Below are 105,190 nucleotides of genomic sequence, written 5' to 3'. Positions count from 1 at the left end.
TTTCTTGGATATGTTAAGGCATGACTTGTCAAACAAAAGTAAGGTACATAACACATTGCACATCAGTTCTAACATAAGTAATGATAAGCCATTCGCAATGTCCCCTCATTCAGTCTGTGTACGTTGGCAGTGGGAATTTGAGCTAAATATGAACTAAGGTTTATGCACTGTTGCCTGCGCTGTGTCAGGCTAGTGTAAGGCAAATAACCTTTTAGATCAATCATTCAAAGTATTACTAAGCAATGTGCGTCAACCTAAGAGCACGTCTGCGTATTTTGACAGTGAAAGGTTAAACTTTGGCTTAACAGGAGGGTATATCGTAGTGCCGTATGCGATAGCAGGGCCTTACTAAATGAGCGGAAATCCGCTCATTAACCTTTAATAATTGCTATCAATGGAGCAGAATCATAACACTATAACGTGGTTGCCTACGGAGAGGCGGAACATTTTGAACGAAGGCAAGGCAGATAATTTTTCAGTCTGCGTAAGTTGGCAGTAGAAGTGCGAGCTAAATCTTAACTGAAGTATATGCACTGTTGCCTATGCGAATGTATAACATAGCAAACTAGAGTAAGGCAAATAATATTGTAAATCAATTCTTATCTAAGTATTACTGAGCTATGCGCTTCAACTTAATAGCATGTCCACGTATGTTGGCAGCGAGAGGTTGAACTATGGCTTAACAAGAGGACATGCAGTATATGATGACAAAGTCTAACTAAATGAACGACGAGCAGCTTATTAAAGCTCCTATTAAATGTATGGTCCAGCTTGAAGGTATTTTAGCCCCTAAGAATTGCTGACAATAAAGCAAAATCATAACTATGTAATGTTATGTTAAGCACACATGGCAGATATGATATATTGGTCAAGCAGTGTGAGGCAGCGATAGGTTGTAGCTATTTGCATTATAGCAGCGTCTAGTAAATTATAAAATAGGTATGCAATAAAGATGAATACATAAAAAATGAAAGATAAAAACAATAACAATAAGGGAGCAATGCTGGTCTTAATAGCAGTCCGATGAGGGCCTCCCATGGCACAGCTGCATTACATCTCTTGGGTCGCCGAGTCTCCCTCTGTCTTCCCCAGACCGACCCCAGCCCACCGTCTGGGCTCTGTGGGCACTCAGGAGCAGGCCCGGACTGGCCATCAGGCATACCGGGCAAATGCCCGGTGGGCCGCGATGGCCGTGGGGCCGAGGCCGGCAGGGGAGATCACAGGATCTCCCCTGCTAGCCCCTGCAGGGCCAGCGCTACCCGAGCACCGGCCCTGCATAGTGCCTCCATGGGGGGCCGGTGGGGAGATCAAAGATCTCCCTCACCGGCCCAGAGGCAGTTACAGGCGGCCGCCGGCAGTAGAGGGTGTGAGGGAGGGAGGAAGGAGAGAGGACCGGCGGAGCTGCTGGCTAGAGTTGGCACGGTTACCGCGGCAACGCTCAGATCTCGCGAGAGTGAACTCTAGCCTACAGGCTAAAGTTCACTCTCACCACTGGACCACCAGGGAAGGAAGCATGGCAGCATGGCACCTCCCCATGGCAGCACGGCACCTCCCTTCCCCCCACCCCTCCCAGGCTAAAGGTAAGAAGGGAGGAGGGGGGGATATAACTTTTTTTATTTTTATTAATAAAAAAAATATATTTAAATTTAAATAAAATATACATTCACACTCACACACACAGCACCCAGACACACAGCACCCCCAAATACACAGCACCCCCAAACACACACAGCACCCCCAAACACACAACACCCCCAAACACACACAGCACCCAAACACACACAGCACCCTCAGACACACACAGCACCCTCAAACACACACAGCACCCCCAGACACACACAGCACCCAGACACACACAGCACCCTCAGACACACACAGCACCATCAGACACACACAGCACCCAAACACACACAGCACCCAAACACACACAGCACCCAGACACACAAAGCACCCTCAGACACACACAGCACCCAGACACACAAAGCACCCTCAGACACACAAAGCACCCTCAGACACACACAGCACCCAAACACACACAGCACCCTCAGACACACACACAGCACCCTCAGACACACACACAGCGCCCTCGTTCGCACATATACAGCACACACACATACATATATATATATAAAATAACCCTTAGTGAGTTAACAGACAAAGAAAATTAGAAACCTAGAATGTGACAGCACATAAAAACACCCTCACACACAGCACCCCTCTTACATACACACACACTGCGCCCCTCACACATATAATACGTCCAAATATATATATATATATATATATATACACACACACACACACACACACTACAGCACCCATCACACTGCACCACTACACACATTACGCTCCAGATACACGCTAGATCCCTTACCCTATATGCACTCTTAATCCTCTACACACACACACACACACACACACAATCTCCTATACACACTCTGGGTCCTTTACACAGTAGATCTCCTACACACACACTGCACCACCTACACACACACTACATTCCTTGTCAGCAAACACATACAACATTCTCTAAACACATCCTCTCTACAACCCCTACACACACTACGTTACCTATACACAAACACTACAGCCCGTATGCACACACATCCCCTATAACACTATGCCCCCTATACACACACTCTCTACAGCCCCTAGCCACACATATTACACCACAAACACAAATGAAATTGACCACACACGCAATCCCACAAGCAGGCTCCAAACATATGCACCATGCACTTTCCTGGCCCTTTTGTCCCCTGGTATCCCACTTGTGGAGACACCAGAGACAATTTAAAAGCAAACACAGCGCAAGCATGTTATTAAATTTGCTTGCGCTGCGCAGAACAAATTCAGGGCCTTTTTCTAATGCCAGAGCTCTTCAGCGGGGCTCTGCGCATTGAACTAACATGCTCACTTTGAGAGGGGGCGTGCTTGTCCTTAGTGATGACAAAACACACCCTCTCTGGCCCCGCCCCCTTCTTAGGGGGCCGCTCTGATTGAAAAATGCCCGGGCCTAATTTTTTTCCCAGTCCGGCCCTGCTCAGGAGCAGAAACTGTCCACTTGACCCCCACACCTAGAGTCCGCGGGCCGTCTAACCCCTGCACCTCCCCAGCATCACATAGGACCCAGTGAAGCATGTTCCCCCATGTCTCTCCCACGTACTTGGGACTGGCGCACACCTGCCCCACAGGGCTCACGGCATCAGGGACAAGGCTCTCCGGGGACCCCACAGACCCAAAAGCCAGAACACTCACTTCTCCAGCTGATGGGCAATCAGCACGGGTGACCCATCCGGTGCTCAGCAGTGCCAAAGTCCACATGAGCCGTCCAAATCAGCCCCCCATGGTGAGTATTCTTCATAGTTACTACATCTCCGGTCATTCAAGGGTGCATTTAGCCATTCCTGAAGTGGGGGTGAGGGTAAAACATCTCTGCTGAAATCTTCCGCCTCCTCGATCGTATATGCTGGTGTCAGCGTCAACGAGGTGGTAGGCCCGTGGTAAATGCCGAGCCGACAGTGTAAGCGGTGAATGTCCCCCTGCTCCAAAGCAATCTCCTCCGTGTCTTCCTCTATGTCTATCTGATCGGGTCTTCTGGCGGGCTGTTCTTTGGGCAGCCTTTGTCAGTACAGGCAATCGGTTCAGGACCAGCATGGGGGCTCTCGTCGCCTGGAGGGCCGTTGCCATGAGGCCGGGATAACCCACGCCGGCCATGGGGGCAGGGCCGTACCGCCGGCAAGCACTGATCGTGCAGTTTCAGTCTCTCACTGTAGGTATCCATTATGGGGCACCCTCACGCCACCGGCCCCACTCAAATGCTGCTCGCATCCAGTCTCCCAGACGTGTGTAGGCCGGGGATGTCGGCATCTTCTCTCCCGGCTTGCCATTGGTGACTTGCAGGTATCTTTCTGAAGCTGGGGTTATGCTCTTCACCGTGATTGTAGAGATGTCGTTGTTGGGATGCTCTGCACCCACTTTTAGGGCCACTTTCATGTGCTTCGGTCTGGAGCTAAAGCTCATGGCTGCCAGTCGGCCCGGCGGCCCTGCCCCGCCCCTGCACACAGATTTGGAATCGCTGATCTATAATGATTATTCCCTAAAGACCAGATTTTGTCCGTGTGGACAAAATCTGCTGAAAATGTCCAAATTATGATCATGGAAATTCTCATAGTTACGAATGATAATTCCCCACGGGTGGGGGTTGGGAGGGTCACAAGGATGCCGCCAATTTTTCAAAAAATGTCTTATACCCACCTGCTGCTCACGGGTGGTGTACAGTGACCTGTCCACACAGGGCCGGCCCAAGACATTGTGCTGCCTGGGTCCAAGGATGAAATCCTACCCCCCCCCCAACATATGTGCGTCTGCAAAGGTGGTGTGTCTATGTGTGTGTGCTAGGGATGAAATGTGTGTCTGTGTGTTCTGGGGATGAATAGTCTGTGTGTGTGCTGTGGGTGAAGTGTGTGCCTGTGTGTGTGCTGGGAATGAAGCATTTCTGTGTGTGTGCTGGAGGTGTAGTGTGTGTGTCAGTGTGTGTGCTGGGGATGTAGTGTGTCTGTGTGTGTGTGCTATGAAGGTAGTGTGTGTCTGTGTGTGCACCACAGCAAATACACTTACTAATACACTCTGTCTATGTACAGTGCCTTGCAAAAGTATTCACCCCGTGACTTTTTACATTACAGCCTTAAGTTCAATGTTTTATTAATCTGAATTTTATGTGATGGATCAGAACACAATAGTCGAAGTTGGTGAAGTGAAATTAGAAAACAATATACATAAAACTATTTTTTAGAAATAGAAAACAGAAAATGTGGTCTAAGGAACTCTCCAAAAAGGTAAGGGACAATGTTGTTGAGAAGTACAAGTCATGGTTAGGTTATAAAAAAATATCCAAATCTTTGAGCACCATCAAATCTATTATAACCAAATGGAAAGAACATGGCACAACAGAAAACCTGCCAAGAGACGGCCGCCCACCAAAACTCACGGACCGGGCAAGTAGGGCATTAATCAGAGAGGCAGCACAGAGACCTAAGGTAACCCTGGAGGAGCTGCAGAGTTCCACAGCAGAGACTGGAGTATTTGTACATAGAACGACAATAAGCCGTACGCTCCATAGAGTTGGGCTTTATGGCAGAGTGTCCAGAAGAAAGCCATTACTTTCAGGGGGAAAAAAATTGCGCCTTTTGTGCCAGACATGTGAAAAGGCATGTGGGAGACTCCCAAAATGTACGGAGGAAGGTGCTCTGGTCTGATGAGACTAAAATGTTAACTTTTCGACCAATAAAGAAAACGTATGTCTGGCACAAACCCAACACATCACATCACCCAAAGAACAAACATGGTGATGGCAGCATCATGCTGTGGGGATGTTTTTCAGCAGCCAGGACTGGGAAACTGGTCAGAGTTGAGGGAAAGATGGATGGTGCTAAATACAGGGATATTCTTGAGCAAAACCTGTACCACTCTGTGCGTGATTTGAGGCTAGGACGGAATTTTACCTTCCAGCAGGACAATGACCCAAAACACACTGCTAAAGCAACACTTGAGTGGTTTAAGGGGAAACATGTAAATGTGTTGGAATGGCCTAGTTAAAGCCCAGACCTCAATCCAATAGAAAATCTGTGGTCAGACTTAAAGATTGCTGTTCACAAGCGCAAACCAACTTGAAGGAGCTGGAGCAGTTTTGCAAGGAGGAATGGGCACAAATCCCAGTGGTAAGATGTGGCAAGCTCATAGAGACTTATAGAAAGCGACTTGGAGCTGTGATTTCCGCAAAAGGTGGCTCTACAAAGTATTGATTTTAGGGGGGGTGAATAGTTACACACATTGACTTTTTCTGTTATTTTGTCCTATTTGTTGTTTGCTTCACAATAAAAAAAAAAAAACACATCTTCAAAGTTGTGGGCATGTTCTGTAAATGAAATGATGCAAATCCTCAAACAAGTCATGTTAATTCCAGGTTGTGAGTCAACAACAATATACTAAAAATGAAAAGGGGGTGAATACTTTTGCAAGGCACTGTATCTGCATGTGTGTCAGTATGTGTGTCAATTTGTCTGTACAGGGAGTGTAGAATTATTAGGCAAATGAGTATTTTGACCACATCATCCTCTTTATGCATGTTGTCTTACTCCAAGCTGTATAGGCTCGAAAGCCTACTACCAATTAAGCATATTAGGTGATGTGCATCTCTGTAATGAGAAGGGGTGTGGTCTAATAACATCAACACCCTATATCAGGTGTGCATAATTATTAGGCAACTTCCTTTCCTTTGGCAAAATGGGTCAAAAGAAGGACTTGACAGGCTCAGAAAAGTCAAAAATAGTGAGATATCTTGCAGAGGGATGCAGCACTCTTAAAATTGCAAAGCTTCTGAAGCGTGATCATCGAACAATCAAGCATTTCATTCAAAATAGTCAACAGGGTCGCAAGAAGCGTGTGGAGAAACCAAGGCGCAATATAACTGCCCATGAACTGAGAAAAGTCAAGCGTGCAGCTGCCAAGATGCCACTTGCCACCAGTTTGGCCATATTTCAGAGCTGCAACATCACTGGAGTGCCCAAAAGCACAAGGTGTGCAATACTCAGAGACATGGCCAAGGTAAGAAAGGCTGAAAGACGACCACCACTGAACAAGACACACAAGCTGAAACGTCAAGACTGGGCCAAGAAATATCTCAAGACTGATTTTTCTAAGGTTTTATGTACTGATGAAATGAGAGTGAGTCTTGATGGGCCAGATGGATGGATTGGTAAAGGGCAGAGAGCTCCAGTCTGACTCAGACGCCAGCAAGGTGGAGGTGGAGTACTGGTTTGGGCTGGTATCATCAAAGATGAGCTTGTGGGGCCTTTTCGGGTTGAGGATGGAGTCAAGCTCAACTCCCAGTCCTACTACCAGTTTCTGGAAGACACCTTCTTCAAGCAGTGGTACAGGAAGAAGTCTGCATCCTTCAAGAAAAACATGATTTTCCTGCAGGACAATGCTCCATCACACGCGTCCAAGTACTCCACAGCGTGGCTGGCAAGAAAGGGTATAAAAGAAGAAAATCTAATGTCATGGCCTCCTTGTTCACCTGATCTGAACCCCATTGAGAACCTGTGGTCCATCATCAAATGTGAGATTTACAAGGAGGGAAAACAGTACACCTCTCTGAACAGTGTCTGGGAGGCTGTGGTTGCTTCTGCACGCAATGTTGATGGTGAACAGATCAAAACACTGACAGAATCCATGGATGGCAGGCTTTTGAGTGTCCTTGCAAAGAAAGGGGGCTATATTGGTCACTGATTTGTTTTTGTTTTGTTTTTGAATGTCAGAATTTTATATTTGTGAATGTTTTGATGTTATATTGGTTTCACTGGTAAAAATAAATAATTGAAATGGGTATATATTTGTTTTTTGTTAAGTTGCCTAATAATCATGCACAGTAATAGTCACCTGCACACACAGATATCCCCCTAAAATAGCTAAAACTAAAAACAAACTAAAAACTACTTCCAAAAATATTCAGCTTTGATATTAATGAGTTTTTTGGGGTTCATTGAGAACATGGTTGTTGTTCAATAATAAAATTAATCCTCAAAAATACAATTTGCCTAATAATTCTGCACTCCCTGTTTATGCATATGTGTCAGTGTATATTTGCATGTGTCAGTGTCTGGATCTGTATATCTGCCTGTGTGTCTGTGCAACTGTATGTGTGTAAGTATGTGTATTAAACACTGACACAGATACAGACACACACTGACACTCATACAGATGTACAGACACACTGATATGCATTCACATGCAGACACAGACATACAGATACACACAGCGCCACATGCAGATACAAACACAGCCACACATGCAGATACACAAATATACAGGTACAGGCATACACACTGACACACATAAAGATACACACACTACACACACAGATACACATACTACGCACACACTAAATAAGTATATATCCCTCTTACACTAATAGAAGTAAGGGGAATTAAATAATAACAACGTGGCTAGTTCAGTCTAATATATGGCTACCTCAGATTAATGCTGTTCATGGAATCTTCATACCTAAAGTGACCATAGTTCAATATTTTCTATAGTGACCTGTTTACTATCATGGATGCAAAATGTAGTAACAGTGAAGCAAAAACAAGACTAAAGGCCTGCTTTCTTTTGACAATTGTCATGCTAATCACACAGGTCATTCATTTAATTTGATCTTTTTTCGGGGGGTGGAGTATGTACGGTTTTATTCACTAAAGAGTATATGGTGGTAAAAGTATTTCTGAATTAACATGTATGTGTCAAAATACATAGTGCACCTTGGCTTTTGTTTCCAGAGACAAAAATGTGCATTTTTGAAAAATATTTTCATTAGACTTTTTAGAGAAGAAACTTTTTTGTAACACAGGAACCTGTAGTTTTCACTGGCATGTGAGGAGTTAACCAATTCTGAACTTAAATGATGTACACACACCTGACACAGGATCTGTGTTGTGTTCACTTCCTTCTACGATTCTACACAGTTTGTTGTGGAGACACTCCCTAGTGACTGCTGAACTGGTCACAAAGTGTCAGGTTATGGCAGCCACATCAAACATACACTGGATGGAAAATACAAGGCATGAGATTCAAAATTTACAGGTAAATGGAAAAGCATTACAAATAAACATTTGTTGATTTAAAGTTACATTCTGTAGGTAAATTAAACAAATGAGGGACAAGCAATAAAAGTCTCACTAAGTCAAAATGTTAAATGCAATGAATGTGACGTTCTCCTATGTTAGGATATAATTATATATAGAACGACTTGTCAGCACATTTAATCGAAAGTAAATGATTTACTGATTTCTATTCGAAATAGAAAATACTATACATTTTATTCTTTATATTGTTATTAAAGTTAGCACAGAGAGAAGGCTAATTAGCCAAGCGCTATATCAGATTAATCGGCCGTGTTATTTTGTAAATAAATTGTGAATTGTGGTCAAATTACAAATTTTTATACAAAATAGCTACATTTAAAAAAAATTGCCAACTCAAATTACCAACTCAGTTTTTTTTTTTTAGATCTTCTAAGTTGGCCTAAAACTAGCAGTTCCCCAATGTAGAATTTTAAATGTACCTGTTATGTCCAGTACAATCGCAGACATGTTGTACTAGACGTAACAGTCACATTTTAAATGCAACAATGGGGGACATCAAAGGTCAGAATATATATAGATTTTTTTTAAATGCCCTTTAAAAAAATATGGTCCATCCACCACCACCTTTCACTCATTATTTAACATTAGATTTATAACATACAGATCTAAGATGAGAATTGAGAGCAAGGAAGTAGAGGAGTAGCGGAGGGAAGGGGCGTGTGCAACCACCACTAGATGCTGGTCTGATGGAACACTTTTACGATGGGGCGCCCTTCCAAGATCAGAGATAGTCTGATTGCAAATAAAAGACTTGCCCCACGGTGCCTCATGACTTTGCCTTTTGTCTGGCAGAGAGAGCAAGGGAACTATTCCAATAGTGGTTTTCTTTCTCCCTGTCAATTTGCTATCCCCTAGAAATAATTTTTCGATGTACAATTAGATATTTCCAGAATATTGCAGTAACTTGCGCAGAAAATAACACGTTGATCAGGGATTATACAATAAAAGTAATCAGTGGCATGGCATGTTATGGTAAAAGGGTCTTGTGATGCTGTACATCGTTGATGCATATTTTCCACAAAGAAAAAGGACCAGTAAACAACAGTCCAATAAAGTTATGAACCAAAATATAACATAAAGTAAGCACAAAACATAGCAGATTACATGATGCTACAAGGGGTGGAGCGTGGAGGTCTGAGGCAAGAGAAGTGTTGTACGTCTGATTCAATCAGAGTCTCTAGAAAACTCGTCCCAAACTTTTTGGAATTTATGTAACGTCTTCTTTCTTCCATGAGACACTTGTTCCCACATTAGGACTGGGCTAGGTAAGGAACAGAGACAGAATACTATTATTGGACTATGGATTTTTCATTGCTAGAAGTAAATGGCACAGGTAAAGTAAAATAGGTAAAGAGAATATATTATAATGATATAATATAATATAAGATTATATAATATAATATATAGCAATACTCAGATCAGGTTGGATAGAAACCCCAGCCAATTATCAAGTCAGTTAAAAAGGGAATATATACGATAATATAAAGAAAAAAATGAGAGCAGCACTATTAGATGCAGTGGTGCACACACAGTGCATCAAATTATTTAGTGATGGACATATGTAAAGATTACTTAAATACACTTTAGTTTATTAAGCATTAGTACTATTTAATTTGTCTCCCATGTCAAAAATATTGTAGGACCCACTAATATTGGGGTACCATGGCATAGTGGTGGTCTTAACACAATATGGCCATATGGTGGAACGGAAGTCCCAAATTTGTGTGCTGAGATGGGTGATTTCAAGTAACCTTGTAAAATTAAAAACTCTATTTTTGTGTACACGCTGTCCCTTAATCTGTGTTATTGTAGATATGACTGGCAGGAAATTAAGATGGAGGCACCCTTTGCAGGGTAAATTTGTTTAGTTCTACTTTCTTTCCCATGATTCAATGCACACACATCCACATGCTTTAGGAACATTCAAGTAATCATGCATTACCTTAGATTTGCGTTGGATGCCAGACCATGCCAGCAATTGCATTTAAACAAAAGTAAAAAAAAACATTTATTTTAGTAAACTATTCAAATTAGCCGTTGCCCAAGAAGTCACTACTTCTCTATCAACTGTTTCCAGGTCTGTGATACTTAACTTTCTTAGTGACTCTGTATTGCCATGAATAAGTGACTAATAGATCTGCAAATGTGCAAAATCAGTGCACAATGCTGCACCGCACAGTCAGACTAGATATCTTTATGTGTTTATTTCCCAGGACCATAATTCCCAAACAATCCAAAATTCACCAGGGACATCAATTTAAAGGTCTGTGCTGGGGCATTCACAGGCCTTGTTTTCCCATCTGTAGTTGACCAATAATAATACCCTCCCAATCATTAAAAGGTAAGAAGGAAGGAGTAGCAGAGAGCTAGCAGCTGTTGGACTAGGGGCAAGTACAAACTAATGTCTATTTTTCTGCATGAAACTCACAGATCTCTGCATGCTTGATACTAATTACATGCAATATGTGGAAATAAATTTGCCAGATAGAGGTGCAGACACTGTTTCCCACAATTCTATTTTGCCACCAACTAGAACCATCATGTGTGAATGTTTTGAGCGTCATCTCAAACGCCTCAGATTGCACCACCTTTACTTATCATAATCCGGCACAGAGGGTGTTACTAGAAATCACTGGGCCTTGATGCGAAAATTGCCATGCCCCCTCTCCACGAGTCTCCACCACCCAGCCCCTTCATGTTTCTAATTCACCCAGCCCCTTCATGCGTCTTATTCCCCCTCAGCCCATCCATATGTCTCATTCCCCGCTCCATTCTTATCTCATTTATCCACCAACATGATGATTAACTAGCTAGTTTTAAAGATACCCTGTCACTTACCAGAATTTGTAATACATGTTTCTCTAGTTAAGAAATATTGAATAATTATTTGTGAGGTGTAAAAAATGTTATTAAATGAAGAAGAAAAAATGGACATACATTAACAAGGTTCCTATTTATTACATTCCCTTCCTCTTCCCCCCCCCCTCAGTTATTCATCCAAACCTATAATACCACTCCCATCCATCCACATTCATTACCTGTAGTCATACATCAACACTCAGTATCCTTATGTGTCCACACCCAGCCACACATCCACACCTATTACCCTCATCTTTCTACATCCATAAGTCCATCCATCTACTCTTATTTTTGCTAGGCAACCTTCAACATCTATTACCTCATCCACCTACACCCAGAAATCCCAGGCATCCATCAACCACAGCCACCCAACATACCTTTCACAAAGTCTGTAATCTACCAGCGCCTCCAGCTCTACTCTGTAGAATGCCCCCCTTCTTTTACTGTTGCTCCCACTATTGCAACTTGAGGTCTTGTTTTTTTTTTAACTCAGGATTAAATCTTTAAAGCGGTTACCAAAATGACTGCTGACAGATACAATAATTTCTATTTTTTACCAAGCCAACAATATGAACCTATCATCCAAATAACTCATGAGTAAAGGTTGAGCAAAATATGAGTAAATTGTCAGTAGTTTTCAAGGAGTTGGCTATTTGATGTAAATCGGGAGTACACTACTCAAGGTATTTACTACAAGACATAAATTGCAGACAGAGGTGTAAAAATATATCTCCTACAATTTAAAAATCATGTAAAATGGAAATTGCACTTTTTAATACCAGGTATAAACACAGCTCTGGGTACTTAAACTTTTACATCAATGATCATACCATAGGTTAAAACAGATTAGTTGTTTTCTAATTCTATATTTATTTATTTATTTTTGTTTAAAAAAAAAAAAAAAAAAAAATACTGTTTGTTTATTTCTAGTTTTAATTGATATAGTATGAGAATAATTACATGTTTTGTTCCTGAATAGGAATGGAAGGATTTTGTTGCCAAGCTACATGATGCTGTCCAGCAGCAGATGAATGAAAGCAGTGTTAATATGTTCACAGACTTGTCTGAATCAGAGAAAGTGTTTGTTCTGGAGAAAGCTTCCAAGGCACTGAATGCAGGTAATAATATGGGATGATTGTTATAAACTACAACCCTAATGCATATTATCTCAGCTGTTAGTTATATCAATTTATTATGAGGTAATTTTATGACAAGGCTGTTCAGCTATGTATACATTGTAACACAGTTAATTAAAGCACAATAACTGTGCTTATGTTGATACTTAGACCTATTGAAAGAGTATTAAACCGAAATACTTAATCCTTAAATCCCACCCGCGGATACAACAATACCTTCATGTACAGGTTTTAGTGGACGTTACAGGATCCAATATGGGGCCTACCCATTTCAGTCTTCATACATGGAAATTTGACTAATAGATTTACTGGAACATCATTGTACGGAAGCCCAGGAAACCACAATACTCCCATCATGGCATACCATTTGCAAACGTAGACACCCCAAGGTATTCAAAATGGGGTATGTCCAGTCTTTTTTGTAGCAATTTAGGCACAAAGACTGGCCAAGTTTTCTGGCATTGTTGTTTTGTTTTCACACAATCACTGAACTTTTACTGTTTATATAATCATCCTTGTGTTTTTTACTGCCACACAGCACCCATTTTTCTATTCAGCGACGTCCTACAAGTACAACAATACCCCCTGTGTACAGGTTACATTAGAGTTTTGGAAGTTACATGGTCATATTTGGGCCTGCCCATATCAGTCTTCATACATAGACATTTGTCAGCAATTTTGTAGGCATATGCTGTCTTTAAACACAATGTCTGAACACTACTTCAGACTACAGGGCACAACAATCACTAAGATATATAGTAATATAATTCAGGAGAATCCCATAAATGAGTGACAGTAGGTGGAAATACAAAAGTCCTCTTTATTGAGAACAATAGTACACAATAGTGCAACATGCACAATGTATACAGAATAATAAAATAGTTAAAAGTAAATACACAGCCAAATTGGCCAAGAACCCCTAAGGATAGCAGCTATAAACATACAGGAAACTTGAATTATAGTAAGGTGCCAAGTGCTAAAGTGCAGGGATGCAGAATACTAGTAATACTGCTCCATGAGCTGGAAACCGCACTAGGTACACCAATACTACAAAATAAAGTGCATGCAGAAAAAAGACTGCTATACCGAAAGTACAGGGATCTTGTAGATGCTCAACGCGTTTCGTCCGTATCGACTTCTTCAGGAGATTGCTGAATTCTTGCTGGTCCTCTTCTTCTTTTAAATCTGCCAGTCCGGCCGCCATTCAATGATCGCGCATGCGCAGATCGTGCCGTACGCACCGTCATACGTAATGACGTGCGGCTGGTCGATGTGCGCATGAGTCAACCAAGCTGGAACGCAAATAAACTTGCATAATGTACGCAGCCGCATAGCGAGCAAACCCCACTGGGAGTGCGCGATATTAATGCAGTCTGTATTCACAGACCTACCTAATATATATATAGTCTATATTGTGATACATATCCAGCCTCCTCAATCAAAATGCAAATTAGACCAGAAGAAATAGAATTGGTCAATAGGGCCAAGAGATAATTGAATTTATTTTATATAAAGCAGCAACGCTATATATATATATAAATACATGCATAAAACAGTACATATGTATGTATATACTGTAAAAATGAAAAAATGAAAAAAATGAAAATAACATTAAAGCCCATTTGCATCACTAAATTTTTTAATGTAATAAGTTACATACATATATTTCTAAGGCTAACAGAGAAATAAAACTATCCTCTAAATATCATATAAATAGAAAATAGATAACTAACTGACACTAAGATCTGTCTGTGTGTCAGTGAGGTTTAACAGAGGTATGAAGGGTATAAAATGATTAAATCTCAAATGTATTCAGATGACATAATAAGTCAGAATATATACTAAAATAACGGAATGAAAAACTTATGAGCAATGAATGAAAACCAGTTACGGATTACAGAGACATCGATTAATTCATTATAAAAATATAATAAAAATATATATAATAAAAAAAATGAATGAAAGTGGACTTTTGTATTTCCACCTACTGTCACTCATTTATGGGATTCTCCTGAATTATATTACTATATATCTTAGTGATTGTGGCGCCCTGTAGTCTGAAGTAGTGTTCAGACATTGTGTTTATTGTGTATAGAGGTTGAGAGTGACCTCATGACAGTGGCTTGCCTACACTAGATTTGTGACCTATTACCACCTTCACCACCCGCCATTTTATCTTTTGTTTCTATTATACCTTTAGGGTATTGAGTTCACTCTATAGGGTGTGTGGAGGGAGATTGTGTACTTTTTTCTGATCCAGTCCAGTTCATCTTGTATTGGTGGCTATGGCCTATTGTAGACTTATGACCACCACCATAAGAGATGCTAGGAATAAACGAGTCGAAAGCCTTTTCTCAAGGAAGGAAACCACTATGGTTTCCACTATTCAGGCTGTGAATAATTTTTCATTTCAGAAATTAGAGAGACTGGCAGAGAAGGAGGTCAAAAAATGGTGGGAGATTAAATATCTCCAGCAATATTTAAAACTGGGGATCATACCAAGAGGACTGAGAATTGAAAAGGAACCAGCCTTTGGTCATGATAGCCCCAATTTTATGGAGAAATGGAATAATGCCCTAGATAAATGTTCCTTCCAATCAATTAATGGAAATCCTGGTGACTGGTCTATTGAGGAAGAAATTCATCTGGTGGAATCAGAGATTAACAAAGCATTTGATGAGGAAACTATTAGAGAGAACAGTAAGTTGTTTAATAAAAACGTAGAAAAATCAGAGGAGACAATTCTAAATATTAAGGAAAATAAATTGAGTCGAGACAAAGAGGATTATAAGAAGGGTATACAAAGGAAGTGGAGGAAGAATAACAGATTTATGGGTCCCCAGGGTAGAAATACAAGGGAAAATAGACCCTATCAGTACAACCAGGGGGTTAGAAAAATATATGAGGCATATACCACCTCTGGAGAACCCACAATGGCTAGAAAAAGTTATGGTACAAATAACACCCCTAGAAGACCAAAGATAGGTAAAAATTATGAAGATTCGGATAGAGTGGTAAGAAGAAAAGAAACACAAGCTAACACTACTAGTAGGAAAATAAAAGATAAGCCTAGTCAGCAGGAGGTTTTTTTAGAAAACCGACCAAGAGGCCACTATCTAAGAAACCAGAATGTCTGGACTCACAGAAACAAGTTTTCCCCCCTACAGACTATCCAGACACCTCCAAAGAAAAGGAAACTATTGGGAGCCACTGGAGGACTAGGGGAACTAGAGGAGGGAGAAATGTCCGACTAAATAATATACAGAGTAGTGAGGGTATCCTGAATCTATCTAAAGTTACTTTAAGTTCAGAACAACTAAGTGTTCTAAACAAAGGGCTGAAATTTGCCCCACAAGCTGACCCAAATTTATTTGAATTGTTTATCGATACTCAAAAGATTTTGAGAAAATTAACAATCAAGAGATTTTTTGAAAAGAAGAAAGATATTGGACCAGTACCAAGAACTACTTTAGACAATCCTAGCAAGGATATAATACTTGTAGATGAAGGGCATATAACACCAGAAATCATCCATTCGGGTCTTAAAAATAAATCCAAATTCTTTCCCACTTGGGAAAAGGGGGACCATATCTCGGTATTTAACGAGATGATCATGAGCGATTTTGAAAAAATTTCTGGAAATAAGAAAAAGGAAAATCTGACAAAGAAAGAAAAACAAGCTCTTAGACAATTAAAAGAAAATAGGGAGATAGTAATTAGACAGGCTGACAAAGGGGGAAGTATTGTGGTCCTAAACAGGGATGACTACATGAAGGAGTCCTAAAGAATATTGGGAGGCCCCAATACATATACAATTCTGAAAAGTAACCCCACATGTAATTTCAAAAAGAAGTTACATGATATTTTGAATAAAGGTTATGATAAAGAGATTATAGACAAAGACAAATTCGATTATTTGTTTATTTCGTCCCCTAAAACAGCTGTCTTCTATTACCTGCCAAAGGTACATAAATGCCTCATATCTCCACCAGGAAGGCCCATCATTAGTGGGATTGGCTCCATGACTAGTAACAGGGCCGGCCTTAGGGGTGTGCGAGCTGTGCGGCCGCACAGGGCGCCATGGAGCAGGGGGCGCCGTGCGGCCGCACAGCCGATTTAAAAAAAAAAAATAAAATTTTTTTTTTTTTTTTTAAATTTGCAGCGGGGGCGGAGCTTACCGTGCGGCGGGGGCGGGGCTAAAAGCGCCGGAAAACTGCTGCAGGGGAAGCAGGAAGGAGTCCCTGCTTCCCCACCAGTCACCAGGAGCTGCACTGCCTCCACAATTAACTCCACAGGTAACTGTGTGATTGTCATGTGAGTGTGACTCTCTGCCTGTGTGTATGACTGTCTGCCTCTGTGTGTGTGTGTGTTACTGTCTGTGTGTGTGTGTTACTGTCTGTGTGTGTGTGTTACTGTCTGTGTGTGTGTGTGTATGACTGTCTGCCTCTGTGTGTGTGTGTGTGTGTGTGTGTGTGTTACTGTCTGTGTGTGTGTGTGTATGACTGTCTGCCTCTGTGTGTGTGTGTGTATGACTGTCTGCCTCTGTGTGTCTGTGTGTATGACTGTCTGCCTCTGTGTGTGTGTCTGTATGTATGACTGTCTGCCTCTGTGTGTATGACTATCTGCCTGTGTGTGTCTGTGTGTGTGTGTGTGTGTGTGTTTGATTGTCTGCCTCTGTGTGTCTGTGTGTATTACTGTCTGCCTCTGTGTGTGTGACTGTGTATGACTGCCTCTGTGTGTATGACTGCCTCTGTGTGTATGACTGTCTGCCTCTGTGTGTATGACTGTCTGCCTGTGTGTGTCTGTGTGTGTCTGTGTGTATGACTGTCTGCCTCTGTGTGTCTGTGTGTATGACTGTCTGCCTCTGTGTGTGTGTCTGTATGTATGACTGTCTGCCTCTGTGTGTATGACTATCTGCCTGTGTGTGTCTGTGTGTGTGTGTGTGTGTGTGTGTGTATGACTGTCTGCCTCTGTGTGTCTGTGTGTATTACTGTCTGCCTCTGTGTGTGTGACTGTGTATGACTGCCTCTGTGTGTATGACTGCCTCTGTGTGTATGACTGTCTGCCTCTGTGTGTATGACTGTCTGCCTGTGTGTGTCTGTGTGTGTCTGTGTGTATGACTGTCTGCGTGTGTGTGTGTGTGTATGACTGTCTGCCTGTGTGTGTGTGTATGACTGTCTGCTTGTGCGTGTGTGGATGTCTTCCTGTGTGTGTATGGCCGTCTGACTCTGTGTGTGTGTGTGTGTCACATACAACCAATACACGCATATCACACACTGTTAATATACCCATTACAAATATCACACATAGCATACATATCACACACAGTCATCACACGTACTATTACATACACAGACAACACAAACATAACAGCATACATGGATGACGGGGGGGGGGGGGGGCGCTGTGAAGATTTTTCGCACAGGGCGTCTAAATGCCTAAGGCCGGCCCTGACTAGTAATATCTCCCAATACATCGATTTCTTTCTTCAAAAATACGTAACACAAACAAGATCGTATGTTAAAGATTCCGCTCAGATTATTAGAGAATTTGAGGACTTTGAGTGGTGTGATGAATACCTTTGGGTGACTGTAGATGTAGCATCTTTGTATACTGTTATAGATCACGAGTAGGGCATAGATGCCATCCATAGAATTTTAATGAAGGATCCTGAAATGAATACAGAGCAAATTTCTTTTATTTTAAATCTTATCTTAAGATTCATCCTGTTCCACAAAATTTTTTGGTTTGAGGGGATTTATTACCTTCAAACGTGTGGAACAGCGATGGGTACCGGGTTCGCACCGAGTTATGCCAATATTTTTGTGGGAACTTCAGAATATTTGGCAGAACAATCCATTCGGTGCGAACCTGGTACATTGGAGAAGATATATTGACGATGTTTTAATAATTTGGAAGGGGGAAAGAAAGGTTTTAGATGAGTTTTTATCTTTTATCAATTCTAATGTATATGGTCTTAAATTCACTGAAGAGATCCATGACACCCATATAAACTTTTTAGATCTGACTTTATTTATAAAAGAAGGAAAAGTCAGAAGTAAGACTTATTTTAAACCTACGGATGGGAACTGGTTCATTGAGTTCTCTAGCTGCCACAACCGTAATTGGCTGACAAATATTCCAAAGGGACAACATATGAGGATTTTTAGAAACTGCACCGATAGGGATGATTTTAAACAACAAGTACAGGTTTTAAATAAAAAATTCCATGATAGAAATTATCCCGATGATCTCTTTAGAACTCAACAAAAGGTAGAAGGATTTCAAAGAAAAGATCTTCTAGTGGATAAAAATAAAACTACAAATAACAGAAGTCACAGAAACGACTTTGATTTCGCCTTCCTTACCAAATATAACAGTAGGGGAAATTTAATAGAAAGATCCATCTGGAAAAACTGGCCCATTCTATTGCAAGATCAGTATTTGAAAAAGATTTTACCATCAAGACCAAAAGTGCTGTACAAAAAAATACAATAATTTGAAAAACATTCTAGCACCCAGCATATTACCTAAGGAGGGGAAAGAGAAGGACCAATTTTTATCTAAGAAACCCATGGGCTTCTTTAAATGCGGCAGGTGCAGTACCTGTAAATTTCAGGCAAATAAAACTATAGAATTCAGGAGCACAGTTACAAAGGAGGTTTTTAAAATAAAACACTTTATTAATTGTCAGAGTAAAAATGTTGTATATTTATTACAATGTAAGTGTGCCATCCAGTATATAAGACGCACCATTAGAAAATTACACGTCAGATTACTTGAACATTTTAATGGAATTAATAATAAAAATATGAAACACAGTGTTCCGAAACACTGTACCACCTGCGATGCTTTTAATTGGAAAGATTTTGATATGCATTGGGATTGACTTGATTACACCACATTGGAGAGGGGGAAACACTGAAAAAATGTTAGCAATGAGGGGGACCGAATGGATATACAAAATGAAATCATCGGTTCCCTCGGGCCTTAACACAGATCTTGATAAACTTGTTTTTATGGATTAACTTGGTCGGTTTGTGTTCCTCTTTTTATATATTAATCAGTCGTGTTTTGTTTTTCTCTTTTTTGTTCCTGTCGGTGAAATGAAGAATGAGACATTAAACAAAATTCTTTGGACCTCATAACACCATTCTCTTTTAGTATATAGAGGTATCTTAGTGATTTTATATGCTGTATTTAAGACAGTATTGCATCCAAGAAAATAAAATTTCCCCAATGATGGTAAAAGTAGAAAACCCAGGGCATATTCAACGGGGTATTCTGAGTTGTTTGTTGTAGCCTCTTTATCACAAATGCAGGGCACATATAGTGGTTTAAGTTTCATTTCTGTTTTTCACATGCAACTTTCAGTTTCATCTGCAACTTCCCCTTTTACTGGAAATTTCATAATCCTGATATGTGTTACTGCTGTAAAGTCCCGGTAATTTTAACAATGCCCCATGTACTGGTTATCCAGGTTTTTTTGGGAAAGACACATAGATATTACGTGTCCATTACAAACTTGGAAATTGACATATTGATGTTCATTGCCCATGCCGCCACTGAGAAAGTATAGCAGCTTAGGAAAGAAATTTACAACCATAATGGCATACCGTTATCAAAAAGTAGACAATCCAGGGTTTTCTAAATCAGGTATTTTGAGCTGTTTTTTTCCAGCCACTTTATAAGGGCCTTAGAGTTGCTTAACAGGGACAGGCCAAGGTCAGGAGATCCAGAAGTCAGGGTAGTCGGTATAACAAGTCAATAAGCAGTGCAGGCAGATGACAACAAGTAATTAAGACAAGCCATGGTCAGGACTTCAAAATAAATAGTAAATCAAGTCACAAACAGAGTCATTTGACTCAATAGTTTATCTGTGTGTTCTAATGATAGAATCTGAAACAGTCTATAATACATAGACCGGGTAGAGATGGACAGGAAAGGCAATAGCTAACTCCTAACTTATTTTTTGAAGTTTTCTGGATTGACTCTTTGCAGGCTCTGAGGGGGATCCTACAAAAAAGTTCTTGCTGCAAAGTCTCTGGACATCCCTATGGGGGGAGGATTAGGTGGCTGATTAGACCCCCAATAGTGATATTGGCGCATGTTGTGCAGTGATGTGAGGGTACATTGGAGGTGAGTTATACTCACCTGATGCTGTCCCATGCAGATGCCGCCATCTTCTATCTTCAACTTCTAGCGCTTTATATGGTTTTAACATGTCAGGTTGCTCAGACAGAACACTCTGATCAGACTGATTACAGACAAAGTATGGTGAGCAGAAACAACAGAAAAATGGTTACAAAACTTAAAAATGGTGAAAACTGACAAAGGGTATCATTTTATATAAAAAAGGCCAAAACTCATAGCAATAAAACTGTGATGAGTGCTGAAAGGGTTTAAGAGTTTGTTTTTGTTTTTGCATTTGAAAATATGTCTTTATTTTTCCTTCTTATTTCAGGAGAAGTTTACAACAAATTGTCAGCTCAGATCAGCACTTTCTTAGAAGATAATATATACAGCTATGTCACCCACGAAGTTCAGGACAGTGACATCCCAAAACATCAGTCAGACTTAGTGGCAAGGCATATTCAGGATGGAGTGGTATGTGAAACCCATTCTTGGAATTACACCTGATATGTATTTTTATAGATATAAGGGATTAAAAATAGAAATAGTAAAAATACAATTATTTTATTAAACAAAGGTAGGTAGGTAGGTATTCCTATGTTAATAAAAAAAATCATGATATAATTAGTCAGTTTTATTTATACAAGATCCCCCAGATGAACTAAAACGAGTGATGCGAGTAGCTAGCACAGAGCAGTGTGATTTCCTACAGTGATAAAACGGTAGCTTAATAACAAATGGTGATATTTTGAGGCAGTTTGTGGGGGATACTAATGATACGTTGTGCTTGCACGTGCATGCAAAATGTGCTTTGATTTGGTATCTAATGGAGCTCCTTACTGTGATTCCCATACCTCTATCTCTTCACTTGGTTGTTATTCAAGAATTACTATATTTTCCACTGCTCTGTCTATTATTAAATTGGGTGTTTGAAAAATGTAGTTTCACTCGCTCCATTTGTTTCTTTTTCCTATTTCTACCTATCACTTATTGTAAATCTAATACTGACATTTTACCTACAAGTTTAGTCCATTTTAGATAAAAAAATTTAAACATAATAATTTGACATATAGAGACAGCATGGGGGGAATGATTTGGAAACAACAACATACAGTACTGGTTACTAATAGATTGCCAATGTATCTTTCTAGACTACAAGTTTATGTTGCAATTCTACTATAAAACGCTCTATTGCTTATAGGTCTATTTGTGTTACTGAAGGATTGGTTTAAAGCAGATTCACTGGAATTGGGTTTAGTTAATATGCTCCTTATATACATTACATAATAAGAAATAATGCTTTCTTGGTTAGATTAGGGAGATATTGAATTATCTAGGGAATATATTATATACATTAGGATGATGATTGCACGTTGACTTAAAGGGACACTGGAGGCACCATTAAAGGTCTGGGTGCAAACTCCCATAACCCTTAACCCTGAGCATGTAATTATTGCAGTTTTTCTAAACTGCAATAATTATCTGCTAGGGTTAACTCCTCCTCTAGTGGCTGCCTACCGGGAGGGGGCCTTGACAGAGGAGGAAGCTATAGTGCCAGCAAAATAGGTTTGTTTTCCTAGTTTCCCTTTAATTCATTTAAAAAAATGTTTCTTTTGACTTTTTATGATTAGGTGTTACGCGCCCCCTCCCCCTGTATTTCTGTGTGTAAGCTTACTAGTATTATTGATTTCACATTTCTATTGTTATTCTAGTTTTAATATACAGGCTTCACTGAGCATTGGCATATAGCCTGTCCTAACTAATCACCTTCACTACACTCTTGAGTAAACCTACACATTTTAAATTTTCCTAATTCTCACTCCTACTCCTACTAAGCCATTATTATTTTCCCACTCTCTTCTCAATGACAATTTCAAGTCCACAGTCTATGCTTCTCAACCAATTTCATGTCCATATTTTCTCCTCCAGTCCATTTCATGTCCACCCATTCCCCATGTAATTTCCTGTCCCCACTCTATCTCCATGTTTACTATCCCAGTCTATTTAGATTCATGTCTAAACTCTTCTCTCTCCATTCTCTGAAATTCTCCCCTCTAATTTACACTTTTTAATAATAGTTTTGGAAGAAAATGTACACTTTTTTTCTGTTTGGATTTTTTCTAATCACAGCCATCTAGAGATGTCCCGAATAATTCAATGGCGAATAGTTCCTGGCGAACATAGCTTGTTTGCGTTCGCCACGGCGGGCGAACATATGCAATCTTCGGTCCGCACCCTATTCGTCATCATTGAGTAAACTTTGACCCTGTACCTCACAGTCAGCAGACACAGTCCAGCCAATCAGCAGCAGACCCTCCCTCCCAGACCATCCCACCTCCTGGACAGCATCAATTTTAGATTCATTCAAAAGCTGCATTCTTAGTGAGAGGAGGGACAGTGTAGCTGCTGCTGATTTAATAGGGAAATCAATAGCTAGGCTAGTGTATTCAGTGTCCACTACAGTCCTGAAGGACTCATCTGAGCCTTTTTAGGGCTAGAACATCAGTCTGCTTTTTTTTTTTAAATAATAGCATTCAGTTTCCTTCACACGTGTGCATTTCAGGGCCTGCCAGGGCACAGTGTCAAACCAGTGCAACTCATATCTGGTGTAACAGTAGTGTACATTTAAAAAAAAAAAACTTTTTTGACTGTGAAATAATAGCAGTCAGTTTCCTTCACGCATAATACAACTGATTATGTGCACTAAATGGAAGTGAAAAGATTGTGCTCAAACACCTAATAAGTGGTAACCCCTACACCACTTCAAAACATCTAATATACATACATATAAAAAGGTGGAGCTCCTAGAAATATGGTACAGTCAATAATCTGTAAAACAAAATTATACAGGCAATAGTGCAACACTGTAAATAAGAATTAAGAATATATAAGATGACATATTATAACTCACAAGCCTAGAGTCATACCCTCATATGACTCAGGTGGTATGCGCTTCTGGACCATTCAAGGATGTCCCAATCCTTTTTTCTCTCCTCAAAGGCTTGATGGTTCTTTTAAAGGTGCTTGGTGCTTTCTGCTTCCCTTTCTTTTTCCTTTTAGATTTGCTATTAATAGTAATGCAAAATCCCAAAGGATAAGTTCCAAAAAGGTGCTTTATTATGAATAAAAATCAAAGTATAAAATCAAATAAAATCAAAGAATAAGTCCCAGATACTTGTCTGGTTAGACTAAATAGTCTATAACAGTGTCCAACACGTGTTTCGCCTTATAAAAGGCTTCCTCAGTTGGCTGTTAGGTTATAACCTTCTCTTTTCTGTTTAGAAATCTTCCACTTGCCGGGTCCTGTGTGCCTCTCTTCCACTTCCGGGTTCCGGGGTTACGTCTCGTGGAATGCAACGTGCGTTCCAACGTGCGCATCCACTTCCGCATTCTTCGTTACGGTGGAACGCACATGCGTTCCAGCGCTTTGCTCTGGAAGTTTCCTTTGCTTTTGCTCTGAAGTTTCCTTCACGCGTGTGCGTTTCAGGGCCTGCCAGGGCACAGTGTCACACCAGTGCAACTCATATCTGGTGTAACAGTAGTGTACATTTAAAAAAAACTAGAAATTTGACTGTGAAATAATAGCAGTCAGTTTCCTTCACACGTGTGCGTTTCAGGGCCTGCCAGGGCACAGTGTCACACCAGTGCAAATCATATCTCGTGTAACAGTAGTGTACATTAAAAAAAAAAACTAGAAATTTGACTGTGAAATAATAGCAGTCAGTTTCCTTCACAAGGATTAAACTGATAAGAATAGTACTACTTAACACACCACTCCTATCTGGTGGCACATTAGATTGCACGCGGAGTGCCCCAAATTTGAAGAAGGGGGACCGACCAAGCATCTTTTTCCATCTCCCGGTTCCTAAAATCGATGCCATATACACGTCCCCTGATAGGGGACGTAACAGGGATTAAACTGATAGGAATAGTACTACTTAACACACCTTATAATAACGCAGAGAGAGGCAACACAGAGAGAGGAGTCTGAAGAAGAGGAGTCAGTGGAGGAAGGTGATTTTGAGGAGGTGGAAGACCAAACACAGCAGGCGTCCCAGGGGGCTGGTTGTCACCTTTCGGGGACTCTTGGTGTTGTACGTGGCTGGGTGGAGGAAGAGACCTTCAATGACATCAGTGAGGACAAGGAACGGGACATTGCTAGCTTGGTATCCAACCTTGTGCAAATGGGGAGTTTGCGGTTGTGCAAATGGACTGTTTGCGGTTGTTTGCGGTGCGTTAAACGGGGAGTTTGGTCTGTCACTGTGAAGCGGGCGTAACCCTTACACTACCTGATCGATACAACATCATACCTGATGTTTTAAAGCACGTTATTCCAAACAATTTAGGAATGTTAGGTGATTTATGCCCTTTATGGATTAAAACCAGACTCTGCATCAACTATGTAATTTTCCATGGAAGTTTTGCCATGGATCCCCCTCCGGCATGCCACAGTCCAGGTGTTAGTCCCCTTGAAACAACTTTTCCATCACTATTGTGGCCATAAAGAGTCCCTGTGGGTTTTAAAATTCGCCTGCCTTGAAGTCTATGGCGGTTCGCCCGGTTCGCGATCATTTGCGGAAATTCGCGTTCGCCGTTTGCGAACGGAACATTTTATGTTCGCGACATCTCTACAGCCATCTGAATGCCTAAGACTATAACCTCACTGCCTCCATGGGTGGATATTTACATTGAAATGTGATTATTTTTCAATAACTTTGTATCTACTGTTAATAAAGTCAGAAATTCAATTAGATGGTGAGACTGTGGAAATGTACGCAGAGAAGAGAGTTCAGTAGAAATATCATGTTGAACATTATTCCCTCACTTACCTACTTCCGTGTGTTATGGTCTACTCCCCAACCTGTTTTGTGCACAAACTTCTAACCCAGACACTGTCTAGCTCCCCTCATACACAAATTTTTTTATGCTGCTTCTCTTTTTCTGCAATTTTAAATTCTCACCTGCGCTTCTTCAGAGTAGAAGTAGTTGAAGAAAATTAAATTATCCACCTCAAGCAGTCCAACCACCACAAGCAATGATATGGTAATACATGAACTACAAAAAAGTCAACAGCACAATGTAAATTCATTTGGTAGGTTTTTGCCACATACTCAGGCTGTTTTTCTATTCACATTCAAATCTTTTACATTTGGCGGAAAAATAAAGTTAAAATGTTTTTGCAACTTTCTGCAGTACAGCCCTGTCCCAGTGTCCCTTTAGTCATTAAGATTAAGTTGTTTTGGTGCTTGGAGTAAAGTTGTTTTGGTGCTTGGAGTGTCCCTTTAACATATATTTTAAAGAGTGACCTAGTAAGAATAGTAAAATAAATTATTAAAAGGGAATGGAGATTAGAGAAAGGACAGATATGAATGTTCTACGGAATTGTGATTTTCTTTTGAAATACTTGCATATTCCAAATATATGAATGATTTATTTGTTTGTTTTAGATTAGAATCTTGGATAAAAGACCTGAACTGAAGATAAAACTACGTGTGCTTTTTAACCATCCCTTACCCGTTTCTTTAAGAACTTTAACGTGGAGATTGCAATTATCAAACACTAAAGGTAAGACAATCAAAGAAAATAAACTCTGTTATAGTGTATATTTAAGCATATATAGGTGCTCTGTGCATGTAGTACAATTTCTTGTCCTACATGGTTCTTATTTATCTACTCTTAATCCATGTTTCAATACTCTTGTCCCACTCTTCAAACCAAGCTTACCTATCTGGACAAAATTTCTCTAATAAACGGAATTAAAAGCTTAAGAGTTTCTCTCCTTGTGTATTTGACCTTCATTCATTAACTATCTAATGTGTACAATATGATACTGCATGCTCAGAAAATTCAATGAAATATCCATTGTCAGGGAAATGTAATGTGAATTATGCTTCCTTAGAATGAAAGTGAACTCTGGAAAAGGCATTTTTACTTTAAAAAAAAAAAAAAAAGATTAAGAAGTGGGATATATCATAAGAATTTCCCTGCATCTATAAGTTGAGCTTCAATTTTGTAATCACGTTTTAAATTTTTTTGTAAATATGTTGTTATTTTGTCTCTACTTTGGTTGTTATCTAAAGTGTAATTTATCACAGTTCGAATGGAATATTTGACCCAAGAGTCCATGAACAAAGCAAGATCTGTTATGGATGGAGAGATTTCCTTGAAGTGCCAGGCCATTCTCTCACAGGAACAAACCTTTCAGCACCTTAGAAATATCAAGAGTAGGTAGAACCCTTCATTATTAATAAATAACATTCGTGAACAATTGACATGTTCGCCATTACAGTTACCTTGCTATCTATCCTCTATTTAGTGGCAGAACAAGGTACTCCAAACTGGTGTATTACACGGCCTGTGACTCTAGACATGTACGGTATTTACGGGTTTTATGTGGAGGTGTATGTCAATAGTTATGTGGAATGAAGGAACACGGAGACTACTTCCTGCTCAGTAACATAATGATAATAAATAAAGAAGACATGCATGGCATGATGTAGAACACTCTAATTTATATCACCAACATTGGTGCATGCTGTAAGGGTGTCTTTGATCCCTTACATTCGAACATCAGCAACTGGGATACAAGATGAAACAAAGGTCTTATGGCTCAGGCACATATTACTCCCTCTGTACTTTAATTGCTTGTTTTAAAAGTTTGAGATTATATGAATACTTAAAAACTATATTTTATCTAGAAATTATCTGTGCAAAAATATTACTAAGTGTTGAGCAATTAAAGATGACTGTTGAAGGTATTTTTTTCTCTTGGAAATAATTTGGTGGCGGATGTACCTAACCATAAATATTTTAAAATGTATAGATATTGAGAGAACCATGCGCAATGTCCTGTCATATCACCATAAGATTCACCAAATGAAGGAAAGCCTTCCAGATGAAGATTATCTTCTTCTACTGCCACTGGTTCAAGTGGTGATGGACAACTCTACCTCTACTTCCTCTCAAGGCTCAATTTCTGCATTGTTAGTTGAAGAATATATCACTTTTATGGACTCCAGACTTACAATCATGCAGGTAATATCACAGGCTCTACCTAATTTTTATGTGTATGTCTAATGCATAGCTAACGTTTTAGGGAGATCTCTATGGAATTTTCTAGTATAAACTTATCAACTTAGTATTGATAAAAACTCATAAACAACTTAAAATAGTTTAGACTGGAAAAAAAAGTGCGAAAATATACAGAAAAGGGGGACTGTGCTTTACCTAAAATAGAGATACCCTTTGTCAATCAATATGTGAACAACTGAGCTGCGTACCACAACCAACTACAAAAAATATTTAACTTCTTGTACAAAGATAACAAAAAATCAATAAAAGTTAAAAATATATATAGTTTATTGATCCTTGTATGTATAAAGGCTATTCTTTATAGCAATGTTTGCAATTTCTGTTAATATTGTTAATTCAATATAAGAACAAAATACTGAGACTTACACTTCCCTGTAATAATATCCACTGTCCTCTGTCCGGCTTTCCAGGAGTTTCTTAGGTAGTTTTGTGAAAACGTGTTTTGCCTTCACTAGTCTTTGTCAATGACAGAATAACAGAATACAAGTGTCTTTATAAATGTTGAAGAGGAAAATAATACCCAAAAAGCTACCTTACTAGAAGATAGCCAATAGGAGAAGAACCCAGTCCAATCTCAACAGTAAGTGTAAAGATAACAAAAAAAGCAAAAACTTTATTGAAGTCTGTTAAAATCCTGGGACCAGACAAAGGTATCTAGAATCTCATATGGAGAGAGGTGTAGCATGCTAAATGGCTAATAAATAGCCTAATAAGGTAAAGGTCCTAACAAAAAAGGACGAAATACTAAATAGTACACACCTCATGGAATAAGAGCAAAAGAGAGATGGAAGGAGGGAAGGGAGGGTTAATTGGTAGGTACAAAGTATGCAGTAACCCAAAGAGGAGTAGTTAAACCCCAAAATCCGTAAAGGGATACAAACAGCAGTACTTAACCCATAAGTAGAAACCTCTTCCCAAACCAAAAAAATCCCAAAAGACAACCATCTCTCTAAGCTAACCCTCTATCTTCTATATAACACCTGTTCTGATGTTCTGATCTAGTAACTCAACCTAAATGTCTGTAGCCCCAGGTAGATGATACTAAAATATCATAAGTGCAGAGTGCTCATAAGTGCTGACAAATAAAATAAACCCGACGCGTGTTTCAGGCTATCCCGGCAGTATAAAATATACCCGTTGTGAATAACATTCACCTGTGTGCCAGCCAATAGGTGCGTTCAGCTATTCCGGTCGTCTAGCCAATAGTATTGTGGGGGCGTGGTATGAAAATCCACGGTCCCTGCCCATAGAGCATAATCGTGAGCGGCCGGAATTAGCTGATATGATATGACCGGGTTCAGAGAAGTTAACCCTTAGTGTTCCCAGCTGGCTATAGGGATAAGCATTTCCAGTGTCAGGCTTAATATTCTAATATTCAAAGGGAAAGATTCATTAAATCTGACACATACAAGAAAAAATTAATTCATGCAGATTATAACCACTAAATGAAAGTCAGTGATTAAATAGTCAGCTTGGCAATATGCATCGAGGGAACAACTGGAGGGCCATATCATATAAGAATACTAAGTTACCACTATAGTGTATCGAAAATTCGACACATAATGTTGCCAATACACCTGTATGTGAGTACTCAGCGTTACAATGTATACTCATACATACAGATGAAAATCTTAGGCAAATTTAATAGTGTGTATAATAGGACTATGGTTCAGGCACACTAGGTAAAAAGGTAAATATATATATCACAAGCCAACTATGTAATGGGTATAAAATCAAGGGATAACCAAAAGAAATAATAAATAAAGACTAATAAAGAATTATATACATATGTACAAACTTAACAAGAGATACCATTATGCAAACAGTATTTTATCAGTAAATTAAATAAACGGGGAATAAGAGAAGCCTTCATTCAGCCCAAGTGGGGACAAAGGCCTCTCTTTGTCTTAATCTTAAATCCCAATTTCCTTTTCGCGGTGGTTGTGGTATGTGTTCAAGACCCATAAAGCGGATACCTGCTGAGGAATCCTTATGATGTAAATGTAAGTGTCTTGAGACTGGTGTCTCCAAATGTCTCCTGACTGAATTTACATGTTCCCGTATCCTAAGTCTAAAATGACGGAAGGTCTTGCCCACATATTTTAAACCACAGGAGCAAATCAATAAGTAAACTACTCCAGTTGTATGACAATTGAAAAAGGAACGGGGTTTAAATTTCTCCATATAACTACTGTCAGAAAACATCTTGGAGTGTCTACTAAGAAATGGGCAGGCACTACAACAACCACATTGAAACGTACCCATTGGTAAGTATTTTTGGAAATAACCGGATGGAGGGGTAGTCGAGAGATGACTAGGTGCTAAAAGGTCTCTCAAATTCCTACCCCTCCATGTCGTAATCGAAGGGAAAGATGGCAATATTTCCTTAAGATGGTTATCGGATTGTAGAATAGGCCAAAACTTATGAATAACATTCTTCATAGTGTCCCATCCTGCATCATATGTACCAATGCAGCGTATTTTACTTTCCTCAACCTTACGGATCCCATCAGTAATCAAAGTTTCACGTTCTGTGTGGACTGCCCTCAAATAGAGGGCACACACCAACACCACACACAAACACAATCCGAAATTCAAACACTAACAATACAAAACACACCCCGGCATTCAAATGCAAACACAATACACAAACACACCTCTGCAATCAAACATCAACACTGCACACAAACACACCTCAACATGCATAGACTTACACTACCAACAAATACTACCATGCATTCAAACATCAGCAAAAATAAACATCAACAAAATAAGTTTTGTACCAGGGCCCTCTTTCTGCATTAGTTTTGTGACTGAAAATGGAGTGTGGAGAGGACAGGCAATAGCCCAGTATTTTCTTTGTGTGTACACGCCGCATGCATCTTCTCCGCCTTCTCAATGGCCATCTGGACCTGCTTTTCGATCGTCTCACCCAATGGAGACAATTGTAACAAGAGCTGTGCCTGCTGCCAGGGGCGCATGTAGCTCACCACTGTCTTTGCTACCATCACCACCACCAGCACTAGCAATACCACCATCATCAGCATCAACACTAGCAACATTTCCATTAACATTAATCAAACTAGTGTTGCAGGGGGCTTCATAAGAATACCACTTTCTGACCCATTAGAAATGTTTTCTTCTAGCTGAAAGCAGCAAGGGGAATTGTCCGTATAGGGCTCAACTAAAAGATTTATCTTCATGGAGCAGGTGAGCTTACATTTTAATGACCATTAGTGTGATACTAAAAGCTTCCTGTTATTTAAATGTGCACAGAGATTTGGTAAACTGAGCAAGTAACTTTTTTAATTTTACATTTTTTTGCTTATGTCCTAGAAACGTACGCTATAACCTCATTTTTATTACAGTATTGGATTTGAACCAATTTACACCATCCTTCTCTAATATTATCATGCATTTATCACTGTTTGATACCAGGATCCCCACACTGATGACAGAATATTCCAGGATATTGCATATTTATTAGACAAGCTTGACAAGAAACTAGCACAAACAATACAAGCAATGTGCACATCACAAGGTAGGTGAAAGTCAACAAAAAGTGTTTACTATAGACCCTTAATTATAATTACTCCTTTAACACCACCGTGTGTAATAATAATAATAATAATATACTCAGCACAAGGAGAGAGGTGGTTTCTCCCAAGATTTTTTTAAATATCCTGCAATGTAAATAGACAAATATAGAAAAACAAAATTACATAAATAGAAAAACATATGGAGATATAGCCTAGTGGAAATAAATTTATAGGCACCCAGAATACTTCAGCTCATTGAACTGATCTGGGTGGAGTGTCCCAGGTCCCTTAAGCCTGCAAAGTAGGGATGTGCATGGGGAAAAGTTTCGGTTTGGCATTCCGAAATTCGGAACTTCGGCAATTCGGGACTTCGGCACTTCGACACTTCGGAACTTCAGCACTTCGGCACTTCGGAACTTCGGCAACTTTGGAACTTCGGCACTTCGGAATTTCGGAATTTCAGAACTTCGGCATTTCAGAATTACGGCACTTCGGGACTTCTCTTGCAGCCGCTTAGTAGATAACTACTATCAGAGTGCTCTGTGTCATTTTACACAGCGTGGGAAAGTTCTTTGGAATTTTCCCACCCTGTGTAATTTGACTCATAACGTTCTGATCGGTTACTTTCAATCAACCAATCAGAGTGTTGTTATGAGTCAAATTACACAGCATGGAAAAATTCCAAAGAACTTTCCCACGCTGTGTAAAATGACACAGAGCACTCTGATTGGCTGGATTTCAAGTTACCCAATCAGAGTGCTGTGACAGGTAAATGTAGAGACCTACCTGTCAGTCTCTTCATTTACCTGTCAGAGCACTCTGATTGGATGGCTTATACCAACCAACCAGAGTGCTCTAGCCTAATTACAGGGCGAGGCAAGGCTTTATAAACCTTCCCCCACCCTGCGGAGCTCAGTGTGCACGGAGCCCTCCATGGGTGAAGATTGATTTTTTATTTTATTTTTTCTCTAGGTTTTTTTTTTTTTTCAAAGTGCATTGGTTATTATGGATTTTTATTTGGCCTTTTTTGGGGGCTGAAAATGAAGGTTTTAGAAGATAGAAGACATCAAATGGTAAGTTTTATTTATTTATTTTTTACAGGTATCTAGTTAATGGTCCCCCTCACTATTCGTAGGGTGAGGGGGGTAGGTAGGGGTTATATTTTGGGGGGAGCGGGGTGACTAGGGGTTTGGGGACCTGGGGTGGGGAGGTTAAATTTGTATTTAGGACCCCCACCCACTGCTCAGGGGTGGGGGCCAGGGGGAGGACATTAGGTCCCCCCCTTATTCTAACTTAGGGCCCCCACCTACCACTCAGAGGTGGGGGCCGGGGAGAGGACAATAGGTCCCCCGTTATTCTAATTTAGGGCCCCCACCTACCGCTCAGGGGTGGGGGCCGGGGGGAAGGACAATAGGCCCCCCTTATTCTTCTTTAGGGCCCCCACCTGCTGCTCGGGGGTGGGGGCCGAAAGGGAGGACAATAGGTCCCCCCTTATTCTTATTTAGGGCCTCCACCTGCTTCTCAGGGGTGGGGGCCAAGGGGGAGGACAATAGGTCCCCCTTATTCTTCTTTAGGGCCCCCACCCGCCGCTCAGGGGTGGGGGCCGGTGGTGAGGACAATAGGTCCCCCCCTTATTCTTCTTTAGAGCCCCCACCTGCCGTTCAGGGGTGCGGCCTGGGGGCCGGGGGGCAGGGAATGTTTTTTTATTTTTTTTTTACAGTGAGCAGCCGCAGGTTTAATAAACATGCCTACTCGCGGTATAGCAAGTAATTACTAAGTAATTTTTACTTAGTATTAGTAGATAGCTCCCTAATACCATGGTAGATAGCTCCCTAATATCTACTTATTCCTTCCTGTCATTCCATTGACGGGCTAAGTAACTTACATTTTATATGAATGTGTGTTACTTGATTGTTGTAAGTGTTGCAAATGCTTACAGCTGAATCCCGGCTATGTTTGTATACTTTTTATTTAAACTTGTATACAGTGTAACATTCTTCATTCTTCCACTGGGTAGGTATATTAGTACTTCGGCAATACTGTGTTTCGGAACTTCGGCACTTCGACACTTCGGAACTTCGGCACTTCGGAACTTTGGGACATTGGCACTACGGCACTTCGACCCTTCGGAAATTCGGCAAATTCTGAATTTCGGGACTTCGGCAATTCAGCTATTCGGACATTCGGATGTATCCGAATGTCCAAATTGCCAGAAATTTGTCTGAATTGCCATTCAGAACGAAACTAATTGCACATGTCTACTGCAAAGGTAGTTATTGCAGTTTTTAATAACTGCAATAATAACTTTTGAGGGTTAGCTACACCTATAGTGACTGTCTACCAAACAGCCACTAGAGGGACTTCGGGGTCATTAGGTAACTGACACTTGACATCCTCACGCTGTGCATGAGGACATCAAGCGTCACCCGAACCCGATAGGAAAACATTGTATAGTGAAGTCCTAATGCGAGCGTGCCCATCACTGTGCATGTGCATTAAGTCCCTCCGCCATGTTGCTCTGACCACCATTTGCCATGTAATAATCAATTTGGAAACTTTAAATTCAATTAGAATTCCCCTTGAATTCTTGACAGTGCACATTTTAGTGAATAACCTTGTACAAAATTGTATAGTTTATAAAGCACCAACAAATTCTACACCACTATGACATAGGTGAACACAGGAACAAAGGCCCTGCTCAAACAAGCTTACATTCTAGGGGGAGTGGGGTAAAGTGGAAAAAGAGGTAAGGATAAGATGTAATTCATGTATGGGAAACAGGAAACTATAATAATAATAGAAAATAGTGTAATAGCTACTGGCGTTAGACATAAAGTACAACAATCGTCATGCAATATAATGATGTGCTGCTTGTTACCCCAGTGAAACCAATCACACCAGTTTCAAAACTAAAACATAAACACACAGAACAAGAAAGGTGAGCAGCGCACTAAAAAAATTTTTGTGCAGTGTACCACAAATGGTGATATATTATAACATATAAAAATGTATATATAGATTCTTGGGTGGTCACTAAAGAGATAAAATACACAATCGCATAGGACAATACAGCAGTTATAATGAATAAATAAATATGTAAAAAAGCACTAAAAGGTATCACACTCACATTTTCTAGAGCCTGTATTTAACACTGGATCAGGTATATACGCTTGAGTGTGATATGCAGGATGTTCCACCAGAGTCTATTGATAGCAGCTTTAATCATCAGGAGTAAAAGGTTGAAGAGAAGCATCATATAAGATAAAGTTAAAATTTAATTTATAGAGGGGAGAGGCCTGGACACCGACGGGAGCAGTCGCTTGTGAACGCAGCTCCGCGCCAACAGGCCTAAACTGAGCAATTGCCACAAAAAAGAACGGCAGAAAACAAATCCCACACCCACAATGTCTCACCCCAAGACCAAGAGACAAACTGAAAAGGCGGACAAGACGCAGTTTTTCGCCCCAAAACAGAACGCGCTTCGAGAATCCTCTCAGCTGGCGGGCAATCAAGATGGCGCCGACGATATCACCGATGCAGCTCCAGGTCCGCCCAACGATCAGGGGCCTCTGACCCAGGCAATAATGCAAAGCATGCTGGATGGAATGTCGATCAAGATAATGAAAAGTGTACAAACCTCCATAGGTGATCTGCGCAAAGAACTCATGGATCTCGGCTCCAGAACCTCTAGAATTGAGGAGAAAATGGCCGACGCTGAGGAAGCGCATAACGAATTAGCAGACAGATTGCAGCAATTGACAGAGCACCTCACAACACAGGAGGTAAAGCTGGCTGATATAGAAGATCGAAGCCACCGTAACAACCTGCGGCTAAGGGGGGTGGCAGAATCTGTGGGCATAAACGACCTGGCTGCACATGTCACGGCCTACCTCAAAGCAAAAGTGCCAGACATCCCACAGGACATGCTCCTCTTTGACCGCATCCACAGGACGGCGAGACACAAGTTCCTGCCCCAAGACGCTCCCAGGGACATATTGGTGCGTATTCACTATTATCACTCCAAAGAGGCTATTCTGAAGAGCAGCAGAACACGTAATGACTTACCAGACCACTACCGCAACATCATGCTGTTCGCGAAAGTCTCCGCATACACCCTTCAAAAAAGGAGAGAATTCCAAGACATAACTGCAGCGTTAAGGGAACACCGCATATTATACCGCTGGGGATACCCAGTTAAACTGTTGGTGCAGAAAGCAGGAAAGACCAAAGTGATAACAACCCCGGAGGAAGGTGCCGACGCACTGAGAGAATGGGGCATTGAAAGAGGACCACAGAACAACCGGTCAACAGATCCGAGAAGGTTGACACTGGACTGGAAACGTGCAAAAGGCACATAGACTATATACCTATGGTGCCTGAGAGGGCCTAACACCATGGACTTTGTCGAGTCGCAAGTATCATTGCTAAGTTAATGTTGATGACTCTGTAATATTGATTACCCATGGATGTGCCCGTACCTAGTTAATTCCCTTATTGAGTGTACGGTAAGCAGGGCGGGTATAGCACCAGTGAGCAGGCATGATGGGTGGAGATGTTAGGGTTAACCCTGTGTAGGGATGCAATTGGGATCCCTAAGAGGTAACCATAGGAACCCCGACATCTAATCTAATGGTCAACTGAGGTTTTCTTAAATATTTCTACAAAAAAAAAACACGTTTTATTAACCTAAATATGCATACTGCCATAGTCAAATAGGCCGGCGCGTAGCGCATCTACCCCCCCCCCCCCAGGCATAGAAGTGATACACTTCTACCCCCAAGGCACTTGGATGAAGTGCCGAGCCTTAAACAGGGCATGGTTCCACCTTGTAGATACTTTCTTTGTTGTTTGGTTATGTTTTCAGGTTGCAAGGCTCAGTGGGTGGGGGCCCGTTGCCCGCACCGCTGGGGACTGGGATTGGGACCGAGTGGGTGGTCCCAGTTCTAACGATCACAAGGGAGCACACGTTCTCATCCACGGAGGCGCGACACTACGCACCACATACTACCAGGGCACCTGTGGAAAGTCGCTACAGACCCTAGGGATAGGCCCGCTCTGCTTGATGGCACTGGGAGGAGCAGGCCATCCTGTAACAAACATACACTCTCAATGCAAAGCACAACCCTTCCTGTCTGACCCTCCATGAAAATATACACACATAATGTGAGGGGATTGAATATCCCGACTAAGAGACACCTATTACTCAGAGAGCTCAAACAGCATGGCACAGACGTGGTGTGCCTGCAGGAGACCCACTTCCGCACCAATGACCATCCCAAAATTATGGAACTCGACTATCCACACCAATTCCACTCTACCTCCCCGACTAAAGCTAGGGGTACCTCTATCCTGATAAGTAAACACGTCTCTTTCTCCCTAAAATCACAACATGTAGATCAGATGGGCAGATACGTAGTAATAGTGGGAACGATCAATGACATAGAGTACACCATTGCAAGTATATACGCGCCCAATCAAAACCAGAGGAACTTCCTACACAAAATATTTCAAATTCTAGCGCCTATACAACAAGGAGTCACACTCATTTGTGGTGATTTCAACCACATTTTTGACACGACCATGGACACGACCATCAGACGCCAGAGCAGGGCCCTCTAGACCCTACTACACACGAACCACTACTACGATACGTGGAGAATTACACATCCCTCGGAGAAAGCATACACTCATTTTTCACCCGTCCACAACTCATACTCATACTAGGATAGATGGATTTCCCCTCCAGGGCTCACACCTCAACCAAATCCTAAACTGCAACATAGAACATATTACATGGTTAGATCATGCGCCAGTACTACTGGAAATGAAAGACCTATATGACTTCAAACACCGTAGCCCATGGAGAATCAATGATTCTCTCCTTCTCAATCCACAATTCGTGGCTGACCTGACCACACAAATGAAACAGTATTTTGTGGAAAATGAGACACCGGATGTCTCATCCACAACGGTCTGGATGGCCCATAAGCCAGTAGTCCGGGGATTACTGATACGTCGGGCCTCATACCTCCGAAACAGTCACAAAAACTAACACTTGAACTACAAAAAGAACTCTATGACATAAACATGGAGAATCAGCTCTCCCCAGCTGATGACAGACGCCGGCGCATAATTCAGATTACTAGGAGTCTACACACACAAGCCCTAGAACGCACAGAACACAACCTGAAATGCTTGAAAATACACCAATATGCCCAGGGCAACAAGGCTAGCAAACTTCTAGCACAGACTTAAATACGACAAGCCTCGCAAAAGATCGCTTACCTAACCTAACACACGGCCTGAAACTTACCACCCCGAAAGCCATTAGTGATGAGTTTGCACGATACTATGCCAAATTGTACAATTTGAGACAGGACCCCACAACCACACAACCATTAGAGAGAGACATACAGGCGTATCTGAGAGACACGCACTTGCCCCGATTAACTGTCCAACAACAATTGGAACTCACAAAACCACTCTGTGAAGAGGAAATAAGAAATGTAATTAGGACCCTACCATTGGGCAAGGCCCTGGGACCTGATGGGTTAGATAATGCTTACTATAAGAAGTTCAGTGCTACCATGGCACCATACTTAGTCAAAGCCTACACACAGGCCACTGCCCATAGAACGCTACCCCCTGAGATGTTAACTGCGCACATTGTTACACTGCCCAAAAGAGGGATATCCCAGAGGGGTTTGTTTCGGTGGTGGAAGCCCTATACAGCTCTCCAAGGGCCCAGGTGCTCAACTCAGGGTTCCTCACAGAACCCCTAAAATTGTCAAATGGCACCAGACAGGGGTGCCCATTGTTGCCTCTGTTATACGTTCTAGTCTTAGAACCTTTAGCGGTGAAAATAAGGAATAACCCGAACATACATGGCGTCAGGATCAATGGACGGGAATATACTACCAACCTATTCGCAGATGACGTCCTGTTGACGCTTACCCAACCCCAGATCTCCCTCCCCAACTTATTACAATAAATAACCACATATGGCACCCACTCATATTACAAACTCAACATTACAAAAACACAGGCCATGGGGGTGGGTGTCCCGTCGGGCACACTGGACCTACTACGGAGCTCATTCACACTAGATTGGAGGCAGGACCATTTAACTTTCTTAGGAATCAACATTACAAAAAACCTGACAAACCTCATAGCAGCGAACTACGACCCATTGCTGAAGACTATAACAAACACATTAAAGGGGTGGGAGGGCAAGTTCCTGTCATGGCTGGGTAGGATGGCTGCAGTTAAAAATTCCAATATCTAATAAGAACGTTACAAATCCACGTATCAAAAAGGAACCTAGATAACCTACAAAAGCTCTTTACAAGCTTCATATGGGCCCATCGAAAAGTAAGAGTAGCAGCGAAAGTGCTGTGTAGGCCACAAGAGAATGGGGGCCTAGGTATGCTGGACGTTAGACAATATTACAAAGCGGCTGTCCTGGCCACTGCTATACAAACACACTGAGGATAAATGGATCATCTTCCAACAAATATTAGAAAGGTACATTTCTCAGTATGTACCATTGGGAAATAAGTATAAAAGAAACAAATTAAAACCAATGTGGCTTAGTAGAGAAGTAAAACAAGAGATTAAAAATAAGAAAAGGGCATTTAAAGCATTTAAATCAGACAAATCAGATGCATCTTATAAAAGATATAAGAAAGCAAATAATGCGTGCAAAAAGGCAATTAAACTTGCTAAACTTCAAAATGAAAAAATGATAGCTAAAGAGAGCAAAACCAACCCCAAAGCATTTTTTAAGTACATAAATTCCAAAAAAAACAAAAATGAAAGTATAGGTACACTTAAAACTCAAACGGGGGTGTTAGTTCATGAAGACCAAGAAAAGGCAGGAATTCTAAATAACTATTTCTCCTCCGTATATATTAAAGAAGAACCCATGGCAATAGATGTGCAAATGATTGCTACTAAAAACTTGCAGAATAATTGTAATTGGTTAACTCAAGACAATGTGCTGCAGCAACTAAAGAAAGTTAATATAAACAAAGCTCCAGGGCCTGACGGTATCCATCCACGTGTACTTAAGGAACTAAGTGTAGAAATAAGTGAACCTCTGTTTTTAATCTTTCAAGATTCTTTTCTTTCAGGAAGTGTTCCGGAGGATTGGAGGAAGGCAGATGTGGTTCCTATATTCAAAAAGGGTTCAAAATCCTTGCCTGGAAATTATAGACCTGTGAGCTTAACTTCTGTGGCTGGTAAAATATTTGAAAGGTTATTAAGGGATAATATTCAAGAATTCCTTGAGAAGAATATGGTTATCAGCAAAAATCAGCACGGTTTTATGAAGCACAGGTCATGTCAAACTAACTTGATTGCGTTCTATGAAGAAGTAAGTAGAAGTATAGATCAGGGTGTTGCAGTGGATGTGATCTATTTGGATTTTGCCAAGGCATTTGATACAGTTCCACACAAAAGATTAGTGTTCAAACTCAAGGAAATCGGTCTCGATGAAAAGGCTTGTTCTTGGGTAGAACATTGGCTTAAAAACAGAATACAAAGAGTTGTCGTTAATGGTAAATTTTCAAGCTGGACAGAGGTGGCAAGTGGTGTCCCTCAGGGGTCTGTTCTGGGACCCCTTCTATTTAACATTTTTATAAATGATCTTGAAGACAGCATTGAAAGTCATGTTTCAGTGTTTGCAGATGACACAAAACTTTGTAAAATAATACAATGTGAGCAAGATATTACTTTGCTGCAGAAGGATTTAGATAGACTGGAGGACTGGGCACTCAAATGGCAGATGAAATTTAATGTTGAAAAATGCAAAGTTATGCACTTCGGCGTAAAGAATACACAAGCAACGTATACCCTTAATGGAAGCGAATTAGGGATAACAACACACGAAAAGGACTTGGGAATTGTTATAGACAACAAACTATGCAACAATGTGCAATGTCAATCAGCAGTGGCCAAGGCCAGTAAGGTATTGTCATGCATGAAAAAGGGCATTCATTCTCGGGACGAGAATATCATTTTGCCTCTCTATAAATCACTGGTAAGACCACATATTGAATATGCTGTGCAATTTTGGGCACCTGTTCTAAAGAAGGATATCATGGCACTAGAAAAAGTGCAGAGGCGGGCTACAAAATTAATAAAAGGAATGGAACATATCAGCTATGAAGAAAGGTTAACAAATTTAAACCTATTTAGTTTAGAAAAACGTCGCCTGAGAGGGGATATGATAACATTATACAAATATATTCGGGGCCAATACAAACCATTGTGTGGAAATCTATTCACAAACCGGACTTTACATAGGACACGAGGCCATGCGTTGAGACTGGAAGAAAGAAGATTTCGTCTAAGGCAAAGGAAAGGTTTTTTTACTGTAAGAACAATCAGGATGTGGAATTCTCTGCCTGAAGAAGTGGTTTTATTAGAGTCCATACAGATGTTCAAACAGCTACTAGATGCATACTTGCAAAGACAGAATATTCAAGGATATAATCTTTCAATGTAGGGTAATAACTGCTTGATTCAAGGATAAATCTGACTGCCATTCTGGGGTCAATAAGGAATTTTTTGTCCTAGCTTGTTGCAAAATTGTGCTTCAAACTGGGGTTTTTTTTTTTTTTTTTTTTTCTTCTCTTTTGGATCAACAGCAAAAAACAGGTGTGAGGAAGGCTGAACTTGATGGATGCAAGTCTCTTTTCAGCTATCTAACTATGTAACTATGTAACTATGTAACTATGTAACTATGTGGGTAGAAATGGAGGCCTATTGGGCATGCCCCAAAGGACTGAGATATTTATTTTGACATAACATGTGACACTTCCATCAACCAATGGGGACAAGGCAAGGGGTGGGCGCAGGCATCCCCCCTATACAGTCTTCATCTGGCAAACCCAGCCTTTGACTATCGCCCCTGGATAAGCAGGGGGTGCAATAGGGTCGGCCACCTATACGACAGCGACAAACTACTTGACTTCCCAGACCTACAACGGAAATACACGCTACCACACAACACAATATTCCAATGCCTACAGCTGAAGTCCATGCTTCAGGGATCCAACGTTACCACTGCAACGGCCAACACAAGACACATTGAACAGATGTGTACAGCTACAAAACAGCCCACAAAGCTGATATCCACCCTTTATAACATGTTGATCCAACCGCACATAGACCCCCCAGACAAATTTAAGGTAGCTTGGCAGGAAGACATAGGAAAGACCTTCACTGAACTACAATGGAGAAAAGCATTTGTAGCACACAAAAAGAAGACAAATTGTGCCTCTCATTTGGAACAGATGCGCAAAATCCAATAACGCTGGTACATGGTACCGGACCGATTGGTGAGAATCTACCCAAATACCTCTAGTGTATGCTGGAGATGTCAGGGAGACAGGGGAACAATGTATCATATATGGTGGACATGCCCGAAACTGACAAAATACTGGAGGGAGGTGGAGGAAATAGTGGGATTGGCCCTGGGTAGAGAACTCACAATTACTCCGGAGTGCGGACTCCTATTTATGGGTTTAGAGGAGCTCAACAACACGGACTCCCGTTTACTATTTCATATCCTCATATCAGCGAATACCCTAATAGCTAGGGCATGGAAGCAGGATCTTGCACCCACCAAAGAGGCCCTGCTTCAGCAAATTACCATGAATCTGGTATACGAAAAGGGATTGAACAGACAAAGTCTCTCGAACAAATTTGCCAACTTAGCCCATACTCAATGGGTGATAATAGTGGGCAAGGAGGGGGAGTGAAACACATAATGAGAAGAGGTTGCTGCGGAGCGTAGTGGACCACTAAAAGTAGTAACCCACATGTACATAGTTGTAAGGTTTATAGTTTTAATGTTACAAAAAGAAGGGAGCCAGTGTGCAGGATCACGATTCATGATGAAGCCCAATGGAGCATACCTATAGATAATAACAAGGATGATAGGTCGAGAGCGGCCATAGAGAACAAAGGCTCTAAGTACAAACAGGGAATGCTTACAGGACACCTAAGCATCGCCGAAAGGTGACTCAAGTTAGAATGACAGCTGTTTGTTCCCCTTGAACATTCCTCCCACCTCCCCTCCTCCTTCCAAATCCATCTCTGTACCCTTGTGTCCCCTCCCCTCCCCCCCCCCCTTTTATCCTCTTTTACTACGGAACAATAGTTCGTCAGTAAGGCAAAACTGTAATGTGGTACATTGACTATCGCACTTGAGTGTCAAAATGTGTCAATTGTCCATTGAAAGACAGGTCAAGCACAGATATTAGCACAGCCTAGGTACCCTGTACCATAACAGAGATAGCCAAGCGGTCTAATCTAATGTATACTGTGCACGTTCTACATGTTTTCCCCAAGTTTCTCACACGGCTACAGCAGCCATATAGTGGGGATATGTTGATCAACGCTTAAAGAGTGTCCGTTTGGACATAGTCACACATATAGGTTTATGTTTCTGTAACCACTATAACGCTACTCCCCGTCACCAGAGTAATTAACCCGTGGGAGGTACACTTTCGCAAACATATTACCAATGTGTCAGATAACGCACATACCAGAACAACATTTGTATAGTATCCTTGAATAAGCCTGTGATGTTATGTAACGGGAAAATCAAGAATAGATCATTTTGTGTTAGCTAGTCTGAACTGTTGGATTTGATGTGGATAATTGGCATATTAACCATGTAATGATGAACCCAAAATGATGAACACAAAATGTGAATGTAAGCCTACCCTCCCCCCCCCCCTTTCCTGTGATAAATCAATAAAAAACTACAAATTGAAAAAAAAAAGAAAAATTTAGTTTATACAACAAACATAAAAACCTTACATTTCAATTTGCTTGGTGACATAAAAGTTCAGCCTTAGCACAATGCGTTTCAACAGAGTTTGCATCTTCCTCAGGTGCTGGGTGCTTGATGCTGCAGGTATCCCCTTTTTTAAATTGACGAAATTGGTGCCAGAATAACCGGTTTCGTCATCAGTGATATAATTTACGGTTTTGCCTCATCCCAGGGCCCTATTTAGCCTTGTACTGCAAAGAGCCACAGATGTATTTTTTTCCCCAAGTAAGTGGGTTAATCTCATAAGAGCTGACATCACTTTCGGGTGTAACAAGATGATGACTCTGTCCGGTTGGTGAAATCGGAAGGGGATATTACCGATGATGATGGAACCAGTGATTTTTTTTTTTTTTTAATTCTTTATTTTATTTGTGCATGGAAATTCACATATAGCACACCGTGCAATAGTCAGGGTATGCAGAGTTGAACAAAGGTTTACATCAATTAGGCATGAAAAAACTTTGCACATTTTTTAATTTTTAACGTTTAACATCGAGTTATATCTAGGCTGACTGTTAATAAGAGTGAAAAACTTAGTGTAATACAGGTTATAATGGTAATAGAGAACATTGCAGGCTAGTTGTTCAAGCTGATGTTGCTATGTAATAGATGCTAGTGATTAGCTGTATCTGGCTAAACATGCTGAATAGATCAATCTTAGCTTAAATATGCGATATATGCTAGTATCTGAGTTTCATGGGCTAAGAAGCTCAATTTTATAATGTGGTCAGGCTTGGGTCAGTACAGCGTTAGCAAGAAAAGTAAAATTTGCATGCAAGCAAGCAAGCGGAATTACACATAGTAACTGCCAGTATTAAAAGTGAGTTTCTGGTTTATACAGGCTTATGTGGTTGTGTCATGTTATCAGGAATATTTCACTGTGGACATTAGGTGTTAGCTCTGTTTTGTCAGGTATGTTATGAATGAGATGTTGGGGTCAGAGCTGTGCCTATGTCAGGTTGTTATAGCCACTGGGTGTGTAGAAAGAGTGTTGGCAGAGGGTTGTGTGGGTTGTCAGGGTGGTCGCAGCAACAAATGTATGGGAGAGTGGTATAAACACATTTTAGTAATCACGGACACAGAACGAAAGTCATTTTGATTTTTGTATGCTGTTGGTTCTGTTGTGTTGCCGCGGAGGTTCGTGGGTCCCTTAGCCAATTCCCGTTGTGGGGAAGTTCCATGCTGGGTCATTGAGCCGATGTTTCTTTGGGGCTGCGAGTTGCACCTCTTCCAGGGTGTTCCGCTGTCTGAATGTCCCTCCATCGCTAATCCGTGGGGTGGTCCTCCATGTCATGCTTCTGTTAGTTGTAGAAGCTGCAGAGTGTGGAGGTACGCCTTGCTGGTCCCAAGTTCTGGTGCCATACGGTATATATGTTTGTTGGGTTTGCTTGACGCTCCATCTCCTGTGTGTCTGGTATTGAATGTCGGCACCCATTCCATGCGGTTCCCCCGCCAGTCTCGGTGGTCGCTGGTGTCTGTTGTGCTGGGCGGCATTTTTGGGGATTCGAGGTAGGGGCCCATAACAGCGGCGCCAGGTTACCGGGCAAAGCCACGTGGCCACCGTTTTCACCGCTTGTCTTCGGGTTAGGCCCTGGGTGCAGAGGATCGTCCAGAAGCTCTGGCACCGCTGATCGAAAGCCTCCAGGGACCCTGGTGCTTGCTTGTTGCTTGTGCCCGTTGCTGTGGGTTGATGCTGGGCCGCCATCTTGGGTGTGTGTTTTAGTTCCCAGATAGGCTCCGGTTTTCTGGCCAGCGGGGACCGGGATGACCCCCACCGGTCCAGGGGGGGGGCAGGAACAGTGTGGGTCTGCTGGACGTGCCGGTCGGCAGGGAAGTCGGCCGCCCCTCCCTCTCCTAGCCGTCTGCAGGCCCCGACGTGTATGGAACCAGTGATTTTGGCGCCAATATGGTGATTTTAAAAAATGGGATACCTGCCGCAACAAGCCACCAGCACCTGAGGAAGACACAGGCTGCATTGAAACGCCTTGTGCTAAGACTGTGAACTTTTGTGGCACCAAGCAAATTGGAATGTAAGGTTTTTATGTTTGTTGTATAAATAAAATGTAAACTTTATCTTATATTTGGTACTTCTCTTCAATTTTTTATTCCTGAGGATTAAAGCTGCTATCAATATACTGGTGGAACATCCTGCATATCACACTCAAGCGTATATATCTGAGCCAGTGTTAAATACAGGCTCTAGAAAATGTGAGTGTGATACCTTTTAGTGCTTTTTTACCTCTTTATTTATTCATTATACCTGCTGTATTGCCCTATGAGATTGTGTGTTTTATCTCTTTAGTGACCACCCAGGAATCTCTAAAAGAGTATATATAAGATTTTATATGTTAATATATATCACCATTTGTGGTACACTGTCACAAAAAATATTTTAGTGCCCTGTTCACCTTTCTTGTTCTGTTTGTTTAGGTTACTACAATAGTTTACAGTGAAGGGTTAGACGGGTTAGGTAAAGTCACATACAGGATAACAGGTGGTGAGTGGTTGTGTACCTTAGATATAGAACAGTCACTATAGTGATAAAGCCTGTAACATTGTGTAATTTAGAACATGTGCTGTTTGTTTAGTATTTTCAGCAGAACAAAAATACACATAAATCAACAATAATGGAGTATTTTATCAACTGTTTTGTCAATAGTTAAAGTTTGCTCTCAACAGGATTTAAAAATAAGGGTGGATCTCACATCCTCATTTCCTCCACGTGCAGTCACTTTAGGCTTTTGTGGGTTTCAGTAGAAAGAAAACACACATTATTCACAGTGTGAAGCAAAACTATAAATTGCTGTATCCCTCAATCTTAGTGCAGCATCAAAATATATATATTTTTTTATTACTGGCATTTATAAAGCGCCAACATATTCCGCAGCGCTGTACAATTGGGAGAACGATACAAGATAAACAGACCGATAAAAAAGGTAGATGGTCCTGCCTGTGAGCTTACAATCTAAAGGTAAAATAGGGAAATGAGACAAGAGGCAGCAGAGGAATTTGAAGGTGATGGCAGAGAGAATTTATTATATTACTCCAGTGATTGATAATATGCGAAGGGAGTGAGGAGGTGATCTTTGGTTCGAAACAGCTGGGGGAGTCATGCTATATAATTAGAAGGAACCAGGGTGGGTAGAGCAGAGTAGAAATAAAGATTCTTAGTTGCAGGGATGGAAGTTAAAGGGTGCAAAGCAAGAAGAGCGCTCCCTCGCTCCAGTCCACATTACACATGACTGCCAGTCCCAGGAGAGCCCTAAGGTGCTTCCAAGTGGTCTTTTGGGGGATAGCGTTTTTTGTAAATTTGACAATTTTTATTTTCATGAGAATGTTAACACAGTCGTGATGTTCAATTTTGTGTAGTCAATGAAACACATCGACATTGACATTGTAATATACAATTTGGTGATGTCTGACCAGCAGTCTGTACCAGTTCGAATAGGGTGGTTTCCTTTAACTCTCACATGTCAAATTATTACCTGTGCTTACATTACCTGTGTAACATCTCATTTAACATACATGTATGATTCTTCATAAAACAAAATACATACAACTATATAACTATATACCAATGGGTGTTTGATCATTTGGGGTAAAGTATGTCCTATCCTTTGCGTTCAAACCATCCTATAAGTATCGGGAAGTGTTAGATTTTCTCAACCTTTGATGCTTAGTGGGGTACGGGGTGTTTTTAAAAGAGTGACTGTAACGGATGACCTGGCACCCCGACTGAGTACCTCCGTTAATGGATGCTCCTAGTGCTTCCTGAGGACTCCAAGCACTCTGGTAGACACCACAATCACCGAATCCGAGAAACCTTTAAATTCTCCCAAGCATATGAATGCTGTAGACCATTGAATAGGAACCATACGAATAGGCTTGTACTCCTAGCAGTCAACTGGAACAGCATGCAATAAATCCTTCCCCCCAATAATGAGACGACACATCACTTTGAGGGTAAAACAGGAACTCTGGACTGGCTCATGCAGCCTGGCTTTTATTTCCAACTCACACATACAGGCCACACCCAGGGGGAGGCATAAAAGAACCAATGACATAGATGTTACCTCCCACACATCCCCTCCCCTTAGTGTGACACATAATCCCATTATGCATACAGTGTAAAATATACTTTTACACAACTTTCATAACTTTAAAACCATACATCACATTCACATAAAAATACATATCCACAATCAATCCATTCAGGGGAACAACATATTAAAAAATGAATCCGACCAGGGGTTCAAAAGTTACTAAAAGTATCTTTTGTTCCTTTCTGGCTGGCAGAAAAACATCCCCACAATGCACCCTGGTTTCCTCCCTTCTGCCCTGGAGTTAATTGGAGAAGTAATCCAATTACCCAGGACTAAAGGCAGACTCCATTAACCACATGGTTGCAAAACGACATAAAACACTTTAAAATACATAAAGTCACATTTACACATAACACACAGACATTTCACCTATCCCCAGATAGCTGGGATCTGCACGCACAAAACTACCGAATAGCGCGCAGATCCTACTCACACAGTACAATTGCCATGGAGCTAAAGTCTTTCCCATAGTCTTTCATTATATGAATAGGCTCCATGGTATGGCTATCTGGGGTATCACATTCCCATAAAGTCTGGTCCATAGTCCAAAGGCAAGAGGCGGGCAATCAGCCCCCTCCAAGGACACGTGGCGAGGTTGGTTTCGCCACACTTCTCCCCTTTACCCCCCAGACTAACAGGGTACTTGACCTCCTGCCGGTCAGTGCCCTTGTTAGTCCAGCAGCCCACCCACAAGACAGAAACAGCAGAGCAGCCCACCCACAATAAACAGTTACTACACCTGGGTGAGGGAGAATCTTGTCCAGGTTCAGGACAAGGTAGGTTGGTAGGTTGCTGAGGGGGCAGAGACCAGCGGTACTCTGTCCTGTTGCCAGCACTACCACGGGAGTAGTCTGGTTGGAGCCTGGTTGCTGGAGACCGACTGTCTCCCCTTTAAATACACCGCTCTGCTGCTGGAGACCGACTGTCTCCCCTTGAGTTACACCGCTCTGCTGCTGGAGACCGACTGTCTCCCCTTGAGTTACACAGCTCTGCTGCTGGAGACCGACTGTCTCCCCTTTAGTTACACAGCTCTGCTGCTGGAGACAGACTGTTTCCCCTTTAAATACACCGCTCTGCTGCTGGAGACCGACTGTCTCCCCTTGAGTTACACCGCTCTGCTGCTGGAGACCGACTGTCTCCCCTTGAGTTACACAACTCTGCTGCTGGAGACCGACTGTCTCCCCTTTAGTTACACAGCTCTGCTGCTGGAGACAGACTGTCTCCCCTTTGGCTAAACAGCCCTGTTGTGGGGGGGCAGGACCGACCGTCCCTACCCCCTGTGCTGGAAGTGCAGAGACCACGGTCCCATCTGCACAGGTGTGGGGCTTACAGTCTCCCCCTGGTACATTAAGCTGCCGCTGGGGAGAGGTGGTAACCAGCTCCTCTCCCATTAGAACACTCTGCCGCTGGGGAATGGAGACTGGGCTCTCCATTCCCTGTACATTAATGATCCGCCGCTGGGGAGAGGTGGTAACAATCTCCTCTCCCATGCATACTTCCCGTCTCTGCGGAGGGAGACCGACTGTCTCTCCTCCCAGCACAGAGTCCTGCTGTGGGGGAAAGGGGGCTGGGCTCTCTATTCCCTGCTGGATACTCTGCCGCTGGGGAATGGAGACCGGGCTCCCAATTCCCAACAAATCACACTGCCGCTGGGGAGGGAGGACGGCTCCTTCAGCTCCCTGTAACTTGGGCGCAGAGACCACGGTCCCATCTGCGCTGGTGTGGGGCTTACGGTCTCCCCTTGGTGGGTTAGGCTGCCGCTGGAGAGAGGGTGTAACAAGCTCCTCTCTCTGAACTGTAACCTGCCGCTGGGGATCTGGGCCGACTGCCCAGCATCCCTGTAGGGCCGGTAGAGAGACCTCGATCCCATCTCCACCTGCCATCTGTGGGTCTCTCCAGGACCAGTCTATGAGGTCCCCTACTTCTGCAACTGGTAGTGAAGCAGGGGGTACCTCTGCCGCGTTTTCCCAGCTATAGGCTAGCAGGTCTGGGTCTGCCACCCAGTTTTCCCGGTCTGCGTCCCTGCTCTGCGGCTGGCAGGAATTTAATAGTTCTACATAGTCCATCTCCAGCTCTCGTTCCATGGCAACGAAACGGCGGAGGTCTTCTCCCAGTCCAATAGATCTCGGGCCCTGTATCATCTCACCTCGGTAATGAAAGATAGCCCAGTACCGTGACTCTGCTGGACTGCCGAAGTCGACATCCTCCACTAAGGCTTTCCACAACAGGCCAGGGCTTGTGTAGTTCTCCCCCTCTGGCTGGATGCCCTCTGCCCTCCACGTCTCTGGCTGGACAGTGCACCACCACAGTGCCCGGTATGAGGCGTCCAGGCTCAGTTCCCTTTCCACGAGGTACTCGAGTTGTCTTACCCGCTGCCCTCCAGGTTGATCTCCCAGAAGTGGCATCCGCCAGGCCATTTGTTCCTCCAACTGGTATGCGACACCAGGAAGGCGCTGCTGCCGTTGATACTGGACTTCCTCCAGGGCATCGTACCATAATTCTTTCCGGGCATTATCTCTCCATTCTAATTCACTCTCTTCCTCAGGTGTGTGTGTTGCCCAGGGATCTACGAACCCCATTTTCCCAAATCTTTGTGTAGACAGGGACGCTGTAGGCATACTAGCGTCGCCCTCAATTTGTAAATCCAAACGTACTGTGTCTCCGAGCTGCTTTATCTCGCACTAGGACGCCATCCCACCGCTTGCCACCAATGTAACGGATCACCTGGCACCCCGACTGAGTACCTCCGTTAATGGATGCTCCTAGTGCTTCCTGAGGACTCCAAGCACTCTGGTAGACACCACAATCACCAAATCCGAGAAACCTTTAAATTCTCCCAAGCATATGAATGCTGTAGACCATTGAATAGGAACCATACGAATAGGCTTGTACTCCTAGCAGTCAACTGGAACAGCATGCAATAAATCCTTCCCCCCAATAATGAGACGACACATCACTTTGAGGGTAAAACAGGAACTCTGGACTGGCTCATCCAGCCTGGCTTTTATTTCCAACTCACACATACAGGCCACACCCAGGGGGAGGCATAAAAGAACCAATGACATAGATGTTACCTCCCACACATCCCCTCCCCTTAGTGTGACACATAATCCCATTATGCATACAGTGTAAAATATACTTTTACACAACTTTCATAACTTTAAAACCATACATCACATTCACATAAAAATACATATCCACAATCAATCCATTCAGGGGAACAACATATTAAAAAATGGCATGAATCCGACCAGGGGTTCAAAAGTTACTAAAAGTATCTTTTGTTCCTTTCTGGCTGGCAGAAAAACATCCCCACAATGCACCCTGGTTTCCTCCCTTCTGCCCTGGAGTTAATTGGAGAAGTAATCCAATTACCCAGGACTAAAGGCAGACTCCATTAACCACATGGTTGCAAAACGACATAAAACACTTTAAAATACATAAAGTCACATTTACACATAACACACAGACATTTCACCTATCCCCAGATAGCTGGGATCTGCACGCACAAAACTACCGAATAGCGCGCAGATCCTACTCACACAGTACAATTGCCATGGAGCTAAAGTCTTTCCCATAGTCTTTCATTATATGAATAGGCTCCATGGTATGGCTATCTGGGGAGGTTACTGCACGCATGCACAGTGCTTATTAAAGGGCTGCACATGCGCGAACGGGAGGTTACTGCACGCATGCGCAGTGCTCATTAAAGGGTGCATGCGCAGATTATCGTCGCGCATGGCGGCAACTATGATGACTGTCGAGTATATACAAGTGTGGGCGGTCTTGTAGAGTGATGAGGTACTGTAGCTTGTCTGCTTAGTATTGTGCATGCGCAAATAGGAAGTTACTATGTACATGCGCGGCAGTTTGCCGTTATGCGCATGCGCGGACGGGAGGTTACTGCATGCATGCGCAGTGCTCATTAAACAGCGCATGCACAGATCATCGTCGCGTGTGGCGGCAATTAGGATGACTGTGGAGCATATCCACTTTTTGCCAACAAGCAAGATGGCGGTTTTGGTCGCTTGATAAAGTGTGAGTACACTTATTGCCTTTAGAGGTGGGTTATTTGAATATTGACACCTGCTATTACTGTTTAGGTCCCATGTTTCTCTTTACTCCCTATATGTTTCCAGTACATTTAAATAGTTTTATTTGATATTGCTATGCTATTACCAGGATATTGTGCCAGCACTTGAGGTGGTGATGTCACTTCCTGTGCATTGTATCTGCCTTTACTTCTGTTACTTTGTTTATATTTATTTTTTCTTATATGTTTACATTCTGGTACTTTTTTGTACATAATAAAATTTAAATAATTTTTTGAGATTGTTATGGTGTGCATTCTATATCCTATATACATATGGCTATCTGGGGTATCACATTCCCATAAAGTCTGGTCCATAGTCCAAAGGCAAGAGGCGGGCAATCAGCCCCCTCCAAGGACACGTGGCGAGGTCGGTTTCGCCACAGTGACCTTCTGCTGGTTTAGAGGGGACTGCTTGGATTAGCTGCTTGTTGACCTAGAGTTAGTTGGAGTAGCCACTCAGTTTTGCTCAGGTGAGGGTACCACTTGTGTCCCGTCACCTGCAACAATGATATACTTTAAATAAAAATAGTGGGTTTTTTTTGTTTTTTTTCCTTCCAGTGTCCCTACCATTAGGTGTTTACAGCTAGGATGAGTCCTGTGTTGTCTGGATATACCTGTCCCATTTATCCCGAACTTCTTGAAATTTGTCACCTGCCATGCATTCATAGTGTAAATTAGTGAATATTTGGTTTCTAAGAGCTTGCGTAGAAGGCGGCTCGGGGGATTTCCAGGCTCTGGCTATTAGGATGTTTTATTATGCAGTGGAATATAGGAATTGAATCTAGTTTGCTAAATACGTCTATTGACATTAAGAGGAGACTCCTCTCCGGCCGTAGAGTAACCTTGGTGCCTATAAGGTTGTAGTTTTGTAGCAGCCCCACCAAACGTTGTACATGGTCCCCTTAGTGGTCTTGCACCTCCAGCAAGTCCCTGAGGTGTTGGGTACATGTTCGCCAGCCTCACTGGCATCAAGTACCATCTGTATTGTAACTTGAGAAAAGAAAAAGTTACCTGCGCTCTCTCCTTAATCCCTATGTATATTTAGACAAATGGAGGTCATTTAGTTGCTCCAATGGCCATTGGAGGGAATGCCCGCCTGCCAGTGTCATTGCTGCCGGCCCAGTAGTGATGTGAGTGAGCACAGAACTTGTCTTTTTGTATTTGTATTGTAACTTGCGTATGAGTTCAAAGTGGGAGGCGCAGGCTGATCTGCCCTTGTGAGCCATGTAGGCTCTTTTCCATTGGAGTGGTGTGAAGTGTGAGTCTATGTCTGTTTGCCATGCCTGTTTGTGTATATAGCCGTGAAATCTCTAGGTTCAGTATTCAGTACAGCATAACTTAGGGACAGTGTTCTCTTGGGTGTGGCCAGAGATAGGCAGGCTCTTTCATAAGGGGTGAAATTAACCCTTTGCTCTGTCCTCTTTAGTTGGCCCTGTAACACTGATTTGACCTGTAGGTAGGAAAACACCGTTGTAGATGGTAGGTTATACTTGGCTTGTAACTCCGGATGTTGTAATAGTTTACCCGCTTCGTAAAGCTGGTGGACATGGGTGCAACCTCCATTTACTCAGGGTCTATAGTCGAAAGATGGATTCATGAAGTGTATGCTTAGGAGTGGGGAAGCCAGAGACCAGGTCCCGGACGAGCACACTCTATCTCTCTCTTAGTCTCATATCTGTAATAGCAATGAGTTGGTTTGAAACATGTCTGGCGGTTTAGGTCGGTCTGTTTTAGGTATCCAAAAGAGGTGGCTTATAGCTTTGTGGCTGCCCAGTGGGATTCGATTGTGATCCACTGTGGGGGTGCTATCTTCATGTGAGATGTCACTATTGTGGCCAAGATAGCAGCTTTATAGCATAGTTTGATTTCAGGCATTCCCAACCCTTCCTCTTCCTCAGAGGACCATATAGGAGTTTAGCACTAACCCTACTTCTTCGACCACTCCAGACAAAGTTTAGAAACATATTTTGGACTGTTTTGAAGTATGTAACTGGTATAGGTATTTGTAGTGTTCTGAATAGATATTGCAACTTTGGCAATAGGGACATCTTTAGAGCAGCGATCCTGCCCACCCAAGATAAGAATTTTGCTTCCCAGGATTTAAGAGGGTGGGATTTTCAGGCCCAAAAAGGTCTGGTAGTTCGTTCTCCAGTCAAAGGAGAATGCCCATCGCAGATTTTGCCTCTCTATCTCCCCTAAGTCAATGCACATTGCCTGGGTCGTAGTGATGTTAAATTTATTGTAGGACTGTTGTCCATATTCTGCTATAACCTGTATCAGGGTGGGGAGGGAGACCTGTGGTTGAGTCAATGTCAGAAGGACATCGTCCGCAAAGAGGTTGGCCTTAATTCCGTTTGGCCTAGTGTTATTCTGTGGATGTTTGGGTGGTCTCTGATCGTATTTTCCAGATGCTCTAGTGCCATGACATACAACAAAGGGGATAACAGGCAGCCCTGCCGAGACCTGTTCGATATTTAAAATGCGTCCGACACGAACCCCGCGTTCAGAGTCGTTGGAGAGCTGTGCAATGCCTGGACCACTGCCATGAATTCATCTGGTACACCGAATTTGGCCAAGACCGCCTCCAGGAATTTACGATTGAGGCGATCAAATGCCTTGTCCAGTACAGAGACATGAGTAGGCCCCCGCCTGTGGACCCCAGTTTGATGTTATGGATGAGATCAAATATTTTTCGCGTGTTGTCTGATCCTTGTTTTCCAACCATGAATCCCATCTAATCCATATGGATGATGTGTGGCAATATTTTTCCTAGCCTCAGAGCAAAAATCATGGCAAAGATCTTTGCGTCCGTGTTCAGGAGGGATATTGGCCTGAAGTTTTGGGGTAGGTGTGGCGATTTACCGAGTTTTGGTGAGGTGATAATGTGTGCCAGGAGCATGTCTTTGTGCTTGGTATTTGTAGAGAACGCCTCCGTGTCTGCTCTAGCTAGGTGGGGTGCCAAGGTCTCCCGATATTTCTTAAAGTATGTGTTGGCGAAGCCATCTGGCCCTGGTGCTTTCCCAGTAGGGAGTGCTTCAATAACCTCTATTATTTCTTAGGTCTTGACTGGCGCACAAACGTTTCCCTCTGTTTGGGACAGTGGCGTAGCTACCAAGGTCGCAGGGATCGCAGTTGTGACCGGCCCCTAACTGCAGGGGGCCTGGCCGCAGCCACGACCCCTGCAAACGTGTGCCTCCTAGATGTTGCCCCCTCCATGTTCCCCCTGTCATAGGGGGCCCAAGAGGTGGCCCGCTGACCACCTAATGGACCCCCCTGGCGGGCGGCAGAGTTCCTGTCAGAAGCGGCAAGGGAGCTGTGTTCTCTCTGCTCTACTCCCTTGCGCGCCGTTTGCTGATGCTGGGAGCCGGAATATGACATCATATTCCGGCTCCTGGCATCAATAGACAGCCCGTGAGGGAGCAGAGCGGAGAGATAATAGCTCCCTCACCGCGTCTGACAGGAACAATGCCGCCCACCGCACTGAAGGCCCACTGGACCCCAGGGACAGATCCAAACCTGGTCTCCAGGTAGGGAGGCTGGGTGGACATTTAATATTAATAATGTGTGTGTGTATGTGTGTATATGTAAGTGTATGTGTGTATGTGTAAGTGTATGTGTGTCTGAGTGTGTGTATGTGTTTTTCTGTGAGTGTGTGTGTCTGAGTGTATGTATGTGTGTCTGAGTGTGTCTGTGAGTGTGTGTCTATAAGTGTATGTGTCTGTAAGTGTATGTGTGTCTCACTGTGCGTATGTGTGTGTGTGTGTCGTGTATGTGTGTGTATGTGTGTGTGTGTCTGAGTGTATGTGTGTCTGTAAATGTATGTGTGTCTGTGAGTGTGCGCGTCTGTGCGTGTATGTGTCTGTGAGTGTATGTGTCTGAGTGTGTGTATATGAGTGTATGTGTCTCTACATGTATGTGTGTGGGTCTGTATGTATGTGTCTGCATGTGTATCTGTGTGTCTGTATGTGTGGGGGGCGGGGACGTGTGGGGTAGGAGGTAGATGTATGGGGGGGGCCCAGGGCAATTTTCTAAACGGGGCCCCGTGGTTTCTAGTTACGCCTCTGGTTGGGGACTTAGTGTGGGTAGCTTGATCTTGTCTAGATACGCATTTATGTGTGTCTCCAGAGGCTCTGGGGTGTTCTAGTTGCTGTTCAAGTTATCTACGGAACTAAAGTACCTTGCAAACTCGTTGCTGATTTCTCTAGGTATCATTACTTTGGTACCATTGCTGGCCAGGAGGTAGTCAATTTTCCAGTTCGCCTGTGAATTTTTTAATCTATTGATCAGTAGTTTGCTGGCCCTGTTGCCCTGCATATAGTATTTAGCTCTGAGGCAGTGCAGCTGATATCCCACTGCGTCTAAAGCTTGTTGGTGTAATTGCCTCATAATAGAGGTAATTTGAGAGCGTAAATCTGCAGATGGGTGTAAGTGGTTCTGGATAGTGAGGCGAAATAGTTCTTGTTGTTGGGACAAGAGTTTAGCACTAAAGCATTTTTTTAAATAGGATGCTCTACGAATCAATATGCCTCTAGCTACCGCTTTGTGTGCCAACCATATGGTCTGAGGGGACATGTCTGGTGTATCATTGTCTGAGAAGTAATCCGTTAGGGATTGTTTAACCCCTTAAGGACCAAACTTCTGGAATAAAAGGGAATCATGACATGTCACACATGTCATGTGTCCTTAAGGGGTTAAGTTCCTGAGTGAAAGTGTCATCCTGCAGGAGTGAGATATTCAGCCTTCAGGTGCTGCGTTGTTTATATTCATAATAGTCTCTGAGTTCCAGCGTGACCGGCGCATGGTCCAACCATGTTATGTCCCCTATGCTGCAGCCAACCACTTGGTTTAGGGCTGACCCCAACATAAGGAAATTGTCTATACGGGAGTAGGTGTTTTGCACCGAGGAGTAGAATGTGTATGACTTCTCTGTTGCATGATAGAGCCTCCATATATCATATACATGGTATAAGGAAAGTAGTTTCTGTATCGATTTACTGTGGCGGTGTAATGGTCTGTAATGTGAACTCCTTGGGGATAATGTTGTGTCCAACTTTGCATCTAGGACGTGGTTGAAATCACCACATACTATAGGGGTCCCTTGTTGGAATTTGGATAGTTAATGAAGGACCTGGTGCAGGAAGTTCCATTGGTTTGTGTTGGGAGCATAGATGTTAGCAATTGTGTATTGATATTGTTTATCGTTCCCACTATAAAGACATAACGTCCCTGATCATCAATGTCTTGGGTGTGGACTGTAATTGACACCCCTTTGTTGATTAGTATGGATGCCTCCCTGGTTTTTGCCTGTGAGGTGGCATGGAATTGAGGGATAGCGGTTTTTGATAGCCCCCCTTGAAAGTGCCACCCTCGGGATAGATGCAGCACTGATTACATGATAAATGAGTATATATCCAAGATTGGAGCACTACAGCAATACCCAGAGAGCTTGGAAACAGCCATACCTACATATAGTTTAAACATATTTTACTTCATATTTCAATTTAAACACTGGTCTATTGTTTTTGTTCAAAAGACAACTTTTCTTATAGGAACACTATAATGATAGGAATACAAACCTGTTTTCATAACGCTTTAGTGTTCCTGTCCTAGTTATTGAGCCCCTCCTCACCTTTTTTTCAATACATTTTTCATAAAATAAAGCTTTTTACATACCATTTTCCGTCATCAAGGCTCCCTCGCATTGCTAACCTCTCCTTTCCCCCCAGCAGCGTCATGGTGGAGTAATGCTCTCCTCCATGATGATACAGTCCAATGCTCCTCATAGAGCAAATGGTTCCCAAATCAGTCCTCTAGGCCCACCAACAATCCAGGATTTATGTATTTCCTTTTTTTCATTCCAATGAAAATACTGACAAAGCCTGGACTGTTAGTGGGTCATGAGGACTAGTTGGAACTACTATCATAGAGGAACGCAAGCATTCAAGCTTCCTCATAGGAAAGCATTCAATCAGTTTTATTTCAGAGGTGGATTTAACCCTGTCTTTTAAATGTTGTAGTTTCTAAAAATCTGATATTAAAACCTTAAAAACACAAAAGGACAAGACCACCGCACCCTGGCCACTTTATTGAAATGAAGTGGCCTGTGTGACTTTAGTGGCTCTTTACATTTAGAATTTTTTATATTAATAAAAACATGTATTCCTTGAAGGCAAATTTTAATTTCCTAGAATATACTGTTTGCTTATGCCTTATATGTAACAATTATGCGTTTGTGAGGGATTCAACATAAAATTAGCAAGGTAATTCACTAAAGTGAGAATTCAAAGTGACCTCAAAGTGAATTTTTAAATTGAAGGTCAAAGGAGCCAAACTGGTAGCATAGCTGAGTTAGAGAATATTTCCAGTTTCACTGTTTTGACCTTCAATTTTCAATTCCCTTTGAACTCTCATTTTAGTGATTTACCCCGATAATGTAGAAACTTACACTGGTGTATTTAGTGTTATCCTGGTACTGAGTGGGTCCATCTTGGTTCTATGCCATATAAGTAGAGGAGGAAAGACAGCAACAATGCTTTATAATAATCTGTATATTTATTTCTGTTTTCTGTAGATATAACCCCAGAGGAAGCTCTGCGGTCAGGAATACACACGTTGCTGCAGCCAGTTCTCCGTGTCTACTTTGTTGGTAGGAAATCGTCTAATTATTCTGATTCATTTCACATGGTTTAAAGGGCCAGAGCTTGAGCAATGAGCAACCCTGGTCTTACAGGTCCAAGGTTTTTTTTATTTAAGGATCATTATTTTTTCTAATATTCATAGACCTATGCAGAGGGGAAATAAATACTAAATATTGTGCCAAAATTAGAACAAGACGTGAAGACAGCCCTCGTCAATCAAACCCAGTGTCTAAGGAAGTAGACAATAATATCACAAAATAAACAAAGTAAACAGTGTTTACATAGATACATTAGATAAATTAGAAATGGAAGATGTAGAATGCAAAGATAATTTGAAGGTTAGACCAGACTTTGGGAGGACACGTGGTGCAAAATGAGACAGTGTGTCTGCAATATAAGAGCAATTCAAAGTTTAGATAATTAGCTGAACCAAAGGTGATTTTATGGATTTCTTACAAAATGTAGACATAGTCTGATTGGATAAGGTTGATTGTTCTCTATACAAAATGATTACAAATCAGAACAAATTAGCACATCACACCAGGATCATGCAAGGCAAACAATGCAAGGGTACAGGTCTCTTTCCCAGAAGTAGGCCAAAATGTATGGAACAAAGAGAATAACCCAATCATACATTATGTGTAAAAGGACAATCTTTATTCATTGGATGTTCTAGTGAAACAGACAATGCTTACATTCCGAATAAAATACATATAATGCATACAGTATCAAACCTGTAAGACAAGATGCAGCACGAAGTGTTACCTCAACAGCAATGTAAATAGCTAGAGATTTCCTGAGTAGGATATTAATTGAAACCCTAGGGATACAGGTTTTTAGCCCATGTATATATACTTCTAATAATAATAATTCTAATAATTTATGTTTTTTCTTGCTCCAGGTTATTTAAACGTCAACACCTTAATGTACGTTTGGGACCAGTATATTATTGGCCTTGATCAGCCAGCTTATAACTGTCTGCCAGCCATGAGCTTTGTATTCCTTATTTTACTGCATGAGCATATAAATGGCTGCAGCTCGGTAAGTACAACACATGACTGGTAATTAAACGCCAGTATATAAACCAAATATTTCTCTTATCTGTAAACATTGTGACTCAAAGCAACTCGTGAAAAGATTTTGTCTGAGAGACCACCGGTAGATTTCACCAAGTAAAACCAGTGAAGACTAGGTGCATTTAGTTTTCTGTGAGACACAACAACCAACAGAGTGCACAAGATCTCAACACATATATTGCACCATATGTTTATTGTGGAACTGTTACATCTGATTCCCTTGCCTCCATATAAATACTACTGAGATGATTTGTGAAGGGCAGTGCAATGAAGTAAACAAAAACACAATTTTTATGAAAATGTCATCGTCCCATAAAGCTCCAGACTCGCTCATGTGTGATCAATAACATAACCAATAACTATTGTTTCTCTCAACTGTGCACGAATCTCAGATGTGAGAAGTACAGTTTTAAGCATTTGGTTTTGCATTTTAGCTTTGAAGTACTGCATTATGCAACTGTGCAGTCCATCTGTCTACAGTGACAGTCACCAGGCAGTCACCAATAGTTCTCTGCCCTCTTCCTCCACCAGAGGAAGAAATTAATGATCCTTGGCAGTAGGATCTATAATACATTATAAAGGAATTGTCCGTTGGAAAGTGGATATAATGAATAAATGTGGCATTGAAGGTTGAGGGGTAATTTGTTAAAAGCAAGAAGGACCAGGGGGGAACGTCAGGCTGAAAGGAAGCTGAGAGGCATGGGGTATGAAAGAGAAAGTAGGACAGACGTAATACTGAGCTGACAGGGGGCAAAGAGATGTGGATCATGTATAAAGACACTGTAGCGCTGTCACTGTGAAAACTAAAAGACTATGAGGAATGAGAAGAGGAAACTCAGAGGAACAATGTGCTCACAGACATAAGAGAAGGATGATAAATATAAGAGATCGGTACAGAAAAACATGCAGGATTATTCAGCAAAATCCAGATTTTGTATTCTGAATGATGCCATACAGTACCAGCTGGTTTTGCCCCATTCAATGTCGGGCCATTCAGGATGCAAAATTAGGATATTGTTGATTCCATTTAACATTGTCCGGATTTTGCAGACAAGGCTCTGAATGAGCCTGAAGATGATCTGGATTTTTAATTTGCCAAACAGTGCCAGATGTCTGAAATCCAGACCTAGATTGTAAAAATCCGAGCCAGGATGCTTCAAATTGAGCCTGGATTTTTAAAATCCTAATTATTTGTCTACTGGCAGCACACGCAGCAAATATCGTTCACTTGCTCTTTGTGAATTTGCATCCTGCAGGATGCATTTGGTCCTGACCTAATTTAAAATCGATACTTTGTGAATGTTCTGAATCCTATACATTGTTCCATTTTCACTGGATTTTGCCAATTGGCCAAAATCCGTTGAATTACCCTGATGAAGTATGAATGACTATCCAAATCTACACAGATCAGTAATGTACTATCATGCTGGAGCTCTGTGCTAGCCTGTGGGTTAAACTAGTATAAGATCATGATCCACATTATGTGCAACAGTTACTTTATACAAATTAAATGTTGGAAGACATTAACACATTCTGTCAGTATCCGTCTTATTTACTGCTACAAGTTCTCAAAACAAATAATATTCAAATCTTCTTTATTACAGCTCCATGAAATGGAATCAGTACTGAAAACACGAGGCCCCGCGTTATCTGTCCAAGAGTTTCAGATGATAATAAATAAACATTTTTATACTGAGCTATTTGGCCTACTAAACAAAGGCGAAAACAATCTGTACCCAGTGTATGATCCAACTCAAGGTCAGTCATTTTGCATTATTCTTTGTGAAGAAGTAATCTTCAAAATTGATTTTTCTAGACATATTGTTTTTATCTAGAAAACGTGAAATTATGGAAGAGTTTAAGAAAACATATGCTATGTATTTGAACATAGAAATATGTAAAACATTAAAAGAAAACCGTACAATTCTACAAGAGATATGGTTCAGTTATCTACCCCAATAATATCTAATCCACTGCATCAAAAATTTCAATGGGGGAATTAAAAATTGCACTGTGGGAAGGGGGGAATGAAAAAATGCATTGTGTCCTTCAGTGAAGAATTGTTCTTTTACAATGTTGCATATCTTTATATATTACTGTATAATACATCCTCACTCCTTTCAATAAATTACTAGGTGTTCTTACTTACTTGAGGCTTGACATATCACTAAATTGCAGGATAGTGTCATATTTGAACATGAACAATCTTGATGTGCCTTATTGTAGGGATCTATGGTGGATTCATCCATAAATTAGATTGACAAGAAGGCACGCATAAATAAACAAATAAATGTTGACCTATGAAAATTACAATTGAACAAGTCTGCTTGTCAGGGCATTTATAAAGATAAAGCAAATCTTGCTCTTAAAATCAAAGTACTTGACGAAAAAATACACAATTTAGGTATATGCATGTATTGCCTATGATGGGTTCCCCTTAAGTCAATACAAACTATGGTCCTATAGTTAATCATTTATTTTCAGCCATCCCGCAATGGAGTCATCGTTCAAGAGTTACCATCCCACCAAGAACCAGACCCCAGGATAGACGAAAAGCAAGGTAAATGTATTTTTCTCCGTAGTGAACTCTTTTTAAAATAAAACTTGGTAAAAAGTAATATTTATAGCATTGTAAAGGGAGACTGTGCAAGTTAGGGGTGCACAATGCAAACCTTAAGTTTTCAGAACTACAAATAGGAAGAATTATTTCTTACAACACCGGGATACTGTGAGGTTGTATTATGCATCCAATACTGATAAATAATACAGTGTCAGAGGAAAATATTTTTATAGCACAATTTTATTTCATCAAAAGCATTAATACCGTCCTATCCCAACCTAAAAAATAATACAGCGAGCTTTAGCATTGGGAGGAAAGAAACAGATGTCCTTGACAACAACAGAGCATTATTACATCTTCAAAACAGTTGTCTTTAAGGACTATTGGAACTTGTAACGGATCCACTGGCACCCCGACTGGGTACCGTTAGACCAGGAAACTTGGAACAAAACTACAATGTTTATATGTACTCATGGAATTATAGAACAGCATCCTGAGACAATATATTCATGGGCGTTCTCACCTGCTCAGTTGTTTAAGTAATTTTTCATTAGTTTTCCAATACTCCAGGAGTATATAATCCAAGGTCCACAGATTTGCACCACAATAGGTACCAAGCAGACGCCAAAGTCCAAACGCTTAGAAATGTAGGCTCTCCTTCTTTATTTATACATTACCCTGGTCTCATCCTCCGTGCATTACATATTCATAGGCACACTTGGCCACAGTGTCACACTTTTTTGATACATTGTTTCTATGCCGTGGAATGATTTTTCTAAGTATAACAAAAGTAGGAGTTTTTATCCTTGAAGAGTCTACATTTCTATGCATTTGTATTTTAGAACAACATGTTCTCTCCATTGTTATCATGCTAATGAACAAGTTATCTGGCTGTAATGTTGACTATAAGTCTGACCAGTAATTGGTATCTGTCCTATTGGAGGTCTTTGATTACCAGTTATGGTCTGTTCCATTATATAAAACATAACGCTTAATGACTGGGAATGAGCCACTGCTGTAGGTTTTAACATTTCCCATAGAGATTAACATTAGGAAAGCCTGCTTTCAATGCTAGACAGTAGAAATGAACCCCTTTTATTATGTAACTTAAATCTACACCTGCCTCATGTAGGTCTAAAGAAGGAAAGACAGGTTAATGACTGCATATCTCGATGTCTGCTATACTTTAAAATGCAGTTATTCTATGTTTAAGTAGTGCTCAGGATAAGCTTCTTTATTCCACCTTTATCTTCATGTATAGATATATAAATTGCACAATGGCAATTGCTAAGTGGTGGTTGGTATCCGTGGATTAGGACATGAGTAGTGTGTAGTATTGACCATGAAAACTTCCATATTTTTTAATCACAAATGTAAATATTATGTTTTGAATCTTTTAACAAATGTGATTGTACAGGGAAGAAAGAGAAATACTTAAGAGAGAAACTGCTGAACGGCAACAAAGAGAAGAGCAGATGAGACTTATTCAAGACGATTTGCAGAAAAGGTGAGATATTTGATAATATGAAAATTCAACAGCAATGCACCAACAATGTATTCACCACTCAAAGTGAGACAGTTCTTTTATTGTGCTAAATGTAAATTACATGACATGTACGAGACATGAACACAATCTTAACCAGTGCATATAGTGCTGCGCACAAGTAAGTTTACATAGGAGCTCTGATGAGGGGGGTGCGCAGCCCACCAAGAACAACAAGACGTAGAATTCCACAGGCGTCACAAAGGTGAAGGCAAAAAAGTATTTATTGGAGAACAAAAAGGACAAAAAAAAAAAAAAAATTCGGCCTAGAGGCCTTAGTCATGATCAATAAACTAAAACTGCTTCATTGAGTTGTTTTGATGGCTACAGTATTCCTTTAAAAATACATTTACAGGGGGCGGAGCCTGACCGGGAAGCTGGACAGACATGCTTTTTGTGAGCTCCCGAGCTTGATCCGGAATCTTGCCTAAAATAGGGGGTAAAACACCCAACCCAGAACCCTTACCTGCCTCACTGTGGACTACAGAGTCTGGGGAACCGGGGGACACCTCGCAAGCCTGAATGCCGGCAGAATTCTCGGAGCTGCTCTCCCGGCCCATCAAAACAAGCGATACCCGAAGTATCGGACCTCCCCCCCCCCCTAGGACCGGTGGGGGTTATCCCGGCTCCACTCAGCCTGTATCACGACTACCCCAGCCACTGGCTTCACCAAGCAATGGAACCAGCGGTCAACCGAGTTCGCAAAGGCCCAAACAAGATGGCGGCCTGCACGAGACCCGCGAAGCAAAGCACCCTCATAAAGCCACCTAAACTTGTCCACGACTTCTTTCAGAGGCTCTGCACCAACCTATGGGCACAACACCACAACAGGGGTCGGTCATTCCGACTAGCAGTGAAGGAAACGGCGGCATGGATCCGCCCTGCCACCCGGCGCCGCTTGTGCAGACACTCGCATCGCGCCCCCAGAGCAGCAGCCAGACAGAGACTGTGCCGGAGAGCCGGATGGCGGTAAGGAGAGGTTAACTCCACAAGCACCATCACCCACCCTCGCACACAACTGAGCGGGACTGCCAGACAAACCCGACCCGCTTACCACTCAGCAGCACTAGTGTCCTCCGAACACCGCAGCCTCCAAGCAACGGCAAGCTCAGAGCGGTCCCTCGCTTGCAGCCGCGCCAACCGCCAGAACAGCAAGACATCAACCCTTACCTCAACCTGGCGCAGACCGCACGATGAGGGACGAAAAGGTCGGTGCCCACCGCGAACCAACATGCAAGACTACCCCCAGAAGCACACCAGCGGCATCGGGTGAGGACTTACAACTACCCGTTGCCCAGCTACCTGCCTAGACACACAATGGGACTTGGGACGCTCTTATTGCCATTACTAACAAGTAAACTCTAGACCCTGCCGTTTTACCATTGTTAGTTTTTTCTTATTTTATTTTTTTCTCCCACCTTGTTTCTGTGTAAGACGTTTAAAATGTCGAGCTAATCTTTAATGTAAATTTTCTGTCCTTCTACAGCATGTTTCTCTATGTTTGTTCATGCATAACTAATCAGGCAAGCAACAATACTGCAGATGTATCTTGCTAGCTAAACAATCTATACCAGCATAAGTACCAATCGCTGGGAGCTAGACCTGATTGAATAGCCTGCATAATGGCCTAATTAACTACTTACTATAACTATACACACGATTGAGCAATGTCTAAGCGTAAAAATTCACAGTACCATTTCGAGTCTAGCCGCTGCCATAAAATGAACGCTCACCCCTGCTTGGTTACTGAGTTTGTTAATACGATGATTAAGCATACTATTGTGGCTGAATGCGCCCGTTACACTCTGTACACCTAAATGCACATACAAGTAACTTTCTAGCTCGGCCTCGCACCCTTCCCTTACTAGCCATGGTGGCGAACCCGAGCTACGTATTGTATACCATTATGTAGGCGCATGCTGTCATAACATTTCATGTAAGACTGACTCGTTTCTCGCACAGACCACTGGAAATTTTATCAGGGCCCCACAGAGACAAAACAACCACCTACTATGATCCTATAGGATATTGAGTAGAAGGCCTCCCACTGCGACTCTAGCGAGTTATAATATTGTACAGTTTGTCATGCCCACATCTTAGCTAGGCCGCATGACCTTATGAGCAACATCTAAACCTGAATGTTTAATATGTGTGACATACTCTCTTCTTTCGGGTACTGGGCGACAACACTCTGCAGGGCCTATACACGACGTAAACTGAACGCCACAAGCGGACTCACAAGCGACCTAAAGCAATCAGGGTATAATCTAGTTGTATTTCATACCAGCGAGGTTGTAGATTGCACTTAATTTCTGTATTATTTTTCCACTATTGTTATTATTATTTTGTTTAATGCCTCTGATGGTTGCCATGATTAGTCATATTGTTGCTCACGGTCAAGGTTATGGAGCGGCTGCTTTTCTCCTTGGATACCCTTCCTCCTTGGATATCCCTCCAAGATGGCAAAGCTAGCCCTAACGTGTTACAGCTGTTTAAGCTTTTTAATACACTACGAGTTAAACATGTTTATATATATATTTAAAAAAAATAGTGCATCGTTCTACTGTATTCAATTGCTTTCCATGTAATACACTCTGTCTTTGAAATGTGCATGCGGAGTGCCTTTGGGGTACCACGTGCCTGTATGTTAACATCATATGCACTACAAAAATAAAGAATTAAAAAAAAAACAATAATACATTTACATAGTTCACACATAACACCAGAAGTAGTTTGATCTTGTTTTTGTAATACAAAACTAAAATGTTTCAGAATGATACAGAAGAACTTTATATCGTGTTTATACCGTGTTTGTGGATGGCAGTTATATAAGACATGGCAAGTCCAGCCTTAAAAGTATCACCATATTGCCTTCCCTATTTTTTTAACAGATTATATAGATAATGCTTTAAAAACCTAAAAAAACATTTTTCTAAAAGAATGCATTTAAAAATTCTTCAAAGTTCCTAATGTATACATTCAAAGGCAAATAATGCAGCTCAGAGATCCTCCAGAGTCCAGAGAGAGAGTCCATCAATCGGTAGCCTCTCATTCTATACTTACCTCCCAACCCCAGTGTAGAAGGATTCATGGGATCGGCAGTTCAGCTCCCAGCCACAGTTCCACTCATTAATAAGATTACAGTTACTATAATTCTATCCAGGGTCTGTCTTACAGTTCTTTAACCAGGATCTCAAGCAGTTGAACGACCATGCGCACAACCACAGCTCGAGGCTCATTAATTGGAGAAAGAAATATAGAGATTCCATTCCAAGCAATGCATGTGCCATGCACATATTACAGACAGGGAATAGGTACATCATTTGAACCCTATATAATACATACAGGCCCGCCCACACCCTACCTAGTCCGCTGACAATGATGCAGGACTGAATGTGGTATAGTGGAAGTGAATTAGAATGTGTGTAATGAATGTAGTGTTTGTCTGTATTAGATACCATTTGTGTTTGTTTGTGTAGCGGATGCAGTGTGTATAGTGAACGCAGAGTGTGTTTGAGTAGTTGATGTAGTGTGTGTACAGTGATGTAGTGTATGTTTGTGTAGTGGATGTAGTGTTTGTATGTACTAGATGAAATGTCATTCATTATCTTTGTGTCTGTCTGGTAGTTTGTATTAATATATTTGTGCCTGTGAGTGTGTGCGTAGTATCTGTATGTAGAAGTGTGTGTAAGGGGCCCCAGACATAGGGGTTATGAGCTCCATTTGACCACATCTATATTCTTCCTCAAAACATCAAGACCTGTTATAAAGCTGTTAAAGGAACACTATAGTACCAGGAAAACAAACTAGTTTTTCCTGGCACTATAGTGCTCTGAGGGTGCCCCCACCCTCAGGGTCCCACTCCCGCCGGGCTGAAGGGGGAGGAAGGGGTTAATCCCTTACCTTTTTTTCCAGCGCCCGGCTCCCTCGGCGCTGGGACTCTCCTCCCTCTTCTGATGTCATTGGCTGAATGCGAATGCGCGGCAAGAGCCACGCGCGCATTCAGCCAGTCCATAGGAAAGCATTCTCAATGCTTTCCTATGGATGCTGGCGGCTTCTCACTGTGAAAATCACGGAAGCGCCTCTAGCGGCTGTCAATGAGACAGCCACTAGAGGCTAGATTAATCCAAATGTAAACATAACAGTTTCTCATAAACTGTTATGTTTACAGCAAAAAGGGTTCAACCTAGCTGGACCTGGCATTCAGACCACTTCATTAAGCTGAAGTGGTCTGGGTGCCTATAGTGGTCCTTTAATTTGTAGATGTGCCATTTAAAATTATTTCTCTAAAATACTAGAACGAATAACAGTTCCCTTTAAGCTTATAATTCCCGCCCCCACGCCTCCCTCCCTTAAGTTTCTTTTCATTTTGTACTATAATTCAGGCAAGAAGAAGACAGGTTAAATATGCTTCTTGAAGACACAAATAGAAGACACGAAATAGAAAAATCTCATCTTGAAAATCAAGTGAAGCAGGTATGACACAAACTAAAATCATTTTACCTGAAAAAGGTAGATCTTCTACTGCCACGTCTCTCCAGCGCCCATGGGTATCTACCATTTGCCCATCCTTGCAATGTTGTGTTTGTAAGTAGTGTTTGAATGTAAGCATGTTTTGCATGGAGTATGTGTGTGAATGTAGCAGTGTATTTGTGTGTATTGTTGCAATTTGATTGCAGGGATGTGTTTATGTGTAGCTTTGGGTTTTGAATGCATCGGTGTATTTATGTGTAGTGTTACTGTTTGAAAGTGGTTAGTGTGTTTGTATGTAGTGTTAGCATTTAAATGCAAGTGTATATTTGTGTGTAATGCTGATATTTGAATGCAGGTGTGTAACACTGACGATTGCATGCAGGGGTGTTTTTGTATGTAGTGTTGGTGTTTGAATGCAGGGATGTAAGGACATATACAAATATTCTGCCACACACCCATTCTGAAACAGACACACATACACACTGACACAAATTCTGACATAGATACACATACGCACTGATACACAAACATACCAAAGTCATAATTTACATATTTTTAGTCACTTCTTTCCCCCTGCTTCCCCACATAGTGCTCTGTTAGCTGGGAGGAAGTGACCTGACCTTACTTCCTACCAGCATTGTCAATCTGACAGGGGCCCGGTCGTGCTGTTAAAGGTCCATGGCGCCTGACAGGGCCCATGATCAGAACTACCCATCAAGTGTCCCTAGCTGGGATGCACACCCAATGGGCCCCTCAGGCTTGCAGTAGCTCTGCCATTGCATGTATATATAGAGATATATATAGCGAATTGTTTTGTTTTATTTTATTTATTTTTTTATTTCATTATTCAATCACAGTACTGATGTACATATTAAAATGTTTCCATCAGTACATGGTAACAAAATGAGTCTATATTATGGCAACATTTCAAAATAACACACTAAAGTATCCACTGAAAGAGAGTTGGAAATGACAAAAAAATTTAGGAGGATCGTTTACATTGTAAAAACGGAGTGAAAAAATATGTAGAGAATCAAAGTGTGTCAGGAGCCAGGGATGTTGCTAGGTAACATAATGACCAGAGGCTTCTGCCCAAAGGTAAATGTTATGACTCTATCCCCATATACTGACCAAATCACTCTTAACACGAACCATTTATCACACCCTAAGATTAACTTGTTCTATAAATCAGATTAGGACACCAAATCATTAAAGGGAAACTATAGAGCCCCCCTTCATTGCAGCCCATTCCCCTCCCCCATCCTCATGGTGCAGAAGTGGTTAAAAACATCTTCTGTCACTTACCAGATGTCAGCCAGCTGAGGAGACCTAGTGTGCATTTGCGGCGCTAGCCGTACTCGAATTAGGATTGCCCTCATAGGAAAGCATCAATGTTTTCCTATGGGGTTTCAGGTGACGCTTGATGTCCTCATGCACAGTGTGAGAACTTCCAGCGTCAGGTAGGCAACCAAAAGTTAAAAAGTAAATTAGCTGAAGTGGCCTGGGTGCCTAAAGTCTCCCATTAAATAAAATCCTAGTATTATATAAACCTATATTTATAAACTCTACACCTACTTTATTAACAGCCAACCCCACACCCCACGGCATTAAAACAACACACGCTGAAGAATTTGATCTCAGCTTTGTACTAACGGTAATAAATGTAAGTACATTTTTCTAAGGAATAAAACGTTCCTGGTCTCTGAACAATTAAGTGAAAGTTGGATAAATCTATCCTATGAACACCACACAATTGCCCCTAAAAAAACTTGTTTTTTTTCTGTTCTCTAGAACTTCAACTAAATAGTTTTCTTTGGAAGTGACATCTATAAGTCATCCATCAAATTTCAGCAGAATGTACATGAGAGCTTTATGAATGTGCTTACTGTGTTTTTCATATGTTGTGTTACAATATGTAATTATATGGATTTTATTGGAATTTTTTTTTTACTTTTATGTCACAATAAAAAAAACATATTTTGCATTTTAAAACTTTGTGGTATGTTTTGTAAATCATATGGTAAAAATCATGAGAAATATCCATTTTAATTCCAAATTGTAACAATCAAAAACATGGAATGTCTAAGATGGGTTAGTAAATAGGCACACAAGGCATGGCACTTTAGAGATCCTAACATGCCCCAGCTCAATAGACAGAGCAAAGTGTTAAATTATGTTTAATTTAATATATACTTCTTAATCATGAACATTAAACTAACTTTGTGTGGTTTATCTACATCAAACCCTGTAGGAACAGCAGAAAAATTATGAATTTCAGAAAAAAGCAGAAAAACAAATAAGCGAATTAGAAGAAGAAATCAGGAAGCTGATGAACCAACGAAAGGAAAGAGGAAACATGGTGAGACACTGGAGGGGATAGAAAATGGGGACAAGTAGACATGCAAAAATAGTGCAATGCTCGTATGAAAGAGATAAGACACTTTGAGAATTGAATGTAGAAAAACTGAGTGGAAACCAGTTACCACCAGTGATAGTAGTTGAGCGCTAAAAAACGTCACTTACGTAATTAATATACAGATATTTTGGAATGAATATACAGCAGTTTGCTAGATAAATTGGAAAACACAATATAGTGTAGTCTTCTGGAAAGACTTATCTTTACCCGTATGTCTCACTTCCTCAATTCCAACTCCTTGACCCTCTTCAATCTTGCTTCTGCCCCCTCCACTCTACTGAGACTGCTCTTATCAAAGTCACTAATGACCTAATCGCAGCTAAATCGAAAGGCCACTACTCCATACTAATTCTTCTTGATCTCTCTGCTGCCTTTGGCACGGTTGATCATGCTCTCCTTCTTCAAACTCTTTAATCACTCAGTCTCTGTGACTTTGTCCTCTCATGGTTTTCCTCTTATCTCTCCCAACGCTCATTCAGTGTCTCCTTTTCTAAAGATACCTCATCCCTTCGTCCTGTCTCAGTTAGAGTCCACCAAGGCTCCGTCCTTGGTCCTTGGTCCTTGGTCACTTCCTGGTTACGGTTTACTGGTTTTGTCCATGGTGATTAAGAGTCCAATATAAGTTGTATCTAAAAGTAAGGTGGGGCTGAGAGTATAGTGGCATCATCCCACAGAAAGAACATAATCAGTATCAGAACTACAGTTTGTTAAGAAATGAGTGCAAACAATATATAAATATAAAACCCAACATTTATTTTCCAAAACAGATAATTACAGTTTAGCTTGTCAAGGAACATATTCAGAGTTCGAAGTCATTATTAAGTTCATGAGGCACCAATGAGTTCAGATTGAAAATCCATTTCATTTCAGTCCGCCTCATTTTTTAATCATATCTTAGCCTCTCCAATCTAGCACTACTTTTTGAATCCCAATGAACTCTGTACCTCTAGGGTCTTGATTATGTTTAATTTTGTAGTGTAGTGATAGATTGTGTTTTTCATAGCCGTTTTTTATATTTCTTAAATGCTCTTGAATTTGGGCATTCAATTTACGAGTCGTGCATCCTACATAAAACAGGCCACAGGGACATTTAATCAAGTATCAACTCTTGTTGAATGACATGTAATAACCTGTTTAATGTGAAAAATGTTGTCTTTTTGTGTAAAGTTTTTAACCAGATGTTTATGATACCTGGTGTTTTTGCATGCACCACATTGTCTGCAAAGAATTGGGTGGTTCCTTTGGTCTTAAAGTGACTATGTACTAAATTAGTTTTCAAATTGGGTACACTTCTATATAAAATACAAGGTTTATTTGGTAATATTAGACTTATAATTTCATCATTCCTTAAAATCGACCAATATTTAGGCGGAGCCTAACTGCCGAGGAGAACAGACGTACAGCACAAGAGCTCTGGGCCAAAATCGACGATAACAAGCCTAAATATAGAAAATATCACCCCCTTTTAATCGCAAACCACTAGCGAGAACCTCTAAAGCCCCATGGGACGCAGAAACAAAAAACAACTGTCGGACAGACCTGCCCCGGGTCTCACAATTGGGGACATGTGGCAGCAAGCACGCGGCCCGAGCGAATCCAATATGGCGGCGCTCCATGGAGGCTGCTCAGACTTTTCTGAAGACGACAAAACCCGGCAAACCCAAGCAAAATCCTGATGCTGATCTGGTAACCACAGGGGTGCTTAAAACTCTGCTAGCGGATTTGCAGACCAACATCCTGGCGGATGTCACCGCACTAAGGGGCGAGCTGCAGGGCCTGACGAGCCGTATGGCGGTACTGGAGGGCACCACTCAGGAATACCAGCGAACTATCGCCACGATGCAAAATGACATAAGAGACTTAAGCCACAAAAACAGACTGCTCGAACGGCGCCTAGATGCACAGGAAGACACGAGGAGAAGGTACATACATAAAAGTCAGAGGGATACCGGAGGGGCTCCCAGAGACAGAATTGCCACACACGATCAAGCGCCTGCTGGCTACCATACTACCCCCAGGCCAAACCAACCCTATTGCACCCGTTGATCTCTTCCGGATCCCGAAATCCGCTGGGGCCCCGGACAAAGCCACAAGGGACACTATTCTCACCTTTAAAAATGGGTCAGACAAAGCGGCAGTCCTCACTGCACTCCGGGGAAAAACCCCCATGCAACTCGAAAACGCACAGTTAACCTTCTATAATGACCTGTCCGCTGGAACTCTGGCTTGGCGCAGAACGCTCCGACCTCTCACCGCCACGCTCCAGCGACACCATATACAATACCGATGGAGGTCCTCCCATACACTCCTTGTGCTGCAGGGCACGACAACTCATCAAATTCACGGCCCGCAGGAGGCAGCAGCTCTTTTACAGACCTTGGGCCTGCCTCAGGACTCAATCACACAAGCGGACCCCCGAGCCCCCACCACACCGGCTCACACCTGGGACCCGGAGAGGAGCGCTCCATTCATACCGCGGAACGCCACACCGATCACCTACGCCTCAGTCACAACTTAGGCTAAGCCTCCTCTCCGACCCATGCCATATCATAACCAAACCGCACCTACCTTCAGCATCTACACTCTCTGGGGTTCCCACTTCCCCAGAGAACCTGACAGCCTCTACTCCTCGGAACGAGATAACACCTTCCCCAAGCGACTAGATGACTTACGAACATTGGCCTCATAGACACACGAAAGCAACCACCATTGCTCCCAGCCAATCGGGGTGAACTCCACGTCGGCCTACTATACCCGCAGTAAAGACCTGATCGGCCCGGAAGCCGGCGTCAACGCAAAATTTACACGACGGCACAACCTAGGCCTCGCTGGCGGCTATTTGGCTTAGGCGGGGTAAGGACTGCCCACGTACCAGAACCCCACACCATCAGGCGAGAGATTCCCGGTAACTTTACGGACATGCCTAGATGGAGCATTGGCGGTCAGTGCCACTCACCTCCGAGCACGACACCCACAGACTTACCCAAGAACTTGTGCCGCCCGATAACGGGCTAAAAGGTGTTCAGATGCCTGTGTTATATTTTTATTTTCAAGTTTTAATGTTATTTGTTTATTGCTATGTTATAACCTCATATAGCTGCTAGCTCACACTGAGCTCACATTAGGTACAAGAGCAGGGCAAGACATCAGGGAAAAACCAATAGCCGTCCGGAACACAACACGCCCACGGCGGGCAAACATACATACACTTTATTACTTAGAGGCACCACACGGAATACACCGGCCCGCTTCATAAACCAGACGTCCATACACACAAGACTCCCTCCCCCCATCACACATAAGACAAGCTTACATTGAAGAAACTGGGAACCCGGCATCCCGCGAAATTCTGACAGCGCCAACCTACACGCACCCCATCAACAGGCTCGGCCGCATGCCCAGCCATACCTATAGAGGCATGTTTTACCTTAAAACACTAATCTAGGCCTCACCTAACAATGTTTGTCTTCGTCTTTCCCCCATGGATAACCTCTCATTTTACCTATCAACACAGACCATACAGGAGTCCAGTAAGTGATAGGGCAGCCTTCACTATGGCACAACCATAACTAGTAGAGATACTACGGTCCAACATACCGAGAAGAGATCGGTTAAGTTACCTGAATGCACCCTTTCCATACACAGCAACCTTTCATTCTATTCTTGTAAGTAGACCCAGGTTGTGCCTAGAATACCAAACAACATTGCTGAATAATATGTTTACATGACTATGGGACGACAGCCTCCTATAACTGACAACCGCCTCAGCTCAGCTTATATACACACCTTAACGAGTAATACCAGGTTAGCTCACTCCGACCACTACTTCTAGGGATTCTTCCTTATGAGACTGTTTATCATAATCATTTGTGCAGACTCTCCATATGTTATTCAAATGCTTATACTGAGATGCCAATTGACTACTGTATTGAATTAGGCCATCTTCATAGGTGCAATGTTTTGTTTCATTTTTCTTGTTTGAAATGTTTAATACCACACCCAGTCGCACCACATAGTAAACTGCCCGACCTAACACATCACCTAGTATCGGCAAGTTTCATGCCAACCCGGCAGCACAGTTAATTGCTTACGCTGTTTAACACAACTCAGAGACAAACATTTAAACCATCGGCATGTTAAGTACAATGTAATGCCACATCCGCAGGCTAAACGGGCAACTCACAATTCTATTTTGCTTACAACAGTTATGGACAGTAAAGTAGTTTTTCAGCCCTTACTCCTATACACACGATGACACACCGATGTCCAACCTCAGTCAGAGCCTACAGTTCTAGTTCGTTTCTAAAAGCAGGAAGCTGGGGTTTAGCCAGTTGTACCAGTCTGATAATACCTTAAACAAGATGATATACCTGTTGAATGTTAGATCAACTATTTATAAAAAGTGCCTGACTTACAGATGCCACACTTCAATGCATGCTTATGATCCAATTGTACCCTGACACTGCTGTTGTGGCGTGCCAAGACTGATCTGTTAACCATTGTGCACAATAAAAATAAAGAATTCAAAAAAAAAAAAATATAAGCATAAAACATGTAAAGCCGGTACCTAACGGAACCAAAACGCGCAGTAGTTTGCATAGTTTGCATAATTATCCATAGTGATGTCGCATCAGCGCGCCACACGAGTTTACTCTGTAAAATTTACGTTGAATAACCGAATGTTTAAGCTACTTAAAATCCTAGAATGTCATTTCCTGCAATTCTCTACCACATAAAAAATGTGCAATGTGTTATCAAGCCATGCTTTCTTATTGTTATATCGAGTGCTCATGCTGTTGGAACATGGCACACGCCTCTGTAACTGCTTTTTCCTTTTGCACACAAAAATAAAGAATTTAAAAAAAAAAAATCGACCAATATTTATTTTTTAAATAATGTAAGATCATACCTTATTATAACTCATGACAGTTAAAATCACAAATAAAAGCTAACTACTGTATATACTCAAGTATAAGCCGAGTTTTTCGGCACATTTTTTGTGCTGAAAAAGCCCCCCTCGGCTTATACTCGAGTCAGTGTCTGTATTATGGCAATTTACATTGCCATCATACAGACCAGGACCGCCGGGTTCATTACAAGCCCGGCGGTCCTGTTGGGGGCCGGCAGAAAGCTGTTACTTACCTTTGTAGCAGCTCCGGCCAGCTCCCTTCACCTCCGTTCCCTTCTGTTTACAGTGTAAGTCTCGCAAGACCCGTGGCCGTCAGAGCGTTGCCAAGGATTACAGTGGCACTGATCCACGCGGCACGCAGACCGCGAGACTTACACTGTGAGCGGAAGGGAACGGAGGTGAAAGGTGCTGACCAGAGCTGCTACAAAGGTATGTAACAGTTTGCTGCCGCCCCCTTACCCCCCTGCACAGTACACACCACTGAACCACCAGGGAATCATATCGCCCCCCTCCCTGGCCAGGGAACAAGCAGGGAGGTGGACAAAAAAAAACATTAAACAATTACATTTTATAATATTAAAATACAAATAAGATAATATTAAAATAAAAAAAATACAAATAAAATAATATTAATATAAAAATAAAATAATAATATTAAAATATTAAAAATAATAAAAAATGCCCTCCCCCCACCCAGTTTACACACACTACACAAACACGCACACACTGCATTAAATAGACACACACACTCTGCATTGTACACACACACACACTCTGCATTATATACACACACTGCATTCATACAAACACACCCTGCATTCATTATTTACACACACTACATTCATACAAACACACACTGCATTCATTATATACACACACTACATTCATACAAACACACACTGCATTCATTATATACATACACTGCATTCATTATATACACACACTGCAGTCATACAAACACACACTGCATTCATTATATACACACACTGCATTCATACAAACACACACTGCATTCATTATATACACACACTGCATTCATACAAACACACACTCTGCATTATATACACACACTCTGCATTATATACACACACTGCATTCATACAAACACACACTGCATTCATTACACTGCGTGCAGAATTATTAGGCAAATGAGTATTTTGACCACATCATCCTCTTTATGCATGTTGTCTTACTCCAAGCTGTATAGGCTCGAAAGCCTACTACCAATTAAGCATATTAGGTGATGTGCATCTCTGTAATGAGAAGGGGTGTGGTCTAATGACATCAACACCCTATATCAGGTGTGCATAATTATTAGGCAACCTCCTTTCCTTTGGCAAAATGGGTCAAAAGAAGGACTTGACAGGCTCAGAAAAGTTAAAAAATAGTGAGATATCTTGCAGAGGGATGCAGCACTCTTAAAATTGCAAAGCTTCTGAAGCGTGATCATCGAACAATCAAGCGTTTCATTCAAAATAGTCAACAGGGTCGCAAGAAGCGTGTGGAGAAACCAAGGCGCAAAATAACTGCCCATGAACTGAGAAAAGTCAAGCGTGCAGCTGCCAAGATGCCACTTGCCACCAGTTTGGCCATATTTCAGAGCTGCAACATCACTGGAGTGCCCAAAAGCACAAGGTGTGCAATACTCAGAGACATGGCCAAGGTAAGAAAGGCTGAAAGACGACCACCACTGAACAAGACACACAAGCTGAAAAGTCAAGACTGGGCCAAGAAATATCTCAAGACTGATTTTTCTAAGGTTTTATGGACTGATGAAATGAGAGTGAGTCTTGATGGGCCAGATGGATGGATTGGTAAAGGGCAGAGAGCTCCAGTCCGACTCAGACGCCAGCAAGGTGGAGGTGGAGTACTGGTTTGGGCTGGTATCATCAAAGATGAGCTTGTGGGGCCTTTTCGGGTTGAGGATGGAGTCAAGCTCAACTCCCAGTTTCTGGAAGACACATTCTTCAAGCAGTGGTACAGGAAGAAGTCTGCATCCTTCAAGAAAAACATGATTTTCATGCAGGACAATGCTCCATCACATGCGTCCAAGTACTCCACAGCGTGGCTGGCAAGAAAGGGTATAAAAGAAGTAAATCTAATGACATGGCCTCCTTGTTCACCTGATCTGAACCCCATTGAGAACCTGTGGTCCATCATCAAATGTGAGATTTACAAGGAGGGAAAACAGTACACCTCTCTGAACAGTGTTTGGGAGGCTGTGGTTGCTGCTGCACGCAATGTTGATGGTGAACAGATCAAAACACTGACAGAATCCATGGATGGCAGGCTTTTGAGTGTCCTTGCAAAGAAAGGTGGCTATATTGGTCACTGATTTGTTTTTGTTATGTTTTTGAATGTCAGAAATGTATATTTGTGAATGTTAAGATGTTATATTGGTTTCACTGGTAAAAATAAATAATTGAAATGGGTATATATTTGTTTTTTGTTAAGTTGCCTAATAATTATGCACAGTAATAGTCACCTGCACACACAGATATCCCCCTAAAATAGCTATAACTAAAAACAAACTAAAAACTACTTCCAAAAATATTCAGCTTTGATATTAATGAGTTTTTTGGGTTCATTGAGAACATGGTTGTTGTTCAATAATAAAATTAATCCTCAAAAATACAACTTGCCTAATAATTCTGCACTCCCTGTATATACACACACAGTGCATTCACACAAACACACATTCTGCATTCATTATATACACACACTACACACAAACACGCTCCACACATCTGAAGATAAAAGGTGTTGTTGAACCAAAAATAGTTGTTTGATAGGATCCATTTGATCCCCTCCAGAATAAACTCAATTTGAGTCTGAGGGAACTTCTTGGGATTTTCCAAAATGTTTCTGGGGACTTGACAGCCTCTACAAGGGGGGTTTCTTTGTCTTTATGTACTTTAGGAAGGTAATAAAAAAACAGAATCTTAGTATGGGGAATGTTTAAAAATTCTGATTCTTTTTTGTTTAGTATACCCAAGGTTTTTCCTTTCTCAATCAGCCTTTTGTAAGCAATCTTCATCTCATGATCTTTGCTCAATACCTTATATGTATTATAATCACATAAAAGTCTCAGGGCGTCTTTAAGGTAGTCATCTGTGTTTAGAAGAACTATACTCCCCCCTCCCCCCCCCACCCTTGTCAGCAGGATTGATAATAAGGGTCTCATCTTTCTTTAGTCCTTTCAGTGCCTTGCTTTCTTTCTTAGTGAGTGTTACGGTTACCCTTAGTCTCGCTGAGAGTTGGACCGCTTAGTAGTCTGGATTCCTATTGTTGAAGCGGGAGAGGGACTGGTTCCATAGCATTCCATACGAGTCCTGTAAATGTAGAACAATCCCACTAGCTATAGCACAGCTAGGATACCCTTTTACCCACAAAACGAGTCGAGGCTGCGATTTGAGGGTCAAAACAAGAACTGAGGACTGGAATACCCAGCCTGCTTTTTATTAGAATTTAGGGCAGAAAGAACACACCCAGGGGGATGCATAAAATCACCAATCCAGTACAAGGTACAACCCACACATCTCCTCCCCTCAGATAACACATTATCACGATTAAATGTACATTATTTTACCCCAGTTCTGGATGTACCCCAAAACCAGGGGGTACAGTGGTAAATCTGGTACCCCTGGAGAGTCCTTGTTCCGGGGACCAACATACTTAAAAATCAGGCAATTCGGATGAAGGGTTCAGGAGGTACAAGGTTCCAAAGTTTTAACCGACCGCACAGACCAACTAGCCGAAAATAGTTCCATGAGTTTTGGCCTTGCGGTCGGTCTTCGTTCACACGATGAAAATACCCGAAAACCTTGTCATCTATTCGAATCCTTATGGTCGCCGGACTCCCCATGGTCCCTTAAACCTTTCTACCGAACGGTGGGAGGTTCGGTAGTTGCTGTCCGAATTCCTGGGAGTCTGGAGGACTCAGCGGTGTTCGCCTGTTCGCGTATCCGTTTCTAGTTCCATGTGGTTACAGGCAAACACCGCTGGTCGTGTGCAAGATGGCCGCGAACACGTGCAAAGTCCCGAAATGGCGGCCACCTATTCCGAGCACAAAGGATTCGTAGGAAATCATCCAAATGACTGCATAGCCAAAACTGGTACTTGAAAGTGCACAATAAACTGAAGGCTTCTGTAACAGTGAGGTTGTGTATGTATCTTCTTGAGGGTTTTATCTTTTCCAAGTCATGCATTACCATTTGTTCAAATGTGCCCATTTCTTCTGAAATGCATGATTTGGGGAAAAATTGAGAATTCACCCTCAAGTTGGTAAGTACAAATTCTGAGTTGACAGTTGGGGTGTTGGTTCTTTCTAATGGCTGCCTTGAGAATAATTTCTTTAAGCACAGTTTTCTCTTAAATTTGTACAAATCTATATAGGTACTGAATTTATCCAATTTTTTGTTTGGAGCGAATTCCAGGCCCTTCTGTAGGAGGTTATTTTGGGGTATAGTAAAGTTTTGCTTGAAAGCTTTAATATTCCTAATTCTTTCTTTTTTAGTGTCTTTCGTTTCTTCCTTTTCTGTATATGGACTCCTCTTCTAGCTCTTCTTCTTCTACATTCCTTCTCCTCTTCCCTAGTGATAGGAATGTAGTTGTTGTGGTTTTGCGTTTCCCTATAACATGTGAGTTCAAAAAATCCTCTTCCTTTGAGGTGATTATATTTATTGTGAGAAAAGATGTTGTTATTATTAGTATGTGTACTCCTTTCCTCTCTGGGTCTATAATTTCTGTATGTTCTGGTTGCATGTATGGAGTGTTCTAGGTCTTTCTCTCATTTATTGTACCTTTGGTCTTACTACTTTTCTGGGAATTTGTGGTATTGTTTGGTAATGGTGTTGTATTCCCTTTGTAAATTTGTAACATTAGGTAACTTCCTTTGTGGAGTATGGCGAGGCGATGTTCTTTGGTAATTTCTAGTTGGGCTATATTTTCTCCCTTGTTTATTAAGGATATTATCCTTATTAGTGTTATATGTGTTGTTGTGATTATTTCCTCTTAAATATGATCTTATCTGATTTTTCGTATAGTCAATGTATTTTTGTTTTTTAATTTCCACCACACTTCTCTCCAGTTTATCTAAGTTACCTTGTATTAGGGCATAGTCCTCAAGAGACATATTGCTAACCAAAAAGTTTTACGACATATTCATTTTATCGTCTAAACGTTTTAATGTGTTTGTACGTTTCCTGAACACATCTGCTCATGAGATCTGAGCCTGTCCTTATCTGGCTCTAACCAATGTGAGTGCATATCGATTATATTAACACTCACATTGGCTTTATCTAAAATACTACACTATATTGTGTTTTCTTATTTATCTAGCAAACTGCTGTATATTCATTCCTAAATTGCTGTATATTAATGACGTAAGTGAAGTTTTTTAGCGGTCCACTACTCTCACTGGTGGTAACTTGTTTCCACTCAGTTTTTCTACATCCACTTACTCTATAGCATGTGTTGTGAAGGAGATACTCATACTTTGTGGTAGCTGCTAATCTTTAAGTATTTAAGCGCCTTTACACAGATCACTTTGTATTTTCTGTCCACTATGAGAATTGAGACAGTGGAGATGATAGTGAAATATTGCGGGATTTAAACAATTTGGATGATAGTATCCCTTGGGTTAAGACTGTAATAGTGGGAAGAGGGGTGACTATAGTGTTTTTATAGTTATTTTGGTGACTATAGTGTCCCTTTATGATGTCAGGAAGGAGGTGGAGATGTAGGAAAGGTTGAGATGTTGGGTTTGAGAATGGTACACTGAGAATTCTCACATCTACAGACATTAATTCCTCATATAAAACATTAGTGTCTGGTTGCCAACACAGAAAGCTCCTTTGAGAAGGTCAAGCCTCATCTTTTGTTCCCCTGTTTTGTGGCAAAATACAGGTATTCTTCATATACCAATGCATATCACAGTAAATTAATATAACTAAGTTTTAGTACCGTAGATATGTTGTTGTTATTTATTTAATTTTTTTGGTTTTTGAAGGTATCAGCTGGTGGCTATTCAGTAGAAAGGTAATGTTGTACTTATATTTAATATCCTCCAAAATATCTTTTTTCCCTTCTTTCTGTCTTCCACATTTCATACTGCAGCTATTACTTTGTTACCCATATTTTTAACCCATATTTACTGGTATTTCCTTATACACCCCCATACACCCTATGCCTCCTCTAACACTGTCTTATTCGCACTCAATACCCCTTAGTAATATCATTGAAGTCTCCTGCTCACCATTCTATAGCAATGGTAAGGAAAAATACTAACTAAAAAAGTTGTTGTTTTTTCTAAAAAAAATAAAATCTGCTGCCTGCTTTTTAACAAATATTTCAAAACCAATTGCATCTTTTATATGCTCCTTATCTGACTTTTGCTTAATTGTGGGTGACTGCCAGTGTGGTGAATATACAGTATCTCACAAAAGTGAGTACACCCTCACATTTTTGTAAATATTTTATTGTATCTTTTCATGTGACAACACTGAAGAAATGACACTCTGCTACAATGTAAAGTATTAAGTGTACAGCCTGTATAACAGTGTAAATATGCTGTCCCCTCAAAATAACTCAACACACAGCCATTAATGTCTAAACCGTTGGCAACAAAAGTGAGTACACACCTAAGTGGAAATATCCAAATTGGGCCCAATTAGCCATTTTCCCTACCCGGTGTCATGTGACTCGTTAGTGTTACAAGGTCTCAGGTGTGAATGGGGAGCAGGTAGGTTAAATTTGGTGTTATCGCTCTCACACTCTCTCATACTGGTCACTGGAAGTTCAACAAGGCACCTCATGGCAAAGAACTCTCTGAGGATCTGAAAAAAAGAATTGTTGCTCTACATAAAGATGGCCTAGGTTATAAGAAGATTGCCAACACCCTGAAACTGAGCTACAGCACAGTGGGCAAGACCATACAGCGGTTTCACAGGACAGGTTACACTTAGAACAGGCCTCGCCATGGTCGACCAAAGAAGTTGAGTGCACGTGCTCAGCGTCATATCCAGAGGTTGTCTTTGGGAATTAGACGTATGAGTGCTGGCAGCATTGCTGCAGAGGTTGAAGGGGTGGGGTGGTCAGCCTGTCAGTGCTCAGACCATACGCCGCACACTGCATCAAATTGGTCTGCATGGCTGTCATCCCAGAAGACAGCCCACAAACAGTTTGCTGAAGACAAGCAGACTAAGGACATGGATTACTGGAACCATGTCCTGTGGTCCGATGAGACCAAGATAAACTTATTTGGTTCAGATGGTGTCAAGCATGTGTGGCGGCAACCAGTTGAGGAGTACAAAGACAAGTGTGCCTTGTCTACAGTCAAGCATGGGGGTGGGAGTGTCATGGACTGGGTCTGCATGAGTGCTGCCGGTACTGGGGAACTACTGTGATATACTGAAGCAGTGCATGATCCCCTTTCTTTGTACACGGAGCCGCAGGGCAGTATTCCAACATGATAACAACCCCAAAAACACCTCCAAGACGACCACTGCCTTGCTAAAGAAGCTGAAGGTAAAGGTTATGGACTGGCCAAGCATATCTCCAGACCTAAACCCTATTGAGCATATGTGGGGCATCCTCAAACAGAAGGTGGGGAGTGCAAGGTCTCTAACACCCACCAGCTCCGTGATGTCGTCATGGAGGAGTGGAAGAGGACTCCAGTGGCAACCTGGGAAGCTCTGGTGAACTCCATGCCCATGAGGATTATTTCAGTGCTGGAAAATAATGGTGGCCACACAAAATATTGACACGTTGGGCCCAATGGACATTTCCACTTAGGGGTGTGCTCACTTTTGTTGCCAGCGGTTTAGACATTAATGGCTGTGTGTTGTTATTTTGAGGGGTCAGCAAATTTACACTGTTATACAGGCTGAGTATCATTTCTTCAGTGTTGTCACATGAAAAGACATAATAAAATATTTACAAAAATGTGAGGGGTGTACTCACTTTTGTGAGATACTGTATATTGCTGGTAAATAACTCCAATTTCTAATAGTTGGTAACCATTCTCCCATAAAAAGGTATAAATGATAAGGGACAATCCTGACTGGAAAAAATATGACAAGGAAATAAAACACTGACAATTATACTTAAATGTATCATGCCTCTAAGAAGCGGATGATGCATGTCTATGATTTCTAGTGAAAGCTTTACATTTTCAGGAAAGAGAGGTATAGACAATCAGGGGTCAAGTCCTGGGGAAAAAAGTGTGGGAACTCCCCCCCACCAAGAAAAACCCCACTTGTATGCATATATAAACGCGTGCACACACATACACTCACAGACACACACATGCACTCAGACACTCACAGACGCACACACATACTCAGACACTCACACAGGGGTGTATTTTAATTTTGTGCTGCCCTAGGCATGACTATACCTGAGCACCCCCTAATCTAAATTTACCACCCCTTCATTTCAAGGGCGCACCGCTTCCTGATTAAGAACCCACCCCTTCCTCTTTAGACTCCACCTTTTCCTGCTCCTTTTAAAGAAATACTATAGTGCCAGGAAAACAAAGCTGTTTTCCTGGCACTATAATTCCCTGTAGTGCCCCCCCTCCCTCATGTCCTCCCCTCCCCCACTCGACACTGATGGGGTTAAAATCCTATGGGTATTTAGCAGATGCTGGATGTCCTCATGCACAGGGTGAGGACGTCCAGCATCAGTTAGGCGACTTTTGGTCACCTAACAACCTGAAAGTCCCTCTAGTGGCTGTCTGATAGACAGCCACTAGAGGTGGAGTTACCCCTCAAGGTAATTATTGCAGTTTCTGAGAAACCGCAATAATTACACTTGCAGGTTTAAGGGGACTGGGACACTGCACCCAGACCACTTCAATGAGCTGAAGTTGTCTGGGTGCCTATAGTGTCCCTCTAAGCACACTCTCTGACAGACACCCACACTGGCAGATACACACTGACAGTAACACACACACTCAGTGACAAACACACAGACGTCACTGATTTGACACACACACACATTCACTGACACACACTCATTCATTGACAGAGAGACACACACAAACACACTGACAGACACACACTAATAGTCACACACACACTAAATGACAAACAGACTCACTGATTTGACAGACACTTACAAACATACACTAACAGATGCACATACACGCAAACATGCATACACTAACAGAAGCACATACACTCATATGCACACACACATGCATACACTAACAGAAGCACATACACGCAAACATGCATACACTAACAGAAGCACATACACTCATACACACACACGTACATACGCTAACAGACGTAAATACACTCATACACACACACACTGACACAAATACACACATACACCAACCGACATGAACTAACATACACACACATACATAGACTAACAGACATACACACACACACACTAACAGACATACACACACACATATACACTAACAGACATACACACATACACACACATACATAGACTAACAGACATACACACACACATACATACACATACACTAACAGACATACACACACATACATACACATACACTAACAGACATACACTAACAGACATACATACATACATAGACTAACAGACAAACACTAACAGACATACACACATACACTAACAGACATACACATACACTAACAGACATACACTAACAGACATACACACACATACATAGACTAATAGACATACAAGTAGCAATCGACTTGGTAACTGAGACAACTGAAAAAGTATTTTCTTCCACAGTCTTTTAGCTCCTCCACCGTCCGTAAACTCACAGAGAACCAGTCTGAGGAAGTTTTCTAACTCTTCAGCAACGACTGAACAGACAGCCGGTAGGTAATTATACATGGAAATTCAGTGCAGGCAAAAATTTATATTTGTTCATGGGTGATAAAACTAAAAAAAAAATACTAAATATAAAGCCAGCTATTTTTTTACATTTCACTGTTTTGTTAATGTCTTCTATCTCTTAATATTTTCTTTATATACTTTAACCTAACATTACATTCTTGTGGTCTTAGACCTTGCGTCTTTTTCACACAAAATGTTTGGATCCATGGTGGCAAGAGACACCAGCTAGATGACTTTATTTTGAACATTTAATGTTAATCAAATTTTGAAATTAAAGGAGACAATATAACAAATATTAACTAAATATCAGATACATTTTATGAGAAGTGTGATATATTTATAGATAACGTGTCTGACAGAAAACAAGAAATAAAGAATTTGCTGAATTGGATAAGGAGTAGAATAAAAAAAAAAAATGAAATGAAATCCCTGCACTAGATACATGATGGAATATTACAGAATGTTCAAATTATACTTAATTGTTACTTTAGGTCAAGGCTATGCAAGCATAACCATTCTTCTTCACATAGATCTAAACTTTCTCTAACATTCTGTGCTTAATACAGAGTCTTATGGGTCTCTTACTATTATGATGGTCCTATTAATAGTGCCACATGCTGTCAGGATGATGCTGGGCTGTTAGCGGTAGAAGCAGGATGAAAGTTGGTTCACAATAGATTTGCTCCCCTGCATTCGTCTGTGATCCTAATTCTTCACAACATTATAGAACAAGAACATGGTGGGGGGTCATGATATTAAAATATACACTAACCAGCCACAAAATTAAAACCACCTGCCTAATATTGTGTATGGTCCCCTTCATTCTGCCAAAACAGCTCTAATGCCTTGAGGCATGGACTCTACAATACCTCTCAATGTATCCTGTGGTATCTGTCAACAAGACATTAGCAGCAGATACTTTAAGTCCTGCAAGTTGTGAGGTGGGTTTGTTGTTCCAGCACATAACACAGATGCCTTCTTTCCATAGTGGATTCTGCTGCAATCTTTTCCCCAGGTAAACAATGCACACCATCTGCCATCAACCTCATCTAAAAGAAAATGTGATTCATCAGACCAGGCAAGCTTCTTTCATTGATCCATGGTCCAATTCTCTTGCTTACATTCCCATTTAGGGCTCTTTCGGCGATGGACAGGGGTCCTCATGGGCCGGTTTGCAGCTACGTAGCCCCATATGCAGGAAACGACGATGCACTGTGTGTTCTGACACCTTTCTATCATGGCCAGCATTAGGTTTTTCAGAAATATGAGCTTCTGTAATTCTTCTGTCAGGACAGCTAGCTTTCACACCCACGGGCATTAATGAGCCATGGGAGCACATATTGTCCTTCCTTGCACCACGTTTGGTAGGTACTAACAACTTCATACTGGGAACACACCACAAGACTTGCCTTTTTGGTAATCTTCTGACCTAGTTGTCTAGCCATCACTATTTGGCCCTTATCAAAGTCAGTCAGATCTTTCTGCTTGCCCATTTTTCCTTCAAGAACTGACTGTTCACTTGCTGCCTAACATATCCCATCCCCTGACAGGTGTCATTGAAACAATATACTCAATGTATTTCTCTTCACCTGTCAGTGATATGAATGATGTAGACTTTCTTTTATGAATTTTTTTTTAAAGTAACACAAACTTTAGTCACCTCCACCATTGAGAACTGGGAAGCTCTCTGCTCAGAGCTAGCCCGGTGGTGCAGTGTTTAGCTCATTGTCTAAGAGAGTTCTGCTGATGCTCTCAGCCAATGAGCTGTCCATGCACGACAGATCCCAGGCAAACTGTAAAACATTAGCAAATGGTTTTACTACATAAACTGGGTGGGCACCAGGGCACTCCTGACACCATAACAACTACAGCCTATATTAATGGTTATGGTGTTGGGAGTTGTGACAAAGTGCCCTTCACCACTTGGTCCTGGAGAGGCCTGCTAGCCAGACTCCAGCCCTGTGACTATGGCCCTGGGTTGTATGGCCCTTTAAGACTATTATTTGGGCTTATGGACTTTCATTGGACTAGTGCTGGCCCCTTAAGCACATTTTTGGGACATAGTGAAAATTGGAACAATGCCCCTTTAAAACTGTGTCCCCAGAGTCCCCAGACTGTTAAAAAAATAACTTGTACATGGCTTTTTCCCTCATGGTTCGGTAAATGGGGCTTACCGAACCATTTACTGCACAGGCGGACCACACAGAAGTGGAAGTGTGCAGTCAATTTACCTCCCAGGCTGGTGGTTAAACGCAATGTTAATTTCCGACCACTGGGTGGCCGCCGTTCGTATAATCGTACTCGTGGCGGCGGCCATCTGTGTTAGTCAAACGCGGTCAGCGGTGTGTGCAGCCAAATCCATGGAACTGAAATTGGCTACACATTTGCACGAACACCGCTGACCCTTACCTTCTCCTCCACTCCGTTTTCAGCTGCAGCGTCTAAGTCCTGTTCGGCGATTTGAACACACAGGGAGACTAAGCTATTTGCACGAACGGTGCCCCAATCGTGCATGCAAATAGGACTTAGTCACTTTTCTGAGTGAAATTGACCGATCGCACAGACCAAATCTATGGAACTGTTTTGGGCAGGAAAATGTGCTTGTGGTCGGTCACAAAGGACTTCCGACTAACTTTTTAACCCCTGGAGGGAATTGCCTGAATTTTGGATATGTTTATATTCGAAGTATGCTTTATTAATATTGCATGTGTACTTTTAAAGTTATAGGAATTGTATAAAAACTGTATTTTTCCTGACTGTGATAATTACGTTAACCCATTGTGTACAGTAATTATATCACAGGCAGAGGGGAGGATTTTGCTGGAATGAATGGGAGTGTTTTACTGTATTGTGCGTGTTTGATTGGCTGTTCTACAAACCCATGTGGGTGGTACTTTGTGTGTAAAACTTGCATAAAAGAAAGCCCTTTGGTGCTGATTAAAAGAGATCTTCTTGACCCTCAACACGTAGTCTTGTCTCGTGATTGGAGGGGAACTTCTATATTCACACTGGGGATTGCTATACTTTGTATACTCCCCTGAGCTTTAATCACTTAGCTCTAAGCGCTCTTCCTGATACGCTCTCCTGGAGGAAAGGTCTTTCCCACATAGTCCTGGAGGACAGAGGCTGATCCAGGGTGGAAGGAAGATGGCGAGACTCCAGTTAAGCTACGGCGGTTGTGGAGTCAGCGGCGGTTGTGGTGTCCGATGCGGTGCTTGTGGTCCTCGGTGCAAGCTAAGAAGCGTCCCTCAACGGAAGGTACTCGGTCGGAGTACGGGGAGTTACCTTACAGGAGTGTTCCTTTAACATGTTAAACTAACTATAATATAAAACCATTCCACATTCATCCCTTTTGTTTTATTACAGAACCACCACCTGACACAAATGCAGTAAATGACGTGAATAGAAAAACTGCAAATACTGTGGTACTGGATTTGTTAACTTCGTTAATGGAACCTGCTGATTTAAGTAAGTAATTTTTTTATTCAAATAAACTAACTATATTTTTTTATGGTGAATCAAAGATGTTCACAACATTCATATTTCTTGTGTTCGAATAGATCTGCATTTACCAAAAAATTGTTTTCACTGTAATAGATTGAATAGCAGTTAGTTGTCTGCCAGCTTCTGTGTCAGGCTCACAGCGTATACTGTGCCCACTCGCCCAGTGCCACCACTCATATCTGGTGTCACAATAGCTTGCATTTAACAAAAAAAAACCTTTTTGGACTGTAATATAATAGCAGTCAGTTTCCTTCACGAGTGTGCGTTTCAGAGCCTGCCAGGGCACAATGTCACACAAGTGCAACTCATATCTGGTGTAACAGTAGTGTAAATTTATTTTTAAAAATAAAATTTTGACTGTAATAGATTGAATAGCAGTTAGTTGTCTGCCAGCGTGTGTGTCAGGCTCACAGCGTATACTGTGCCTACTTGCCCAGTGCCACCACTCACTCACTGGTGTCCCAATAGCTTGCATTTAAAAAAAACTAAACTTTTTTGACTGTAATATAATAGCAGTCAGTTTCCTTCACGAGTGTGCGTTTCAGAGCCTGCCAGGGCACAGTGTCACACAAGTGCAACTCATATCTGGTGTAACAGTAGTGTAAATTTATTTTTAAAAATAAAATTTTGACTGTAATAGATTGAATAGCAGTTAGTTGTCTGCCAGCGTGTTTGTCAGGCTCACAGCGTATACTGTGCCCACTTGCCCAGTGCCACCACTCACTCACTGGTGTCCCAATAGCTTGCATTTAAAAAAAACTAAACTTTTTTGACTGTAATATAATAGCAGTCAGTTTCCTTCACTAGTGTGCATTTCAGGGCCTGCCCAGTGCCACCACTCACTCATATCTGGTGTCCCAATAGCTTGCATTTAACAAAAAAAACTTTTTGGACTGTAATATAATAGCAGTCAGTTTCCTTAACGAGTGTGCGTTTCAGGGCCTGCCCAGTGCCACCATTCACTCATATCTGGTGTCCCAATAGCTTGCATTTAAAAAAAAATTAACCTTTTGGACTGTAATATAATAGCAGTCAGTTTCCTTCACGAGTGTGCGTTTCAGGGCCTGCCCAGTGCCACCACTCACTCATATCTGGTGTCCCAATAGTTTGCGTTTAAAAAAAACTAAACTTTTTGGACTGTAATATAATAGCAGTCAGTTTCCTTCACGAGTGTGCGTTTCAGGGCCTGCCAGGGCACAGTGTCACACCAGTGCCACTCATATCTGTTGTCACAGTAGTTTGCACACATAGTACCACTAATCGAAAAAAAATATGACAGGCAGAGGCAGACCACCCCGCAGGGGCCGTCGTGGTCGTGGTGCTGTGATTCCCTTTGGCCCTAGAATAATGCCCAGTGTTCAGAGGCCACGTACCCTGAACCTGAAAAGTTCTGAGGACATAGTTGACTGGCTAACACAGGACACCCAATCTTCTACAGCTTCCGCTCGGAACCTCGACGCACCATCCTCCTCCAGCTTAGCTTCGGGCACCTCTCAAGTTACCACTCGCCCGCCTGCTGCCACCACCAACACTAGCACCACAGCCGCTTCACTTGGTATGTCAGAGGAGTTATTTACACATGAGTTGGAAGAAATGAGTGATGCGCAACCATTATTGCCAGAGGATGTAGATAACAGGGATATGTCTCAGGCAGAGAGCATTACACACGTACGGTGTGATGATGATGATGTTGTACCCACTGCTGCTTCCTTTGCTGAGTTGTCAGATACAAGTGAAGCGGTTGATGATGACGATGCGTCCGTGGATGTCACGTGGGTGCCCGCTAGAAGAGAAGAAGAACAGGGGGAAAGTTCAGATGGGGATACAGAGAGGAGGAGGAGGAGACGAGTTGGAAACAGGGGGAGGTCGTCGCAAGGAGCTAGTGGCACAGTCAGACAGCATGCATCGGCACCCGGGGTCAGCCAGACAGCACGCCAATCAACGCATGCTGTTGCCACCACCAGAATGCCGTCATTGCAGAGCTCAGCAGTGTGGCATTTTTTTTTGTGTGTCTGCCTCTGACAACCGCGATGCCATTTGCAACCTGTGCCAAAAGAAACTGAGTCGTGGGAAGTCCAACACCCACCTAGGTACAACTGCTTTGCAAAGGCACATGATCGCACATCACAAACGCCTATGGGATCAACACATGAGTACAAGCAGCAAACAAACTCAAAGCCACCATCCTCCTCCTGGTCCAGCATCTTCAGCCACGTTAACCACTGCTGTCCTCCTTGCCCCGTCTCAACCATCCGCCCCTCCGTCTCTCGCCTTGAGCAGTTCCTGCTCATCTGCCCACAGTCAGCTTGACTGAACTCTTAGCCCGCCAGCTTTTACCATACAAGCTGGTGGAGTCTGAGGCGTTCAAAAAATTTGTAGCAATTGGGACACCGCAGTGGAAGGTACCCGGACGAAATTTCTTTGCACAAAAGGCAATCCCCAACCTGTACTCGATTGTGCAAAAGGAAGTAATGGCATGTCTGGCACACAGTGTTGGGGCAAGGGTCCATCTGACCACTGATACCTGGTCTGCAAAGCATGGTCAGGGCAGGTATATCACCTACACTGCGCATTGGGTTAACCTGCTGACGGCTGCCAAGCATGGAATGTGAGGCTCTGCAGAGGAGTTGGTGACACCGCCACGACTTGCAGGCAGGCCTGCTGCCACCTCCTCTACTCCTCCTACTCCATCCTCTTCCATAACCTCCTCGGCTGAGTCCTCTTCTGCTGCTGCGTCTTGCTCCACATCAACGGCACCCCCCCCCCAGCTCCCCAGGTACTGTTCCACATCCCGGACACGGCAGTGTCACGCCGTCTTCGGGTTGACTTGCCTGAAAGCAGAGAGTCACACCGAACCAGCACTCCTGTCCGCCCTGAACGCACAGGTGGATCAGTGGCTGACTCCGCACCAACTGGAGATCGGCAAAGTGGTTTGTGACAATGGAAGAAATTTGTTGGCGGCATTGCATTTGGGCAAGTTGACACATGTGCCGTGCATGGCACAGGTGTGTAATCTGATCGTACAACACTTTGTGCATAAGTACCCAGGCTTATGGGACGTCTTGAAGCAGGCCAGGAAGGTGTTGGCCATTTCAAGCATTCCTACACGGCCATGGCGCACTTTTCCGATATCCAGCGGCGAAACAACATGCCAGTGAGGCGCTTGATTTGCGGCAGCCCGACACGTTGGAATTCAACACTCCTAATGTTCGACTGCCTGCTCCAACAAGAAAAAGCCGTTAACGAGTATTTGTATGACCAGGGTGCTAGGACAGCCTCTGCGGAGCTGGGAATTTTTTTGCCACGTTACTGGACGCTCATGCGCAATGCCTGTAGGCTCATGCGTCCTTTTGAGGAGGTGACAAACCTAGTCAGTCGCACCGAAGGCACCGTCAGCAACATCATACCATTTGTTTTCTTCATGGAGCGTGCCCTGCGAAGAGTGCTGGATCAGGCCGTAGATGAGCGTGATGTCAGGATCGGGTCAGGGATCCAACACGCAGAGTACAAAGAGTAGCTGATACGTATACCGGTCCTTAGAATGGCCGGACTTAACGTATAACTACGATAGAATGGTCAGAGACAAGCCGAGGTCGGGGGAACGAGAAGACAGGTAAGCGAGAGACAAGCCGGGTCAAGGATAACAGAAAGACAGGAGAGTAAATACCAAAGCCGGGTCGGAACCAAAAGACAAGAGAATAACAAAGCACTGTGTGACTAGGCGGACTAGAACCACGACAGGGCAATGAGTGAATGAGAGAGCCACTGTTAAGTATCCTGGCTAGGGAGAGAAGACACGCCTCCGGCGAGTCCTGATTCGTCTCCCGAGATTTGAGTGACAGGACGTTCCGGGTTGGCGTCATGACGTCTACCTCCGGTCCTCCTGTTATAAAAGGAAGTGACTCCCTCGCGGCCGGCGTTAGCAAGACCGAGTGAACCGCGAGGGGCCGAGGAGACATGCCGTCCGGACGGATAAACTTCTAAGTCTCTACCTCTCTCAGAGGTAGAGACCTCAGGTACCCTGACAGTACCCCCCCTCTCAGATACGCCCACCGGGCGGAAGGAGCCGGGGCGAGATGGAAAACGGGAGTGAAATGCCCTGCGAAGGCGAGGAGCATGAACATCCTCTTGTGGTACCCAACTCCTCTCCTCAGGACCATATCCCTTCCAGTCAACTAAATATTGTACTCTCCCCCGGGAGACACGAGAATCAATAATGGAGTTAACCTCATACTCCTCCTGACCCTCCACCTGAACAGGGCGCGGAGGGGCGATTGTGGAGGAGAATCTGTTACAGATTAGAGGTTTCAGCAATGACACGTGAAAGGAGTTCGGGATGCGTAAAGTAGCAGGGAGGGCTAGGCGATACGCCACTGGGTTAATTCGAGTCAAGATCCTGTAGGGGCCAATATAACGAGGAGCGAATTTCATGGAAGGAACTTTAAGACGAATATTCCTAGTACTCAACCAAACTCTATCGCCTGGAACAAAATTCGGAGCCGCCCTTCTACGTTTGTCAGCATGTTTCTTAACCAGTACAGAATTGTGTAGAAGAATCTGTCGAGTCTGATCCCACAACTTCCTCAAATTGGCCACATGGACATCAACCGACGGCACTCCTTGGGAAGGAGAAACCGAGGGAAGAATAGATGGATGAAAGCCATAGTTCATGAAGAAGGGGCTTGAATGCGTAGAGTCACAAACGAGATTGTTGTGCGCAAACTCCGCCCAAGGAATCAAACCGACCCAATCGTCCTGGTGTTCGGAAACAAAACAACGTAAGTATTGCTCAATCTTCTGGTTGGTTCGTTCGGCAGCTCCGTTAGACTGAGGATGATAGGCGGACGAAAAATTCAATTTGATGCCTAATTGAGAACAGAACGACCTCCAAAAACGTGAAACAAATTGGGAGCCTCTATCAGAAGTGATCTCCGAGGGAATCCCATGCAAGCGAAAAATCTCTTTAGCAAAGATTTCCGCCAATTCAGGAGAAGTCGGGAGTTTAGGCAAAGGTACGAAATGTGCCATCTTGGTAAATCTATCGACTACGGTGAGGATAACCGTGTGCTTTTTAGAAACAGGCAAATCCACAATAAAGTCCATTGCCACACAGGACCAAGGTTTGTCAGGAATTTCCAGAGGTTGTAGAAGGCCACACGGAAGTGAATGCGGTAGTTTAGTTTTAGTACAGGCCACACAAACTCCGATAAAATCCTTAATATCCCTCCGTAACGAAGGCCACCAGAAATCCTTGGAGATCAAAGAATACGTCTTGTGAACACCCGGATGGCCAGCCACCTTACTCTCGTGAAGACACTGTAAGAGCTCCAATTGGAGTTCAGGAGGAACGAAAAGTCTGGAAGCCGGAGTCAGTCTAGGTGCCAGATGCTGCAAGCTCCTTATCTGATCAAGAAGCGGAGAATGGACTTTGAGAGTAGTGTTAGCGATAATGTTACACTTGGGTACTATAGAGGACAAAACCGGCTCAGATACGGCAGCAGGTTCATATTGGCGAGATAAGGCGTCGGCTTTAGAATTCTTGGAACCTGGCCTATATGTGAGTACGTAGTTGAAGTGAGTGAGAAATATGGACCAACGAGCCTGTCTAGATGATAGATGTTTAGCCTCTCCAATATAGGATAAGTTTTTATGATCTGTCAAAATAGTAACAGGATGCAAAGTACCCTCCAATAAATGTCTCCACTCCTTCAAGGCCATTATAACCGCTAGTAGTTCCCTGTCACCAATGCCATATCTGCTTTCAGTACCTGACAATTTTTTGGAAAAGTATCCACAAGGATGTAAAGGCTTATCTACACCCAACCTTTGGGACAGAACAGCACCTATACCAGTCTCAGAAGCGTCAACTTCGAGTAGGAAAGGTAGTGTAGTATCAGGGTGAACTAAAATTGGTGCGGAAGCAAACAGCTCCTTGAGTGTCTTAAAAGCCAGAAGTGCTTCAGTAGACCAATTCTTAGTATCAGCCCCTTGTTTGGTCATATTGGTGATGGGAGCAATGATAGGGGAGTAACCCTTAATGAAACGTCTGTAGTAATTGGAGAAACCAATAAATCTCTGGATAGCCTTGAGACCCTTAGGTAAAGGCCAATCTAATATGGATTGGAGCTTCTCTGGATCCATTTCAAACCCCTCCCCAGAAATTACATAACCAAGAAAGGTAGTTTGGGATTGGTCAAAGCTGCATTTCTCTAGTTTGCAGTATAAGCCATGCTGAAGAAGTTTATGTAAAACCCTTCTGACTTGTCCGTGGTGAGTTTCAATATCCCTGGAATGTATAAGTATATCATCAAGGTATACAATCACACAGTCATCTTGAAACTCCCTAAGAACCTCATTAATAAGGTCCTGAAATACCGCCGGGGCATTGCAGAGACCAAAAGGCATTACAGTATACTCATAGTGCCCATAACGAGTATTGAATGCAGTTTTCCATTCGTCACCGTCGTGGATTCTCACCAAATTATAAGCACCTCTAAGGTCTAACTTAGTGAAAATTTTAGAACTTTTTAATCGATCAAAAAGCTCGGTGATCAAGGGGATCGGATATACATTTCTGATGGTTATCTTGTTAAGACCTCGGTAGTCAATGCAGGGTCTTAAAGAACCATCCTTCTTTTTAACAAAAAAAAATCCAGCCCCAGCAGGCGAGGAGGATCTTCTAATGAACCCCTTGTCTAGGTTTTCACGAATGTACTCCTCTAGAACTAAGTTTTCATTCGTAGACAAAGGGTATACATGACCCCTGGGGGGCATGGTACCAGAAAGTAAATTAATTTTGCAATCAAAAGGCCTATGTGGTGGCAAGGTATCAGCCTTTCCTTTGTCAAATACTGCCTTTAAATCTTGATACAAAGACGGTATCTGTATTTTGGTAGAGTCGGTAGCGTTATTAAGTGAGTTGACACTACAAAGAGGTGACACTTTCTTTAAACAATTCTCTTGACAATCCTGACCCCACGAAACTATTTCCCCTGATCTCCAATCTATAACGGGGTTGTGTCTTTTAAGCCAGGAGTATCCCAGGACTATGGGAACAGAAGGAGATGAAATGAGTAGTAGGGATATTTCCTCTTTGTGTAGAATACCAGTAGTTAAGTAAAGAGGTGTGGTCTCCCGGAAAATCACAGGCTCAACTAAAGGTCTACCATCAATGGCTTCAACAGCTAAGGGTGTCTTCCTTAACTGGGAAGGGATAGTGTGTTTGTTGAGAAACTTTTGGTCGATAAAACTCTCAGCAGCGCCGGAGTCTATCAATGCCATAGTCTCTAAAGTTCCCTTCTCCCAAGTTAAAGAGACCGGTAATAGGAGTCTATGTTCTTTGTAGTTATGAGTAGAGGACAAAATCGAAACACCCAAGGTCTGTCCTCTAGAGAAACTTAGGTGCGAGCGTTTCCCGGACGACTGGGACAGCTCAAACGTACATGACCTCTGGACCCACAATACATACACAGTCCCTCCCTTCTCCTGTACTGTCTCTCCTCCTCTGAGAGACGAGTAAGGCCTAGCTGCATAGATTCTGAAACCTGTGGATTTTTGGTTTCAGAACTTTGAAATGATGGTGCTAGTCTAAAGGAAGATTTACCGGTTCTATCTCGAGTATTCTGTCTCTCCCTTAGACGTTCGTCAATACGAGAGATAAAGGAAATTAAGTCCTCCAGATTCTCGGGAAGCTCTCTTGTCGCTACCTCATCAAGTATTATATCAGATAAACCATTTAAGAATACGTCTATATAGGCCTGTTCATTCCATTTTACCTCTGCCGCCAAAGACCTGAACTCTAGTGCGTAATCCACAAGTGTTTGGTTGTCTTGTCTAAGGCGCAACAGTAATCTGGCTGCATTGACCCTCCTGCCAGGAGGATCAAAAGTTCTTTTAAAAGCAGCTACAAAGGAATTATAGTTATAGACTAATGGATTATCATTCTCCCACAACGGATTAGCCCATCTCAGAGCTTTCTCAATGAGTAAGGTAATAATAAATCCCACTTTTGCCCTATCCGTAGGGTATGAACGGGGCTGTAGCTCGAAATGAATACTGATCTGGTTCAAAAAGCCACGACACCTCTCAGGAGAACCAGCATAACGTACAGGTGGGGTAACTCGGGAAGAAGCACCTACAGTAGCTACCTCTAGCCCTGAACCCACAGAAGAAGCAGACATATTACGCATCTCCTCAGGTGGATTAATAGGACGAGACAGCAGCGCCTGTAGTGCTAGAGCCATCTGATCCATCCTATGATCCATGGCGTCAAACCTAGGATCAGGAGAACCAAGCTGACAATTTGTACCTGCAGGATCCATGGCCCTGTCGTAATGTCAGGATCGGGTCAGGGATCCAACACGCAGAGTACAAAGAGTAGCTGATACGTATACCGGTCCTTAGAATGGCCGGACTTAACGTATAACTACGATAGAATGGTCAGAGACAAGCCGAGGTCGGGGGAACGAGAAGACAGGTAAGCGAGAGACAAGCCGGGTCAAGGATAACAGAAAGACAGGAGAGTAAATACCAAAGCCGGGTCGGAACCAAAAGACAAGAGAATAACAAAGCACTGTGTGACTAGGCGGACTAGAACCACGACAGGGCAATGAGTGAATGAGAGAGCCACTGTTAAGTATCCTGGCTAGGGAGAGAAGACACGCCTCCGGCGAGTCCTGATTCGTCTCCCGAGATTTGAGTGACAGGACGTTCCGGGTTGGCGTCATGACGTCTACCTCCGGTCCTCCTGTTATAAAAGGAAGTGACTCCCTCGCGGCCGGCGTTAGCAAGACCGAGTGAACCGCGAGGGGCCGAGGAGACATGCCGTCCGGACGGATAAACTTCTAAGTCTCTACCTCTCTCAGAGGTAGAGACCTCAGGTACCCTGACACGTGAAGAGGAAGAGTTGTGGTCACCATCACTACCAGAAACAGACTTAGCAGCATCGCTTGCTGGAGCTGCGGCAACGCTGGAAGAGGATTGTGAGGAAGAGGAGTCAGAGGAGGAATGTGGCTTTGAGGAGGAGGAGGAAGACCAACCACAACAGGCATCCCAGGGTACTCGTTGTCACCTATCTGGTACCCGTGGTGTTGAACGTGGCTGGGGGGAAGAACATACCTTCAGAGAGATCACTGAGGACGAGGAACAGGACTTGAGTAGCTCGGCATCCAACCTTGTGCAAATGGGGTCTTTCATGATGTCGTGCCTGTTGAGGGACCCTCGTATAAAAAGGCTGCAGGAGAACGACCTGTACTGGGTGTCCACGCTATTAGACCCCCGGTATAAGCAGAAAGTGCCTGAAATGGAAAGGATGCAGCAGTTCCAAAATCAATTAAAAAGTATGCTTTACACAGCGTATAAGGGTGATGTCACAGCACAACGGGAATCTAACAGGGGAAGAGGTGAAAGTAATCCTCCTCCTCCCACGACCACGCCGGCAAGAACAGGATGCTTTACAGACGTGTTGTTGATGGAGGACATGCAGAGCTTTTTAAGTCCTACGCATCGCCACAGCCCTTCGGGGTCCACCCTCAGAGAACGACTCGACCGACAGGTAGCAGACTACCTCGCCTTAACTGCAGATATCGACACTCTGAGGAGCAATGTAGTGCAGGCTTGACCTGTGGCCTGAGCTATCCCAATTTGCAATAGAACTTCTGGCCTGCCCCGCTTCAAGTGTCCTGTCAGAAAGGACCTTCAGTGCAGCAGGAGGTATTGTCACTGAGAAGAGAAGTCGCCTAGGTCAAAAAAGTCTAGATTAACTCACTTTTATTAAGATGAATGAGGGATGGATCCCGAAGGGACTGACAGTGGGCGATACATTCGACTAAAAAAGGCCTGATGAGGGGGACTACTTAACACACCACTCCTATCTGGTGGCACATTAGATTGCACACGCAGTGCCCCAAATTTGAAGTAGGAGGACCGACCAAGCATCTTTTTCCATCTCCCGCTTCCTAAAATCGATGCCTTATATACACATCCCCTGATAGGGGACGTAACAGGGATTAAACTGATAGGAATAGTACTACTTAACACACCACTCCTATTTGGTGGCACATTAGATTGCACGCGCAGTGCCCCAAATTTGAAGTAGGAGGACCGAGCAAGCATCTTTTTCCATCTCCCACTTCCTAAAATCGATGCCTTATATACACGTCCCCTGATAGGGGACGTAACAGGGATTAAACTGATAAGAATAGTACTACTAAACACACTACTCCTATCTGGTGGCACATTAGATTGCACGCGCAGTGCCCAAAATTTGAAGTAGGAGGACCAACCAAGCATCTTTTTCCATCTCCCGCTTCCTGGGTGGAGGAAGAGAGACCTTCAATGACATCAGTGAGGACAAGGAATGGGACATGGCTAGCTTGGTATCCAACCTTGTGCAAATGGGGAGTTTGCGGTTGTGCAAACGGACTGTTTGCGGTTGTTTGCGGTGCCTTAAATTGGGAGTTTGGTCTGTCACTGTGAAGCGGGCGTAACCCTTACACTACAAAACAAGGAATAGAGTCAGCGCTAATCAGGAAGGCAGCAGTCCCAAACAGGGACTCCCTCTAATGTCCCTGGAGATAAATAGACAAAGCAAGAAAATGGGGGATGGGTCTGCGCCACTGGGTACAACAGATAATGATATTAAGTCCAATGGGATCTATATCGTGTGTCCAAAATTCTACTTAATACGGTATCCAGAAGATGTCAATGACATGGAAGATAATCCAATTTTGTAAGAAATAGAAGAGTTCTTACTTACAGTTGACAGAGCTTAATCCAGCTCTGGTGTGAATGGCTTGCAGCGGTATTATCCCCGCTTGCAGGATATACGGCAAGTGTCCTCTTCTATGTAGTGGCAGGTAACCAAGTGGGAAATAAAAATGGAAACAATAATGGTGCAGTATGTTCCACACATGCGATAAAAGATATAAAATATAATAGATACACTCACATTCGGTAGAGCTTCAGCTAGCTCTAGTTTGATAAGCGTGCAGCGGTATAATCCCCGCTTAGAGGATATGGGATGAGTGATCTTGACACGAATATCAATAGCTTGCATGAAGGAGGTTGGCACAATTAGATTCCTAGTGGTTCAGAGGGCTGCCTTTCTACCAGCAGCTGTCTGGATCCAGACAGCTGCTGGTAGAAAGGCAGCCCTCTGAACCACTAGGAATCTAATTGTGCCAACCTCCTTCATGCAAGCTATTGATATTCGTGTCAAGATCACTCATCCCATATCCTCTAAGCGGGGATTATACCGCTGCACGTTGGATGTAGTTGCCCATTTCTCACAGGACAGGTAGCATTGGAAATGTTAAAACAACAAAATGCAGTCCCATCCCCCCCAGTCTCCTTCCCTCCTTATTTGGAAGAAAAAAAATAATTTTCAATCAGGCCTTAACTTGCTTTAGAAGTTTTATCTCCTCTCTATAAATTGAACTTTAATAACACACAGGAGGCTCCTACAGGGTCTAGTTAATGTTAATGCTATTAACTAGACATGTGCACCAGTGAAATTTTTGTTTTGTACGAATGAATTCGTACTAAATAAAAATTTAATTTGTCCGTAAAATATTAGTTTTTCAGATGAAATTCGGTAAAAAATAATTAGTTTTTGTCCATTAGGATGAAAATAATACTGCGCATGCACACAAAGAAAAAGCATGGGGGAGCCGGCAGCGCTACCAGCTCCCTCCTGGTAATAAATATTAACAATTCCTACCCCTCCCCCCATGCATTAAAACCTGTGGGGGTCCCTATGGCCCCCATATTAATAAAAGGGAGGTTAAATCCTTCCGCATTGCCCCTGCTCGCAGTATGCCGCAAGTAGGGGCATGTTGCCTAAACAGCGAGCAGCCAGTGGCTGCTCGCTGTCATTTAAAACTACTAGTGACTGCCCTGGCCTGTACGAACACAATGCAAAGGAATCTCTTCTTTTCAGGATATGAATGCTCCCCCTGTTCAGTAGTTCATATCTCCCGACCGTCATTTGTATAGGTGGTCGGGAAATAGAACGGGCAGCGTTCTAAGTTTTACCGGCGTTTGCGCAAATGCCTAGCCGAAAAGAGGTCCAGGCACTCGACGACCAAGTACCGCTGCCCATGTTCGGGTGACAAGATGGCCACCCAGGGGAAGCATTCATTAATTACTTCCCTTGCTGTTTCGCACTTAAGTTGCTGGTGTTAACGTTCTAATGGGGTAAAGAGGTGCTCCTCGGAAAAGACAAAAGGATTCTGCTGCAGGGAGATCCAGGTTTTTTTTGTTTCGGCATTCGGCATTTGCATTTCGTTTCATATATAATTTGTATGTAGGACTTTCGCTCATGTTATAGTAAACGAATACAAAAAATTCTGAAAATTCAGATGAAATCATATTTATCCGATAACAAATGCACATGTCTACTATTAACAGAGCAAGAGATACAGTCTAAATTGAACAGTTTGTGCAAGAAGTTTAAACATTATATGTCTGTCTACAGGAAGTGTTTAAAACGATAGTGCAAGTTTTATGCGGGGAGGTGTGGCTAAGGCTGTATAAACAAAGTGATTCAACTCCTAAATGACAGCGAATTGGCATGATCTGTACATCAAAACAGCTTAATTAAGCTAAAGTGGTTTGGGTGCCTATAGTGTCCCTTCCATAGATCATTGAAACCCAAATTGCAACATTGAGGCTAAAATACTCATACAGACAGTAGTATTTTGTTGCTTGTGATTTTTTCCAAATTTTCAAGTTTTGACTTTAATTCATTACAATTAACCATTTGGGTTTGTACATGTATATAGTAGACATCAAATGTCCCCAAGTATAAATTTACAAGTTTGATGTAAGTCCTTCATTTTCTGTGAACATCTTCTTAAAACAGTAAGTTCATACCATCAGAAGAAAGATATATTGGATTAAAAAAAAAAATAATAATAAATAAATAAAAGTTGGCCTCTCTTTGTCTTTCAAAAGTGTGTAGCTGTGAATATCTTTGCAGACAATATGAGAATGTGGGGTTCTAGTGACACACAGTGGCCACTTAGGAGTACTACTGTTGATTAAATAATATTAGTGAGCTGATGTTTAATAATAATTGTAGATATTACATTAACATAATAAAACCCCTAAATCCAAAGTTTTTCCAATTTGACACTTTGTATTCTGCTAAATGGATAATGAGTCCTGTGACTGTATTGTGAAATAACGTGTTATGACTGGCTACTCTATGGATAAGGGAGAATTATTATACAAATAGGTTGGGTTTATTCAATGTATCTGTAAGTGTTAAATTGACAAAACATTGCAAAAATTCTACAACTCAACTGAACTATTTTGTAAGTTTTGTTAAGTTTGTAAGTTTTCAAATACCTGGTTTATTAAGTAAGTTCACTATTTTTTTTTATCTCATCGTTCTTTATGCGTATTGCGTACAATTTAATATAGGATAAGCATTAATTTACTAATATCAACATGGCATCACATAGTGAGGGGAGCAGGTTAACGCTGTTACATATTTTTTGCAAATCTCTGCAGCAGGATGTTAGGCAGGACACTGCAAACTTTTTTATGGTAATTTATATTTTTATTGAGATGATAGTACATTGTGCATGCTTACATTTTCAGCACAAAATTGAATAACAGTTAGGCTTGTGCAGAATAAATGTCAGAATCTAAACTGGCAGAAATGACATCTCATTTTTGTAAAATTAAAATAAAATGATACAACACAGATAACCAGAGACATGCCATCATAAGATATAAAAGAGGTAACAAAGCGGTAGTGATAAGCATGTCAAAATATCTGCACAATTTGTAAATAGAGCAAATGAAAAACATGAGAAAACAATGCTTAAAATAATAATAAAATAAAAATGAAAAGTCACTGGAGTAAACTGTGAGCAATACTGAGTAAATAACAAAAGACACCAGTGAAGTTACCATGGGACTAATTCTAGTTGTTCATATAGCCTGCGTCTTGCTTGATAAGCCGCCAAGCCCTGCCCCAAAAGCATGATTGCACACTTTATTGAAACACCCTGTGCAGCCCTAAGTTAATAAATAAACATATTACAACCCAAGAAGATGATATTAGTAGAAATAACTGAAACAAGAGATTGTATTTTGGAGGAAAATAACTGTGTAGATGTCATCAATGTTTCTATTTTAATCTGCCTTCTTCCCTGTAGATAATATATGTTTACACAGGCAGTGCAATTATGTATTGAAAAAATGTCTCTTATTTTCAAGTTATTAATGGCCAAACCGTAGCTGAGCGCGACACTTTAAATGGAATGATGGTGGAGCATCTCAGAAACTATAAAGAGGATGTTAGGAATGCACAGGTAATATATATATTTATATATATCAGCAATACATAATTTGCAAGAATAACACAGGTACAGCTATAGAGCAAATTGAAAAATTAATGAATTGGAAGGCATACTGAAATGGCAGTAAATTACAATCCTGAACCGAAAAGTGGAGCAGTGAAAACAAAAAAACGTTTATTATAAATTCAGCAGATGAGTATCATCCTTTAACCCCTTAAGGACACATGACGTGTGTGACACGTCATGATTCCCTTTTATTCCAGAAGTTTGGTCCTTAAGGGGTTAAACAGTTTTTCTCATAGTGTGTCCATACATAGAACATGCAAAAAGATAAAGAAACTCAGCATAGTGCATATTGTTTTCAGGGTGAGTGTATCTTGAGATTGTACAGATTTCACACTTACACACTAACTTTGTGCATTAAGAACCTTTTAAGGATCGCTCCAGGCACCATAACAACTTCATCAGAATTAAGTTGTTATGGTGTGAGGAGGCCCCAGGCATTGGCTTTCCTAAAAGGGTTAAACCGTACATATCTCTTTCACTCTCTTTTCTGAATGAGGAACTGCTGATAGGCTGAGAGTGTTAGCTGACTCTCTCAGCCTATCGGTGTGTGGTCCTAGGCTCTCTCATTGAAACCTCAGATATTGAGTGGAAGTTCATGAGCAGAGAGATTGGTCACTAGCTTGAAGACTTTGGGGTTAAATCATTCATTAACGGTTTAACTTCTTCAAGTAAACCTGGGGCCTGGGACCTCCTTGCATGACTGATGAAATTGTTAAGTTGCCCAGAGTTTAAGAAAGCACTCTATGCATACTTTGAAAAACAGAGATCCTAATTGCTACAGATGGAAAAAAATGTGTATTAATAATATTGTAATGTCTTTTTTTTAGATTGAAATATTTGGACAAGAGATGGAATTGAATGAATTAGACAATATAAAAGAACCTAAGAAAACAGATTTAGCAAATAAATTATCACTGGAAATAAAAAGAAGAGCTGAAGCCCGTTACATAGCATCACGCAAAGCAAGAGAAAAAAAAATTACTGAGACTGTTACTTACACAAATACAATGTAACCTTTAATACATATTTTCTAGTTCGCAATAAACTATGATTAATTATTTAATCGGACATTTCTCACCTAAATTTAAACATTTATTTTTTTTCTTTTATTAAAATAAACCACTTATTTTCTGTAAAAAAATTAAACAAACAAAGAAAAAATATATATATATATATAAATAAGTCTAAAGGCATTTCACATATTTATTCAAAGGACCAGTCAAGCTAAAATATTTGTATTCAAATTCTATGTTCTGGATAAGAGCTCTACACAAGAACAGTTAAAGGGACACTCCAGACCCATGAAGGACTTTAGCTTGCTGAAAAGTGAAAAGTTTAATGTGTGAAGAGTGTGTCCTCTTTCTCTCATTTTGTAGAAAGTGCACGTTTCAATAAAAATTTACACTTTTGTAAATTAACCTGGATACACTCACTTGTCTTTCAAATAGACAACAGGTAAAATTACTTCCTGGTTTGGTTAGCTCAGTGGAACTAAACTCAAGAGACAGTAATTGCTCAGAGCACCTGTCTTGCAAAGATTTATCTTTGAGCTGTATTGGGAAGTCTGTGATTGGACAGCCACAGAAAGTCTGGGCGGGTTATTATTATTATTATTATTATTATTATTATTGCCATTTATATAGCGCCAACAGATTCCGTAGCGCTTTACAATATTATGAGAGGGGGGGATGTAACTATAAATAAGACAATTACAAGAAAACTTACAGGAACGATAGGTTGAAAAGGAAACTGCTCAAATGAGCTTACAGTCTATAGGAGGTGGGGTATAAAACACATTAGGACAGGAAATAGCAATCAAATAAGGTGGGAGTGAAGCAGAGCTGGAGGAGAGAGTAAAGCACTCCCCTATAGGAGAGAGCAAGAGATGTGAGGTAGATGTTACTCTGGAAGGCCATAAGCTTTCCTAAAGAGATGGGTTTTAAGGCACTTCTTAAAGGATTATAGACTAGGGGAGAGTCTAATGGGGTTAGGCAGGCTATTCCATAGGAAAGGAGCCGCCCGCGAGAAGTCCTGCAAGCGCGGTGCGAGCAGCGGTCAGGAGGTGGTCACGGGCAGAGCGGAGGGTACGAGGAGGGGCATACCTATGGATCTGTGAAGAGATATAAGAGGGACTAGAATTGTTCAGTGCTTTAAATGTATGGGTTAGTACTTTGAATTGACTCCTATAGGATACAGGGAGCTAATGTTAAGACTAGCAGAGGGGTGAGGTGTGAGAGGACCGACTAGAGGAAAATCAGTCTGGCGGCGGCATTCATTACAGACTAGTAGGGGGGCAATATGGCTTTTGGGGAGACCAATCAGGAGAGGGTTACAATAATCCA

At 42.1% G+C, this 105,190-nt stretch overlaps 2 protein-coding genes across 2 annotated transcripts; both read left to right on the top strand.

Annotated features, from left to right (window-relative positions):
* The first annotated feature begins 8,569 nt into the window (after positions 1–8,569).
* On the top strand, positions 8,570–70,830 carry LOC134589222 (uncharacterized). The gene is made up of 15 exons (XM_063444326.1): positions 8,570–8,640; positions 12,541–12,679; positions 21,162–21,304; positions 26,278–26,395; positions 26,926–27,054; positions 27,654–27,865; positions 31,361–31,463; positions 58,074–58,148; positions 59,042–59,181; positions 60,821–60,974; positions 61,701–61,776; positions 63,194–63,283; positions 67,705–67,795; positions 70,044–70,151; positions 70,705–70,830. The coding sequence occupies exons 1-15, from the start codon at positions 8,578–8,580 to the stop codon at positions 70,828–70,830; spliced, it is 1,767 nt and encodes a 588-aa protein (XP_063300396.1). The 5' UTR covers positions 8,570–8,577.
* A 992-nt stretch (positions 70,831–71,822) lies between these two features.
* Positions 71,823–103,911, top strand: LOC134589063 (uncharacterized). Its single transcript, XM_063444315.1, has 7 exons — positions 71,823–72,130; positions 79,678–79,786; positions 81,128–81,156; positions 84,859–84,947; positions 88,333–88,434; positions 102,700–102,794; positions 103,676–103,911. Exons 1-7 carry the CDS (start codon positions 71,823–71,825, stop codon positions 103,859–103,861), a joined length of 918 nt encoding a protein of 305 aa, XP_063300385.1. The 3' UTR covers positions 103,862–103,911.
* The last annotated feature ends 1,279 nt before the right edge of the window (positions 103,912–105,190 follow it).

Source organism: Pelobates fuscus, chromosome 1, assembly GCF_036172605.1.
Source record: "Pelobates fuscus isolate aPelFus1 chromosome 1, aPelFus1.pri, whole genome shotgun sequence".
In the NCBI taxonomy this organism is placed as follows: domain Eukaryota; kingdom Metazoa; phylum Chordata; class Amphibia; order Anura; family Pelobatidae; genus Pelobates; species Pelobates fuscus.
This window is presented reverse-complemented; position numbering and strand designations above follow the sequence as displayed.

Excerpts from the sequence above, each read along its gene's own strand:
- LOC134589222 (XM_063444326.1), top strand. The coding sequence starts at position 8,578 with ATGGCAGCCACATCAAACATACACTGGATGGAAAATACAAGGCATGAG. Across the intron at positions 12,680-21,161 it reads TTCCAAGGCACTGAATGCAG|GAGAAGTTTACAACAAATTG; the intron begins GTAATAATATGG and ends TTCTTATTTCAG. Across the intron at positions 61,777-63,193 it reads CAGGATAGACGAAAAGCAAG|GGAAGAAAGAGAAATACTTA; the intron begins GTAAATGTATTT and ends GTGATTGTACAG.
- LOC134589063 (XM_063444315.1), top strand. The coding sequence starts at position 71,823 with ATGGAGGCTGCTCAGACTTTTCTGAAGACGACAAAACCCGGCAAACCC. Across the intron at positions 79,787-81,127 it reads AAAAATCCTCTTCCTTTGAG|GTATCAGCTGGTGGCTATTC; the intron begins GTGATTATATTT and ends TGGTTTTTGAAG. Across the intron at positions 88,435-102,699 it reads AATGGAACCTGCTGATTTAA|TTATTAATGGCCAAACCGTA; the intron begins GTAAGTAATTTT and ends CTTATTTTCAAG.